This window comes from Sturnira hondurensis, unplaced genomic scaffold (assembly GCF_014824575.4).
Source record: "Sturnira hondurensis isolate 20B ecotype Veracruz unplaced genomic scaffold, ASM1482457v3 Scaffold0007406, whole genome shotgun sequence".
Classification (NCBI taxonomy): Eukaryota; Metazoa; Chordata; class Mammalia; order Chiroptera; family Phyllostomidae; genus Sturnira; species Sturnira hondurensis.
Window position 1 is genome coordinate 12,484,690 of NW_028080037.1, and position 133,921 is coordinate 12,618,610.

Here is a 133,921-nt window from a genome sequence, read left to right on the forward strand (position 1 = left end):
GGATCACACTCAAGCAGGCGTCACTTCTGCCAGACCCTGTCTATTCTGTTTGTGACATCTTTATCCTCTTTTTAATCAGGTCACCAAATGTCCCCCTCTATCATGTTGATTATTCAAGCGATTGCCTCAGAGACGCAGCACAAGTACCAGAATTTATTTAGCCATGCCCTGTGGGTGGACAGCTAGGTTGGGGTTTTTTTTGAGAAGTATTATTGCTGTTTTTGTTGTGAGCTTCTGAAGCCTGGCGTGCAAGCCCTGGGAAGCTGGCGGATCTGCCTGTCCCGAGCTTTCTGCCCCCCCAGGCCAGCCTCTAGGTCCCTGCACCCCCTTGGCCCTTGGAAGAGAGGGAAGACATCTGGAGTTTTCCAGAAAAGGTCAGCCAGCTCAGGAAAGGGGCTGGTGGGGTGGGCAGTGCTCACACACAAGGGGTTTGGAATCAGGCCAGCTTCATCAGGCAAGTAACATTTCCTCTCGGAGCCTCGGTGTCCCCGTCTCTAGGGCTGGGGACAGAAGGGGAACACTTCCTAGGGTTGCACGTGGAGTCAATCAGATAATCCACGTACAGAGCTTACACAGCACCTGGAAAATGTGATATGCTGAAAAGGTTGCTAGCTCTTGCTGTGGTCATGTTTGATTACGTTTTTCTTTTCATTGATTGGAGAGCCTGCATTTGCTTTGTGTTCTCCGGGGCGTGTCTAAGCAGGCCGTTGATTCCGGAGGCGGCACTGACCTGCCTCTGTGATGCAAGGGGGCTGCACATGGGTGCTGGCTACCGTTTGGGGGTGTGAAAAAAATGCAACTTCTGTGTCTGGAGCGGATCCAGTGTTTTTGGTGACATCCCTCTCAACGCCTCCCAACTCCACCCTGCATTGGCAACAAAAAACCAAAACACCAAAAAAACAAAAAAAAAATTAAGCTTTATCCATGTTACGGGCTGAATGGCGTCTCCCCACATCCCTATTTTTGACATCCTGACCCCCAGTTCCTCCGATCGGGACCTGCGTGTTACAGGGTAATCAGGCTGAGATCAGGGTGCTGGGCTGGGCCCTCTGATGACTGGTGTCCTCACAAACACAGAAGTTTGTGTATAGACTCGGACAGAGGAAAGAAGATAAGAAGAGACACAGGGAGAAGATGGCCGTCTACACGCTAAGAAGAGAGACCTGGAGCTGATCCTTCCCTCAGACCCTGCTGACACCCTGAACTTGAACTTCCAGCCTTCAGAACTGAGACAGTACATTTCTGTCCTTTACGCCCCCCAGGCTGCGGCATTTGGTTACAGCAGTCCTGGCACGCTGACCTAAACAGGTTCATCATTGTAGTCCCAATGTTAGTTTTAACTTGGTTCCGGGCTAAGTTTCCCCTGGAAAAACATACTCAACTGCCTCCAAGACGCTGCCCTTCCCTGCTCTTGTGCTGGGGTGGTTTTGGGCGTGTGGAGGGTGGGGCCTGGTCCATGGGCGAGGAGGGGGAGGCGCCTGCAGTGCCTGAGAGCCCTCTGCCCTCCCCAGGGTGGAAAGATGTCTCCCTTCTCCCTGGTTCTGTGTGAGTGAGAGGAAAATCGTGGAGAGAGGCCTTGGCTTTGGGCTTGGCTGATGAGCTTCCCCCAGCTCCCCCAAATATAACCTGCCTCCCCTCACACACCTCAGTTGCCCTCTTCTCAGCTAGAATGGGGATGGGGCCACCCAGCTGTCTGAAGGTCACCGTGTACCTGGAGCAAAGCTGGGAGGGGGAAGACCAAGCAAACCCCTGGCCAGCCCACTCTCCAGAACGCTGTCCCTCTTCTCCTCCTGCAAAAGGGGGCCTTTCTCCCCGCCCCACCCCACACTGCCCCCCGTCAGGCTATATTCTCCAGGCATTGGTGGGAGGCACTGGCGTTGTAGAGGGAAGAGGTCTGCTCCTCACCCCGGCAGAATCTACAAGCCCGCTTCCGGGCATGGCTCTTGTGTGTTAAAGGAATAGAATAAAGGAAGTTGGAAAGTCCACCCTTAAGACTTCTACTGACTTCAGCCCACAGCCTGGCTGCACAATCCCACCTCACACGTGAGGGCCGAACGTCCCTTCCTCCTCCTCCTCCTCCTCCTCCCTAACAGACCCTGCTCTGGTCTCCAGGAGAGACACACAGTACCAGTCCTTCTTGACTTTTTCTGCCGCTTGCAACAAGCTTTGGGGCTTAAAAATTGGAGTGCATCCCAGAGATCACCCTGAAGGTCAGTACTAACAAGCTTCCACAATCACTGACCACTTTTGGTACATTTCAGAGAGGAGGAACGCAGGCTCGGGGAGGCGAAGCCGCTTGCCCAAGGGGGCCGGGCTGGGGAGCCGATAATGTTGGTGGGAGCTGAACCCACCTTTGCCTGACTCTGGGCGGCGTTATCACCGTCGCTGCAGCCCTGGGTCTAGGCGCTGCCGCAGTCGAATGAAATTTCCCTGCTCGCCTCCGTGCAGTTGCTTCCCAGATTTCTGAGACCCTGGGGACTGGCACGGTGGGGCTGGAGAAGCTCCCCGGAGTGGGTGCTGCTTTCTGTGATCCTACAGGGTGGCTAATGTGTCCGCAATAGGATCAGCATCGCCTGAGTCTTCTCTCCCTTCCTGAGCTGTGTCCCCCTGGGCTCAGGGCTGCCAGGAACTAGGAAGCTACCCTGGGTCTTTGGAGATGCCAAGGACAGATGCTCAGGCCCCTCCCCAAGCGTTCCCTGGGCAGGCAGGTCTGGCTCTCACCCGCCTGACCTCACTCCACCCTAAATGCTCATTGAGATTGAGGTGATGAGCCCCCCATTTAAAGAGGCAGAACCAGGTGCTTAGGGAGGTCCAGACACGTGCCCAAGCCACACAGCTAAGGATCAGCGGTGCCAAGACCTGAGTCCAGGACACAGTGGCTGCTGAGCTGGGGGTCCCTGGCCACTGAGTACCTTCTACGTGTTGTGTCTCAGTTTTCTCATCTGTAAAATGGAGAGGCAGAGAAGGGCCTGACTCGAGATGCCAGCCCAGGAGGTGGGGGACTTGTCTTTGAGTCCCGGCTGTGTCACGGGATTTCTGTAACCTTGAGGAGGTTACGTTTTTCTTCTGAGTCTCAACCTTCCCTTCTGAAAAATAGGAAGGGGAAAGAGACGGGTTTGGACACGAGTGCCATTAACAGACCTCAGCACCTGACAAGTACCTACAACAGGCCCCGGGCCTTAGACACACACCATTCCCTGACTCCTCCCCCAGCCCTGGGGGGCTGGTGTGGAGTCACTTTAAGGATGGGGAGACTCAGGTGTGTGTGTTTCCAGAGCCTACCTCTTGGCTGGAGGATCCCTCAGGCTCTGACATCCCGAGATTCCCGGCCCAGGGATTAGACAGATCAGGGCTCAAATCCTGCCTCTGACACTTCCTGGTCGTGTGCCCTTCAGGACAAGGTGCATGACCTCTCCGAGTCTCAGTCTCTTCATCTACAAAACGGGTCCACCCATGCCCACCTTCTGGAGTCCTGAGATGAGTAAGTGATAGACTACACTTACCCTGGTCTGGCCCAGGGGAGGTGGTGCCTCTTTTCGCCCTTTGCGGGCGCACACTCCGAATGCTTCTGGAGGAGCCGGCTGGGCCAGATCCGATCTCCCCCAGCAGAACCCTGACCTCCCGCCTCGCCTTGCCGCCAAGCTCTGTGCCACCACGCTCGGGTTCCAGCAGCTGCGTTTAATTGGATTTAACTTAATAGCTTTATCGATGCCTTTGGTTCAGGGGATGAAGCAGCCTCTGGGTAATTTACACATTTTTAACAAACCAAATAGAGAGCTGATAACCATAAACAAGTCCGTTTTAATTGGATTAAGGGAAGGCTTGACTTGGGGGACAGGAAATCACAGAGGAGCTGGAGAAAAAAATGGTTCAGAGCTTTCAGATTTTCTGCTTCCTTGGGCCGCCAGGGAAGGAAGGTGAAGACAAACCTGGGAAGGTGAAGACACAGCCTTTGCACTTTCCCCAGGACCCCTCATCCAGGCTTCCAGACCCCCCCCACCCCCACCCCCGCCTGCCCTCTTGTGGCTCGGGAACCGGGTCTGTTGCTGGGGGAAGAGGCGGCCCTAACATCGGAGGAGCCCCTGGTTTCCGCTTGGGAACAGGGGCAACAACTACTGAATCCATGTCCCTCCTGAGGCAAAAAGGGGCCTGTGATAACAATAACTAGCACCTAAACCCCCCTATTTACCATTAGTTGAACTGCAGTAAAGTCGTGTTCACTATTTTTTAAACTGTATTTTCAATTACAGTTGACATTCAATTTTTTTTTTTTGTATCAGTTTCAGGTGTGCAGAATAGCCGTTAGACAACCATGTACTTTACAGAGAGGCCCTTGGATATTTCCAATGCCCGCCTGGCCCCATACGGAGCGATCGCACCATTATTGACCGTATTTCCTACGCTGTGCTTACCGATGGACACAGGCTATTTTCAAATCTTGGCGATCGTAAGGAATGCCACGACAAACAGGGGTGCCGTGTTTGTTCACCTTCCCTGCCCGTTTCACTGACTGGATGAGTAAATGAGTGAGCGAACAGCCCCCCTTTTATTGCATTGCCCCTGGGTTTGTCAGCATTGGCACTGCGCGTATTTGGGGACAGGTCATCCTTGGCTGTGGCGGCTTCCTACACACCTTTTGTAGGATGCTGAGCAGCGTCCTGGGTCTCTCCCCGCTAAATGCGATAGCACTTCCCTCTCCCTCCCATTTTAAAAATGAAAAGTATCTCCAGACGTTGTTGAATGTTCCAGGGATAAAGTCCACCTCCCCCCCCCCCCGACCCCGGACTGAGAACCGCTGTTTTAGAAATTAGGGTTTCATGTTCAGTTTTGATGGAAGATAGGGTTCTGTTGCCTTAATTTGGAAAACGCTGGATCAGGTGGTTTTTCATTTCCTACTCTTGGTCCCGAGAGGTCTTAAGGCTGCTTGTAACGACATGCAAAACTCTGTGTCGGGGGGTATGTGTATGCATGCATTTTCTCAGGGAGACAGTTAATTCGTGGTCTCGTGAGATTTGTCAGCGGATCTGAGGGTCCCCTTCTACTGTCCCTCCCGGTCTGACGACGGGACCTGGGAGGTTTGAAACCCCTCTTTCCCTTGTCTTCCATCCCCCCCGCGTCAAAGTTCCCTCCCCTGTCGTCATCATAAAAGGGTCTCAGGTCATCTTTTCTTCTCTGGCACAGTCTCTCCTGGGGCAGAAGCTGTCATCTTGCCTCCGTCAGCTGGGAGGAGTGGCAGTGGAAGCAAAAAGGAAGGAATTTCTAGAGACTCACTGAGCTGTGTGGAGTATGAGATTATTGCTGGGCAGTTGCCATGGGAACCTACAAACCACCAACCCCACCTTGCAGCTCAGAACCCAAAGTCATCTGGGGTACCGGCTCCCAGCCTGCTTCACGAGCGACGGCCTAGTGTCTCCATTTTCACCGCATCCCATGGGGCCTCGGCCCCAGGAACGCCCCCCCTATGTGCGTAATCAGGTTCTTTCCCTCGCCCTGTGCTTCCGAAGCCTTCTCCACGCTGCCTTGCCAGACCCACCCCTTCCTTCTTGGCTCTGGGCTCATTTCTCCTCCTGGGAGACAGCGCGGTGGTGAGACATGTGGACTCTGATGCTAGACCGCTCGAGTTCAAACCCCGGTTTTATCATTTCCCAGCTGTGTGACATTGGGTGAGTTACATAACCTCTCTGAGCCTTGGTTTCCCTGTCTGCCACAAGGGAGACTCAGTGTCCCTATCTGCCAGGGTGATGATTCTGTGATGTTGTACACGGGAAGCTCTTAGCATAGTGCCCAGCATGTAATTAGTTTGTACTCAAGAAATAGTAGCTGCAGTTATCACTGTGTGTAGTTTTATGTTCCCCATTTTCCTTGGCCAATATCTGGGCGGGGCGATCCTTCTACCCAAAGCTTGCAAGAGCTGGGAGGTTGGTGAGTGGTGTTAACTGTAATTGATATATTCCCTCTTTGATTGGCTGAACATCAGCTCATCCCCTAGTCTGTGCCAGATGGCACATGGAGATCCGAAGTGAGGACACAATTTCTGTCCTAACAGAGCTCATGCCCTGGTGACACACACACACACACACACACACACACACAGTGGGTTACTGAAGTGGCCATAGCAACGGCCATGTCCAGAGCTGCAATGGACAAGGTTAGAGAAATCGCTGAATTTGGTCCTGTGGGTTGCAGGTAGGGCTGCCTGGAAGAGGAAGAGACTGAGCCAAGTCTCGAGGGGGCAGAGACATCAGTCAGAATAGAACTTTTTTTGGGTAGAGGGGACATTATGAATGAAGACACAGAAAAGACAAGAAATGGCATGGTGTGTGTCTATGGGCTTTGGGCCGTTGTACGTGGGTAAACACTTAACCCGTCTCAACAACAACCAGCAAACCAAAACAAAAAATCCTGCCTGATTCGTAGCATTTGCCAATTTCCGTGGTGTAAATATTCTCACCACGGCCAATTGCAAGCTACCAACGTGATGTAACTGAATGTGGCTTCGAGAGACCGAGTGCGTAGCTGGCTTTCGAGAGCCAGTATGAGTGGGCTGCACCACACCATGCCTTGGCGTTAGGGCTTCGAGCAGGGAGTGGGAGGGGAAAACCACTTCGGGGCTGCGGAGGGGAAGACTCAGGGCAGCCAGGGCGTCACTCAGGCCGGCTTCAGCTGATGACTTGGGGCTTTTCTCTGAACATCCTTTAATAGTCCTGATTTGCCTATTCAGGAAATGAGCAAGCATTTCCCAGCACCTACTGTGTGCCAGGTACCGTGTTAGGGATGCATGATCACAGTGCACGGAGAGCCATGGACGTGCACAGGGTACTGACAACCCTCTGCAGGCCGGTGGTTACCAACGAGGCCATTGGAAACACAGCTTGGCCTCCCAGGGCCCCTCCCACCGACTCCTGGGCTTCATTTTTTTTTTTTTTCCAAAATCTGCTTTAGAAGGTCTGGATAAGCATTGGGCATTCTGTTTTGTTTTTAAAGATTTATCTATTAATTTTTAGAGAAAGAAGGGAGGGAGAGAAGCATTAATGTGTGGTTGTGGTTGCTTCTCACTCGCCCCCCACTGGGGACCTGGCCCTCCAACCCAGGCATGTGCCCTGACTGGGAGTTGAACTGGCGACCCTTTGGTTGGCAGGCCCATGCTCAAACCACTGAGCTACACCAGCCAGGGCTTGTTTTCAAGCCCAGGTAACTCTGATTATGGGTTGGGTGCCTAATTCAGCTCTCAGAAGAAATTTTGGCCCCTGAGTTGCCTCTCCCTCCCTCCCTCTTGTCCCCCACTTTAGGACACAGCCGTCTCATCCCCACCAAGACTGACCGTCTCTCTCACTTCTGGCCGACTGTTCGTTCCCCACAATTGTTTAGTAAATGACTCTGAACACACAAAAATCATTTTGTTGTAACACATTCCCTTCCATAATGACCGTTCATTTCAATTAGCTCTCAGTGGCCTGAAATAGAGACACACACAGGGCCTCGCTCAGGCAAATCACCACCTTTGTCTGCAATTGGATTTAAGGCAGCCAGGGTACCGGGGTGGACGGAGGGGATAAATATTTCATCATTTTCTCCTCCCCGACGTTCTGCCCGTTTGTTCTCGTTTCCATGGTTCTCCCCCTGCACATGGGCAGATTGCAGACTGTAAATTCGAGGGGAAATTGTAAACGTGCAAACACGATAAATAAACATGCTGCTCTTGCGAGGACGGATGTTATTATCACCCAGATTTACGGCTCTCCTCGCCTGCACATTTTGTTGCATTTTGGGAAAAGCCGAGCGAGGTTTTCAAGTGCCACGTTTACCAGCTTCCTACCATTTGTGCCCCCCCAACCCCGCCCCCGCCATCACCCCCTCTGAGTCATTTAAATATCCACCCGAAATGGGGGCGAGGTTCCCCTCCCTGGAAGCAAATGCATCCTAACAGGTGTTTTCTTTGGGGACAGTTATTTATAGCTGCAGAAGCTCCAGTACTGTGGGGTGCTTTGGCCTCCTCCCTCCCCCCTTCTCATCTCTCTAACATGGAATTTATTTTTGTTTTCCCAGTAGGAAAGAGTACAAAGTGATGTAAATCTCTCTCTCCTCTGTCTCTCCACGTTTTCCGCCCTCCCTGTCTTCTGTCTTTGGGATGGGTTCTGGACTGTCCCCATGCCTGAATCCAAGGGTTGTCACCAACTCCTGCGACGCCTGAGCAAAGAAATCACCCTCTCTGAGCCGCCCAGAGAGGGCGGATGTTATTATCTGCCCTCCTTGCAGGAGGGACCCCAGTCTCCTCGGAGACTGTTTTACTCTCCGAGCTGTGCTTGATCTCGCAGGTTCCTCCTTACCAGTTTATTTTGTATTTTATCTTATTTTATTTCTTTTTTATTCTCACCTGGGGACATTTTCCCATTACTTTTAGGGAGCGTATGGGAGAGAGGAAGGGAGAAAGAGGAACATCGATGTGAGGGAGAAACACCGATGAGTTGCCTTCCAGACATACCCGGACCGGGGATCGAACCTGCAACCTAGCTATGCACCCTGACCAGGAATTGAACCCACAAGCCTTTGGTTATGGGACCACTCTCCAACCAACTGAGCCACACTGGCCAGGGCCCTCCTGACCAGTTCACAGGGAGAAGTGAATGAGATATTTCTGCCTGTCTCCACCTTCCACTGCCACCCCCCCCCCCCAGTGCCACCCCTCCTAGATGGTGAACTACTAGGGACAGGGAGCTGGGTTGGCTCACCGCCCACCCCCTGCACCCTGCTACTCTCTGTCTGTCAAAGGATCTCCTCCCAGGAGCTGCACAGGCAGAATCTTGGTAGCCTCTTGTCCTTGTCACCTCCTCCTGCCCACAGCCAGTCTGTCTTCAAGTCCTGTGGATTCTTTGCCCAGCTGTCTCCATGCCGTCTGACTCTCTCCGCCCTGCCAGCCTCTCTGGTTTTTGTCTCCACCCACAATGCCAGGTACAGAGCTGGGCTCTGACCACTGTCCCCTCTGAAGAGGATCACTACACGGTGCCATTACTGACTTCCCTGTCTCCAGGCATGCCTGCCCCACCCGCCCAGTACCTACTGTAATAGCTAAGGGATGGGGCAGTGAAGCACGTGCCTGCAGATTCTGTTGCTAAGGAAACCACTTCCTTGGTTACTGGCCTGGGTAGCATTTGTTTCTCTGTCTGGATCCCACTGAGTTGCTCCCACTCTCTAGGAAGAGGAGGAGGAGGAGGGCTGGGGAGAGGACAGTTGGGGCGGTGAGGAAGGGAAGAAGGGAGGGAGCAAGAGGCCGGCAGAGAGACAGAGCTCAGAGATCAAGAGATACAGAAAGAGAGAGATGCCGGTACGAACCAAAGCAGAAATTGAGAAAAAAATAATGACGGAGTGAGGGAGGGAGAGAGAAGGACAAGAAAAACCTCTAAGAGTAGCTGGAGGAAAGAAACAGGACCACAAAGAGGGAAGCTGAGAGATGGAGGCCGTGTAGAGGACCAGTGAGAAAGGAGGGTGGGTGGAGAGAGGGCAGACCAGTGCGAGAGAGGAGGGGGAGAGGAAGAGCGGCCGGGCCTCTGGGAGGAGATGGGCCCCCAAAGGACCTGGCAGCCCCTGCCCGCCTCCCCATCCTTCCTCCCTCCCACGTTGCCCACTGGAAATACATCAGCAGCAGCCTCCAGGGTTACTGGAGAAATCGGGAGGAAATCCCAGCTGTTAGCAGATGCTGGGCTCTGCCTGCCCTCCTTGCATCCTGGGCAGGCGGGACCCCAGGCGTCCCAGGCATGTCCCCGCACTGGAAGGCAGAGCTTTCCTTTCTCGCCAGGTGCAAGGGTGCTGCCCCTCTGTGTGTGTGGACGGGATGTTTGGGAGGTGGCCCCAGCGGGGCAGCCCCAGCTCCGCGGTGGGTCTCCGTGGGACTTGGGCCAGCATCCCGCTGAACAATGCTGTCCATTTCCCCCTGGGGTCGGTCAGGAGCCACCCAAGTCCTCCTCCTCCTTTGCTCCATCATCGTCTCCCCGGGAGCTTCCCGACCACTGTCCAGTTTCTGCTCAGTGCGTGGTGAACGTGAGCTCTGCAGGGATGTAAACTGTCTCAGCAACCCCACACTCCTCTTTCTGGGGTCTTCCTTTCACTTCCCTACTTTAGCGGCCCAGGACCGGGGAAAAGACCCCCCCGGCCCCCGGCTCCCAGACCTTCTGAGCTCTCTGTTGGGCGTGGAGAAGCCCCTCCCTCCCCCCACCCTCCTCCTCCTCCTCGTCATCGTCTGCCCATCCCAGCTGTTTTGAGCCCCTCTCCTCCTCACTGTCCACGTGGCAGGACATGCACCCATGTCCCTCCCTCGAGGTGGGACAGTCCCTGGAGCACTGGTGCCTTTCTACAAGAAAGCTCCTCCGTCTTGTGCAGAGAGAGGACACAGGGTCCTCCTTCAGGGGTATTTGGAGGTCTGAGACTCCCTCCACCTGCCAGGGAATGGAGGGGCTTTCTCTGCCCCTCCCTTCCAAGCAGGGACACTTAAACCTCACTCTAGTAATCCCTCCCTACTGGCACCCCCTCCACGCACACACACACACACACACCAAGGACAGACAAAAGGCATGTGCAGAAGACAAGTCATCCCGCCACAATACACGGGCACCTTCTCACGCCCAGGGCTCATGCTCACCAGCCATTTCCTCCTCTGCACGTGTGCGATTGATTCCACACACAGAAACCTACATAGACGCATCAGAAATAGGACAGTGTCACACCAGCGTGGGCCACACAGTCTCGGGATAGAGGGGGGCAGTTGAACTCAGAGACTGTTTTACACGCAGAGGCACCGAGTTCTTCACGGGCGGCTCCGGCGTCACAGAGGCACAAACATAGTTCTGCATCCCAGGCCATTCTGTCTCTTACACACACACGACACACCAGAAAACCACCTCGCTTGGGAACGCGCCTGACACAACACTCCATCAAGGGAGACAATTACCAACAAAACTCACTTTTAATGATGGCGTTGACCTGAGGAATCTTCAGACAGGGGCTTGGGGCCTGAGTTGGCCGCTGGCAAAGAACCAGCCCCAGGTCACAGACCAAGAGGCTCCCGGAGAGAGCTGGCCTCTGAGGGACCGGGTTCCAGGCCCTCTCCTCTTTGCAAAAGAAGACTAGAAACTAGCCTGGGGGGAAGAAACACGGTACAAAATACATTCAGAGCCCCCTGGCTGGGCTCTGGGGGAGCCCACCTCCTACGAATGAGGGGATCAGGGAGACCACTGCAGGTCCCATTCCCCGGCCCCTCCTCTCTCACGGCCAGGTTCCAAGGGGCGAAATGTATGAGTCATCGTCCTCTTAAAAAAATAGATCTCTCCACACCCGCCCTCTCTATAGTCTCTTGGCTACTTGGGAATGAGCCTTTGCTTGCAACCCAAGGCTTCAGAGCGGCTGCTTGGGGGCAGGGGGGTCTCCAGACAGAAGAGTGAGGAGTGGTGGCCTATGGCTTTGCATCTACATGGTGGGGGTGGGGCAGGCGGGCAGGCGGGCCGGGTACAGCCTCCGGTCTCCGGAGGGGGACGTGGAGGGATTCTGCACCGCTGCTGTCTACCACCGAGGATCGGGGACTGGGTCCTCAGGGATCCTTTGGTTTGCCGTCTCAGCTTCGGGAGAGCAGCGTTTGTGTGCCAATGAAGGGCCATCCCATCTGTCTCGCTGTCCCTTAAAGGACTCCCAAGAGAAGCTGCCACTTCTAAACTGTGGTCACAGGGAGGCTGATGGTCTGTGAAGGCAGCGGGGTCTCTTTTGGGTTTGGACCCGCCTGACCGGGGGCACCCTGGCTCTGCGTTCTCACCTGGCTAGTGATTGGCCCGTTGGTCGGGGCAGACGGCAGTGTGAGATCAATGTGCCAGCCCCCCTTAATGGAACGATGCGTTACTAGGGCTTTCGTTCTCACTCGCATTCTGCAGAGGGCACACAGCCACCCCAGTGGAGTCACCGCCGGTGCCTGGAGAACCCACAGCCACCTCCTGGGGCCCGTGGGGGACGAAAAGGGCAGAATTCTGACCTCAGAGGTGAACAGGCCACTGATCTTTTCTCAGGAGCAGTGTGACCTGGGGGCAGGCAGTAGCCCTCCACAGTGGTGATTATTTATCTGCCGTGAGCACCAGGGCGCCCCCACCTGACCCGATGTCAGAAACCTAAGGCTACAGAGAGACTTCCCAGCAACCCGTGATCTGCACACACGAGCAGCCGGGCGAACCCAGGTGCCCCTTGGGTGGAGAGACTGGGCAGCTCCAGAAGCTCAGCCCCGGGCGGCAGAGCAACCGGGGCTGCTTCCCTCCTACTGCCCCTTGGGCTCCTGCGTCTCAGCACCCGGGTGAGGCACCCATGTCTCCGGGACCCCCATGAGCCCTCCCTCCCACCACATAACCCGGAGTGGTGGGGACAGGGAGAGACAGAAGAGGGTCTGCGTGGCTGGAACTCCCCCACCAGTGGCCTCCTGCTTCTGTAAAGGGGACTGTGAGCAGGTAAGTCGTGCCTGGGATCTCTTCCCTGGAGGCTCCTCGGTCATGCAGGAAACTCATCGAAGGCCAGCAGCAGCCAAGGGGATGTCCCCATACCAAAGAGAGGACAGAGGGGCAGAGGCCCCTGGGGCCTCGAGTCCCGGGCTTGGTCAGGACCCCCTTCCTCGGACGACCCATCATCTGGGGTAGTAGTCATCGGGAACACCCGAGAGGTTCCTCCCTTTCAGGGCCGAGTCCACCATCTTGATGTAGGCGGAGATGGCCTTCTGCATGTCCGCCGTATAGGGGTCATACTCCAGCTTCCGGAGCCCCGAGCGCTTGAAGTTGCCGTCCTTCTGGCTCTCCACGCAGAGCAGCCGGTCCTCCCTGACGGCCACACCCAGCAGGCCCGCCATCCGGCCCAGCTGGACGAACAGGTCCCGCTTCAGGTCCTCGAAGTGCACCACCAGCACCTTCTTGCCGAACCTGAGCCAGTCCAGCGTGTGAGTGGCCCACCAAGGGGCGTAGTTCCTCACGAACTCCGGCCACTCTGCGGAGAGAGGAGGGCGGGCTGAGTCTCGGGGGGAGGGGCGCGCAGGATGCAGGCCAGATGGCGCTGGCCCCGGTTGCCGTGATTCACGGCAATAACAACACCACTGACTCTTTTCTCTGCACACGCGGCCAATTCCTCCCCGTCGGTGCTCCCACCTGGAACAGTCTCAGCCCTTCCTTCCCTTCGGGAACAACATTTGTTGGGTGAGTGCTACATGCCAGGCACAGATGCACATATAACATAGGTTACTGTATCTCTGTATTTTAGCATCTATTTATGTTAATATATAAAAGTATATGACTATAGCTATTAATTCACTTCTTCTGCACAACGACTCTAGGAGGCAGGTAGCATCATTTTTTTTCTCATTGAACACAAGAGGAAACTGAGGCCCAGAGAGGGTAAGGAGCTTGCTCAAGGGCACACAGCTAGTAACTGGCAGTGCCTGGACTTGAACCCACACGTTCTGGTTTCAAAGTCTGAGCTTTTGACCACCAAACGGTGCTGGGCAGTAACAGTTGTTCTGTGCAGTAACCGGTACCCTGTGCGGTGCAAGTATCTGCTCACGGGATGATAACAGGACTGTTGTACAAAGTAAGTGGAAGAGCATGTAAAGTTGTCGGCATGGTGCCCTGTACCCAGTAAACGCTGTCACTGTCACTGTCAGTGTTCTGGTCTCAGGTGTGGAGTTCTCTTTCCTGACTCCCCAGGCTCAGACAGGTGCCCCCGCTGGGCCTCGCAGCCCCTTCACACCCTCCATGTACATACATCATCCGTCCCCCCAACACTGTGGTCTGTCGGATCATTGTTATCTTTTCGCCTGTCCGGTCCACCTTTCTTTCTTTCTTTACTTTGCATTACAGGATTGTGTGCCGCTTCTTGGCTATTTGTCTGTTACCTTGCTATGGTAAACGACAGGGCGGACTGCCGCCAGCGCGGGAGGGTACATTTGGGGCTCCAACATAGTGCAGGGAATTTTTCGGGGAGCCCTGGAGAGAACCTCAAAGAGCCAGCCAGCCAGTGCCTGGGGCTCCCAAGGGGAGCCAGGGAGGAGGCTGGGGACAGAGGGAGGGACTCCAGCAGGAGGGACTCCAGCCTCAGCTCTGAGCCCAGCTGCAGAATCATGGCACCGGCTCTCTGAACCCCTGAAGCCTGACCTGCTGCTCTTCCCAGGGGCAGAGCCTGGGGCGCCCTCCCGAAGGGTGTGTTACTGAGCCAGTGCCAGTGAGTCTCCTAGGCCAGTCTGGGGAGCCCAGCTGGTCCTTAAGAACTAAGTCCTCCTCCTTTGCTGGGTGATGGATAGCCATGACCTCACCTAATGCTAACAACGACCCTGAAAAGAAAGGGCTACTATTCACTTATCACCACTGAGGAGAATGAGGCTCAGGGAGGGGAGGGAACTGGCCAGAGGTCTCACAGCCAGGAAGCACCGTCCAGACCAGGCCTGCCGGGTTCCAGGTTCCGGTCCTCCCCAGGTACCAGCAGCCTCACCCGCACCACCTCCCACTACCTCCCACCCCACAGGGGCTCCATAAATAGTTGTTGAATGAAAGTGAAATCCCAATCATCACGTGGCAATGTGATAAAGGACGACTCCTGTGCAAAAGACATTGCGATCAGTGGTGGGGCTCCTGCTCCCCCAGGGCCCCCACCGGAACAGCAGGACTGCCGGGGAAATATGTATGCTGCGGATAAGGCCATTTTTGATCCTTAAGATAGATTATTTACAATGTATCTGGCTAATTGGGCCCACACTGTTATAGTGGGTTAAGACCAGATGTATCTGGGTGATTAGAAAAAATATAGCATGCATATATTTCTGTTTCACTTTTTTTTTTTTTTTAAGGATTTCCCCATCCCTGAGTCATCTCCCAGTGTCCCTGGTGACTCAGGGCAACTGCTGCTTTGGTGGCAGAAGTCCCAATGGATGGAGGTGACACTCTGTCACCCAGAGATACACAGATCCGGACTTTGAGGCTTGGCCACTTCTGGCCACTTCAAGTCATTGCTGGAAGAGGCCTACAGGGTGGTCCCCAAATAAAAGGAAGGGGCCATTCTGCAGGGTAGTCGGGGTCCCCCCGCTGGTACCCCTAGCCTTGGATACAGGTGAGATGGAAATGATGGCATCCTTGCTGATTGCAAAGCTCCCTGGGATGGGAGCATGTTTCCTAAGCACCTACTGTGTGTCAGGGCTGTGCAGGGCGATTCGAATGCATTATCTCATGCAGTGCCCACAAGAAGCCTCGAGGGCAGGAACGACCAGCCCCATTCCACACACAGGCGTGCGGGCAGGAGGCCAATGACCCAAGGCCCCTGAAGGGATCGAGACTCAGCTGCTCCTTTCCAAACAGAAACGAAAACAAAACCTAAAGCAAAGACAAATTTCAACCAAAAAAGCAACCACACACTAAATCCTCCAAAAGGAGAAACAGAGATGCTAGCCTCGGAATTTTATCGCACACCAACTGGTACCACACACAACCCCGTCAAAGTCCAGATGGCAGAGACAGAAGGAAGATTCCAGTGCGCGCAAGACAGCAACGACTGAACCAAGCCCCTGGAAGATAAGAAAGCAAGACAGCAACGACCGAACCAAGCCCCTGGAAGATAAGAAAGCAAGCGAAGAACAGTTGTAACCAAAGTTTCATTTTGGACAGACAAGAGAAGCCTACTTGGTCCCTTCAGAATGTGAAAACCCTTCATGAGTGAGTGTTGTTTCCATGGCAATAGGTTTGTTTGCGTGGATCCAAGAGGAGTTGGACTTTTCCACAACAGGACATGAAAAGCCAGTTTCCGGTTGTGGAAGACAGAATGAAGAGACCAAGGGGAGGGGGTTGGGAAGTCCTCTGGGTGCGGACCAGCCCCATCCATTCCTATAAGGACCTTGAAACTGGTCCCACGATGGACTGGAGTTCGTGATCCTGGTTTTACAGCTGAAAGTCAGTGAATCTCCCGGAGCCGCTGGGATCACTGAAGGTCGGAGCCTGTATCTTTTGAAGCCAGTTCCTAGGATTCTTACACAAACATGCTGTTTATCTACAAGATACATATTTAGTCAGAGTCAGCACTTACAGAAACAGTGTCAAAAGAATGGTGGGGTGGGTTACAATGCCCCACTGCTATGTATCCAAGGCAAGATTCGAACCCGCGTCTTCGCTAGACTGAGCCCGGCTCCCATTTTCCTAGCCAACCCCTTGAGGGCTCCTGGTCTGGTCAGCTCGGACATTCTTCTCTCCGGACACTAAGACACGTGGTCTGTTCACAGACGACTCGGGAGTCAGACGACCTGCCTTCAAAACCCAGCTCTCTCCACATTAGTTGTGTAATGTCAGGGACATCGGTTGATCTCCTTGAGCCTCAGTTTACCCATCTGCAAAATGGTGAGCGTGCTAGGCCTGCATCCCAGGTGCTGTGCAGATGAAATGGGAGAGATTTGCCAAGGCCCTGGCACAGGGGCGGGGCGGGGGGGAGGGGGAAGGATATAGGAGATGCCTGAAAAGTGTGGCTCCTGTTACAATTCTTCTTATGCTGCGCCCTGCCCCCACCCCCGTCCCGGCATCTCTGAGGCGCCATCACTTTGGTCAGGGCTCCCCCTCCCTGCCCCCTGCTACACCACATTTGACACCCAGGCTGTTCCAGCAGCAGGCACCCCCCACCCCCCGCCACATGGTACAGACCCCTCACTTGAAGCTCCTCACTTGCTTCATTGGAAAGAAGAAGAATACACTTAAAAACAAAAGCCCTTGATTAGCCCAGGATTTCCGGTACTCGGTCACTGCCTTCAAAGCGGGTAACAGAGGCACGCTAAGCCACGGACCACGGGTCTGGGGCTGGTTCCGCCAGACTGGCGCGCACGCGGGCCTGGGCCAGCCACCTTGCTCCCTCTTCTTGTCGCTGGGAGGAACTGGGGTCTGATTAATAGCTTAACTGTTCTTAATTCCCCGCGGAATCATTAAACACAGCCTCCGTTTCATTAAACAGATCCAGGACAATTCACCTTGTGTAATCCTATCACATAAAACTTTGCTTTGGACGCACTCCAGGGACATTGTAAAATCAGCGTTACGGAACCAAGTGTGTGTGTGTGTGTGTGTGTGTGTGTGTGTGTGTGTGTTGGGGGGGGTGGGGGCATTAGAGGAGGCTCGACCCAGCTATCGCTGAGAGGGGCCATGGGCAGGGTGGGGTGGACATGCTCAACTGCTGAGTGGCCTCTGCTCTGAGGGGGGGTGACCTTCGTAGTCTAGGCTGAGGGTGTCTGAAAGCCGGAATTCTCAAATGTTCAAGTGCACACAAAGCTTCTTGTTAAAATGCAGATTCTGACCCAGTAAGCCTGGGAAGGGTGGGGGGAGGTTTGCTTTTCTAAAAATCTCCCAGGCGAAGCCGATGCAGCGGCTGGTCCCCAGGCCGCCCTGGGAGCAGCAAGAATCTGAAGCAGCATTTCTGCAACTGGAAGGCATGTCAGAAACGGCTGAGGGACTGCTGCCACACGGAAGGACAGATGGATAGACAGACGGCTGGGCCCTCCCCGGGGTTTCTGATCATTCTGCAGGTCTCGGGTGGGGCCTTAGACCTGTGTTTCCAACCAGTCCCCAAGGGAAATGGAGGTGCCTGGTGTCTGCAAGTAAGGGTCTCCAACTCAGGTGCCAGAGGTTAATGCAAATGAACGGAAAGGGCTGGGTGGGGACAGGGGACTAGGGATCTTTGGGGAAGGCTCTCAGCCACCGCTCTTGAAGACCTGGGTCAGGCTTGGGAGGGGACACTGGGAGAAGCTTCCCTACCCAATTCCAGACTCGTGTGGGGCCCCCAGACTCCCACATGAGACGTATGTGCCGGAACCCCCACTCTCCCCTCCCTGAAGCCTCTTGGCTCAGCCGGTCCTGACTCCCCCTTCCGTTTTTAAAGTTCCCAGCCGTCCTGAATAAGGGAAGAGCGGCTTCTGGGCATTAAAGTGGTCTGAACCTGAACCTGAGACAAGGGGCTGTGCCAGGAGAGGAGAACCTCCAAAGGCACTGGAAGTTCAGCCAGGCCACCAGGTAAGAGAGAGCCCGGTGGCTAATGGCTGGGCTAGAACCCAGCTCAGTTCTCACCTGGAGCCTCCACCACAGGGCTTATTCCTTTCTGGGGCTGCAGTTCGCACCCGCGAAATGGGTTTTAACAATGATCATGGCCGCCTTTCTCACCTCCTCCGAAACTAGATGGTTTAAAGGGGGTAACGAAGGCTAAGTGCCTGCTCCCCTGAGCTCCCCAAGTGGGTCCCTCCATTTTCACTCGGGGCACTGGATGCCCAGGGGTTGGCGAGCTGGGTTCTAGTCCCGCCACCATGTGCCTGAGTGACCTGGCAGGTCCCTGCCTTTCTGGGCCTCAGTTTCCCCATTAAGAAAGAGAGGGTGAATCAGAGGCTCTCAGTCCTGCCTGTACCCGGGAAGCCTCTGGGAGCTTTAAACGTGCTGACACCAGGCTTCACTCCAGGAACAGCCCGGCCCGGGGTGTGGCCTGAGCACCGAGTCTTCCCACACGCCTCTGGGGATTCTGAAGTGCGGCCGGGGCAGAAGCCCACTGCATTCAGTGGTCCTTTCCAGCCCGGCAAGCGGAGGGCCTGTTCCCGAGACAGGCTCCTGCCATTTGCATCTGTGGGCTCCTCAGCCTGGCCCTGGCCCTGGTCAGGGCTCACTTTCAATTGTTCTACAAATAAATAATTCAGAGGCCTCATTCCTCCTGGGAACAAGAGAACAAATGTCACCACCTGTCCAAGTTCTCACCCCCTCCCTGAGAGGGGAAGCAAGGCAGAGGGAGGGACAGATGGGTGAACAGGAGTCCAGCGCACAGTTGGTGAGGCAGGCCCGAGGGTTTTTCCATCAAGGACATCAACGTGGTCGAGGCCGTGATTGGTGGACCGCCGAGTTAACGCAAACCACAGCCAAGTTCCAGGCCTCTCTGGGCGGGGCCAGAGCTTAGGAGCAGCTGGGAGGGGCTGGGGGCGGAGCGGGAAGCACTGCCCCGCCCCCACGCCCTGGCTTTGGAGCAGCCCCGTTCTTATGTGAAGTGGGGAGGAGCGCAGGCTAACAGATGCTCTAAACTGGGTGATTCTTGTTCTCAGACGGTCCGCCTAACCCGTTACCATGGGTTAGCACCGTGGTTAAGAGCATGCGCTCTGGGGGAAGGCTGGCCGGGGTCAAACCCCAGCCCTCCCAACTTCCTGAAAAAGCTGCTTCACCCGCCTCCTCACCCTGGTCTTAGCTTGTCCCCTTTATAAAATGAGTTAATTGTGGGGCGTTAAAGTGCTCACCGGTGTGCTTCCCTTTACCACGATGGAGGTACAGGTGATGGCTGATATGGGCTTTTGGGACCCAGTAGGGTCAAAGGTCCTCAAGATGCCAGAACTTGAGCCAGAGACTTCAAAGCTCTCACCGCTGCCCCCAGCCGCCACCCACCCTGCACGGAGACATTCGCCCACACAGCAGCCTCCTACTCAAAAGTGTCAGAGTTGTCTCAAACCCAGGTTGTCTTAATGAAGTTCAGTGGTTAGGGGCCAAGTCACTTTCCAGCTGCGACCTGGGGACAAGGCATGTACTGTCTCTGAGCCTCCCAACCCAGAGTTGTTGGGATTGCTCATTAAAGGGATCTCTTGGGGCCTCATAGCCACTCAGGACCACTCAGCTGCTGGCCTTGGTCTGGATACAGGTCTCCTAAGTCCCAGGAAAGAGCTTTATATTGAACCTGCTCCAATCAGTTCATTTCAACTTGAGGCCTCCCATTTCCATCATGCATCATGGGTCACAGCTACAGAGCGGCTTAAAGGGTTAAATTCTATAGAGCCGCCGCATTTTACAGATGGAATGACCTAAATTCAGGAAGGTTAAGAAGCTTTACCCAGAAAGTGATGGAGGTGGGACTTGAACCCTGTCCTTCACCACTGTGCTGCCTCGTAGAGGGTCACGTGATGCTAGTGGGTGTGGTGGGATGGAGGAAGCTCAGGCGCTATTGAGGATGGGCTCCTGGATTCCTTGCAGGAGACAGCACGGGCCCAACGCACTGTCCCCTGCAACGCAGAATCCCTCTGTTCCCCTCCCTTCCCCCCTTGCCCCTCCCCCTTCCCTCCCCAGCCATACCTTTGCCCTTCCAGNCATTTTACAGATGGAATGACCTAAATTCAGGAAGGTTAAGAAGCTTTACCCAGAAAGTGATGGAGGTGGGACTTGAACCCTGTCCTTCACCACTGTGCTGCCTCGTAGAGGGTCACGTGATGCTAGTGGGCGTGGTGGGATGGAGGAAGCTCACCCGCTATTGAGGATGGGCTCCTGGATTCCTTGCAGGAGACAGCACGGGCCCAGCGCACTGTCCCCTGCAACCCAGAATCCCTCTGTTCCCCTCCCTTCCCCCCTTGCCCCTCCCCCTTCCCTCCCCAGCCATACCTTTGCCCTTCCAGTGGGCATGTGCAGCAAAGCCGATGTGGCCGCCGTATTTGCGGTTGAACTCGGCCATGAGGGCCTTGTAGGGGTTACGGATGAGCAGGATGGCGGCATCGAAGGCCTCGATCTCCTTCTGGCCGCTCTCGTGTGTCTTGATGCAGATGGTCCTCCCGCTGCGCCAGTGGTCCCGTTCACCTTTAAACCCTTCCCGCAGCCAGGGGGCCGGAGACAGGACAAGTGAGCTGGGGGAGGCAAGCCACCCACCCTGCCCCCTGCTGGGCCTCTCCGGGAGTCCTCATACATTAACTCCCACATTTACTCACATGTTTATTGAGCATCTACTATGTGCGAGGCACAGTGATGAGAACTAGGGAGAAAGTGATTTGCACAAAGATTCATGGGTCTTACTGTTATTTTTTCTTTAGATAAAACCTGCTCTGTGGGCTCCCCAGAGGCTGAGAAGGGCTCTACCCAATCTGGGCCGTGGTCTCAGCTCCTCCTTCCTCTGTCTCGCCTCCCTCAGAGGCCTGGGCTCTGGGTCCCCGCAGCCCACAGAGCTTGAGCCTGCACGTTGGGCTGTTGATCTGAGAGGGGCAGGGGGACAGCAAGGGAAAGACAAAGCCTAGGGAGGGAGGGAGAGGAAAGAGAAGGACAGAGACAGACAGGTGTCTGAGAGAAAGATGATTGCGACAGAGGGAGGGAGAAAAGGGGGAAGAAAAACAGACCTAGAAACAAAACAGACAGAGAGAGAACAGACAAAAACACAAGGAGAGGGACAGAGACACACAACAAGGCAGAGAGACACAGAGAAAGACAGAAACAGGGGGAAAAAATCAAGAAAAAGAGACAGACAGGCAGATGGACAGAGTCACAGGGAAAACCACGCTCAAGTGGATCAGACACTTGGACTCTGGGAGGGAAGCTCAGTCATTCATTCACCGATTCCCTCGTCCTTGGCTTGACATCTCCTTGTGGGGTGTACATCCGTTGCCGGGATGAGGGAAGAAAAGGTTGCAAAGAAAGTGGGGGTAGAGGAGAGAACGTCAGGCAGCCCTGCAGACTTAGGAGGGTGCTGGGGGGGGGTCACCCGCGTGGCCAGTGCTTGTTACAGAGGGGGAATTGGGACGTGCCCCGGGAGTCACGGCAAGATTGGCTCAGACAGAAACCAGCCCCTCCTGGCCCATCACTGAGGCCCCTTTCTAATTACTGACCCCTAAATGGCCCTCCCCACTGTCCCCTTCTCCCCACCATTGCTGCTCCCCCGACAATCCTGCAGGCTAAATGTCCCCCATCCAACCTCTGGGGCCCGAGGGGCATATCACTCCTTTGCACACCACTTCTTGGCCTGAAATCCTCTATACCCCACTCCCCCACCCTGCCTACCCAGTGCCCCCTGGATACTGTGCACAGCTCTCGGAAGGGCATTTCAAGGGCTTTGCAGTATCCAGTCCTGGCTGCCCCTCCTGCTGTATGCCCCCAGCCCTCACCCCCCACCCCCTTCACGGTCAGACAGCCTTCAAACTATTTTCATTTGCCAGTCACGCTGCGGCATTCTCCTTGTCTAGGCCCCACCCACTCCGTGCCCTCTGCCTGGAACTCCCTCCTCTCCTTTTGGGTAAGTCTTCTCCACATTTTGCACATACACCCCCCAAAATATATAAATCACTGGTCACAGTGCTGGGCCCATGGTAGACACTCAATAAATGCCCATGATTATTATTATTATTGGCAGCGACATGAATATATGAATAATAACAAGGGCCGGCCGTGATGAAGGAGTGCTCTGGGTACAAGGAAGATAAAGGAGAAGGACACCTAAGTCTGCCAGAGACCTTGCAGGGGGCCGTGCCCTGCAGCTGGGGGTGTGGGTTTCCAGGCAGATGAGCGAGGATAGGGTGGTGGCGGGACAGTAGACAGTGTGTGCCATGTCTGGTGTGTCTTGCAAGTACAAATTGCTCTTTCTGCCTGGAGTCTGATGCAAGAGAGGGGTGGCTGAACTGCCACCCAGTGGGAGCAAACCCGGGCACAGCAGTTACCCCCACCTCTGGCACCATGTCCCCTCCCCTCCCCCCATGCTCCAGGACCCCGGGAGGTATGAGGGTTTCAGTAAGCTAGGCATCTGTCAACTGCAGAGGTGATGACGGAGGGACTTGGGGGTTCACCAGATTGACCAATCTGGGGGTGGGGTCCCCTCTGATTGCTCCCCACTGCCAGCCCTGAACTCCCAGGGGGAGAGAACGCATTGTCACCTGCAAGAGCTCAAGCCACAGGAAGTATTTTTAAGCTCCTGAAAAGGCAGCTGCACTCAGAGCGTCAGGCGCCTGTGACCAGCCCACAGACCTCTGACTTCCTCGGTGGGACTGACATCCCACAGCTCCGGCTCGGGAAGTGCCAGGGAGGGCTGATGCTTGCTCGCTTTGTATCTCCTCTGTTTTCTGTTTCTTCTTCTTGCCTTCCCTTCCCCCGACCTCTCTCCCTCCCTTCCTTTCTCTTTCTTTTTCTTCCCCTTTCTAGCTAAGCCTTTAGGGACACCTTCTCTACTAATGATCAACTCTTGATATTCCCCAGGACTTGAGTAACAAAAACGTAGAACCAGGACTAATTCTAAGAATACTGTGGGTCTGGAAGTGAGAATACCGGGCTCCTGCTCTAGGGCCGGGGGTCTCACTCTGACTTTGCATGGGAATCATTCAGGAGCTTTTTGGTTTTTTTTAAATTCTCACCCAAGGATATGTTTATTGATTTTCTTGATATTTTAGAGAGAGTAAGGGAGAGAGAGAGACAGAGAAACATTCATTGTTTGCCTCCTGTACACACTCCGACCAGGGATAGAACCTGCAACCTAGGTGCGCACCGTGACTGGGGATTCAGCCCGCAACCTTTTGGTGTACGAGCGCGATGCTCCAACCAGCTGAGCCACCCAGCCAGGGCTCACTTGGGAGCTTCGAAGAATGACGGATGCCCTGGCCACTCCCTAGAGTCTGATGGAAATGGCCTTGGTGCAGCTCCGGCCCCAGAACATTGAAAGCTCCCTGGTGATTCTGATGCGTAGTTAGAAACCAACCCCCGTTGACCTGAACGGAATACTGGACTGTACCGGTTACACATCACTTACGAAATAGAGTCCCTATTGTACCGCAGCCTCACACATACTATCTCACACGCATTATCTTCTATTTTGTTCGAAATCCCTGTGGGTTCTGCACTGACATCCTCAGATTATAGATGAGGAAACGGTATAGATGCTCAGAGAGGGCAGCTTTGCCCAAAGTCTCACCGCTGATCAGCGACAGAGTCCAGATGGACAATTTGACGTCCAGATTGCATCCTGAGATTCCGTCTCCCTCTCTCTAAAGTCAGGTTGGGGTGGAGGGGGTGGTACACACGTGGCGTGTAGACAGTTCCGCCTCTACACCCTCAGTGGGCATCACTAGTAGTTGAAGGCACTTCATTTCTCAGGGAGAACAGAACCTCAGAGTCCTTCCTAACACATGGTCCTAAAGCAGGGAGTCGCTGGAACTGACATGTGGGGTGAAACCTCTTTGGATCCCTGAACTAAATGATACTCAGGGGCCCTTCTAACTGTGACATTCTGGGGTTTCCTGAGCAGGGTTGCCGCTGCCGCCAGGAAGGTTAGAATGAGGGCCAGCCATGAGATGCTTTCTGAGCCCGTTTCCCCAGCCACCGCCCCAGAGATTCCAGAATGTGCTTGGCTCCTCCCAGCAGCCCCCATATAGGCAGTGCGGCTTAATGGTTAAAAGCAGAGGTGCTGGTGACAGCCAGGTGTGGGCTCAGTTTCTGGGATAAGTATGCAAAACACTTGGCTCACAGCCTTGTACATAAAAGGTGCCCAACGGATGATCGCTGAAGCCAAAACTAAAAATTAATAAATATAGGAAAAGTCGGGACCCGAAGGCAGGCCCCTTACACCAGCCATCGCCAACCCCATCCTTTGACGTGTCTCTCTTCACCCTTCCTGCCTTTTCTCTCCCACTCTCTACCCTGCTCCTGCTTCTTGCCCTTAGACAGACCTGCCCCTGGCTCTCCCTGAGCTGGGGCTCAGGGGTGGCTCTCTGTCAACACCAGGCTGTGCTTGGTCAGTGCCTGGTACCCAGACCGAAGTATTCACAGCCTTTATTGAACATTTATTGTGTGCCGAGCCTGTGGCAGAGATCAACTTGTGAACCTTCACAACCACCTTACCAGGTGTGTGCTGTTATCTCTAATTTGTGCATGACGACACAGGACCAGAGAGGTACAGTAACTCGCTCCAAGTCACACAGCCAAGAAGTGGTCATCATCTGGTTAGCAGACACAGAGACCCATGGACAAGGGCTGTTTCACACAGAAACTCACAGCCCCTCCCAGGCAGAGCTATGCTTCCCTGATACCGCCGCCGCGCCTGGAAGAGGGCATCACAGCCCATGGGCACCTCATCTGAGACTTGCAAAACCCCAGGGATTTCTTGCCTGTGTGGTGAGATGACGGGTGTGGGCTTCGAAGCCGGGAAACACTGGGCTGTGCCCCCCCTCCCCGATCAGCCCATTGAAAAAGATCTGTGTGACCTTGGGCAAGTGCCATCCCCTCTCTGAGCCCCGGGTTCCCTATCTGGGAAAAGGTATCAACATCCTTCTCCCAGGGTAGCTGCGCAGGGTTAAACAGAAACGGAGCGCCTGGCGCAGCTCCTGGGTGGCCAAGAGAACGTCTGTGGCCATCCGAACCTCCCCGAAGTGCCTGGCACCCAGATGGCACTCCATACGTGCCTGCTGGGAAAGTAGGCTGGGGAAGCGCATTAGGACATAGCACTGTTCAGCCAACATCTGTGAACAGAGTGAAAACAAAGCAGCCACCAAACTGACATCATCGACGGAAAGGCAGAGAAGACACTGACCANCCCCCCCCCCCCGGATCAGCCCATTGAAAAAGATCTGTGTGACCTTGGGCAAGTGCCATCCCCTCTCTGAGCCCCGGGTTTCCTATCTGGGAAAAGGTATTAACATCCTTCTCCCAGGGTTGCTGCGCAGGGTTAAACAGAAACGGAGCGCCTGGCACAGCTCCTGGGTGGCCAAGAGAACGTCTGTGGCCATCCGAACCTCCCCGAAGTGCCTGGCTCCCAGACGGCACTCCATACGTGCCTGTGGGAAAGTAGGCCGGGGAAGCGCATTAGGACATAGCACTGTTCAGCCAACATCTGTGAACAGAGTGAAAACAAAGCAGCCACCAAACTGACATCATCGACGGAAAGGCAGAGAAGACACTGACCAACAGCAGTCGATAAAAAACATCTTCAAAGTGAACATAGTTATTGAACCTCTGCGTACAGCAGAGTCACCGGTCAGTGAAGGTCTGTGGGGAGGTACCTGCACACAGTCAGTGTTCAAGGAAGGCTTACAGTGATCTAAATGGAGGGAAGGTACCAGGCACGTAGTAGGTGCTTGATAAATGCCCATTATGGAATAGAGGCAGGTGTGACACCCAAGACATGATGCTCTGGAAACCTTTGTGGGATGTAAGTGAAGGGAAGGTACCGAGCACATAGTAGGTCTCAATAAACACGCCCGGGTGGGCTGAGCAGCACATAGTAGGTGCTCAGGAAGGGTGTTCCCACGCCCTCCCTGGGCACCCTTTCCAGCCCAGGCAGCCTCCTCACCTTTGTTGTAGAGGGAGCCATCGAAGTAGTAGCTGCCGGTGTAGAAGCCGGTGGCCAGCTCGATGAGGTGGCGGGCCCACGTGTTGCCGGCCCCCGGGAAGCTGGCCAGAGCGATGAGCCGCTTGGACTTGGCTGGGAGGAACCTTCTGTCCATGCAGCGGTTGTCTGCAAAGGGCAGGGTGTGGGGCAGGGGCAGACACAGCCTGGGTGTGAGTCCCACCCCTGCTGCCTCCCAGCCTTTCAACCCAGTGCATGTGATGGAACCTCTTCTGGGCCTCAGTTTTTTCATCTGTGAAATGGGGGGAGTGATTCCTCTTTTATGGGGTTGATGTGAGGGTTGAATGAGATGATGGGATTAGCACATAGTAGGGAGTCAATAAAACTCAGCTAGGAGAATGAGTCTTCTCTACTGCCTCAGTTTCCCCTGTCACCGTAAGTCACCTTCTCCTATCCCCAACTTTCCTCCAGATTAATCCCCTGAAACGGTGTCCATCTACATGCGAGCCAGTCCGAGGTTCCTACCTCGGCCTCCAGGGCCTGCGTGGTCTGGCCCTTGCGTCCTCCAGGCTCATCCCATTCACCAGCTTCCCCTCCCACCCCCACCTGCCAGCCCCTGCTGTCCCTTCACTTCCTCACCTGTGCTCTGCCCCTTCCTCACTCAGCACCTTCCGGCATGCTGCCCCCTCAGCCGTCCCTCACCTGTCTTTGCCAGGGGGACTGCTTCCCATCCTCCTGCTCTCTGCCGAGTTGGTGCCCCTTCCTCCCCGGACCCCCGGGTTCTGGCTAGTGAACTATACCCATCCCCTTCATGTCGTTTATCATAGCTGTAATTCAAAAAATTATTTGTTTGGTCGGAAACCCTGCCATATTGTGCTTTGATGATTCCCCAGTACTTTCCATAGTAGCTGGCATGTAGTAGAGATAATAAGTGTTTCTTGGACGGATGGATGGATGGATGGACGGACGGATGGATGGTACATGGATAGATGGGGTGGTGAATGGGTAGTTAGATGGACGGATGGGTAGGTGGGTGGAGGAATGAGCAGGTGACAGCTGGGTGGGTAGCTGGATGCAACAGTGATTGGTTGGATAGGTGGGTAAAAATAATATCTACATTGTACGGCTCTTGTAAGGGTTAAACAAAATAATGCATGTAATGTATTCATACACTACAGTGCTCAGAAGGGATAGCGGTTATTCTCTGGCCCTCAACTTCCACATCTGTAAAATGGGTTGGGACAGGTGAGCACCATTCTGGTACTCTGGACTCTCCGCCTCTGCTCTCAGAGCCCACGGGAAGGGTGTGCCTCAGCCCCTCCTGGAGCTGGAAGGCACAGTGGCGGTCAGCTGAGGGGGTGGCCAGCACAGGGGGCTCTGCCGTGGAAAAGGAACAGGAGAGAATCCTGGAGTTTTCGTCTCAGTCCTGCTTCTGGGCTGCTAACCTCAGTCCTTATCGACTCCGAAGGGGGCGCAGGCAAACCTCCCTTCTCAGTCCCGGCTTCCACACCCCTTGAGCTCACAAGGCTGCTCTGCCCCCACCCTCTTCTCCTCCTCCCCATGGAAGAGGGGGCTGTACCCTGCTCTAGCATCTCCATCCCATCTTCACCCCCACCCCAGTCTCCCTGCCCCACTGGTTCCTCCCCATCTCCTTTCTCTCCCTCTCAGCGGGCCCCATCACATGAGCAGGCAGACATGAGCAAAGGGCTCCATCACTGAAAAACCCCGCACCAGCAACCATTCTCCCCAGGCCCCATCCCCACTCACGCTGCTGGCAGAGCTGGCCGTGCACCCATCTCATTTCTTGCCACAGTCATCAGTGACCTTCAGTCCGGCCCCCCCCTTCACCGGGCCACTCAGCACCTCCCATAGCACCCATCACTCTGCCCTTCTTACAGTTCCCTCCAAGGTGGTACCCCGGTACTTCCTGCTCTGTGCTGTCCATCGCTACTGGAATCTTACTCTGATTATGTTGATTTCTCACGGCAGTCTTTCCGTGAGAAGTTAGAACTACTAGATTTAACTTCCAATACTGCCACTACTTGCTGGGACACCTCGGAAGCAGGATGGGTCAGAGCCTCAGTTTTCTCACTTGTGAAATGGGACTATGGGACGATCAACATTCCAGGGCTCTTAGGAGGACTAAATGCGAGAAAAGGCGCCTTGAGTGTTAGCACGGGGCTCACAGTGGGAGCACCAATCAACAGCGGCCGCCCGCCAGGGGCCCCGGTCCCCTCCCATGGTGCCACCTGTCGGCTCAGGGGAGAACAGGCTTCGGGAGAAGTAAACCAAGTCCTCTTTGTCGAAGGCAAGCAGGCGTCTGGGGACGGTGTTCATGGGAACACATCGCGAGAAGGAGCCTAGACGTGCAAGGTTCTGGGGGATGGTTAGGTTGAGTGTTTGATAAGGCTGGGGAGTACTCAGATATCACTGATCAATGCGGCTCAGATCTGTGCAGCTCGCTCTGTGTCAATGCTTCTTCAGAAAATCATCAGCAAATAGTGAATTATAATTAATCACACACACACACACACATACACACTGAAGAGGGACGATGTTCATAACTTACTTCAAAATGCTGCCCAAAAATAAGGATGGAGAAATGGAGAGACAAGAAAGTGAATGTAACAGAACATTGGCAAATGTCAAATCGACAGGATAAGCATACGAGTGTTCACTGTGTAATTCTTTCTAATTTTTCTGGAGGTTTCGTACTTTGTCATAGTAAAATGCTGGGAATGGGGAGGAAGCTAGGCCCTCAATTTCCCTGGGAAATGGGATTCTCCCTGCCAACACTGCCTGGGAGGCCAGAGCCAACTCCAAGGTCAAAGCTGTTGTTTTCAGCACTAAAAAAAAGGAAGTCGATTTGGCTCTTAAGCTCCACAAATCACAGCAATGCCTCAGGCAGTATTATATGTAGCTTTGAAATCGGACAGACCCGGGTTTCAATCCAGGATTGTCACGGCCTAGCTGTGACACTGAATAGGGCACTTCACCTCTCTGAGCCTCAGTTTCCTCACCTGTAAAATGCGGCTAGTAAACTTTACAGGATTAAATGCATAATGCACGTGAGGTACTTGCAGTGTATGTTGAGATACTGTGGTTACGAGTGAAATCTTGGGACCCAGAATGCCTGGATCCAAATCCCAACTCTGCTTGACCTTAGCTGTGTGACGCTGGCTGAGCTGCTCAGCCTCTCTGTGCCAAGCTGCCTTGTTTGTAACATGATGATAAGAGCAGCCCCTCTATCACTGGACTATCCTGAGGATTAGATGAGTTAATTCAGTCCAAATAGTTTAGACAGTATGTGGCACACAGTAGGTGCTCAATAATTATTTTGTTCCCCCCAAGAACATCAGGACTTAGCACATAGGAGGTGCTCAATAAAGGCAGCCCACAATAGACCAGGCTCTTGCAGTCTGATGAACTCACATGACCCCCAAACTTCCCAGTGTGAGGCCCTGGCTGGGTAGCTCGGGGGGTTAGCGCGTTGTCCCCAATGTGCCAAGGGTGCGGTGGGTTAGATCCCCTGCCAGGCCACATTCAAGAATCAACCACCAAATGTATCAATAAGCAGAACAGCAAATCATTTCTCTCTCTCCCTCCCCCTGCCTTCCACATCCCCAGTGCAAAGCCTGACATGGAAAAACCGAAGGTCAGCGATGACCTGGGGGCAGGGCCCTGGGGATGAGCAGACCCATTGATGAGGGCCTCATTCTCTGCTATTGAAAGGGCTCCAGTGTCTGTTTTATCCACATCAAATGGGTCATAGGATAATTACTCTGTGTGGGCCCCTCCCCCAGGCTGGGACAACCCAGTTCCCAGCAGACCAAGCGGCACTTCTGGATGCCCAGGAACATGACGGCTTCCTCACTGCAGGGCGAACAGAGCCCAGGATGAACCTGATAAATGAGGCCCCAGGCACCGGCTGGATTGCAGCCGCCTGGGAAGCAGCCACAAGGGCCCATCACTGGGACCCCCCTCAGGCCAAACAGGGGATGGGCTATGGGGGGGCCGTCTCTGCTTCTTACAGCAGGGTTTGTGCAAATCAGGAGCCGCCTCCTTCCCCGGGAGGATGTGCTGCTGTGTCCAGGGTGCCTGGTGTGATGGGCAGAGTGAGGCGGGCCTTGGGGCGCCTCTTTCCCTGCAGGTCGTGCCTGTGTGGTGTGCGGCCTGCCCAGCCATGCGCACAGCCACCTGGTTCCTGGGGGTGCGGAGGCGGTCCAGCCCTGTGGGGTTTTGCTGGCTCTCCAGGCTTCCGAAGGTGTGGGGAGCGTCCTCCCCACTGTGGGCAGGGGTTGCTAGCTGGGGCTGTGCAGCCAGAGACCCGAAGGTGAATCGCCCTCATGGACATGTGACTGGCTGGTGCCCACCGCTCCTGAGCTGTGCTCTTGCCACTTGTAAACGGGAGTGACATCACCCCGATCCTAGGCTGACCGTGGGCTTCGCAGCATCAGTGAGGCGAGGCTGGGCACAGGCCTGGGGCACACTCCATGGTCAGTATGTTCAGATACTGGGGTACTGCTTCGGGGTTTCCTTTGGGCAGAGTGTCCTGCAAGGCACCTCCAAAAGGCCCCCCACTTTTTGTTATGTCCCCATCAGGAGAGAAGGGTTTCATCTAGACATGGTATAAACAGCCTGCCCTCAGGCAAGTCCCTTAACTGTTCTGGGCCTCAGTTTCCCTCCCTGTAAAGTGGGCTTAATGGCGGCTCCCACCCAAGAGGAGGGCTGAGGGGGACAAAGCAAACGGAGGGCTTCACATCGAGCATGGCTCAGAGACAGCCCTCGAGAAACCCTAGGTGCCACCACTGCCAGTGCCAGCGCCATCATTATCTCGGCCCAGTGGCCCCAGGAGACAGAGGAGGAGATAAGCAGTGAGTATGGGTTCCACCAGCAAAGGAAGGGTCGAAGTGGGAAGGGTGACCGAGAGAAAGAGAAAAAGAACTTATAGGTACACTTACAGAATCCTAGAATTGGAAGGGCCCTTGCAGGTCAACAATTTGCAGAGGGAGAAACTGAGGCCCGGAGAGGGGAAGCGACTTGCCCAGGGTCCTGCAGTGGGTCTGCGCTGGAGACCCAGGTCCCCTCCCCATCCCAGCCCAGATGTCTCCCCGCACAATGTCACTGCCTCCGTTTCAAGAAAAGAGCCACCCAGGAGAGGGCCTCAGTATGAGGGGGAGAGCTGAGGGTCCTTAGAACCCACACTGTCTTGCCTGGGACCCTCTGTCGCCCACCCAGGATCTCTAAGTCTGGCCAAGTTCACCAGCTCGGCCCTGGGCCCTCTGGCCTGCGCGGTCTGGCCGGTGTGAGATGGACTGACCCGGGCACCTCTGGGAGGGAGGAGAACGCCGGGGGCCTGCGGGGGCGGCCGGGCCTACCTTGGACCTGCGTCTGGTACACGATGAAGTAGCTGGCGGTCCCGCAGCTCTCAAACTCCTCCGCGCTGCACTTCTGGGCGCAGAGCTGTTCGTCCTCCCTCTCGTGCAGCGGGAACAGCGTGGTGGGGAACCCGCAGTGGCAGGCGGTGCCCGCGAGCGCCGCCAGCGGGTACTCCTGGGAATGCACGGGGAGAGGAAGAGGAAGAACACCCATCAGTCCCCAGACGGCCAGACGGGGAACGTAGGGCTGCAGTGGCATTCCCTTCCCCGTTGCTCTCCCCAACCTGAGGGTCCCCAAGCTTCACCAGCGAACCCAGCTTTTACCATTTGGCCCCGTCTCCGTAGCTCCTGCATTAATGTATTCTTCCTGTGTCCCTGAGGTATAATCGCCAATCAAAAACTGTGCACATTCAAGGCAGGGGTGTCAAAGTCATTTTCACCAGGGGCCACATCAGCCCAAGGTTGCCTTCAAAGGGCCGAACGCAGAGCTCCTGGCCCCTAGTTAAGGAGCAGTTACATGTATACAGTCTTAAAGTTACATTCGGCCTTTGAAGGCAACTGTAAGGCTGATGTGGCCCCCGGTGAAAATGACTTTGACACCCCTGGTCTAAGGTGTACAACTTGATATCTTGATAAACAGATACTCGGCAAATGAACCACCACCATTAAGCTAATTAACATACACATGACCTTACACAGTGACCGTTTGCTTTTCCGTTTCCCTGTACTACATTGATTGACTCATCTGTCTGTTTCCTCTAAGTCGACTCACCTTTTGGGACTTCACTTTCTGAGGAAACTTTGTGTCGTTCCCACAAGTAGTACCTGGGGGCAAGCAGCACCCACCGGGTTTCCATACTAGACGTGCAAATACTACAGACATGCAACAGTGTAATTAAATTCTAACTAAGGCATTCTGCCTGCCAAACCTGAGCCCATGTAGGCTCCACTCTTCCTGCGAAAGGATTAGTTGCGGGTAGAAAGGTGTTAAAGGCACTTTGGCACCGAGATGAGCTTTCTGCCTGAGGACTTGAAAGAAACTAGAAAACTAATGCCTTTCTCGTGGTGTGTGACCCCCACGGTCAGTGCCCCAGGCCTGACAGCGAGACGAAACCCCCCGCCTTGGGAGGAGCTGTCTAAAGCCATTCTTCCAGGCCAAAGAGGATACTGGGAACTTTGTGTACCGCGGTCTCTGTTGGGAGAGAGGTTCCTAATTGCTTTATTTGTTCTATGGAGTGCCTAAGTGGCAGCAGGACTGGCCTGAGATCTGGAGGGGGGGGGGTGACTGTCCTTTGTCCAGTCCGCCTCTATCCAAGACCCACAGCCCTGAATTTCCCCCCAAAGCCGCTCCGGGAATAATCTGGTCACGAGCCAAGGTCGCCCCTACATGGCTGGGACCTGTGAGTTTTGCCAGAGTAGGTTTGTGTCTTGTTTAGCAGGTGTTAAATATGAATTGCAGCTCCTAGTTGAAGAGGAGACAGAGAGAGGCAGACAGAGAAAGGAGGTGGGTCAGCTTGTGCCCTGACTGAGGACGTTTTCTAACCTCTGTGAGACACTGGAGCCTTCTGGGACTGTAAACCTCGGACCCTGCACCCGTGGCACAAGCAGCCCTGCTCCCCCGCCCACATGGGTGGACTAACCGCTCCATTCTCTCTTTGGCCCTTAAGCTGGAAGAGGGGGCTTTGCAGAGGGGCCTTCCTGTCCTCCCACAGCCCATCCAGTCCCGCGTGCAGTGGGGCCTCTGACCCTTCGTCACACCAGTTTGCCCTGCAACCTCGCTGTCCCACATGTGTTTGTCCCCCACCTCCGGCTGATCTGTAGGGTCCTCCGGGGCTTCAGGGATGGAGGGCTGCCCACCCTGGGGGATGCCGTGGCAGGTGTGGGTGATTCCTGCCCAAGATGGAGAGCTGGACCTCATGACAGTCGAACCTTTAATCTCATGAACTTCGCCCCCACCTTCCAGGGCACCTCTTAGGAACAGAGCAAAGGATCAGGAAATGCTGGGTGGCTTCAGGTCACCTGGCTGCCCTTGAACGGCTGTTGGAGCCTCTTCGTGGTGCCTCTGGGGTAGCTCAGGAATTCAGAGCATGGATTTGGAGCCGGTCCCAGGAGCTGGTCCCAGCTCTGCCTCTTGCTAGTGCTGTGAGCTTGGGCGAGTGACTTCACCTGTCTGAGCCTTGGTGTTGCCATCTGCATGCGACATGGGGGTGAACACCCCAACCCCTAGTCTTGTTGTGAGAAAACAGTGACCCGTGGGGCAGAGGGCGGACTGAGAAGGTGCGCAGTGCTCAGCAGCCTCCGCGATGACATGGCCTCTCTGTCTTCTCAACAGGGGCTTCGTGGGGTGGGAGCCTCCGGGCCAGCCACAACTCAGAGCAGGTGGGGGCATTCAGGAATCGGGGTGTGGGCTCAGCACCTAGGAGGGGCCACAGGCTGACCCCCAGCAAATGCCAGCATCCCGAGGATAGAGGCCGTACCTGGTGGACTCTGCATCCCCAGCGCTGAGCACAGGGTCTGTGACAAAGTAGGTCCTCATTAAATACTTGCTGAGTGAGTGAATGAAATGGGCCATCGTGTGGTGGAGGAGAGGGCCTCTCCTTTGGACCCTTCTGTACTTTAGCTCATCTTGAGCGAGGAAGGGGGCTCCTCAGACATCACAGCTGGTGACGTGCCTTGCGCTGTGCTGGGAATTAGGGGGTGGGGCACAAGATGTTTAAGGCCCCGCCCCTACTCCTGTGGCATTCACTGTCTGGCTAGGGAGGAAGACTACACAGTTGGCCATCAGGGATCTTAGGCTGAGAAAGACCCCACAGATCATCCAGGCCAACAGCTCTCCAATGCTCAAAGTCCTGGGCGCCATGCCTGCCCTGCTCAGCTTGCACACCTCCAGTGATGGGGACCTCACTCTGACCCAAGGTGGGTGGTCTTTGCCTTTACCTGGTAATCTTCTACTCATGCTTTTAGACCCAGTTCAAACGTCACCTTCATCCCTGGGTGATCCTCACTATCGGAACAAACACACTTCCTCAGAGGCCTGTAGGACTACTACGCCTGGGATCTATAGGAAATGGGCACGCCCCTTCCCCATGTCATGGATCTCAGCCATGACCTCCCTGTCCAGCCAGGCACCCTGTTCCTCCAGCCATTCCACACTGCTGCCCCTGGGGTCCCTGTCTCACCTTCTCCGTGCAGAAGTCCACGCACTTGTCCACGGACATGTTTGGCATGGCGGCCGTCACAGGCAAGGCCAGGGAGAGGTTGTCGGGCCTGCGGAAGCAGCCCCGGAAGACTGCGCTTCCATCTGGAGGGCCAGAGGGAGAGGGCATCGTCAGATCGCGGCTGGGAGAACCACCTTCTGACGGAAGCACTTTACACTCAGCCCAGAGAAGGCAAGAGTCTTGCCAAGGATCACACAGTGAATGAAATGGAGGCGAATGAGCTGGCTGAGTCAACGTTCTCCTCCGTCCCGGAATCTCCGTCAGCAGTCCAGGCCCTGAGCTGCTGGGCCACAGTGTCCCCCATTCGGGGAGATGAGAGACGCCTGGAGGACTGGCGTGATCTCATCAGGGGAGGGCGGAGCACCTGACAATGGAGGGAAGCTCAGGCCTGACCTGCCCCTCCTCAAAGTCCCAGGGTGGCCCTCCGCTCCCCTCATCCTAGGCTTTAGGGGGCACCTACAGGCTCCCAGGGACTGATACGTGGGAGGGACTCCCTTTGAAATAACCCAATCTGGAAATATCCCAATTGGTTGACTATGAAGATTGCCTTCAACGATGTGGGTGGGCCTCGCCCAATCAGTTGAAGGCCAGAGCACCAAAGTGGAGGTTTTCCAGAGCAGAAGAGTTTCTGCATGGAGACTGCAGCGTCCACTCCCACCTCCCGTGTGGCCAGTCCGATGACTGGCCCTACAGCTTCTGGACCCACTAGCCTCCTGTCGTGTGAGTCTGCTCCTTAAACGTAAACCTCTGCCTCTGTGTGTCCTACCGAATGTCCTTCTGGTCCTGTTTCTCTGGAAAACTCCTGCCTGGCATGAGTAGGATTATAGGCGATTTTCATTCCCATCATATTGTAAAGCTTTTCTTTTTCTACAGTGAATATGTATTTTTTAATGTAATAAAGACAAACTGAAAAAAAAAAGCAGCCCTCCTGTCCAATGTATGGAAAGACTCATGAGGCCCATTTGAAATGGGCTCAGCTGCGCTCAGATCAAAGTTGTACATACCTTTCCAGAAGCACAGCGTTTGCATAAGGCATTGTTGGCGCAGCGTGCGTCAAGCCCAGGAGAACGAAGTAGGCGCGTTTATTGAGCACTTACTATGTGTGACCCGCTCTGCTGAGACCTTTGCAAACATCACTGACCTTCCTAAAAACACTGCAAGGTCTGTAGTCAACTCTCGTTTTACAGATGAGCGAGCAGGGCTTTGAGAGGGGACGTTCTGTGACAAACCTTCTGTAAATGACAAACGTCATTTACAAAAAACTCACTGAACAAAATGTTAACCCTTGGAAAAAAGTGCAGCAAGTTGCAAACCATACACCTCTATCCATACTGTGTCTGGGTGCCTGTATAGTGTAGAACATGTCTTTAGCATGTGCATATACATTATATGCATGTGCGGAGTAAAGGATAAGGGATTTCTAAGAAATTACTGCCCTGGGCAGAAGGATGGTGGAGGAGGAGGAAGAGAGGGAGTTCGGGCAGGATCATTTTAAATTCCAGCTGTCAAAGGCACCCTAGTGATTATTTCCAACGCCTGGCCCCCAGGCCCCCAGTAGCCTGAAGTTGTTCACTGTGGAGGCCAATCTGGCGAAGACATCTGGAACTGGGTTAAGTGGCTAATTTCCGGAACATGCCGGGGGCTTCATGCATCCAGCCGGCCACCACTTCCCCCACATCCGGCTCCAGGCTGATCAGAGGTGGGGGCAGTGGAGGTGGTGGCCAAGGTGTGGCTGACTCAGTTTCCCACATCTGAACGGCAGGGAGTGGGGGGTCAGGCTATGCAGTGATTCTCTTCTGTACAGGACAGCCCTCCATTCTCCCCCAGATGAGGGACTGTCACACCCCAAATGCCACTCGTGCCCCTGGAGGGACACAGGAGTCTCCTGTCTCATGGCCTGGGGTGTTCAGAGGGAGGCCTCGTAAGTTCGTCAGTCACCCCAAGGAAGAAGTCATGCTGCTCAGAGAAGGCACCATACACAGTGAGGGCGGGGAGGTGGGAAGCCCCGAAGCAGCACTGGTGAACCTTGCCTAAGCCCAAGATCTCAGCCGGATGCCAACAGTGGCCCCCCGGGGGAATGGGATGCCAGCCTTGCTCTCAGAGGGCCATTGGCCAGCAGACCCGAGCTCTGGTCCCGCCCCAGCTTCTCCTCCCTGGAGCGCAGCGTCGGTCCCTCCAAGTGCCCACAGCAGCAGCTCCACCTGTCCTCACATTTTGACCTTGGGCACCTTTTCTCCGCTTTTGGAGCCTCGGTGTTCTCGTCTCTATAACGGAGCCATGAACATGGAACAGATTACTCAGAGGTGGACCTGAATGGGCCTCGGGAGCTGTGAGCACCGCAGAAGGGCAGGCCAAGGTCTGTGACTCTGTCTCCCCCCCAGCCTGCTGCCCTCAGACTTCAAGGAAAAGGAAGGGGAGAAGGAAGTGAGTCCCTATTCCAGCCTCTCCCCTCAGGATTTTTCTCCTGCCTGCCTGGATGGCAGAGGCCGGGCTGCGGGGGTGGGGAGGAAGGAAGTCTCTTAGGCCCAGCTCTGCTGTGTGGTTGGTCCTCCTTCCGAGTTTAAGCATCTGCTAATGAGTCCCTGACCCTCCAAGTTTAGAGAAGAGGGCTGACTGTGCATGCTCTGAATACCAGATAAGGTGAGGTTTTCAGAAGTCTTAAAGGGCCAGCGACAGGGATCAGGAGCTACGGCTGTTGAGACTCTCTTTGGTCAAGGTGTGCACTGGGGCTAGGGTGGGGAAGGGAACAGGTTTGGGAAGCTGGTTCCAGGAGCAGGTAACCTGTTGGCTGTGGGCCTTCCTACAGTCCCGCCCATTTCTGTTGTTGGGAGGAAACCACCTGATCACGGAGGGCTTCAGGTTGGACTCCTAGGGATTGGGGCACCATGGTGAAGGCCACTTCTCTCTGCAGGTCACCCCCCATTATAGCTTGGTGGCCAGGACACCTAGTCCTCCCTCCTTCTCCCCTCACTTCCTCCATCTGTAAAATGGGTCCCCTGGTTCTCCCCACCAGTGTGAGAGACCCCCTCATCTCTCATGGTGGCAAGCCAAGAAAAAGTAGCCAGCCTGGATCCCTTGACCTTCCTAACGAACACTCTCTGTGATAGAATGAATGTTGAACTTGCACTACAGTGAGCAGACAGCTTCCTGTTGGCAAAGCTCTGCTGCCCAGAGGGAAGGGCATTGGTTTTAACTTCAGACAGACCCCGGTGAGCCACTTACTCAGCTCTGTGTCCCTGGCGGGTGTCGTCACTTCCTGAGCCTCGGTTTCCTCACCTGTTAACCGGGATCATCATATCTCCCCTGCACAGTTGGGCTGGAAGTACATCACTTGGACCCGAGCAGGGCTCAGTCAGCACCTCTTCCTATTTCTTTCTCCATGGCTCGTTCATGACATGTGGAGGGTAGCCAGCTCCTACATAGCAGATGCCAGCAGAGCCCCAGCAACATGCCCCTGACACTCATCGTCCCTGTGTAGGCTGACAGTGACCTGCAGCACACACCCAGGACCCGGCCTTAGGGCCTGTAGGGAGTTGATCACCCTGGCAGCCACCCTCAGCTGGTGACGGCAAAGAGAAGAGAAATATGCAGGCTTCTGTTCCCCAAAAGGCACACTTCTGAGGCACAACCTCCACTGCCTGCCAGGGTTTTCCAGCGGGATGAAGTTTCAGTTGTCTTTAGCAGTGACCTTGAATTGGCTTCTTCCCTTCCCTGTCTCACTTCCCCACTTCCCCTCTCCCCTCTGGGTGCATCCCGGGGTACCTCTCAAGCAAACCGAGGTCCACATCCTTGTCTCTAGGGCAACCCAACCAACAATATCTTGGGTCTTGAAGTATTTTTTAACCCACAAGGGAAATTCTGTACAGAAGTTGGGGCCACTGTTCTTCACAGCCCCCAGTCTGTCCGGCAGTGCAGTACGCAGCCCGTGGGCCATAGTGGTGACCCTGAGTAGTGTCTTCCTACCGACCAGCACTCACTAAAGAATAACAGCCATGGTTAACAGCTGCTCACGGCGTGTCATTGGCGCTAAGCGTGTTCCACACACCATGTCTCAGCGAATCCTCACCACAGCCTACCCTGGTTGGCAGGCAGAGACCCTGAGAGGTAACAGGACTCATGCACCTTTCCAGGTCACACAGCCAGTGAGGAACAGAGTTGGGACTTGACCCCAATCTTGTTGGACATCACATCCCGGTTTCCCACCTCTCTGCTCTTCTGCAGGGGGCCAGACCAGTTCTGACATGCGTGAGCTCCAGAGAGGCCATACCCGCTGCCTGAGTTTCCCAGAAACCCTCTGCCCCCACCCCCACCCCAGGAGGGGTCCAGGGATCACAAAAGCCCATGTCCCACATTCTGACAATGTCACCGCTTCATTGCCAGGCTAGCTGGGATGGTGCATGACCTCAGCAGCTAGGGTTTTTCATTAGCAAGAGGTGAGCAGAGCAACTGTTTATCAACTCTCTTTGCTGGGGGCAGATGAAGAACAGCCCAGAATCAGCTGCAAGTGTCTCTGAAGTCCTATCATCTCTTTGTTCTGTTTTTTTTTTTTTTAAATGAAGTAAATGTCATCAGGCGTTGGCTTAAAGGCGGGTGTGAAAGAGAGAGTTCTCCTTGGTGTGAAAGAGCCCCCCCCCCAAGTAATTAGGCCAAGCTCAACTGTATTAAAGATGTAGGCGAGGCAGAAAGGCAGTGAGCTGGGAGCTGTTAGCAGCTACCTATAATCAGAGAGAGACTGAATTACACAAAGAGCCTGTCTGAGGAGCATTCAAACCAGCCATTTTTAGGCATGGCCAAAGGCTCCTGCGGGCTTATGGGAATTCACATAGCTTGAATTGGGTGCTGCTCAGAGTGAATTGAGTTTTCATTTCAGAAAGAAGAAGGGGAGGGTCACAACTACTCCATAACAGCACTGAGCTAGCCGCTGTCTCGACTGTACCTCACTGGGTGGGCACAGCGATCTTTAAAGGTCAGAATTGTGCCCATTTTACAGATGAGGCCTTTGAGGCTCAAAGAGACTACGTGGCTTGGCCAAAGCCAGCACAGCAGGCAAGTGCAAGAGCTGACGTAGAAACAGTGTCTGATGTCAAACTGCTCCCACAGCCTTCCTGGATTCTGCTTAGAGGAGAACAGCTGACCAGTTCTCCCCGATCATGAGGGAAAAGGAGAAAAAAGCTTTGGGAACTTCTCATTGTCATTTCCTTGGTGCTACATCGCATAATTCATGAAGGCCCATGTGAATTATAAAATTCAGGAGCCCCGGACCTACATCAAGGGCAAGGAGAGGCCTCCAGGCTTTGTGAAGGAGGGGCCAGACTCGGTCTATCCATCAAACTGTGACTTCCCATGGCCATCAGAGGCTCTCCCCCGCAGTGGTGGTTAGCAGGCAGTATCAGCGAGCATAAATATCAAGCAGTGAACAAAATTCCTTCTAACTTTGGAGGACAAAAAAATAAAAGAAAAGAAAACCCTGCCAGAACTAGCAATGGTGCACAAAAGCCACTCTGTGAATTGTGAACCATAGGCCAAGGATCTATGTCTTCCCATGATAGTGTAAGCTTCATAATATTTTCACCAAGTAGAAGAGAAAAACAAAACAAAACAAAACAAAACAAAACAAGAGGAGAAAGGGCTGAGTCTGGAAGAGGCTGGTCTCAGTCCTGCGGGCCTCAGGCAGTCCCAAAGGGTGGTCAGCACCATGGACAGCCGCCCTGCAGGCCTGCCGGGTCCTGTTCCGTGTAGTTCTAAGCGAACCTTGCAAACCAAGTCTTGCAAGAATCTTTCAGGCAAATGATATTTCTCGCAACAGCCTATAAAGCCATAATGTTCTCCAATCACCAGCAGGCCTCTGCCCCCGGGAGGAGAGCTACACTTGCTGACACATTTAGCAAACTGCTGTGAAAAATGTAATCCAACCAAGAAGGAAGTCCATTTCTCGGTTCCTTTGTACCGAGGGCAAAGAGTCCCCGTGCGTGAGAGGCTGTGTCGAGGCAGAGCAGCGGGCTGTCTTCAGGCATTCGCACCACTGGCTGCCGTAGGAGCACTCCAGCCCCTCCCCACGGAAGAGGGCTGTCCCCCCCCCCCCCACCCGGGCGGTGCTTGGGAGACACCAAGGATTCCTTTGAATCCTCGCAATTATGGAGGGCTCTGTGCCACTGCTCAGGGATGCACAATTACAACACAGGGTTAGACTCAACTAACGACCCTACGAATGGAATCTGGCTTCCCTCCCACCTGCTTCCTGATGGACTACCAGCTCGTGTCACGTGGCAGTGACTTGGAGGCCTCCCTTTCTCATGTATTTGTGTGCAAATCAGACCCCAGGAACGGGAAGCCAAGGGTGCCCCTGGGTCAGAGCCAACACAATGGAGATTCCCTATTGTCTAGAGTCGGGAAACAAGGCAGAGGAGAAATCAGGGGTCAGGGAGAAAAGGGAGTTAAACTGGAGCAAGAAATTCCCCCCCACGGGCAAGTGTGGGGATAGTAGGGGTGGGTGAGGGTGGAGGAGGTGGTAGGGGAGATAAACAGTGATGGGAAAGAGTAAACAAATAGATAGATTTTTTAAAAAAGAAATTCTCCTGAAAGAGAATCCAGTAGGAGAGGCCCAGGAGTCTACAGCCCTGTTGTGAGTGAGCTCCCCGACCAGAAGTCAGAGATCAGGCAGGGTTCCAGCCCAGGCTCAGTCCCTCAGAGGTACCACAGTCTCCAAAAAAATCACGCCTGCCCATTCCATCCTGAAATCACCTCTAGGCTTTGCACACTCTATTTTCTCTGCCTAGATCCCTCACCCACCTCCTGGCAACTTGTCTGGAGTCTGGATACCCTCCTCTTCTCCACCAGGCAAAATCTTATGTGTCTTTTGAGACCCCAGTCAAACAGCCATCCACTGGGAGCCTTCCCCAAGGAAGCTCAGTTTAGCCACTTCTGCTCTCCGGGCCTCAGTTTCCAAAACGGCGAAATGGGACATCAGCAAGGAAGGTGCTTCCAACATGGCATTCAATACCCGATCTTACTGGACCCTGGACTTTTGCTCAGGGCCAGAAGGTGTGGCTCCTCCCTTTTACCTTGACCCCTTCTTAGTGGAAGGCACAGCTCAAATGTTGCTCCCTTGCCTCCTGCAGAGCACGTCCCCGAAACTCCCTGTACACACTCTCCTGCCTGAACAGGGCCCAGTGGTCCTGGGCCTGTCTCTCCACTAGACACCTTAGGGGCTGCTCGCCAGCAACCACCCAGGTCTTTGCATGTAGATGTAGTTCAGCTTATTGAAAAAGCTTAGATGCTCAATGAGCATGTCATAATTACAGGTGATCTTAGTAGTTCAGCCCATCTGAACACTAACCAGAAGGACGTCTGGCTAATATCTGGCCAGTGGCACCTACAGCCCCGATCTTGTTATCTGGCTCAGCCTCATCCACTAGGATGTTTTAGTGGCAGCAGCTTTCCCTCCGAACACCCACAAAGCCAAGGCCATCTCTTCCGATGGTCAAGGTCACCATCCAAACAACATACACATTGGCATACAGAGCCCAGTGATGAGGATGATAAATCTGCCATCACATTAAAACCTCGTTACATGAGTGGCCAGACCAGGAACTCGCTGTGTGGACATTCTCCAGCTTGGGTTTCCAACACTGCCTCTGCCAGCTGGGCTTTCAGACCCATGGGGAGGTGGGCAGGGCATCCATTTGCAGAAATCGGCCCCTTGTCAAACTGGCAGCATGCTTGACCAGGGCTTCAGAAACACAGCCCTTGAAAGACAGAACACATTAGCGAGCACACCAACGATGAAGTTTTATAAACAGCGGCATTCGCATGGAAGAGACTTCTCTCTGCAGGCAGATGTGAAGTTCTGCCAAGTCCAAGCCGACCTTCTGGGCTGGCCTTGTCAACTGCACTGGGGTCTGATTATTGATCGATTAAAGTGTGGTCCCTGGACCAGCATCCTGGCATCACCTGGGAGCTCCTTAAAAATGCAGAATCCACCTGGACCTGCTGAATCAGAGCCTGCATTGTCATAAGATCCCTGTAGGGTTCATCGGCAACCTTCAAATTTGGGAAGTGCTGGCTCCAGGGTTAGCGACGGGTTGTGGATTCCTGTGCATCTCCTGACAGCATCAGAAGGGTAACCAGGAGGATCCTCCAAGGCTCTTTTGGTAGGTCTGAAAGTCGCCTTTAATTAGACTGTGGCCTTGGGCAGGTTTACTTAAATTCATGAAGCCTCAGTTACCTCGGTGCAGAATTTGCAATGGTAACATCCCTGCCTGAAAAGGCTGTAGGGAAGGTAAATGAGGTAGACCCTGCAGTGGGCTTAGCATCAAAGACATAGGCTCTGGAGTTGGTTTAAATTCTCTGCTGTTTATATTACATTGAACCTCGGTTTCCTCATCTGTGAAATGGGAGTAGGCGGCTATCTGTGCCTATTTCTAGCATCAGTGTGAGAATCAGGTATACTATTCTGTATAAGGCACTTAGAAAAGATGCATCGTTTGCTATTGTCATCGTTACCGTCACTGTCATCATCGTCAGAGACCATCTGCTTTCAGAAAATTGGGAGGGACAGGCCACGCTCAGGCTCTAGCTCAGTTTGTTAAGGAGGAAGATGGGTGTGGATGTGGGGTGCCATGGTCCAGGAGGCAGCTCAGGATGGGAGAGAAGAGGGCAGGCGGAAACATTCCAAGTAACTGGAGCAAAGGACTCTGCGTGGGGTAGGGTGGGAGGTGAGTCTGGGGCAGGACGGTGGCAGCCTCGGAGCGCACCCAAGGGCACGGGAGCAATGGGGACCCTTGGAAGGCACGTGCCAGACATGCGGGTAGGTAGGCGAGGGCCGAGGAAGGAGCCGCGGAGAGGGGCAGGGGCCAACTCACGTACACCTGCGGGCCGACTCCTGGGCCAGCTGCAGCCGGTAGACGGAGAGGCGGTTGGCGCCGCCGCACAGGCTGCCGCGCTCGCCCTTGCACTCCATGTCGCACTCCGCCTCACTCGCGTTTGCCGCCTGGATCTTGTGGCCGCAGTAGCACTCGGCGCCGAACTCCAGCCCGGCATACAGGTAGCCCCTGGGGGAGGCTGCTGTCAGGCTGGGGCAGCTGCCACCGTGGAGGCCTCGGGGACAGGGACACTCCCCCAGTGTGGACACCTGGGGGACAGGAGGGCTCTGGGGACCATGACCCCTAGCGACCACAGCCTGCCTTCATCCCTGCCTGATGTCTTCCACTCCCATACACCTACGCTCACAGGCACACCACGTCCATACTGGCACCCACTGTATACACCTTCGGCACAAGGCACACTGCACACACACACACCCCCTCGCATCCTGGGCCCCTCCCCCCACCCCACTCTCTTGCTCCTCCCTGTCTCAGCAATGAGCCAAATAAATGGCAAAGTCCAGCCCCTTGATTCCCGGAAACACCCCCCAGGAATGATGCTCTATGTCCCTCAGGAGGGGCTGGAGCGAGGGGAGGAGGCAGGGACTCGAGCATCCCTTTGGAAGAGGGCAAAGCCAAAGTCGCTTGTGCAGCCAAGTGAAAAATTCCTTCCCTTAAAACGAAAAAATCCAGGCACCGCAAGGGTTTCACTTTTTTTTTTCATAATCATGGAATCTTTTCCTAAAAAGGGCTCTTTGTGGTCACCCATTCTGTAAACAGATGAACAGGGTATCGCTAGCTCTGGCTGCAGGGGGTAGGGTGGGAGGAGGGGCATAGGATGAGTCCAGTTCTACTGTGCCGCCCACAGTGGCCAGAACCACGAGGGCTCCTCAGGGAGCAGCGGGCAGAGCACTGGTCCCACAAGGTGGCACCGGTGGGAACTGCCAGCTTGCGCAGGCAGTTCACTCTGAACTTCAGGAGGTCGGCTGGGGAGAGAGACCCTCCCAGACTCACACCTCCACACACTCCCGATCAGTTACCCTGGCCACGCTGCTGTCGCTTTTGCTGGGAGGACCTCTCAGCAATTAAAACAGACCACACCACTCCGCTGCCTAAAGCCCCCAGTGGCTTCCACTGCACTCAGAAATATCTAGATGACTTAGCTTGGCCTAGAAACCCTCCTGTAGTGGTTTTTGAAATGGGGTGCCACATCTGGGTTCCCTTTCCCAAGGGTCTAATTTAATTGGTCCAGGTGGAACCTGAGCAGCAAGAGTTTTTAAAGTTTTGTAGGTGGTCCTGGCCAGTGGCTCAGTTGGTTGGAGCATCATCCCATATATCAAGGGGTTGCAGGTTCAATTCCCAGTCAGGGCACATGCCTAGGTTGTGGGTTCAATTCCTGGTTGGGGTATATAGAGGAGGAAACTGATCGATGTTTCTCTTTCATAGCGGTGTTTCTCTCTCATTCCCTCTCCCCCTTAGTCTTTAAAAAAAAATCAAAACGTTTCCTTCAATGAGGATTAAAATTTTTTTTAAAAAATAATGAAGTTTCCTAGGTGAGGCTTCCGGTCAAGATGGCGGCACAGGTAAATGCAGTACTTACAACCTCCCACATTCACATCAAAGTTACAGCTCAACTATAGGACCACCACCCTTGAGAACCCCCTGAAATCGAGCTGAAGAGAAGCCCTCCAACTAAGGGTATAAAGAAGAAGCCACACTGGGACTGGTAGGGGCCAGAACCAGCTGGTCCCACACCCACGTGTGGTAGAAAAAAATCGGGAGGGATATCTCAGCTGCAGAGGTTCCCCTGAGGAGCCCCATCCTTGCTCACCAGCCCTTTGGGGGCTCGTCCACTCTTGGAAAGTCAGCTCCCTTCTCCAGTGCATGTTCTAACCCCAAACAGCACTCTCTTCTTCTATTAAAAAACACGGTCTGTGCAGGTGAGTGTCTCTCCCTGGGAGAGAAACCAGGGGGTTCTCTACCGGGAAACCACTGAGTAACCCCTGACGCCCAGGCTGCAGCTCACCTTCCCCAGGACAGCTCACACACCTCCTGCTCACAGATTCACACCTGCATGCACATGAACCCCCGCTGGTGCTTCTCCACGCACAAGCACAGTGCTGGACCCTTGCCCATGTACTCACAAGGACTCTGGCACGCACGGCCATTCGCATCTAAAGATGGCTATGTGTTGGCATGAAGCTCACAAGCACAACCAAGCTCACTGCATACACTGGACCCTGTACATTCATTCCTTGGCACAGTCTCACATGACCGCACAGCCATAACCCCCCCACAGACCAATTCCCAAACAGTCCTGCTTATTTGCATGCATGTGTACACACACACACACTCTTGTAGCACCCTTTCCTGTGGCCACCTGCTCACCCTCCATGACACCTTCCTGTGGGAAAGGAGAGAATGCCACAGGCCGGGGCCTAAGAAGGAAGGGTTGTGGAGTAAATGGAGTCTGGGATGCAGGGCCCTACCGTTCTGCACAGTTGTCCTGGCAACGGAAGACAGTCATCTTTTTGTAGTCGAAGAAGGATACGCCTCGCAGGGCCCGACTCTGGGTGTCATCCAGGTAGCAGCCGATGTACTTGGCTTTGGGGAGAGGAGAAAAGTCAGATGGGGCTGGGGTCAAGGCTGAAAGGGTTACGGGAGGGAGCAGTGTGCCTCGGCCACGTGGCCTTCTTGACTTTTGGGTAGCAATTTCTTCCTCTGAGCAGAAAAGCAGACAAGAGAGACTAAAAGTCACGTACATTGGCAGAATCTGGTCCCTAAGGGCAGTGGAGGCCAGCAGAGCACAGCGGGGGACCCTTCTGTGGCCAGGGTGAAGGTTAAAGCCCTGGACTTGACTGGTGACAAGTGGGCACATGGGAATCCAAGCCAAGGCCGTTCCGTAAGCGCCAAGCAGATGGGACCCATGTTAGGAAAGCTCTGAAGAGTCGGACATTGGAAGCATGCTATCGTTTCTACAAGAAGACACCTTCAGATAGTTTTCTTTGGAAGAATGCTGGGCTCAAGGTCTCGGCCGTCCGCTCACTTTCCTCACATTCTAGCACTGGCCTGGGGAGTTCAGGCCAGTTCATCTCCCTGAGGCCTGGTTTTCTTCATAGCGGGGATGAAAATACCAGCCCGATGAGGTTCGAGTGGAAGGATTTCTGTGAATGTTCCCACCACAGCCTCGCATTCGACAGGCACGGGGTTAGGGTGAGTGGAATACGAAGCTGGCCATTCACAGCGCCGTTTGCGGACCTGGCAGTTTGCCGCTGTCGTGGGCCAAGCGAATGCTTCCATCCAGGGGAAAATGTAAGATTACGTAAAACAACCATCTGATTTTAAACCCTGCACTTCGTTTTCTTAAAGTAGTAAACGTATTCCTAGGCTTCGTGGTAAACAGTAATTCTCACACCCGAAAATGGCACTTTATTATTTATAAAGTCCTTTCCCATGTGTTCTTACAATTCTTATGATTCATTTGGACAGAGTTTGCTAAGCGCCTTGCACATTGAATGTCTGCAATGATCCTACGAGATGAGTGCTCACATCCCCATTCTATGCAGAAGAGGAAACTGAGGCCTGGAGAGGGTAAGCCACTCGCCCAAGGAAACACAGTTTGCAGGTGTGGAGCCAGGGTTGGACACGCACACACTCTGGCCTATGTTTTGAGCTACTGCTTGCTGTTTCTTGATTCGGGGGATGTTTGCAACGACCTGCACGAAGTGGGGTGGGGGAGCCCCAACCTTGTAGCTAGCTGGTGGCAGAACGAAGGCTTAAATCCAGGTCCGTGGGACCCCACCCCAGGGCTCTTCCCTCTGTTCCACTTGGAAGTAACTGGAGGTTGGACGGAGGACCCAGCCGGCTATGGACTTCCACGGCCCTCCCGGGGAATGACTGAGGCCAACACCACAAGCTGCCTGACCACCTTCCCTGGCTGCGAGCTGCCTGTTTACACTGTGGGCTGCTTGCCCCTCACACGTAGTGCGGAGCAGGGTCCAGCAGAGATGCAGGCTCGTGACCCCGTGCCCCCCGATGCCTCCCTGCTCCCTGCAGAGTTTGTCAGCTCCGCTGGAGATGCACCTCGACCTCCACCACCTTGAATTTCTGGTGAAAGACAGAGGTGATTCGGTCGACTAAGAACAGTCCATTTTTGAAAGAAAGATCGCTGCCCTGGGGTGGCCACATCTTTAGAGAAGCCCATGTCTTGTCACTGTGCTTGTTCAACAAGGTATGTCCCTCCTGTCACGGATGGAATCATGCCCTGTGACCAGGGGCATAAACGAAGTTCACACCCAAGCTGGGAGGATGCCCGTAGGAGGTGTTGGGGAGGGGGGTCTCACCGGCTTCGGCTCAATAGTTCGCTAGAGGACAGAGTGTCCAAGGATGGCAGGGGAGGAAAAGGGAAGGTGTGGGAGGGGGACAGAGGAGAATGGGAAGGAGGTCGGGAGGGAAAGAGGAAGGGAGAAAAAGGTTATTTGGCAGTATGGGGTCTTTGTCATAGATCAACAGTTGTGTGTGTGTGTGTGTGCATGTGAGAGAGAGAGAAAGGGAAATAAAATCCTCATGTTTTGAGGACCTACTACATGCTGTGTACATTACTATGGGCCACGCCTAATTTTTTTAAATGCCACACCAAAACTGTTCTTATTAACCCATTTTGTGGACGAGGAAACTGATCCCAGTGACTGTTACACCTGTCTCTCGTGCGATGGTCTCAGTTTTGGCGTGTGACGGATGTTCTGACGGGTGACCACTCATGTTACTCTTTCCTAAATGGAATTAGAAGCTATGCGATCTGCCCAGGTTCCTACACCCGAGTCTCACTTGAAAGGTAAGCTCAGGTCTACCTTCCAACCACTTTACATCGGGGGAGGTTTCACCTCCCTGTGGCCCGCGGGCTTCGGGATCGTAAACAGCCACACTGACACCTGATCGGGAGGGTGCTCAGGGCCCAGACACGCTGAACTTGGACTTGGATGCGAGCCAACTCCAAGTGTAGTGACTGCTGACCCACTTCAGCTACCTTCCCCGATCCCCAACTTCAGATCCCACCCTGGTCGCAGAGTCCCTCCGACGAGGAGGGGAGGCCAGGCAGGTACACCAAAGTCACAGGCCCCGTGAGGGCGGATGAACGGCTGAGCCCACACGACCTGTCAGCTTGTCTCCCCAGCTACCCAACCACCGTGGAGATGGTCACGGTCACCTTGGCCCGGCCAGACTGTTCATCTGAAGCACAGACACCAGCGAGCGGGGAGCTCAGGAGCGAGTGGGCACCTGGGGAAACGCCACCCGCACCCCAGATGGTGTTATTTTCTTTCCTTTCTTTTTTTCTTTTGCTTCAATTAATCTTCCTTTCCAAGAAATTGGGCTCTCTTCAAAAAAGGTGATTTGTTAAAAGGGTAGCTAAATATGCCTCATGTGTGTTCCTTTTATTTCCTACTTGTGAGCAGATTCTTAAACAGGAGGCAGTAGCACCTACTAGAAGAACAGTTTGGGAATCCACCGGACCTGGGTTCCAATCCTGCACAGCCAAAGCCTTGCACTATGACTCAAGCTGCTGGAGATGCTAAAAGTGGGATTGCTCCTGGCCTGGCACCGAGTGGAGACTCAAGAAATAGTTATTTTCCTGCTGGGAATTCTCGGCCATCTGGAAAGTGGTCCTTTAAGATGCCCACTCCAGTGTGGTGTCCCCTTGGGCAAGTCCTATCACCCCTGTGCCCCTCTGCGTTCTCCTGCAGAATTACAAATCAGTAACCACAATCACCGGCACTGACTAAGTTCCCACTTCTTTCCCGACTCTGCCCTGAGCACCCTCTGTGCCCTGAGAAGTGAGGTGACGTAGGTTCCAACACTGCTTTACCCTCCTCCTCCAGCTGGATACCCTTGGGCAGGTCACTTGCCCTCTCTGTGCCTGTGTTTCCTCCCTGTAGGATGGAGTTAATAACACTGTCCACCTCATCTGTTGCGAAAAATGCAAAGTGCCTAGAAGAGCACCTGACCGTCAGGGAGCACGCAATCGATTTGCCCCATGTCATCGTCATGACGACAGTCTAATGTTAAGTCGTTCTTTTCCCCAAGAGGAAACTGAGGCTCAGAGAGGGGAGGCGACCTGCCCAAGGCTGCACAGCCAGCAGCGAGCTGCAGAACTGGGAGGCGAACCCTGATTCCACTGCTCAAAGCACAGGTCTCTTTCAAGGCTGGGGGAGGTAAAGGACCTAGTAAGGGGGGACTGACACACGGTAGGTGCCAGCTGCACCCACGGAGTCAGACTTCCTGCCCAGCTCAGCCCCGAGCAGCAACTCCTTCCCCTTCCTGCCGTGTGATGGGCTCTGCATCCTTTGTAGCTTCAGTCCTGCACCCAGCATCCCTGCACCCAGCATCCCTGCACCCAGCATCACCATACCCAGCATCTCTGCACACAGCATCACCACACCCAGCATCACCACACTCAGCATCCCTGCACCCAGCATCCCTGAATTCAGCATCCCTGCACCCAGCATCCTGCACCCAACAGAGCTGAACCAGAGGAAAACCAAACGTGTTTAGCAGCAGGTTGGAGAAGCACCTCATTTCTATTAGCGTTAATCTAATATGTTGTCTTTGCTTGCTGAACTCTGAATAAGTTAATCAAGGACAGGCTGGATTTGCATTTTCTCAGTAATGTCACCTGATTCCAGAGACCGCCTGCTGAGAGCTCTGGGCGGCGGGCACCTTTCTTATTTTCTCTTCCTTCTCTCACTCTTTACATTTGATAAAATATGTAAGATTTCCAGGGACAGGCGGGTTATCTTGGTATAGAACGTGGCTCACAAGCTTTGAAGTCAAACAAACCTTGTTTCAAACCTCAGTCCCTCCACCTGCTACCTGTGTAGCCTGGGGTGAGCGACTTCTCTCTGAGTTTTAATTTTTTCTGTCTGTGAAATAGGATAGCAATAAGTCTGACTTTTTGAGTTGCTGTGATCGTTGCATAAGGCAATGAAACCCCTCGGTCATTCAGTAGATATTAGCTATTATTACTACAACCAGTAATAACAGCAACTATGAAGTGACCAGTTATTATGAGCCAGGAGACCCGACGAGCCCTTGGCATGCACCGTCACGTTGAAATAACACGTACAAAGCAAACAGGACAGTGGCTGGAGAAATGGAGTGCTCCGGAAACGCAATAATCACTGGCAGTGGCTTCTCATCCTCCTAACAAGTGTGTAGGGGTTGTTATTACTGTTATATGGTGTTTCATGCACCCTACGTGCCAGGAGGAATCCGTGTTGTATCAGGGGACCGTGACAAACCACAGGCAATCACCGTTCCGATTAAGGCCTATAGGTTTTCCTTCCTATAAAGCACAGAGGAGGAGTATTTGATCACGTCTCAGGGGGGAGGGGGGAGGGGGCAATTTCCCACAGGTGAGCTAAGTGGGATCTGGTGGACGGGTGGCGCTGACCCCTAGAGGTGCTCTGGGCTGAGGGGCGGTCATTCCTTCATCTGTCCACTCAGTCACTCCTTCACCCACAAGCAGACACTGAGCACCACCTTCGCGACAGGGCTGTGCCCAGGGCTGGTGGTGGAACAGAGGCGACTGGGACAGGCGGCTCCCCTGACTTCACGGAGCTGACAGTCTGGTGCAGGAGGCAGATTCTAAACGAGGAAACGGATGCGTACACAGGCTGCTTGCAGACAGTGAGAAGCGCCGGGCCAAACACAGACCTGGGAACGTGGAACGTCGTCGTTTAGTTCGGACGGCCCAGGAAGGCCTCTGTGGGAAGCCGAGGTTGGAGTGGGGACCTGAAGGGAGGGAGCAAGGGAGCCATGCAATGATCCAGATGGAGAGCATCCCAGATGAGAGGACCTGCCTACGTAAAGATCCTGAGGTGCAGATGGGCTGGGTGTGCCCAACGAACAGCAGGAACAGGGGGGCAGGGTGCGGTGAGGGGGGTGGGGGGCGTTACCAGGTGAGTTAGAGAGATGGGCTGAGACAGGGACTCTGGGGTTTGTCCTGAGCATGATGGGAACACACACTCAGGTGCGGGCTCACGACCATCCCTGGGGCCTGCAAAGTGCCAGATGGGGTCTGGAGTGGCCAGGGTGCGGTGGAGCTTGGTGAGTGGAGGTGGCAGAGAGAGAGAAGCCACGTCACGTGTTTTCCATCCACGTAGCCCCCCACACCTCCCTAGTGTCTACAGGCCAGGTGGCTCACCAGGGTAGACCCTGGGGACTTTCCCAGTCACCTCTAAGAACCCACGAGGTGGCAGGCATCGTGCTAGGTATTTGCCTAACCACTGTCTTCCTGAACTTGCAGGAGACTCCGGGAGGGAAGAGTCACTCTTTCCATTTCACAGATGACAAAACTGAGGCCGGATGAGGTAAAGCCACTTGCCTGGGCCACAGGGCTGGCTGTGGGGGAGCTGGAGTATGAATCGAAGTCCTCTAATACGTTCTGCCACTGCCCACCCCGCTGTCACCTCCCTATGAACACTGGGTTCTGGAAGTGGCCGAATTCTTGGCGATTCCTGGGGGCGGCAGCAAGAGCTTGTGGACGGCTCCTGAGCCAGGTGCAAGGCGGGGCTGAGGCTGGTGAACATGCTCCCCAGGATGAGTCCCCTCTGTTAGCCCTGCTTCTCTCCACGGTGGGAGAAGGGGTTTGCCATGAAATGAGTTGCATCACAGCAGAAGAGTGACGTGTGGCAGGGAGCCCTGAGGCTCAGGAGGTTTTCCTTCTGTCCTGATTGGTGGTGGGTCTTCCCAAGCCATCTGGCCCAGACTCTGGAAATGTCCATTCATGTTAATCTCATGAACTGCAGGAGACAGGCTGGGGTCCCCCGCCCATGTGCTGGTCACACAGGCAGATGTCAGTGGACTCGGGACAGCCCTCGGGCCCAACTTTCAGGCCAGACCGAGCTGGTCTCAACTCCAGCGCTGCCACTTTGCGGTCGCGTGGCCTTGAGCAACTGTCTTCACTTTTTCAGGCCTCAGTTTCCACATCTGTTAGCTGGGCCTAGGATGACATGCCTTGCTCAAGTCCATGGAGTGTAGTGAAAGTCAAATAAGCTAACACAAAGACAAGCCCTTTTTGACTCTGAAAGGTTAAGAAAATGCAAGGACATGTGCCCACGACAATGCTGTCCCCCAAGTGCCATCCCCAAGGGAGGCAGCAGGGGGTGTTCAGAGGCAGGGAGGTGGAGCAGAAGCTCTGCCATGTGCCAGCTGTCAACCTTGGGCTCTTGGTGCCTCAGTGTCCCCATCTTCACAATGGGAATAGCAGCACCTTCAACAAAGGGTGGTGGACACAATTCAACAGAAAGTGCCTGGAACGGCACCTGGCACATTGTAAGTGCCGCATAGATGCCAGCTTTTATTTTCCTGCGTGTTTAACTCGGGCTGGAAACGGCTGCAGGGCAGAGTCAGACTCTGCACTCCGACAGATGTGAGGTTCAAATCCATGCTTACCAGTTTGCAGGCTGCATGACCTTGGGCAAGCTGCTTAAATCTGAGTGCCAGTTTTCTCCTTTGAAATGGGGGTGATAATGAAACCTACTGTGTGTCTACAGCTGTAACTATTTGCTGGTTGGTTCCTCTAAAGCACTGAAAACCGTTGGCTGGAATAATTATTATCACCCCTGCTCCCTTCGAGGAAGCCACGCCTCTCACTTACCTCGCTCCTCCTCCTTCTCCCGGACAACCCGCCCCTTGAGGGCTCGGCTCCACGCTCCTCCTCCGTAGTCGCCCAGCTTGGCTCTCTCACTTCCATCTTTGCCCTTGAACCAGGGTCCGTATCTGCGGGCGATGCTCGAGGCTTCGCCCGTGTCCCGGAAGCCTCTGCCCAGATGCAAGTCGCCCAGGAAGGGCAGCTCGGCGCCCTCAGCTGGGGCTCCCGCGGCCGGGTTGGCCTGGTTTTGGGACACGGCGGGCTGGCCCACAAAGCCAGAGTGGAGGAAGACGAGGCTCCCTGCCGTCAGGTAGAGCACCAGAAAGGTAAAGAAGCGCACAGGTTTCCGGCGGAAGTACCGCTGGAACTTGAACCAGAGCTTGGCCATAGCCGGATCATTCCGGACTGGCGTGCTGGGACTTAGCTGGAGGGGGCACACAGGGAGGGGACAGGGGGGCCTCCGTTCCCTAGCTCCCCTTAGAGATGGACCCCCTGTCTGCAGGAGTCTTCCGTCTGTGAAGGTGATGGCCAGGACCAGAGCTGGAGGGCAAGTCTAGCACTTGGCCTAGGCAGAGAGAAGCGAGGGCAGAGCTCCCCAGCTGTCCGGAGGTCAAGGTGAGCTTCGTTAGGTCACAAAAGGAGTTCTGAGGCCTGGGACACCCAGGAGTAGGTCCCATTTTCCTACATCTTGTTCCTCGCCTCGGAAAGTTCCCAAAGAACTCTGAAAAGATACACTGGAGGACTCTGCAGGCCCTGCCGCTGCAGCACCCTTCTTGCCTTCCCTCGGCCCCTGGGGCCCGTCCGGCTGGATTACTTCCCGGAGGCCCGTTCTGGCTTCTCTCCCGGCGGGGGACTGAGATCGGCGTGTCCACCTCCTGGAAGCAGAAGCCGGCGGGCTTCCATCCGGTCATGCATTAGGGCTCAGGGCTGCCACCTGCAAAACAGCAGAGACACAAGTGTGAGAAGCTTCCTCACAGAGGTCATGGCTGGAAGGTTCTGGAACATTTTCAAGGGGCGACGCAGAGTGCAGAGAAGGGAGTAAACCAATGGCCTGAAAAAACACCCAGCAGTGCTGGACAGAAGCCCAGTGCAGAATACCTGCCTTTCCCTTCAAATGGCGTGGGGAGTTTGGAGGCTTGAATCCTGCTGGGCGCTCGTCTGGGGACAAGCTTTACCTTCGGCAAGCACAAGTTCCTGTGCCCCACACTTCCTACATCTTTGTCGAGCACACACTGGTTCGTGGGTTCCCTAGCACCCGAAAAGTACTTCCTGGGTCCTTGCCGAACTGTCCGCTGGACCAGATGGACACTGGAACCAGATCAAGTTCATTCATTTTTTTTTCCTAACAAAGCTTTAGTGAGCAGCTACTGTATGTAGCAGGCACTGTCCTGAGGGCTGGAGAGAAAGCTGTGAGTGAGAGAGACAGGGTCCCTTCCCTCACGGGGCTCACATATTAGGAGGAGATCAGATCCAGCCCTGCTCCTTTATCCAGGGAAGAAAAGGAAGCCAGGATCGCTGAGCAATGTATTCGTGCACTACAAGTATGCCTTGTGTTGTGACAAGCCCTCTGCTTGAATCATCTCATTTATTCTCCCCCAGTTTCCTCTGGGAGGTAACTGTTGCCCCATTTTACCTATGAAGAAACTGAGGCCACAGATGGTGAGTGGTGGCATTGGGATTTGAACCCAGGATGGTCCCCAGGCAAAACCATCGCTCTTCACCGCTGCCTTTTTGAGTCCGTCTTTTCCCCACATGGTCTGGACTTCACTGGGGAATTCAGAGATGTCCCTGCAGCAGTCCCTCCCAGTGACCAGCGGTGGCTCAACCTTCGACAGGGTCCCTCAGAGTGTGGCCTGAGAAGCATCGGATTCAGAGTCACCTGGTTAAAGATTCCTGACTTCTCCGACCAGAATCTCTGGTTGAGGGGAAACCTAGAGGTGTAAGGAGGTGCCCTTGGGTGATGGTAATGAGCACCGAGGTTTGAGAATCACTGTAAAGCAGTGATTCTCTGTAAAGCAGAGTAAAGGTTCAGGATCATCACCAGGAGAAAAATAGAACGGAAATGCGAAAACAGAAGACTCCCACTGGCTGATATTCTTTCACGTTACCGCCAGCAGGGGGCCTCGTGACAACCTTGGTCAATACAGGGATTCCACTGTTAGCCAATGGGCCACCGGACTGATTCTCAGCCCCTCCTAATCCAGACAGTAGCAAGGGCGTGTAACTGTGGTTCAAGGTGGAGTCCGCCGGTGCTCCATCTGCCTTCCCATTCACTCAGGAAGTAAGTACTGAGCACCTACAATGTACCAGCTATTGTTCCGGGCAGTCAGAATAGATCAGTGTGAACAGAACAGCCCCCCAAGCTGTGCTCCTGTGGGGTCTAACTCTCTGTTCTATCCATTGATCCATCCACCTAGGCGTCATTCTTTAATCCATCCATCAGTCCACCTACCCATCCATCCAGTAAGTCACAGGCTGTCCACCCATCCATCCATCTGAACTGTAACAGTCCATCCACCCCTCTGACTCCACCTACCCATTCATCGGCCCATCCTTCCATTCATTTAGCAACATGTGTTTCTTGCCTACTGTGTGTTTGCCTGGGATGCAGAAATAAATAATTCAGGGTCCCTGCTTTCAGAGCATTCGGAGCGTACTCTGGGAGACAGCAATTTAAATAATCACTATACTAAATCGTTGTACGAGATAGTGATAAACCCTGTAGTGGATGTATGTATAAGAGATAGAACAGCAATTAATATTAATAACTCATGTTTGTTGCGTATTTACTATGTGCTAGACATCGCTCTAAACACACAGTTCTCTGGTTGCATCCTCATAACAATTCTATGAGGGAGATCTGTCTCAGTTCTAGAGAGGAGAGGTCAAGTAACTTGTCCAGGGTCACACAGTTGGTTGAGCGGCTGCTGGGCTGTGAACCCAGGGTCACTGGACTTCGCAGATTGTATTCCTAACCTTGCATCTCGCCTGGTCTCGTATCCCCTTGAGAATCTGATGAAAATTAAAGACACATGCTCAGAAAAGAGCCCTAGTCCATAAGCTCCCAGACTTGGGTTTACGATGTCAGGAGGTTTGTGGACCCCGGGGGTGAGAAGTCCCGGAATGCGGGAGCCCAGGACGGCAAGGGTCTGAAAAGTAAGGGCCTTTACGCTGGCAGGTGTCTCAAGAGGGGTCAGTTTTGGGCAGAAGGAAGAGCAGAAGGTCGCCCCAGGGAGGAAGCACATCACACGTGGAAGGCAGGTCACCGTGGTGGAAGGACCAAGGAGCTCAGGGTGTGGTGGGGACACAGTTGGGTGGTGGGCAGGGCCGGACTGTGGGGAGCCTCAGACGCCAAGCTCTGGGGTCCGAACTGTGCTCTAATAGTGCACGTGGGGGTCCAGGGAAGTTTCCTGGTCCCACCGTCACGGTGGGAAGACCAGTTTCTAATTAGCTGGAAGGCCTCCAGTAGGAGGTGGTGCTCCATGGCAGCCCGTGTGCAAGAACACGCCAGCTCGCTTTGCCACTGGGCCGGGACGAGAAGAGGCCAGCAGCCCTCCCGGGGATGGGCAGGGGGTCACCCACCCTCCAGCGGTACTCAGGCAAGAGTGTGGACTCTGGAGGCAGGCCGCGGCCTGGGTTCAAATCCTGCCCCTCCCACCCGCCAGCTGTGTGACTGGGACAAGACACCTCCTTGCACCAACTGAGGTGCCTCAGCTATAAAGTAAACATAAGCATCTTGATACCCCAGAAGTATATTGCTGGGAGGATTGAATGAAAAGTTGCAGAAAGAGGCCTGGCTGGCATGGCTCAGTTGGTTGAAATGTCACCCTATAGACCCGAAGATGGTGGGTTCAGTCCCCAGTCGGGTCGGGGTACATACAAGAGGCAACTGATCAGTGTTTCTGTTTCACACTGAGGTTTCTCTCCCCCCCCCCCCTTCCCATCTCTCTCTAAAAAACAAACAAACAAAAACCCAATAAACATGTCCTTAGGTGAGGATAAAAAAATTGCAGGAAGAGTGCCCGGCACATAGTAGGTGCTCAAGAAAGCCCCCTCCCCCATGAGCACACTATGAAATCAGTGAGCAGTCTACAGAGCGCATGGCTGCCGCGGAGGCGGCAACAATTTCGGCTGCTGTATTCTCTGTCTTTTTGTCTCTCTGAGGATATTTTTGGGTCTAGTCCCCTTTTGTTGTTCCCTTCTCATTCTTTCCTATTTCAACACATCTTTTCTCTAAGTGGGTGCCAAATGGGTTTTAAGAGGATAACGAGCTCATTAGGAACTGGCAGGGAACACAAAGAGACTGAGGCTTTGGTGATGTGGGGAGGGAAGGGGGCCCTCCTAGGGAAGGGCTGTGAGGAGGGGGCCCCTGCAGGGAAGGGGGCGCTGGATGAGCCTCCCACACCGTCCTGCTAGTGCTGGGGGGGCACATCTGGAGGGAGAGCACCCTGGAATCTGAGCCCCACAGGGGTGGGACTGCATCCGCTCCCTCACTGCATTAGCCTCGGCCTGTGGCGTGCTGTGGGTCCCCAGCAAACACTGGTGGAGCAGATGAAGGCAAAGAGTCAGGGGACTGGCCTCCCCACCGGGCCTTGACCTTACAACCATGGCTCCGTGCCATGTGCCAGGACACCGGGGACAGCCTGGGAGAACTGTCCATCTGGAACTCCGTGGAGGCAAGAGCCTTCCTCAGCTCTGGTTGGTGCGGGGGTTTGGGGGCCCTTGCTGAGCCATCGTCTTACCTCCTCAAAGGAACCCCAAAGTCTTCTCTGTCTCTCATGTCCATCCTTCATTCTCTCCCCACACAAGTCTGTCCTTTCTCTCTCCAGACAGAAATTCTTCCCCAAAGAGCTGGGGAAAATAAAGCTCTCTGCCACTTGTTGAACCTACTCTACGCCAGACACTGTTTCAGGGTTTTACAAACACATTTCTACAAACTCCTGCCTCCTGGCCACTTGGGAGGCAGGTATGAGTTTCTCCCCAAGCCACAGACTAAGGTGGGGTCTCCCGTTAGCCTTCCACAAGCCCCTGGCCTCCCGGTCTCCGTTTGCTCGATACATGTAGGAAGCCGTAACCGCACCCGCGTCCTCTCCTGTCACTTGTGGCCACAAGGCCCTGGCCTGGGCCACAGCCTCTCGGAGCTGCGGTTTTCTCTCCATAAAGTGGGGGTTGACCACAGAATATGCCTCCTGGGGCTTTGGGGTGGAGTCAGTGGGAGGGTCCATAAACCTGGATGGAGTTGCTGCTTGCTAAGAGCTGGCTGTCATCTGAGCCTCAGTTTCCCTATCTGGTGACTGTGGCAGATGACGCCCAGCTTGCTTCTCTCTGGGGGCTAGCAGGAGATTCTACAAGGCCAAGAGGCCCAGGGGCCCCCTTCTCGGGGGCAGTGGCGTTTGGTTACTGCAGTCCGGGTTTCCAGGCGGAGCCTCGGAGTGTCTGAACGCAGCCTATTTTTAGCGCTGCAATGAACCTCTGCCGTGGTGCTGCCGAGAAAATGAGTGGCGGGCAGAGCGGCCCTGCGGGAAGGGAAAACAGAAGGCGCAGCAGGCCCCGCCCTCCCTCCCCTGAAAGGAGCCACAGTGCTTCTGCCTCCACATTCCAGGGCAGGCAGATCTGGCTGGAAGCCCGCGAGGCTGGGCAGGAGGCCAGCCCTCCCTCCACAGTCCCCTGAACTCTACCTGAGGGCAGAGGCTCCGGACCAGCTGACCCCTGGCCATCCATGCTGGGCCAAGAAGTAGCTACTGAGGAAGCAGGTTTGATAGCTTTGCAGTTCTAGCTGGGAGAGCCAGAGAGGGGTCTCCGAGGCAACGGGGGCCCTGGCCAGAGGAGCAAGTGCAGTCGTGGTCCAATGATAAAAACATCAGAAGTCACCGGGATTGCCAAGCGTTTAGTATGTGCCAGGCACTGTGCTGAGCATCTTATTTCCACTGAGCCATTTAATCCTCACTGGAACCCTTTGAGGTAGCTGGTAATCGCTCTGTCCCTCAGTTTCCCCACCCATAGAATGGGGAAATAATAGCATTTACAGGGTTGGTGTGAGGACTAAGTGAGTTATTATATGGAAATGCCACTTCAGTGTTACTTTTTTGGATAGTAATTTGTGGAGAACATATGTGGTTTTGCCTGCCCAGTGCTCCTTTATTCTGGTGGAAGGATGTTCCTTCTCGGTTTGGGTGGAATGGGATCCGTCCCTCACTAGTCGCTGTAAGCCTGTCTCCAGCACACGCACAGGATAACGCAGGGTGTGTACATACCCAGGAGTGGAATGGCCAGGTCCTCCTGTGTGTGCGTCTTAGGACCGTCCTCCCAAATGCTGGCTTGTTTTCCAGGGTGGCTGCGGCGATGACTCCCTTTAGGAGCCTGTTGTCGCAAAGCCACGTCAATACTTAATGTGGCCAGGCCTTTCCATTTCTGTGAGCCCTGTAGATCCGTAGTGAGTGCTGTGCGTGCCCCGCCCTCCCCCCACCCCCACCCCACACACACCAGGGTTAACTTCCCGATGCCATATGAAGGCGGCCTCAGTCCATGGCCAAGGCCAGCTGGTGTGTACATTCCCCAGCCCGCTCACGCCTCCCCCAGACTAACTCAGAGGCTGCATTTACCCTGGGGCTCCCTGAGCTTCCCCGGAGGGACTCAGCCTCCGTCACCCTCCGTGGGAGCTGACTTGACAGCCTTATTGGTTTCCTCCTTCCTTGTCTCCCTTCCCGACTCGGGGAAGGAAAGGGGCCAGTGTGCTCTCCCCCTTTCTAAATAAGTGGCGAATAGATGATGCTGATGACTTGGGCAGATACTAGGATTTGTTCAGCCTTGTTCGCATCATTAGATGTGTGAAGTTTTTCTGGTCTCCTTGGTGTGTAAGGAACCCTGTATGTAGATCATCGTCCTGATTCCTGGGGAGGGAGACGGGATCTCTCAACACCGATAAGATGTAGGCCCATCTGTACCCACTTTACAGACGAGGAATCTAAGGCTCCTAGAGATTACGTAATTTGTGTACGTGCACAGCCAGCAAGAAGTGGAGCACTAATTCGAGTGTAGAGATGTCTTGGCCTTGAGGTCACGGAGCAACAGCCAGGACACCCAGCACCCTCTCTCCCCCGCTGTCTCTCAGTTAAATCCCAGCCTCAACTCAGGGGTCCTTCTGAAGCTTGTACACAGGGGGCGCCATCCCCCAGACCCTTCTCTAGGTAGGTGAACCACCTCGCCTCACCTCTAATCAAAGTCCCTTCTCATCCTTCTCGATCCTGGACCAGCCCCTTGGCAAGTGAAAGAAGGGATAATATCGTCTGAGAAATACCATTATCAATAGCTACCCAGTGGCTTTCACCCACAGTCTTTAGGAGTCCAGAATTTTGTGAATTCCCCAACTAACCCTGGGGAAGAATTTCGCTCCTCCACATGGTGTGTGGGCTCTGCCATATTGTTCTCTCGGTTTGTGGTCAGTCTTTGCAAAGCTGCCGCGGGTACTTGTGTACATAGAGACTTATCTCCTGGGTCCAAATGGCGGGATCATGGTGTCCCAGACGCTGCATATTTGCGTGTGCACACGGGCTCCTAACCATGTGATGTGTGTCCTCATGCACCCTCCCACGCCGCCTGGGGAGGGTCCCCAGGACCCCCGTGCTTGCTTCTCTCTGTTGCTGGGTCGGGGACTTACCCGCCACCACCCAGCCCTCACAGCTCCCATCCATATCCATTTTCATTCACCCTTCCGAAACTCGGGGAAACAAATGGGAAGGCAAAGGGCCATTAGCTAAATGGCCGTTAACACCCAGCCATCTGCCATGATGTAATTAAATAAAAAAATCAGAGGGAGCATATGGTGCCCATTATAAATAAATATTAAAATTTTGTTTCCCTGGGTAATGGCCCCAGTGTTTCTTGCCCAAACTTTATGGCCATTGTCCCTTATTGCAGGGAAGCAGGCCGGGCCACAGTGAGTGGAAATGACCACCAGGAGGAAACAGGTGAAGTGGCCAGATCCCGTGGTCGACATTCTTAGTGCGGACCTGCCTCGGCCACGTGGCGGCTGCGTGATCGTCGGCAAGTGCTCTCTCTGAGATTCAGTTTCCTCACCTGAAAAGTAGGACCAACCCACCCTGCCTCGTTAGGAAGGTGTGCAGGTGAAATGAGCAAGTGTGTTTAAAATATGTAACACCATAATACTGTATGTGCTAGTATTTACTGAGCACCTACTAGGTGTCAGGCACTGTTCTAGATATTCACTTATTTAATCTTGACAACAATCCTGTATGATGTCTTATTTGTTAGCCCCCCCTTCACAGATGAGAAAACCAAGATTCAGAGATGTTAAGTCACTTGGGCAAGGTCGCACAGCCAGGAATCGTAAAGCAGAGTCCAAACCAGGCGGCGTGGCTCCCAAGCCTTCACTCTGCTAAGCCTGGCATCACAGTTTCTCAAAAGACTGCTATTCTCTGTCCCAACTTTGGCCAACAAACAAACCGTCTCCTTCCTTCTCATGACAACACCGCTTGCCCAGAATTCATCTCAATAAAAGATGAAGATTCAGTAACTTGTGATGATTAGAGGCTACCCAAGGCACACGTGGGAGAAGCATTTGGGGGAGGTCTGTGCGGTGAGTGACCCCCACCCCCTGCACACAGGGGCAGGTCCCAGTGGCCGCGTTTGTGCCCCATGACCCTGCCCACTGGCATTGCTGGACGGCCGCAGGTGAACTTGGATGTAAAACTAGTCACCCAGTGCTTGCCTTCCAGAATATGGAATTGGGATTCGAGACAGCCCAGTCCCTGCTGGTCATCCGGACTGAGGACCTATAGTCTTAGAGGCCATCATCACAAGCCCAAAGAAAGAGCAAACGTTAGTCTGCAGGAGGAGGAAAAGAAAGCAATTGAGCAGAAGAACGACCAAGACGGAGACTCTGAAAAAACCTTGGGCTCCTGACTCGGGGAGGGCCNTATGATGTCTTATTTGTTAGCCCCCCCTTCACAGATGAGAAAACCAAGATTCAGAGATGTTAAGTCACTTGGGCAAGGTCGCACAGCCAGGAATCGTAAAGCAGAGTCCAAACCAGGCGGCGTGGCTCCCAAGCCTTCACTCTGCTAAGCCTGGCATCACAGTTTCTCAAAAGACTGCTATTCTCTGTCCCAACTTTGGCCAACAAACAAACCGTCTCCTTCCTTCTCATGACAACACCGCTTGCCCAGAATTCATCTCAATAAAAGATGAAGATTCAGTAACTTGTGATGATTAGAGGCTACCCAAGGCACACGTGGGAGAAGCATTTGGGGGAGGTCTGTGCGGTGAGTGACCCCCACCCCCTGCACACAGGGGCAGGTCCCAGTGGCCGCATTTGTGCCCCATGACCCTGCCCACTGGCATTGCTGGATGGCCGCAGGTGAACTTGGATGTAAAACTAGTCACTCAGTGCTTGCCTTCCAGAATATGGAATTGGGATTCGAGACAGCCCAGTCCCTGCTGGTCATCCGGACTGAGGACCTATAGTCTTAGGGGCCATCATCACAAGCCCCAAGAAAGAGCAAACGTTAGTCTGCAAGAGGAGAAAAAGAAAGCAATTGAGCAGAAGAACGACCAAGACGGAGACTCTGAAAAAACCTTGGGCTCTTGACTCGGGGAGAGCCCAGGACCAGCCTTCCGGGGCAACAGGCAGCACTGGATGAGAAAAACACAGGTGCTTTTCCTGCCAAAGCACGGAGACCCTTTGGTAGGAGGATGGGCAAATAAACTGTGGGATAGCCAGACAATGAAATATTGTTCATTATGAAAAAGAAATGAGCTCTCAAGCCATGCAAAGACACGGAGGAACCTTCAATGCATACTATTAAGTGAAAGAAGCCAGTCTGAAAAGGCTGCTTACTGGATGATTCCAACTCTGTGTCATTCTAGAAAAGGCAAAACTATGCAGACAGTGAAAACATCCGTGGTTGCCAGGGGGTGAGGGGCGGGGAAAATGGGGGGGGCGGCACAGGGGAATTTTAGGGCAGTGAAACTAGCCCGTGTGAAACTAGATGGTGCGTGTGTGCCGTTGTTCACTTGTCCAAACGCACTGGGTGCCCGGCACCAAGAGTGAATACGAATGGAAACTATGCACTTGATTTGATAACAATATGTCAGCAGAGGTTCATCAGCTGTAACAAACGGATCTGCCCAGTTTTTCTGTGAACCTAAAACTGCCCTAAAAGTAAAGTCTATCTAAACAATGAAGAAAGGGACCATCATATACTTGAAAAGGCAGGAACCCACTGGAGGAGGAGTGTCTCTGAACCATCCAAACTCTGGGCTGGGGGGGGTCGGGGGAGGGACTGATTTGCAGGAAGGGATGGGGTGTGCCCAGGGGTTGATGGGGGGCCCCGAGGCGCAGGTCAGCCAACCCGCTGGCCTCCCCCTTAGGCAGCTGGCAGCCCGGCCCTGAGGTCCATCACTTTCCCCCAAGAGGGACTTCTAAGGAAAGGCCCTCGATCCCCATCACGAAGCCATCTGAAGTCCTCCCTGTCCTCCAGGAGCAGCTGTGTCGTGGTTGCGGCCACTGAGCGCACATTTGCATGGTTTCCTCCTTCGTTGCTAATTGTCTGGGGGAGATAATGGATGGGTCTGCAGGTTCTGGGCAGAATGTTTACCCACAGGGGCAGACCTCCAGGGAGTGGCGGAGAACAGGGCTGGGGGAACCAGTGAACTGCTGCTGAGTCACATGCGTTAGGCAGTAGTATTTAGTGAGCCTCTTGCCTTAGATGGGTGTGTACCAGATGACCACGTAAAATGCATTTCCCACTGGACGTCCGTTACAGTCGTCTGAAAGCCCTAGGGAGGGAGAAGAACACAGTAGGTGGGAGCTACTTCAGGTCACAGAAGGCCCCGCTGAGAAGGCATTTCAGAAACCCTAAATGGTGGCTTGGAAGAACGGGGCCTGGAAGAACGAGAGCTGCGGAGTGGGGGACCCCATCCTGCAGGGGCCTACGGATTCTGCACAGGGCTCTTTCCTACCGTGTACAACGAGGAGGTGGGGGAGAAGGGGGCCCCTCAGGGCCCTTCCTGTCCCAGTGGGCCATGGCCACACTGGGCTCTCAGAGGCTGAACTGAGATTGTGGAGAAATGTTTGTTGATTGAGGAAGCTGAGAACAGGCCACGGTCCGGGCCCTTGGCGGGGCTCACTCGTGGCTCCAGAGTTAATTTCTGGGCAGGACCCAGGGGAGAAATCTGGCAGGAAGGACAGGCTCGGGGCTCGACCTGATGCTGCACAGGATGCCGGGCACTGACATGAGGCGAGACCACTCATCTCTGCCAGGGGCCGGCGGGCCGTGACCTTGGCTGAGCCCGCCTGTAGCCTGGGTTTGCAGGCCTGGAGCTAAGAGTGGCTTTTATATTTTCTCAGAGTGATGAAGAAGGAGGATAAGGAGTAGCCCAGCAGCAGCCTGCATGTGGCCCGAAAAGCCTGAGATATTTACTACCTGGCCCTTTACGTAAGAGTTCACCACCTTGATCTTTATCAGCAGTGGAGGCTCAGGGGGCAGGTCACAGGGGGGGCTGTCCCGTCCACCCTCAAAGACCACCCTCTGGTCTCTCCACAACTTCCTTGCATGTAACGAAAGAACTAGAAGGAAGCCTGGAGATCTACTGCCTAGCAAAACAGCCTCCTCTACAGAAGGGGAAACTGAGGCACAGAGACCCTCCAGTGTAACACCCACCATCCATGTGGAATGCCTTGCATGGACCAGGATTCCAGTAAGGGGGTCAATAGGTTTCAGCTGTTGCTGTGGTTTTCACCGTTATTACACCATAGAACGGTAAGAGTCCGCATGGCCCTCGGAAACCAGCTAGGACAAGTGTGATATCTTACAGACGGGGAGCCTGGGGCTCCGAGAGGCCGAACGAGTGGCCCCAGGTCACGTGGCCAGACCAGGGCTGAGCTCGGTCCAGGACCAGCCTGCTGCCCTGCAGGTTTCTTCCTGGGGCACACGCCTCTCTCGGGCAGGCTCCACTCCGGCAGATTGGACTCTAGGGTAGGCACAGTGACAGCTCCCATTAGCAACTCCTCCCAGAGAGGAATTTTCCACCAGGAGTTTCCCCAGCAAGAGCCGCTGTCCCCATTTCCACCTCACCCGGGCCCCGCCTTCCCGTCCGTGCCCGTGTGTGTGTTTGCACTTCATTTATTTATTGTGTGTACATGTGGTCTCTGCACAAGTTCAAGTTCTCTTCCCTCATGGGGCACCCAGTGTCCTCGAACAGGCTGCCAGCCCCTGGCCCCTTCACCATCCCCAGGCTAGCTTCTTCATGCACAGATGGGGAAACTGAGGCCCAAAGGGATAGCGGAGAGACTCTCCCTGGCCATGTGGTGATTCTCTCCAGACCTGGGCCTCCTGGACTCCAACCTTAAACCCTGGCGCCCTTTCTGGGAAGGAAGGAAAACACATACACTACTATCTGGTGCACACCTACTGTGTGCCAGGCCTTCCACTTACACCATGTCAGTGACTCTCCCCAGTGGCTCTGCTCAGCAGGCTGGTTTCACTCGCGCTTTACACATGAGGCAGGAAGGGGCGGGCGGGCGGGGTGGGGGGTGTCAACTTGCTGGAGGGCAGGGGTGGTGTGTGGCACAGCAGGACTTGAACCTGGCCAGTCTGCCTCCAGAACCTTGATTATATCCTGTGGCATTGCCTCCTGCTGCCCTCTGCAGGGTGAGTGCAGAGCTCCGAGGTCCCCCACACCCCAGGAGCACCTCACAGGGAGATGTTCAGCAAGCCAGGGTCCCTCTTGAGGCCCCTCAGCTGGCACTGAGGGTAGTAAACCCCTTCTAGAAGGCACAGGAGTCCCCAATGCCCCGTAGTATCTCCACCATGTCCTTCAGTGGCCTAAGGAGTTCCGCCGGCATCCCTTGGCTCACCACCTGGACACCGTGGAGAAGGTGGCCGGGGACCACACACCTACACGCATTCGGTGTGGCCCATAAAATGAGAGCTGCAGCTTTCTGCTGTGACCGAACATGGGTTCTTATAGCCTGCAGCAGCACATGTCTTCGATGGGCCAGACCAGGGGTTCTCAACCTCAGCACCCCTGACACTTTGAACTGGGTCATTTCCTGTTGGCAGTGGGACCGATGAGTGGGGGGTGGGAGTGACATCCTGCACATCCCCAGGTGTCTAAGCAGCATCTCTGGCTTCTGCCCCGTAGAGGCCACTGTCACCTCCCCAGTCGTGACAATGACAGACATCTCTAGACTCTGTTCCAGACCCTTTTTTTGTGAATCTGCAGATGAGTGGATCTCAGCACTGCCCTGGGACCCGTCTGACTCCAGGTTTGCGTTTTCGTCTCTGATTCCACAGTGCAGTTCTAGATTTCATCCCAGTGCGCCCTGACAAGGTTCCACGGTGACGTCCCTAGTGAGGGTCCCCGACTCCCGGCACTCTGTGCCGGGCACGAGGGCCGGCTTCAGTGCCGGCGAGTTCTCCGACTCCGAAACTCCGTTCTAAGCTCCTGAACGCCATCTCCTCCTGGGTCAAGGTTGAAATTCTCCCTGGGAGACGGCCATGCCTCACTGCCTTCCAGGGACCAGGATCAAAGACGTGCTCATGAATTATATATTTCAAGTCACCTCTAAATTGCTCAGCAATTACAGAACACCAAGGGTCAGTGGCCGGGAGCAGGAGCCTCCCTCAGCAAGAAAAACAGTGGGGTGGAAACAGGCCAAGGTACATGAGACGTTTCCTCTTACGGGGGAGGCTCAGGAGTGACTTTTTTTTTTCATTTTGCTTATCTGTATTTTCTTCGTCCGCAGTGTCTGTGTTTAAAGAGAGGTGTAGAGAGCATGAGTTTTGACGTCAGATAGACTCGAGTTGGAATCTTGGCTCCGCTGCTTGCTAACAGAGAACGTAAGGAAGCTGCTCACCCTCTAGAAGCTGCCGGTTCCTCACCTGTAAAATGGGATGAGAATGACGGCACCCACCACGCGGGTTGGTAAGAGGTGGGCACAAGTAACGTGTGTAAAAGGCTGAGGGCAGGGCTGGCACACTTCTGGGCCTCAACACAGGCACCATGGTTAATAACTTCCTGTGTGAGTCAACCTGCGTAGCCACGGCCTGGCGGAAGGCACGTGGCTTCTGGAATGTGTTGACGTCGAGTCCAGGTTCAACTGTCCCTTCACGTCCCCTCTCTGGGCCTCCATTTCCCTGATGTGTGAAATGGGCACAAGGCTGCCATTTCTCAAGGTGCCCCACAGGCGTCTGGCACCCACGGGCGCGCCTTACTATTGTTACCCCACGCTAGAGGGCTGGCAGGCGGGACTGGGCAGAAGTTAGAACAGAGGCGGACCCTTACCCCTCCACTTATTTGCGATTCTTCGCAGAGGAGGCTTCGCCAGCCCCAACATTAATAGGTTGCTGCTGTCACGGTGTCTTTAAATTTAGATGAACACCCCCCACTCATAAACACACATCCACCTACACGTCCCCAGGAATAAATCCGGCAGGGTGGGCGGGAGGGAGAGGGAGACAGGAGCTGACTTGGGGCTGCAGGCTGCCGCAGCCAGATGCCTGGGGACAGGAAAGCTGCTCTCGGTCTGCACAGGACACTCCATGCCCAGGCACTGGACCCTGAGTCAGAGCCCTTGCATACTCAGCTGGTGTGACGGGCAGCCTTGCCGGCAAGGCTAGTACCCCAGAGGGGTGGACTGAAGGACCACCAGGGTTCACAGGTTCGAATCCAATGCCCCTGAGGACAGGTGTCATGTCCTGGGTGAAATCCGCAGAGTCTCTGAGTGGGAGCTTCCTCATCTGGTAAATAGGTTGTGGGACCCTTGTCATGGCCTCCCTTGATTTAATGCTCTGTTGACCAGCTTAATAATAATAACTTGGGCACGAGGGGCATTTTCATTTTGTACTGGGTTCTGCAAATTATGTCATGGATCCTGGGGGGTTGGGAGGGCTGAAGAGGGCTCCTGATTGTGGAAGGCCCAGTGCCCAGCAGGGCACCTATGGAGACACTAGCCAGGTCTCTCACTCTCTTCCTCATCCCACCCCGATTTTCATGACTACGCCCGAGGCAGGTGGATGACCCTCAAGGCATCTCCAGGTTCTCTCAAAAAACACAAACACAAAAAGTACTTCAAAATTTCTTCTAGCTCCCACTAACTGGCCCCCACCATTCAAATGACAGTCCGTTTGTTCATTCATTCATTCAACAAACATTCACGAAGTGCCGGTCGCCCACCAAGCCTGGCCTGAACCCGGGGAGTTATCCACGGGGAGAGTTTATTTGGCACAGACTTCACCAGTGCGTCCACAGGAGCCCAGTATTCTCCCCTCAACCCCAGCCCGGAGTGGCAGCCTGATTTTTTATCTCTTTATTCAGCAAACATTTATTGAGTACCTACTGTATGGCAGGTGCTGCGGCTACACAGGAGATGTGGCCTATGGCTGTGGGAAAATGGCACCCTTATTTTGGGACTTTTAAAATCCTGGGGTCTGTGTTGGTTTTAAGCATGAACGGTGACAGTTCCATTTGCCGAGCTTCCAGACCTAGAAATGCATCTTTTTCCGTGTTGGCAATGACCTTCATAAGGTGGGTCCTGTTCTCCCCACTATCCAGATGAGAAACTGAAGCTCAGGCAAGTCAAGGACTCACTCTCAAGGTGAAGATTCCAACCCAGGGCCGTGTGGCTCTGACGGGCTCTTTGGTGACAGCTCTCCCTCTTGGTACAGAAGTTTATCTCCCCAAAGGGAGCGTGTGCTCCTGGGCGGGGGTGGGGATGTTCCGCTTTGAGTGTTTGCCTCGTCTCCGTAGCCCACTGCAGCTTGGACATGGCATCTTCTAGCAAGTCCCGTTGGAGCGTCTGGAGCACACCGTTCCTGAAGGAATCCAAGTGCAAGTGCCAGCCCCATCAGACAAAGGTGGGGCCTTTTCTGTGCTCCTCCCACAGCAAATGGTCCCTGAAGTCTCCTGAATCAGAGACAGGAAACATTCGAGGCCAGACAAAGCGGTTGGCCGTGAGCCACTTGAGTTTGAAGCGTTAGGTCCCAGCTGAGATCTGAGGTGGCCTTTTGATCTGGATCACGTCAGGCAACTCAGCACCTCCCTGTGATCTTCCGGAGGGTGCGCGGTGGGAGTTCGAAGACTGGAGCCTGCGTGGAATCCTCTGGAAGTGGCTGGGTGCCCACCCCTCCCAGCCCCCTGCCCCAGAGTCCTGAGTCAGCAGGTCCCGGGTGGGCCTGATTTTGCACATTTCTAACCAGCTCCCAGGTGATCTGCTGCTCCTGGGGTGGGGACCCGGACTTTGGAAACGCCCACGGGGACGTGATTGCTGGAGAAGTCAGGACAGTCTCCCCTGGAAGGGAGTGGACCTTGATTTAAATCCCAAGGGACACTGGGTGCATCCAGGACCCCTTCTGAGCCTCAGTTTCCACCTGTTAAGTGGACAGCCACCCCCTCATAGGTTGTGGTAGGAATTATATGAGTGACCCATATAACACCAATAATGAACTAATAATACCCAGAGAGGACTGGTATGTGCTCTTATGGGTTGAACTGTGTCTCCCCCAAATTGATGTGCAAGTCCTAACCCCCAGGGCCACAGAATATGATCTTATTTGGAGATATCCAACAGAGGCGGTCCAGTTAAAACGAGGTCGTGAGGGTGGGCCCTCATCCAGCATGACTGGTGACCCGATAGGGGAGCTTTGTATACAGACAGGCACAGAGGGAAGACACCGTGGAGACGCAAGGAGAAGATGGCCATTGGCAAGCCAAGGAGAGAGGCCAGAACGGACCCTTCCCGCACGGCCCCCAGAAGGAACCAGCCCTCCTGACACCTTAGTTGTGGATTTCCTGCCTCCAGAACTTCGAGGCAATAACTTTCTGTGGTCGAAGCCATTTTTTATGGCATGCAGGGCAAAATCAGGGAAAACAGACCAGTGTTCACCAGGGGCTAGGACGAGGTGGGGGAGCGATTCCCTGTAAAGGGGGATTCTGGGAACGGTTGTGTGTCTCCGTTCTGGTGGGGGTTACGTGGCTGAACACATTTGCTAAGGCTAGCAGAACTGTAAACGACAGTGGGCGAATTTTACTCTGGGTAAGTTATGCTAAAAAATGGGTTTTAAACCCACTGTGTTTTTTCTTGCTGCAGGGGCTGAGCCCCGAAGGCAGGGATGCTTCCAGGAGAATCAGCACCTGCTCCCTTCTGGTGCCCCGGACCCCTAGGGTGCTCACCTGGAGGGAAGGGGCCACTCGTCCCAGGCAGGGACAGCTCCCATGAGCACCTGGGTTCCCACATGACCTGCCTCTCCTTGCCTGCTCTGTTCGAGGAGCAGGAACATGGGGTTATTTTTGCTCTGAGAAGTGCCAGCCACGGGGTACTTGCTCCACAGGCGGCTGCCACCCCCTGCTGTGTTTACATAAAAACACGTTTGCACCGTGTTTTGTTTTTACATTTGCCTCAGCTGCCTGGATTCCATTAAACCTGAGGAGGCCTGACTCTCTGGCGGGGAGCAGCTGGCTGGAGGGGGCAGGCTAAGCAAGGTGGCGCGGGCACGTGGCTCCTCCCAGTGCTTTGGAACCCTGGGGTCTCTGAAAGTCATCACCGCTCCTTTCTCAGCCTCGGCACTACTGACATTTTGGGCTGGGGGATTCGTTGTGGAGGGGGGGTGGTCCAGGGCATTGCAGGTGGTTTAGAAGCACCCCCGGCTTCTGCCGACCAACTATAACAATCACCAGTGTCTCTAGACATTGTCAAATGTCTCCAGGGGGCAAAAGTGCCCCCACGTAAGAACCACTGGCACGGACACACACACGCACTCACACAAGCTCAGCTTGGTGTCTCTCTGCGGTCCAGGACCCTCCGAAGGAGAAGCTGACTTTATCGTCCTCACCTCTCTGCCTGGCACACACACAGAGCAGAAGTCAAAGACGTTTTCTGCAATGAGCAGACCACAAAGCTGCTGGCCCCTTTGAAACCGCAAAGCCCAATTCAGCGTCCCTTGTCCCCTTCCCCACAGCCACGCAGAACATCGGCAGCAAAGGAACACCGAAGGTCGCCGGCTGCCATGGTTTGGGGAACACTGTCTAGTGATCAGGCTCTGGCCACTGTGTGCGGATTCGTATTGTGTGTCAGGCTGTCCCCTTATCCCCTCACCCAGGGCCCAGAGCAAGGTCCACGATTATCCCCCTATTACAGGTGAGGAAACTGAGGCACCCTGCCCGTGGGTGGCGGAGGTGGGATTTGAGTCTGGACACCTCTGACACTTTAGCTCAGTTTCTTAATGATCACACTGGGCTTCACATAGCCGCCTTTTTCAAGGGCAAGGTGGGAATGATTAGAGACAAAGATTCCCTCCCCAGCCAAACTCGACTCAGGCACCTCTGAACCCTTCTTTCTGTAGGAGTCCCTGCCTTGGCCAGTTTGGTGAGAATCCCCATAGTCCCCTCGGTACCTAACTGGGTTTCTCACCCTCTACCACCCTTCCCGCGATATCGGATCACCTGGCCTGCCTTCAGCGGGGATCCCGGTAGGTCGGGTTAGCCAACACCCTACCCTGTCCTTGATGTTTCTCTTACTAATCTTCTATTCACATAACCTCCCACCCTGCTCCATGGCTACAAATGCCCCTGCCGGCTTCAGAAAAGAGCTGGTTCTATCCTGAGGCTTCCTTTCCCCTATTGCAATGGTCCTGAATAAAATCTGTTCATTTAAATTACTTTAACTACTGTCCATCTATGATTTGTCTTTAATGATAGATCCAGACACCTGTATCCACACACGTGGGGAGGGACTCTGGTCCAAAAGCAGGGAAGCTGTCAAGTTCAATATGGTAAGGAGTGTGGACTTTGGGGCAAGACAGGCCAGCATCGAAATACCGCTTGGCTACTTACCAGCTCTGTGAACTTGGGCAAGAGCCTGAGCCTTTAGTTTGTCATTTATTAGATGGGGACACTGGCCGTAATACAGCAGAAGGTTCTTATAGAGATGAAATGAGATAATGCTGTGAAGTGCTTACTACAGCCGGGGAATAGCTCAGTAGACGCTGGTTGCATTCGTGTGGGCAATGTGCTCTGGGCAGAATGGCCCCGCTAAGGTGGGAACAAGAGGTAGAGGTGTGGTCACATGAAATTACCCAGCAAGCCTGGGCTGCTGGAATCCCTGAGGGTCCATACTACACACACAACTGGAGAGCCCAGAGCTGGCTCTCCCTCAATGGCCTCTTGCTCTCTGATTGGACCCAATAAAGGCCCACTGTGCATGCTGACCAATGACAGACCTTCGGGTTGGGTCTCTTACCCACTCAGGCCCTTCTGCTGTAGTGTCAGAAGGCCGCTGGCCCTTTAGAAACAGCAAAGCCCAATTCAGCATCCCTTGAACCCTTCTCAACAGCCATGCGGAACACAGGTGACTTTGACCCAGCCTCAGCTGAGACTGTCCTTGTGAGGACCGCTGAGAGGCACCCGCTGTCCCTGCCACGCCTGACTGAGGGACAAGACAGAGGGGGGCCTTGGCCATCAAGCCATAGAAGGTTCCACTTCTCCATGTTAATTCAAGAGCATCCACGTCTCCTGCTGAGCAGCTGAAGAGCTCTCTGGAGTCTCTTTTCAACTGAAAAGGGCAATTTGCAAGAACTCACAATGCCAGAACAGACAGGATGGCATGGTCGAACCACAGCTGGCCTTTCTCACAGCACAGAGCCCACGGGGCCACTTGGAGGCTTGGCAGCGGCTAGGGGCTGGTAGGAGGGTCTGGGGCACCTCTCCACAGATCCCTGGGACCAGCCAGGCTTGTACAGTGAACAGACAGCAAGCATGTCCTGTCTGGCATATTGGCTTTCTAGAGCTGCCAGATTTTGAAATGACAGAAATACATCCTCTCATAGTCTGGAGGCCAGAAACCCAAAATTAAGGTGTGTGCAGGGCTGGTTCCTTCTGCAGTCTCGGAGGGAGGGTCTGTCCCAGGCCTCGCTCCTAGCTCCTGGTGGCGGCAGCCACTGCTCATAGTGAATTTGTCAGCTTGTAAATGCATCACTCCCATCTCAGCCTCTGTCTCCACATGGCGTTCTCTCTTCGTCTCTGTGTATCTGTTTTCTCTTCTTGTAGGAGACCAATCATTGAATTAAGGTCCACTGGAATCCAGGACATCTTCCTCTTCACTGATCACATTTATTTCCAAAGAAGGTTCGATTCTGAGGTTCAAGGTGGACACAGGTTTGTGTTTTTTTTTGGAGCGGGGACATTCCCCGGCCCAGTATACCTGGTAGTGAAGCCAGCCTCTGCTATTTGTAGCCAGGCGATGGTGCAAGTGACTTAGCCTGTCTGACCCTGTTTCCTCATTTTAAAATAAGGGTCATGGTGATGGTTGGCTGTGATGATACAGGAGAGCAAGTGGCCCTGGGAACAGACCCTGGAGCCAGATGACCCACGACCTCCTTGCCATGTGACCTTGATCAGGCTGCCTAACTGCTCTGGCCATCTGTTCTCTTGTCCATAAGAAGAGGCGGTTGAAGGAGATCATGGACCCTCTCCCCCTCCCACAGTCCCAGGTCCTGAAAGGTCCCCGAAGGTGCCCTAGGGACCCATGAGACCTCTCAGGGTTTCCAAAATCCGACAAGTTGGACATAAACCTTCAACAATAGCACAACTCTGTGCTTTGTGGCCGGAATGGTATTGGCTCAGTGCTGGAGAGCATCTGTTCTCAAGGCAGGCAGAATATCTCATTAATAACCATCAGTGTCTCTGAGAGTTTTCTTTGTAATTTAGTCAGGGGGAGGGGGAAAGAATTCTTATTTAAAACCATGCAGTTTGTTTTGCAATTTGTTTGAGAGACCAACGTCTTTCTGAACACAGAAGGAATGAACAATAAGACAGTTCTTAGGGCGGGGTGGGGCTTGGAACCTTGAGGTGAGCTGATCTCAGCTAAAACAAATACTGATCACAGCTCTCAGTCATAGAATGCAAACCTCCTGCCCAGCCGGGTTTTTACCACTGTCTGCGCCCTCTTTCATTTACCCACAAAACAACCGTCGGGGTAGTTAGTACCTTTATTTCACAATTGAGGAAGCCGAGGCCCAGAGAAGGGGAGTGACTTGCCCAAGCTCACACAGCGGGTTAGTAGGTAAGTGGGGATTTGAATTCAGGGCTCTCTGACACTAAAGCCTGAAACTCTCAAGCAAGCTGTTAACTGGCCTCAGCTGACTAAGTTCTACAGCTGAGAATTAGAATGTGCGTTATAGGTAGAACTTAAAATGTACTAATGGCCACATTAAAACAAGTAAAAACAGGTGAAATTGGCTTTAATAATATATATATAATTTAACCTGGGAAACTTAAAATACTGTTTCAACATGAACCAGAAAACGTTATTAATGAGATAGTCTGTTGTCTTTTTTTACACCTAGACTTAAATCTAGCATGTATTTGAAACTTGGAGCGCATCTCAGTTTGAATCAGCCACACGTGGAGTGCTCGTGGCCACATGGGGCAAGGGGAGGTGGTGGCTCAGAAGACCCAGATGTAAGTCTGTGGATCTGCAGAGTTGGAAAGAATATCTGCTTCTTCTGACCCTAAACCAAGAGGCACCATTCCCGCTATTCCATGGCCTCCTTCCGTGGGAGGTGAAGGACCTGGACCGCTTATATCTTGGGCGTCTAGACTAGATCAGGTCTGAGGCGACTCGTTCCTTGCGCCCAAGAGTTCCAGCCCCTTCCTGCCTTAGCCCTGCCCCCCGACTCTGTGGCAGCCCCAGGCCACCCTGACCAAGGGTCTTGCTGTGGGTCACCAAGCCCAGCTTGCTCTGGGACCTATCGGTTCTTGTGCAGACCTCTGAGCCCTGCCTTGGCCTGGGGACCCCAGGGACCGGAAATAGCCCTGCAGAGAAAGTTCAAGTGGTTTCTGCAAAACACCAGGACAGGGTCTGTGCCTGGCTTTGAACCCCAGCTCGGCCTTTCCTAGTTGGGACAACCTGCCCACCGTTCTGTAACATCAGGGTCGAAATAATACTTCTTGCTTCACAGGGCTGACGAGACGATCAAATGAGGAACTATAAAAATCGTTTTTATCTCTTCACCACTTATCCAACCATTAAGTGTGTTACAGAAAGATGCTATTCTTACCCCTATTTTATGGGTAGGTAAACTGAGGCTCCGAAAGGTGAAATAGTTGGATCCAGTATCATACAACTAGCAAATGATGGATTTAACTGTGATAGACCCTTTCACACAGGGTGGTTGTAAGGATAGAAAAAAATGGTAAATTAAGTAAAAGCACTTAGAAGACGGGTGGGCACATAGAGTGTGCTCAGTAGATTTTTGCTCCCCTCCTCGTCACCATCATCCTCACGGTCTTCATCACCAACATTCACATTCACATCGTCATTTCCGTCATTGTCACCACTGACGTCAGCATTGTTGTTATCACGACCACGGAGCTCAACATTAACATGCTCATCATTGTTGTCACCGTCACTGTTTTTGTCATCATCACCACTGATGCTGTCATTGTCACCACCAGCCTCACCGTCGTCATCATCATCACCTGCTGCCCCACTGTGCATTCTGTGAACGCCGCGCACAGTGCCGGGTGCAGAGTTCCCAAGCTCACTGTGGGCAGGTTTCTCAACGGGGCCAAGGAATGAATCGTGCGCAGTTCAACTAATGACACAAGCCTGTGAAGGCGAGGCTGAAAGGCGGTTCTTGTTTGGAACACACACACACACACACACACACACGCACATACACAGACACACACACGACATTTTCCTTGGCCCCAGAACACTGCCAGCACACAGCTCTGAGGACGCCTTGAGGGAGAGGAAAAGAAGTCACGAGCCGCAGGTCCTGCGAAGCTGACTTTCTCCCTCCCGGCACAAGAAGGCCCAGGCCGCGCTGTGTCCACCCTCGGCTTCTTGGCTACCCAGGGGGGGAAGGTGCCAAGTGAAATAACCTTCCTCAGGTCTGACCGGGCTGCTCCAACAGAGGGGGCCTTGTTCGGGGGCATTTTGTTTGTTTATTGTTGGCACGAATGCCAACCGAGTTTATAGAGAGTCACCGCGGGTCAAGCCCTGGGCAGAACCAAAGACGTGCCCTGGCTACCCTTCCTCTCACCCGGGGCGGTGCCCTCTCTGCCCTTCTTCATCCCTTCATCCCCGACCCTGCAAACCTTACCAGCCCAACGAACTCTCCCCAACCAGTGCCAGAGGGTGCTTGTGGACTTGGATGCAAATATTTGCTCGTTCACGGGGTTTTCCTGAACCTCGAGGCTCTGGGGTGGGGCTGTGGGGCAGGGGAGGGGGACAGGAGAAACTGGAAAGTGTCATGCCAAAGAAGGGAAGCAATTTGAGCCCCATTCGGTCTAGGAAGCCTCCCGTCCCCGTTCACAATGGCTTTGCAAACTTGACATTTCTGGCGAGGGCCGTGGACAACCTAATTGTGCGATTCTGGGCTCTCAACAGAGCCAGGGGGATTCCCTAGAACATGCCGAACTGAGATCATTCGTCAACACGTTTAATTTCACCTCTGCTACATGTCAGGCACAGTTCTAGATAATGAGGTAGAAAAGAGAATGGTAGGAAACCCCAGGTCCATGTATTTTTCACAGCCCTCATGTCACTCGCTTGGTATCCCACCTAGATCTCAGAGTCATCAGCCTCGTGTTACATGCTTACAAAAATTATCCAGTGTGATTGCATGAATTACCCGATGCAACAGCCCAGGGAGATGGGTACTGCTTACATTATCCCCCATTTGACAGATCAGAAAACTGAGGCACATGAGGTTGGTAAATTTGCCTGAAGTCATTCACTGAGAAACTGGGAGAATTAAACTGGGGGACTTAAAACTATAGAGGAACATTGGAGGAACATCCAACCCAGTCCTGGGGTGAGAAGTCAGGATGTGACCTCAGAGATGGGCAGGGGGTGCCTAATGGAGGAGGTAAGGACACTGGGGGAGGGTAAGCCCCCCTTGAGGGCTCCCCATCCACAGTGGCACTGTGTGATCAGGACCCAGGCCTTCTGCCTCCAAGCCCATGTTTCTGCTCCCTTTTCTTTATACCCTTGACCTGTGAGCCCTGCTCTCTAGCCAGCTACGCCAAACCAGGACTCAGCAGGAGCCCAAAATAGCTACGGCTTCCAGGCAAAATTAGTGCCGAGTCCATCTTGCCCCATTCATCACTCTGTCTCCAACCTTGTTATTTTCAGGCAACAGGGCGGTGGGAAGAAGGGAAGGGGGTGGGGGAGGTGCTCCTTCACTCTTGCAGCATCCCTGGGTTTCTGAAGGAAAGCCTGTCATTTCCTTGAGAAAGGTTGCCAGCACATTGGTGGATTGCAGCCCCAGCATCCCGTCACCCCCATCCCGGTCTCCGGCACGAAGTACCCTGTGGAATCTTCATCCGCTCCAGCCAATGCGGCTTGAGTAGCGTTAACACAACAGTCAGCTCCAAAAGAGGGTCCTCACTGACCTCAGCCAATCAGCACAGCCCATCTCTCTCTCCCACATGGTGACTAGTCCAGGAACAGACAGATAATCTTATTGGAATCAACAGACTGGCCAACAGAGAGAGGAGCTGGTTTCTTAAGGATTAAGGCATCTTGAAGAAGTGGGTCCGAGTTCCTGGGAGGATCTGGCTTCTATCAGGGCAGCCAAAGACTGAGGAAAGGTAGCCGGGCGGTGCAACTAGGATCTGATGGTCTCTGTTGGAACCTGGATCAAGCCACACCTGTGAATTTGATGTCTGTGAGCCAGAATGAGTGATTCTCTTTCTAGAAAGTCCACTTGAATTAGGTTTGTGCCACGTTCAACGTAAAAACAGTTTTCCATGCATCAGAGCTGTTTGGAGGACTCTCGCCCAGGTTTGTGAACACCTGAGGTCTGGGCTGTGGGGGTAGGGGGCAGAAGCCTGGAGGGGAATTGAATTTGGGTGTGGGATGCTCTCTGAGACAGAGACCTGGCACAATCGTAAGTTGAAGAGGCGGAATCAGTTCCAAATAGAATTAAAATGCAGCCCATGGCTCCTTCAGGAAAAGAATAGCTATAATAATGGTCCCTGTCTATTAACTATCTGGCTAGTGTTTTGTGTTTTATCTCATCCACTCCTTCTTACCACCCGAGGAGGCAGGGGTGAGTATTCCCATTTATAGGTGAGTACACTGAGGCAGAGAGAAGCGGCACAGCCAAGGACACAGTGGCCAGACAGTGGAACTGGGCTTGGAGCCCCCATGGGCCTGACTGGGAAACCACCACCCCTAACACATCACCGCCCACCCAACAGTGGGTGCGCTGGGGAGACCCTGCTGACAATCCAGTGGTTAGAATTTAATGTCCGCGCCTGCAAGCCAATGACAAAGTATGTGAATTGCACCAGGACCATTTTCTCCACTTAACCTTGGCAGGATCCCAGGGGCATAAACATTCCCCGGTAACGGCCGAGAACGCTGCTGAAGCTAACAGATGACTTTGCTCTGGAGAAGGAGCCCTCACAGAACCGCAGTGCGGAAGTGGGTGTTCACTTCCGTCACGGTCGTTACCAACACCCAGACCAGGGTCAATTAATGGGCACCTCGCAGGCCCTCAAGGCAGGTGCTCTCTGAGGACCCCACTGTATGAGCGAGGAAGTCGAGGCCCGGAGCCCGGAGAAGAGACGTCGCAGATCCAGTACTACAGAGCGAATACAGGACTCAAAGATCTCATGCCCAGACTTGGGGACTTTACACTAATCCCAGTGTTTCCCAGAGTGGAGGACCACCCTTGGCTCCAGAGAAGATTCGGCATTAAATAGCATTCAAATACCCAGTGACAAATGATTATTCCTTTTTGATTGTCTTCAGTCCTCTGATGACATCAATCAAAAGTCTCACTTGGGTGTGAATAGCTCTTTAACACTTTCTCCCAGTCGGCCTTTGTGATGGAGAGAGGCTTCAGCTCCTGGCCCCAGGCCCGTCATGGTGATTGGCTATCATTGATCGGCCTGGTTCTGTTTTTTGTAGTGCTTGTAGTGATTAACCTCTCTTTAGGAAAAGTCATATTGATTTCATATTTGCAGGTAAATTAGCTTCTTAAATAAACGATCTTCAGCAAAAAAAAAAAAGTCGATTCAAAGAAAAATAAGCAACTTCACAAAAACCATGAAGGTGCTGGGCTGATGAGTTACGTTGGGGAGATGTCTCCCCCGTGCTCTGAACTGAACCCCAAACTTCTGCCTCACCCACTCAGCAAATGGGAGGGTCCAGTGTGAAGAGAACGGGGCCCAGGTGGAAAGAAGAGTGGGCCCCCTTTCCTTTCCACCCTTGCTCTTGTCCCGCACCCGAAACCACCAGCTCAGACGATGCTCTCCTGGGCCAGGAGGCGGGGGATGTCTTATGACTGGTGTCCTTATAAAAAGGGGAAATTTGGACACCACATGCACTTGGGGGGAGCGCCATGCGAGGATGAAGGTGGAGATCAAGGTGATGCTTCCACGAGCCGAGGAACCTGCCAGCAGCCCAGCAGAAGCCAGAGGAAGGAGAAGGAGGCCCACCCAACGCCAGCATGACCCCCTCTCACTTCATGAATTATATCTGCAGTGGCCCTGGTTCCAAATAAGGTCCCATCCTGCGGTACTTGGATGGAGGGGAGGTTAGGACTTCAACATATGAACACAATTCAACCCCTAATAGTCCCTAAAGTGCATTATGTGTGACATTGTCTTATAACAGCTCTGCGAGGTTGATTAGAACCAGTGTTTCATTTTACAGGTGAAGAGAGTGAAGACTCACCCGGTGTCCCAGGTGTGTGGTGAGGGGCACAGCTGCAAACAGTTCCCTGTATCGCGTGCCCTACCACCTCCCTGTGCCAGCATCCGGGCTTCCGAGTAACACCCTGGGGAGCAGGCTCGGTTATCGTCAGCTCTTCACAGACAAGGAAATCGAGGCCCAGAGAGGTAAGGCAACGAAGCCAAGGGTCGCACAGCTCATCAGTAGCACAGCTGGGATTTGAATCTAGGCATCTGTCTGCCCCTGAGTGTGTGCTCTTGGGCATTTCCCCACTCTGCTGCTCATTGCATAGTGTAATATTGTATGTTGTATTGCATGTCGTATCATCTCAACTCCTACGTCACATCACGTCACGTCACGTCATGTCATCTTCTCCAGCTACGGAGTAACCAGTCCAGGATTTAAAGCAGGCTCTGTCCACCCCAGACCTCAGGCTCTAAACTCATCTTTAGACCATCCCGGCCCTTCCCACCTGAAATCACTCCTCGTGCAGAACCAGAGAGGGTCACCTTCACTGGGAGTCCTCAGAGAAGCTCAACACTCAGAGGCCTCCAGATACCCAGCAGCCCTCGCCCCCTGCCCAGCCAAGTCCCCTGAAGCAACTAGCAGGCTGCAAGGAGCCTTAGCTCGCACGCTGCCGTGCCCCTGTCTCCTACCTCCAGTAATTCCCCCGGCAGAGCCCCAGCCAGGCAAATGCCCTGTGTCTCGGTGCAGAGGGAGTCCCCACAGCCAGGACTGCCTCCGTGTACTGACTCCTTGGCTTCCCCTGCCTGCGAGGGCAGCTCGTATTGGAAGCCAGTCCACACTGAGAAAAACAAACGATGGCCAGGACCTTCCTTCCACGCCCACGTTCCCTGGCAGCAGACGCTTCAGTGGGCGCCAGGGGCTCTCTGGAGCCAGGGGACAGATTCCTCCCTTGGCTGAACCAACGTAGAGCCCAGGAGGAATAATAAGAATCCTTTACACTCAGGTGGTCCCTTGCAGTGTGAGTAGGCTTTCCCTATCATTAGTCCTTTTTCAGAAAGACAGTTATTTGTCATTTAGTGAGTTTCTTGAGCACCTACTATGTACCAGACCCTGCGTGTTACAGATGCAGAGACAAGTGAAAGAGTCCCTGTTCCATTGGACTCAGGCTGGAGTGGCCAGGGCCAACTGCAGCATATTATGGAATTCCAGCCTAGCCGCTACCCTCTGTGTGCCTTGGTTCTCTCATCTGTAAAATGGGCATGAAGTAGTGAGGCCTAAAGGCGGTAATATGAGGAAGAGGCTTAGGACAGAGCCTGACGTGCAGAAAGCATCGTATGTGTGTTGGCTGTTATCAGCCGGGCTGTGATGGGGAGGCAGAGAGGGCCGAGGAGGGCTGGTAGAGAACAAGGCATCAAGAGTGATACCTGAGAAGATGATGCCATGTTAAGAAAAGAAAACCAGATGGAGGGAAGAGCCAGGGCAGACATTCAGAGACAGGAAAGGGCTCCCTCAGCTGCAGGGGCAGAAAAGACTGGCTGGTGCGTGGTGAGTTTCGATTTTATTCTAGGGACAATGGGAAGCCACAGACGGTCTGCGGTGATCAGATGTGTGTTTCAGGATGCGCTCTGGCTGCAGGGTGGAGGGTGTTCCTGGAATCTAGGCAACGGGCAGGGGTGGCCTGGCTCGGGGTGGTTGGAGGTGAGGCTGCAGGCATGAGAGACACAGAGAAGGTGATTGACTGGATGTTGATATGACAAAGGCAGAGATGGGGGTCTGTCCTGTTCACTGCTGTGTCCCCAGTGCCTAGAACTGAGCCCAGCACATCGTAGCTGCTCAGTAGATATTTATGGATTGAATGAATAAGGCGAGAACGAGGAGGGACTTGAGGGTGTTGACTTGGGACTATCAGGAGGATGTTGGTGTTGTGGGGAAGGACACCAGACCAGGACAGGACATACAGAGGAACCCCCTGGGGTGTGACAACCCCACTTATTTACCTGTGAGAAAAACATGATGGCCACCTTCTTTTTTTCTTTTTTCTTTTTTNGGAATCTAGGCAACAGGCAGGGGTGGCCTCGCTCGGGGTGGTTGGAGGTGAGGCTGCAGGCATGAGAGACACAGAGAAGGTGATTGACTGGATGTTGATATGACAAAGGCAGAGATGGGGGTCTGTCCTGTTCACTGCTGTGTCCCCAGTGCCTAGAACTGTGCCCAGCACATCGTAGCTGCTCAGTAGATATTTATGGATTGAATGAATAAGGCGAGAACGAGGAGGGACTTGAGGGTGTTGACTTGGGGCTATCAGGAGGATGTTGGTGTTGTGGGGAAGGACACCAGACCGGGACAGGACATACAGAGGAACCCCCTGGGGTGTGACAACCCCACTTATTTACCTGTGAGAAAAACATGATGGCCACCTTCTTCTTTTTTTCTTTTTTCTTTTTTTGGTTTCTCTGGGTCTCCGTTCCAGAGATGGAAATGGAGACCCAGAGAGACCAAGCAACTTGCCAAGATCACACAGCACAGAAGAGGGAGACATTGGACTTGTACCTGGTGCTCTTTTGACCTCCTCCAGCCTGTCCTGGAGACCCTGAGCCCCCAGGGGCCTGTTAGGTGGAAGGATGGGGGTATATACTCACCTCATGCCAGGTAGTGTTTCACTGCCAAGGGACTCGGGTTTTTCTCCAGAGTAAAACCTTCCCACCTAATTAAGGGACCATCTTCATTTCTGGCTGCGCCTTGATGGGTGATGCTCTGGCCTTGAACCTCCAGCAGTGTCCCTGTACACCTGCCACTCCAGGGGCAATTTAATCTCTGGGTGTCCAATTGCCTGACACGTTCCAGGAAGGAGGTCAGTAGGGTGAACGGCGGCGTTAGCATCAATTATTGACCCAGGGCTGTGGCAGTCACAGAAGGGCTTGGTGTGTGGCCCATTCTGGGTGCCCATTCTCGGACAGCCGGGTGGTCCAGGCTGTGCAGAAAACCCAGAAGAAATGGATGGGTGAATGTGGGGTATTGGCTGACCTTGATCCAGCCCAGACAGGTCTGCCACTGGGGGCTGGAGTGGCCTCAGAGGACCCTCCCAGGGGGTGCAAGGTAATTTTCAGAGGAATCAGTGTGTGTGTGATTTGCTTATATGCTTTTCTCATCCCCATTTCCAGCAGGTGGCTAGGCCTGCCGGGGCACACGGCCTGTGGGATATAGTTGCAGAGCAGAAATGAGAAGCAATCCACCAGGCAAAGGCTGTTCTGGTCATTGGAGGGCACCAGAGCAGGGTTGAAAACTCCAGCGCCCAAGGGCGGAGGGACGGGCCTTGACCCAGAAGACAGGGTGGGAGAGGCCACGCCCCTCTGAGAGGGCGGCACTGGGTTCTAGGCTAGCGTTACCTGAGATACGCCAAATTTTCAACGGATGTTGGACAACTAGGTCTCTATAGAGAAAATCCCACTTTTTAAAGTGTGGAAGATAAATTAATTAATTTAAAAACCACGAGAAAGACAAGAGGTTGGAGTCAGCATAAAGACTGGTGCTGCCAGGGGTTGGAAAAGAGGCGGGAAGGGAGCACAGAGGACTCTGAGGGCATGAAAACTGTGCCCGTGGAGTGGAGTGATGGTGGACACATGTCATTACACATCTGTCAAAACCCACAGAATGGAAAACACGGCGTGGACTCTAAGGTACACTATGGACTTCAGGTCAATACTGGCTTATTAGTCGGAATGAATGACCACACTAATATAAAACATCCATCATAGAAGAAGCTGGGGGAGGGGCAGGGAGTGAGCTTGAAAGGGATTATGGGAATTCTAACATGCCGACCCCTCCCCAATAGAGCCTATCAAACAAATAAACCCAGCAGGCAAAGGGAAACATTGGGTGGGGAGTGGGGGGGGGGGGGGGGGCGGCCTCCTTCAGTCTCACAACCGTTCATTGAGAAGCTCTGCTGAAGGGTCATCAGTGAGCCTGCGGGCGGTCTTGGGAAGGCTGTTGGAGGCATGGAAGTGATTTCTCTGGACCAGGAACTGGCTAGAGGCTGGTAGCAAGTTCTGGCCATGCCAGACGGGAGTGATTGGGTCCTTGGTGCCAGAAATAGCACCCCGGCCACAGGTTCTGGCGCTCCAGGCTTGGCCCAGGAGTGGCAGAGTTGCCAGACTTCAAAGAAACACGCAGGATAAAGTTGAACGGGGTTTGGCGGTGACCGGGAAGGCGGGCAGGAGGGACATTCATTCATCCTGGCGTGAGCGAGCCCCGGCAATGACAGAAATTAAGTCTCTTGCAACCCGGTAGAGACTAATTTGAATTCATTTAAAGACATTTAATAAAGGGGCTATTTTTGGCACGCCAGAATTTGTGGGCTTCAATAAGATTCGCTGATACTCAGCACCCACAGCTGCCTGCCTCAGCGGGACTCGGAGATCTGTCAAACTAGATTCTTAAATGTGCCGGCTCCTAACATAGGCAACGTGAGCTGAACGGTCACCCCATTCTTGAAAAGGCCCTGCTCAGATCCAATCGAAATTCACCCACAGATCCCCCTTCCCAGGTACAGGGAAACATCTACGGAGCTCCTGCTAAGTGCTGGCCACTTTCCAAGTTTTCTTTGAAACAGTTTTAACAGCTGCTATTGGTGGGGCTTAGCAGGTGCTGAGTTAACCTGATTGGTTAACCTGTGAGTGACTCTCGGCCCAGAGGAGGAAAGAGCCCAGAGATACTGAAAGGCCATAGCTGAGGTGACTGGGTTGCCAGGGGCAGAGCGGAGTGTGCGCCCTCCACAGGCCCCTCCTGCTCCTGTTTGTGATGCATTGAAGCTAACGCCTCCATTTTCTCTCCATCTGACAATCTATCCACGCAATGTGAAGCCAATGAACAGTTATAGTTTTTGTGGGATTTTGAGAGTTTTGGCCAGAAGTTCAGAACTATCTGAAAAACAGTGTGAAAACATCCCACTTGAACAGTGTTTCGAACTGCACCACACAGCCTGTAGGTGCAGAACCGTGGGGGAGGGTTGGTCTGAGGGGGTCAAGGTATATTTCAAAGAAGCCCATATGCACCCTCAGGTATGGGGGTGTCTCCAGCAGTTACCTACCCCCCTGAATGGCCCCAGAGAGGCATGGGGCACGTTATTGGATCGTCCCCACAACCCAGGAGGCAAGATGATAACAATAATAACAGCCATGGGGGGGCTGTTAACATTCATGGAGCACTAACTACGTGCCACCCACTGGGCCGTGAACTTTGCATAGATGATCTCCTTTACATCTCAGCACGGACTTATGAATTTGGTTCTATCATTATCCCCATTGCACAGACGAAACCACTGGCAGGTGAAATAACTTGCCCAAGGTCGGGCAGCTCCTAAGTGGCGGTTCTGGGATTTGAACCCACATTGGACCCAGGGTCCACATGCTTGCTCACCACTAAGTTTTCTGAGGTGTTCGGTCCTTTGAGGGGCCTTTCAGTGAGCATTGATCTCTTGGGGCTATCAGGTGCATTATACTGCCTTTTCTTCTGTCAGTCAGTCGGTCATTCAACAACCAGATGATATACTCAGTCCTTATTCTAGACCTGGCGTGGTGGCTACAAGGCTCAGGAACCCTCAGTCTCCCCCCAGGGCTATGATCGATGCGTGCACAGGGTGAGGCCCAACCAGAACAGGTGATGCTGGTCCAGGGCAGGCAGACCCCTCCGACACATCTAGCAGCACCCCGTTCTCCAGCAGCTGTCCATGTCAGCCCCTGCCTGTGCCGTGGCCCAGCCTCTCATCACTGAAGCGCCAGTGAGCCCACATCAGAAACCCAGCTTGTCTGCACTGGGGAGAACCAGAGGAATCGTGCTTGTTGAGGACACTGAGGCCACAGGAGACGGGCAAATTTGGCCAGTGTCACAGAGCAGACCCAGAACCCAAACCCGGGTCTCATCTCTCCTCTCTCAGAGTTCTTTCTGCAACATCCCATTTTATGCGTCCACTCGACTGGGCCACGGCGGGTGCAGGGGCAGACATTTGGTTGGGGGGTTTCTCCAGGGGGTTTCTGGGGGAAATTAATGTTTAAATGGGAGGGCTGAGGAAAGCCAACTGTGCTCCCCAGGGTGTGGGGGGGTCTTGTCCAATCCTTCAGAGGAGGCCTGGACGGAACAAAACGGTGGGGTGAGGAAGAATTTGCTGTCTGCCTCACTGCATTCAAGACATCGGCCTTCTTCTGCCTCGGAACTTGGGTTCAAACCGGGACTTAGACCGTCAGCTCTGCTGGGTCTCCAGCTTGCTGACTGTGCAACTGTGTGAGCCAATGATAAATCTCTGTCTCTCTGTGTATCTTTTATTGGTTCTGATCCTCCGAGGAGCCCTGACTTGTGCGACCGCTGTGTGCTGTGTAGGCAGCAGGCCGGGATAGCTATGCGACATCCAGACAACTGTTTGCCTTTTCACGTGGCGATACAGAGCTCTCCGCCGCGTGGCGTGTGCGGGCACAGTGTTCCACGAGGCACTTTTAGGGGGTTCCCATATCAACTTTTCTTTAAATGTCAGCAGTTACGTAATTATTTTGACGGGAAGAGTTAGAAAGATTATAACTGAACATCGAATCTTGATGTTACATATGTTACCACTTAGGATGAAGCGAGGAAGACAGTGAGCTGATGGAAGATGCATTTAAAGACTAGCGTGCAGCTCTGGGGAAATTCTGGAGGGGAGACGAAGACAGGTGGGAGTCTGGGGATATCATTAATTCAAAGAAAGAGGCATTAATGGAGGGGATTCTGGATTCTTGGGCATGGTAGCAGGAGGTTATTTCTCCTCGGAGAAGCTTCCCAGAATTCTTTCATGGCGAGCCCAGCAACAGTGCCCCAAAGACGTCCTAATCCTCAGAACCTGCAAATTTGTGATCTTCCCTACAATAGAGGCTTTGCAGGTGGACAAAGTTTAGGGTGTGTGTGTGTGGGGAGGGAAGGTTATCCCGGATTATCTATCCAGTGGGCACACATCCTTGGTAAGAGGAAGGCAGGAAAGTCAGAGTGACAAGCAGATGCGAGAACAGGAGTGGAGACCAGAGGGCCCTAAATGCTGGCTTTGAATTTGGATGGGGGCCCTCCGAGCCCAGGAAGGTGGGCAGCCTCTAGAAGCCACAGAAGGCAACGAAATGATTCGTGGGCCTCCCGAAGGCCCTCAGCTTGGCGGACACCTTGATATTTGCCCAGGGAAGCCCGTTTGGACTTTGGACATTCAGAACAGTAAGAGAGTAAACGTGTGCTGTTTTAAGCCATCGGGTTGGCAGTAATTTGTTCCAGCAGCTGTGGGAAGCCCGTATACTCTTCAATACCTCTCGGGGGCCAGTTAGGCAGTCTGAGGACAAGCGAGGGGTGGGGGCCTCACGTGTACTGCCTCTGCCTTCCTGTCAATAGTAACAAGAATACCTTCAATCCACTGCCACAGCTGTGTGCTGAGCATCACACTTTAGCCAGACGAAGGTAAGCCTTCCCGAATCCAGGCAGGTGGTAGCATCATGGGTCTTCCACCTGCCTCTGAACACCTACTCCTCCCCTTCTCCACCGTGCTCCCTGTTGTGGGGCAGTCTGCATGGACCCCATCCATCTGGGGGGTGAGCCGCATGGACCCCATTCATCTAGGGGGCATCTGCATGGACCACAGCAACAGGCTCTCTGGTTCTCTGGCTTCTGCTTGAATTCGGCCAATGGGAGGGCATCAGCAGGAGACAGGAAGTTGGGTAGGGAACAGTTAGGACTTCCTTCCCCCAGCCCCTCTCTCTCTGTGGGGCCACCAAGGCTGGCAAGGCCCCTTGACGGAAGACTACCACTCCTGCAGGCAGCCCTCTCCACACAGGTCCCTTCTCCCGGTTCCTGTCACTGCTCCTGCCCTTTATCTTTCCAGGACGAGGGGCGGCAACAGCTCCCCTCTGTCACTGAGCTTGAGTGCTGCACCATCCCTTGCGATTTCTCCACATCACGCCCCCACCATTGTTAAACTCTTCCCCGCTGCCCAATTTCAGTGAGTCATGGCTTCCTGCCAGGCTCCCAACTGATGCCACGTGACGCAAACACCACACGGACAGGTCGGGTCACTTGTTAAGCCTGCGTCTTCCCAAAACCCTTGGCCAGAGGTTGCCAGCCCTGCCCGTGGGCTGTGGTCTGCAGCGGGCCAAGGCAAAGCGTGCATTTACTCACTTTTCTATGTGGATTCATTGCCAACAGTTAATGATTTGGAGCCTCAGATAAGAAGCCCAGAGTCCCTGCTTCTCCTCAGAGATGAAAGTGAACCAGTCCTGGTCCATGTGCTTTTGTGAGTTAACTCCTGAATCCTCATAATAACCCCACGGGGTAAGTAATGGCACTAACTCCATATTCCATATAGGGAAACGGAGGCACGGAGCTACCCCGGCTCGTGTGGGGTTCCTCAGCTGGTGGGTGGAGGAGCTGGACTCTGGCCTAGCTCATCAATTAATATTGGGGAACAAAGCCCTTGTGGATGGCAGGGGCTCCCCACTTGCCATGGTCTGTGACACACCTGCCTTTGGTCACCTGCCCGGCTCCTGAGGGGACTGGAGTTTGCAACCCCTTCCCTAAGCTATTCTCTATCCCCAGTGGGAGATACCCCAAGCCCTCCCCATGGGGTCCTGAGATCGGCCGAGCTTATTCCTGAGAGCCATCTTCACCCAAAAGCAGGCTTGGCCACTGAGAGGGGAATTCTCCATCCTCCCCGTTGCGGCTCACTCTGCAAACGCTCTGCTCGCAGCTCAGTTACACAGCGCCGGTGCAGTCCTGATCCATAGTTCTCCAGCCACTCTGCGCTGCGTATTCCTGATCGCTGGCCCGGGGTGGTGGGAGCTCGAGGCTCACATGCCTGTGCCCAAGAACACACAGAGCCTTTGTTCTCCTGGCCCCCGCCCACCCTGCTCACGTTGGACCCTCGCCTTGCTTTGCCTGAATGGGGCCTCTAACTTTGTCCTTCCTTGGGCACGGTCCCTGGTCAGCCCGCCAACGGGGAAAACAAGCCACGCAGAGGCACTTTCTGCAGCATCTCTGAAATCAGAGCCGCCTGGGCCTCATTCTCCCAGCCTGTCGCCTTCGCAATGGGCGGTTTTGCTGGGTTGGGTGGCCTCTCTCTCTCCTCTCGGCTCTTCCTCCCGTTTCTGCCACTGAGCATCCCGGGGGAGGAGAGTCGGGCTAAATGCCCTCATTGTGAGGGTAACCGAAGCATCTCAGACGCCTTGAGACGGGTCCAGCGGGGTGGTGACGTCTGTGAAAGGGGATCGATAGTCCTCTTATCGCAGAGCAGCGCTCCCGTCTCTCCCGGCTGGCCCCAGCGTGGGCAGGGGAGGGTAATGGAGAGAGCGGAGGGAACTACTAGAAAGAGCTGGCTGGATCTCAGGGGAGGCCAACAGAATTTCTAGAAGAAAAGAAAGAGAAATGCTATCTGGCCGACGAGAGCCATTAATTGGCCATTAGCCTGTGGAGTAGGGTTTCATCTCCAATACTCCCCGAGATTAGAGAGAGAACTGGGTTAGTCCCCAGGAGCACCTCAGTGGAGTCCCCAGTCCCCAGCGGTCACTAAATATTTATGTGGTCCTTTTGTGTGCAAGGAATTCTGGGAAATGCCTGGGAGGGCCACTTGGCTGGTGGGGGGTGCGGGGCAGCTGGGCAGAGTGAGGCCAAGATTCTAATCTTGACTGTGATTCTAACTGGCTATGGACCTCAGCAAGTTCCTTTCCCTCTGGGTGTCAGTTTCCCCGGATCGAAACTGCGGGCGTGGGTCTGGATGTTCTCAGTTCACCCACCTCTGGGGAAGACACCCTAACGAAAAGAGTTCTGGGGGTGGATGGCGGTGACGCTGGCACAGAATACGAGTGTATTTAATTCTACTGCACTGTCCGCTTAAAAACTGTTAAGATGGCAAGCTTTATGTGTAGTTCACCCAGAGAAAAAATAAGGGCAAAAAAGATTGAAAAGAATGGAGCTATTGTCTGTTATGTGGCTAACAATATACAATGAAGGTGGGAGATGACAGGGCAGCTCCTGCCTTAAAGGAAGCGTTTTATCACAGGAAGGTGAGGTGGGTTGGTTGGTTGGGGTTTTTTTTTTTTCCTCTCCTAAGAGTCTGAAACTACACATGCCGAGGGCCAAATCCCAGATCAGGCTGCCTGTTTGTACACAGTGTAAATAAAGTTTTCTTGTAAGCAGGGGAGTAAGGGAGGGAAGGAGGGGGGAAGGAAGGAAAGAAGGCAGGAAGGGACTCTGTATGGCAGCGTCCGGCATTCACTGTCACTACCCCATGCACCCTCTTCCTTCTGCTTAGCCAACAGGACCCGTATCTTTGGGAGCGGGTAGCAATTGGCTCATTCCCAGGGAACGGGTTATGACTGGTCCAGGGGGCAATTTTGCCTCCCTCCCCCGACCCCAGCAGGCCTGTGGCCATGTCTGGCCACAGTTCTGCTTGTCGCAATGGAGGAGGGGGCGCTCCTGGAATCAGACACTGCTCAGCATCCTATACGCCTAGTGCTGCCCCACCACGAGGAAGGATGCGGTCCAAGATGTCGAGAGCACCGAGGCAGAGAAGCCCTGTGTAGAGGGAAGAAGCAGAGAGTGAAGGAAGTAGGTCAACTGCGTGTAGATTAGAAGTGATAAGCCCTGTGGACCAAAGGCTGAGAAGGGGGAATGCCAGGGGTGGGGCTCGAGGTGGTGACCCAGGGCTGGCGTGACTGCAGAGCTTATGTGGGGTCACAGAGGAAGACAGGAGTCAAAGATGGCTCCGAGGCTTCTGCTCAGAGCAGTGGGAAGGATTAACGAACGGCCTGACCCAATGGTCTCTTCATGTCCACGCTTAACTCTCCCTCCCCCGCCAATCTCTCCTCGACTCTGTAGGGCAGCCAGAGCAATCTTCATATAGAAATTTGGTGCCTCCCTTCTTGAATCCCTAGGGCCACCAAAAGCCCAGGGGGTGCCCTCCCTGAGCCAAAAGGTCTCCTATGACCTGACCCCTCCTCGCCCCCTTCCCAAGCACAGTGCACCCGATTCACCTCCTCAAACCCAGTAGGCTCTCACCTCTCCCACCCACCCTTCACGCCTGCCTGACCCTTCTCCTCTAGAAGGGCTTGGTTCCTCTAGATGCCACCTCCTCCAGGAAGCCTTCTTAGATACCTTCCTCTGGGTGAGGGGCCTCCTCTGGGCTTTCACGGCACCCTGCCCTTCCTTCATCAAAGCACTGATGGGCTGGTTTGTAATTTCCTGCCTTTTCCACTGGGTGAGCATCAGAAGAGTCTTAGTCACCACGGACCAGCTGTCCAGGTTTGCCTGGGACTGAGGGGCTCCCGGGCTGCCTCAACTTTCAGTGCTACAACCGGGAAAATCCCAGGAAAACCCAAATGGACTGGTCCCTCTAATGTATCCCCGATGCTTAGCAGAGTCCGGTACAAGCTGAGCCCAACACATTTGTTGAATGATAGGTGAGTGGGAGATTTACAAATGTTTTTCTAAGATACATGGATGAGTAAAGTTCCTCAACAGGTGTTAATCATCCAGAACCATTCACTGCACTTCTGGAAGCCCCTGGAAGACCCCAGGCTCAGCCCATCCTGACTCTGGTGGCTCCATGGACCTGTTCAAGTCCCGGCGCTTTGTGCTCCAGCGAGGGCGTGGTTTCCAGGGCAGGGTCCAGGCCGCCCTTCGGTCTGCACAGACAGGGAGGTCTGGCTGCAGGAGAGTGACGGTGGCACTGAGTCCAGTGACCTAATTGTCCCGGACCTTCAGCTGCCCGCCTCTGGAGCCCCTGTCCTCACGCTTATCCCCGAGCCAGCCCCGCTATCTGACCCTCCATCCGGGACAGCTTATCTCCCCGGCTTCTGGTAACTTGCAACAACAACAACAACAAAAAAAGGCCTGCAAAACTAGAAACTTGAACATGTTTCTCAGGTTTTATTTTTCTCTTTCTTTTTTATTTTCTCCCAGGGCAATCAACCCTCCATCTCTATCACGTTCTAAAAAAAGAAGCTAATTGTGTCCTCTGACTAGGTGGCCTGGGGTTGTTTGTACGCCTGTGAGTTTGGATCCCCAAGGGCTTGCAGGCCAGAGAGGGCTTAGCTTGAGACGGGATGTCCTAGGATGTCCTCTGAGCATGAGGCTGAGTGATACAGTCCAGGTGGGGTCCCCCCAGGGGTAAGTATCTGGGGGGACGCAGGGGTCATTTCACGGGACCCATGACCCACATACAAAAGAAAACACAAAAATACAGTGTCTAATTTGATGAATTCACTAGCACACACTCAAGTAACCACCTTCCAAGGCAAGAAACAGGAAAAGGTCAGCTGGCCAAAGCCCCTTCTCTGCCCCTTCCCACTTGAGGTAACCACCTCCGTGACGGCCGAGGCCATGTCCTCCTTGTTTTCCTCTGTGACACCCCCCACCTAAGCATGCACCCATCCCCCGACACTCCCGTTTAGCTTCTACTTTGAGCTTCCTGTAATTAACACGCTGTACAGCATACGCTCCTGTGTGTCTGGCGTTTTTGCCCGGCGTTGCTTTTGCACGACCGATCCTTTTACTTCAGGTTGCCCGTCCTCACTGCCTTGTACGATCCCTGCAGGAAGGAGCCTCGCGTCACGTGTCTGTTACTGCACCACAGGTACGCGGCACGAGGGTGCCCCACCTCAAAGTTTTTCACCATCGGACTGTTACATATGGAACCTCTCTCTCGGGTCTCTGTCCCCAAGTGGAAGAGCGTCACGCTGCTTTAGTAAATATTGCGAGGTGGTTTTCCGCAGCAGCCGTACTAACTCCCAGTCCTGCCGGCAGTGTGTGAGCGTCCTCCAGCCTCCTAATTTCCAGCTAATAACCATATCTCTGCGTCGTTTGCATGTGGCGGGCTTAGAGGGGGAGCATGGGAAGGGAGCTAAACGGCTCCCTGACCCCCTCAAAGTGACGGACTGGCAGAAGAGACACGGGTTAGTTAACTCCATGCAGCAGCGCTGGAATCACGAACCCTGAAGGCATGGTATGGAGTGTGGGGAGTCCACGGCAGGGAGCTCTGACCTGGTCCAGGGGAGCCGCAGAGGAATCTCAGAAGTAATGCGCCACCCGGGACAAGAAGGAGCGGCGATTGGCCAAGGGAAGGCAGAGACAGAAGTGTTCTGGGCAGATGGCACAGCCTGGGCAGAGGCCCTGAGGTGGGAGGAAGCAAGGTAAGTTTAAGGAGCTGGGGGGAAACGGCCCAGAGAGGTCAAGAAAGCCTCCCAGGGCGACACAGCAAGTCAGTAGCAGAGCTGGGTCTGAGACTCCACTGCTGTGGGGCCCTTGGCACCCACAGGTTTGTGTGGCTGCAACTGATCCCTTTAGAAGACAGGGCCCTTCACAAGAGGCAGGACCCCCGGATTCAGGCATGCTGGGGTTCAAACCTCAGCTCTGCCATGTCTAGCTGTGTGACCTCAGCAGATCCTTTCACTGCTGAGAGTCTCAGTGTCCCTGTCTGCAAAAACGAAAACAGCAATGGTAAAGCCACATTGCCCTCAGGGCCTATGTGTGTAGAAAAAGGGGCTGTGCTTGGAAAGGGCTTGGCACCAAGTGAGCGCTCAGTACATACGTGGAGTATGATCATCAGTTCTCCCCGCCCCCCCACCCAGGCGGCTGGCACTGGAGTTTTAAAGGAGGAGCTAAAGGTCTGTCGGGTACCTACTATGTGCTCAACGGCTCCTCAGGAGGCAGGAGTAACGAGGATCCCATGCTGCAGATAAGAAAACTGAGGCTCAGGGAGGCAAAGTGACTTGCCCTCAGTCATGCAACAGAGAGTGGCAGGGCCAGGATCAACGCCCCCCTCTGTCGGGAGGAGGGCAGCTGAGTCACCTTCTCAGCCTTGGCAGAAGTTTTATCCACGGAAGCCAGTCGTGTGAAGCAGGAAGTCAGGGAGAATGTGAATGGTCTCAGGCAGCAAAATGAACTGCTTTGAAGCAACCCTTCCCTCTCAATCCCGTCCACGGAGCCTGCTAAAAACGGTGCAGCTCAGAGTTAAAAGGTCCGCCTGGGGCTGTCCAAGAGGATGCTGACACCAGACAGCATGCGACACAGGTTTCTAGAACAATGGACTGGGGTGTCTTCCAAGGTCATCCGCAACGCGAGTTCTCCAGGGTTCAGACAGACAGGCTCTGCGTCCCTTATGCTGGCAAGACTGGGCCACACAGCCCCGGTCCACTGCGCCCACAGACACGCTTGTTCAGTCTGTCCTGCTGTTTGATAATGGCCTGGGTTGGTGGCCAACACTTACTACCATCAAGGGGACTTCACAATAAGATGTGGAATTCTCTTGGAAAAAACTATCAAGAGACAAGGTCGCCCTGGGCTTGTGACAGAGGACTGGGGACCGGAGCAGGAGTCCCCCCGTTGCTCCTCCAGACAAGGCACTTGGTCTCTGGTTCACTGCTGTCCCTCTGGTCTGCCTCCCTCCTCTGGGACCTGTTTGTCCCTGGAAGTGTCTGGATTCGCAACCCTCTCAGCTTCCTTGCAGCCATCACAGCTTTTAGCTGGTGAAGTGTCCCTTTGGGGGCGGGGGCGGGGGCGGGGGGCACAGTGGCTTTCGGCAGCCAAAGCCGAAGGGAAGGGGCAGGTCCAAGGTTCACAGGTACCCATCTGTGTGACGTCTCAACCAAGACGTCTGCTTGCAGAAGTGTCTCCCATTGCCCTGAATATTTGCAGGACCCCTGCTTGGTCTCTATGATCACCATGCCGATAATAGTCCTCAGCATAGTAGTAATAATAGGCAGCCCTTACTGAGCACATTGCATGCTGGGGCTGGTGCTATAAAACCTTGCACACCTCTGCTCACTGCATCTTCGTAACCACCCTCTGAGTGAGGACTAGACAGCCTGCTGATTCATCACTTTAGTCTGACCAACATTTACCTTCCCTTCTTCTGTTCTCTGCATCCTGGTTCTCTGCATGCTTCGCAAGCCCAGCCCTCTCCCATTGTTGGACGTTGTAACTCAGGAAGCAGCAAAAGGCCATTCACCCCCATGAGGCTCCAGGGTTGGTCCCATTACCTCAATCTGGCCCGACAACATAGCCCATTCCTTGGCTATGGTGACTGGTTCCAGGGGGCCCCGGGGCTCAATTTCAAGACCTGCTGGAACTGAGCTTGCAGCTGGCACAGTGTAGGCATGGAGCTGCTGATGGGCATCTGAGCCCAGGAGAAGAGAGCCAGAGCCAGTCTGAGAAGGAAGTCCACAGAGAAAAGGAGAGTCCAAAAAACTCGAAGGGAAGCAGGGAGGGCAGGCGGGGGGAAGAGAGAAAGAGACAGCTATGCCATTGTCCAGCTCCTGGATCCAGCCAAGCCTGAAGGTGTTGCTAGTTACCTGAGCCAATCTATTCCCTTTTATGTCTCAGACTCAGAGTGTACTGATATCTACCTTGGATTTTCCGTCTCTTAGAACCAAAAGACTCCTGATGACTGCAAAGATTACCATGATTTCCATTATACATGACTAACCGGAGGCTAAGGAGGTTGAAGTAGATACCAAGGCCACACAGCTGTGAACTGGTAGCCCCTGGATTTGAGCAAGAGTTGCCCTAAACCGAAAGCGGTTAGGTCAGCAATCCCGGTGTCGTATAGAGCTGTCCTTCTTTCTCCAGGAGCTGAGGGGTGGGGGGTTTAGAGACAGCGCATGTTCACCACTGCCAGGGTGCTGTGGTGTGTCAGGAGAGGCCAGGAAGGGAGAAGGGGAGGCGATGCCGTGATGCCAAAGGGAGAAAAATTGGAGCTTTCTCTGGCATTTCCCCAGTGCGATGGTTAAACTCTGTGTTATCAAACCCAGCTGGCATTTTTCAAAAAGAACTAATAAACTCCTTTAATTAAAAAAAATCTCAGATAAAACTTAAAATAGCACCCAGACCATCAGGTGACAATGGAAGTCAGAGAGGGGCGTTTCAGCAACTTCAAGCACATTAAACAACTCGCTGGTCGGCTCTTTTCCCCAAAGCTCCCCTCTCCCTCGGAAAGCTGCGTGTTCTGCATAATGAGGCCGGAAACCTAAAATTGTTGATGCCCACTCGGCTCCCTCTGTGTTGGGATTTCAATGGGCTCCCACCTCATGTGAGTGCAAGGTTTCTTCTTGTTGCTCCTGCCAGGGTTTAATGGAACCATTTCACTCCTTGTACTTAAAATTTTTATAAGGCTCCCCACTGCTGGAAGGATAAAGAGCAGACCACTATGGGGCCCACAGGGCCCTGAGAGTTGCCCATTTCATCACATACCAGCTCTTCCTCTCCCCCCCAAAGCTCTGGTGCCTGTGTCCTTGGTTCATGCCACGCTTCCTCCCACCTCAGGACCTTGGCACGTGCTGTTTCCTCTATCTCTCCACCCCTCTCATCTGGTTAGTCCCACCGTCCTTCAGATTCCAGCTCATTTTTCCCTTTCTTGGGGAAGCCGTCCTTTTAAATGCCCTAATTCATGCCTCCTTCACCCCAGTTGCAGATACTTTTCCTCCTGGCAGTTACTTAGAGATGTAATTATATGATGCATCTCAGAGTCCCCTCTGGACTGGTTTTGGCAGCGACTGGCCTGCGCGTGAATTATGCAAGTAAATATCACAAGCTTGAAGCCCAAGGCCAAGTACAGACAGATGGTTTAGTTCGCAGCAGCAGCGCTAGCTGTTCACCTATAATGTCCTCATTTCACAGATGGGAACACTGAGGTCCGAGGTGGAGCCATTGGCTGTGGGTCAGTGGACAGCATCTGAACCCCTGGTCTGATTGCCAAGAATGTTTACTTCTCGGGTACCTGGCTGATCCTCTTCTCGGTGCAGAAGGATGTCACTAACTCAACACTGAAAAATGAGGAGCTCCGTTTAAGTGAATTTTCCAGGCACCTGAGGCATCGCACGCAGAAACATTTAGTTAACCGTGGGATCAAAATGTTCCATGCAATGAATTACTCTTTGCCCTTCCCCCTGCCTACTGAATGGGGCGTGGCTGTGTCTTTGCGCTGTCCCGGAAGCCAGCAACGTTCATGCTGCCCCACAACACTGCACACTGCGTGGCAGCGGTCCCATCTATCTGTTCATTGTTCTCTGAGTGGTTACATTGTTTTGTAACACTGAAATGAAAACCAGCTACCAAGTTAAGGGGACCATCCGACCCCTGCATGACATCCTCCCCCCTGCCCTGCACTGTGATTCTTCGTTTTCACACTTATTTTTATCATCTCTTCACCTCTGCTCCTGTTCTCAAGCTGCCGGCTGTTGCTTCTGGCTGCTCACTGTGCTTTCTCCACCATCCTACACACTTCTGATGTGCTCCTTCTATGGGCTACACAGCTGGGAAATCAGGTCACTGAGCTGATTGGAATAAGGTGCAAAGTTAGAGCAAGCAGCCTCTGCCTGAAGGCACGTTGGCCCTTCGCTGATACGGGCGCTGGGACGATTCAGTGGGACAACTCTCCGTTCCTGCCTTACGCGTAGCTGTGTCTCTGGGACAAACTGCCTGCCACGTGGTGATACACCTAAGAGCTTGTGGAAACGAAGGCAAGTCTGATTGTTTCGGACTGAATTTTCTCCTTGCCCCACAAGGTGGGCATTGAAATGGCCAAGGGCCCAGGCCAAGGACTTGTAAATGGACATCCGTGAGGGAGAAATCAGGGCCATCTCAGCCAAGGGGGAACTCACCTTGGGGACAACCCAAGAGACAGAGAAACAGGAGTGATCTGCCATCTCCAGAAACTTCTACACAGTGCATCACGGCACATGTTGTGTGGATCAGGTTTCCCGGAGTTTCAGGGACTGTCTGTCAATCTGCAAAGCCGGAGCCTGGTGCCCCCACCCCTCTAGAGTCATCCGCTGTTTGCTGTCCTAGAGGGGACGCCTGAGCTATCCGCAGTCCCTCATGCCCACCCAGACTGCAGCCGCGCCTATACACCCATGTACGCTGTCACCAGGCCTGTGACAAGGGACCCTGACTAGGCTCATGTCCCTTCCATGTTAACAAGTGGGATGGAGAGGAATGGGTTCCTCTCTGAGGGGTCCCGAAAACAGCTCATCATCTCCACCTGGGAGAGACAGTGGCTACCCCGTGGGCGGGGGCGGGCGGGGGGGAAAGAATGGAGGAGGGGCTGAGTGCAGAGGCTTCGGGGTCAGAAACACCTGGGTTCAAAGCCTAGCCCTGCCACTTACGGATGGTGTGACCCTGGACATGTAACCGAACCTCTCTCTGTGAGCTTCCGTGTCCTAATGTGGAGGCAGCGGTCTCTTAACTCATAAGGACTAGGGGAGAGAACGGAGAGGAAGCTCTGGTGCTGGAACACCCACAGACAGAGGCCACGAGGCCGATGGCAAGTGCCATCATCGGGAGGACCTTGCTGCAGAGGCCAACATGGATTATTAAGGTTTGGGGGTGACTCCAATTAGAAAAGAAATGGGACCGTAGAAGGGCAGACTGGAGACGTCCGTAGCAGTTATGCATAACTCCTCTCCCATTCTACAGGTGGGGACACCGAGGACCCAAGAGGGGCAGAGACTCGCTCAAGACCGCTCGGTCAGTCGGTCAACGGGTAGCAGCGCGAGGACCGTTCACATCCCGCCCAGCGGCCCTTCTCTTCACTCTGCACTCACAGGACAACGTGGAGAATTTAAAGGCACCAGCAAATGCCATATTTGGAAGCCCAGCTAGAAACTTGCACATCAGGACGTGAGAAGTGCGCTGGGTTTCCAGGACACGTTTGTTGGAGGTGGGGCTGGAGGGGCCCACAGCGGTCCTCCCAGATCTCCGGGTTTGAAGACCAGAGTCACCTGCCCTGCCCTGGGGGGCGTCTCTTTCCTTCCCTTGGAGACCAGGGTCTGCATCTCCCCGCCTAAGAATTCTCCCAGCTCACAAAGTCTCCAGAGTTGCTGCACCTTTCCTGACCCACCTTTCCTGACCACCTTCCGCAGCCCCACCTGCGGACAAATGTGAGCCTCATCCATGGTGACTGACCCAGGGACATTGAATTCTGGCCTCGTCTCTCTTGGCCAAGGCCAAGGCCAAAAGGCCCAGGACCCCGGCGGGGCCTTTTTAGCTCAGAGGTCAGCAAATGTTTTCTGTAAAGGACCAGGTAGTAAACATTTTAGGCTCAGCTGGCCACATGGTCTCTGTCACAACTGCCCAACTCTGCTCTTGCAGCTGAAAAACAGACAATCTGCGAACAAGTGAGTGTAGCTGTGTTCCCATAAAGCTTTACTTACAAAGCCAGGAAGGGAGCCAGATTTGGTCGGTGGGCCCCGGTCTGTCCAGCCCTGTCCTCCATCATTCAATCATTCCAAGCTGAGTCCCACGCCTCTGCGGGGCCTAGGGTAACCACTTTCACTGGTTCGCACAGGCCCCTGCCGGTGTTAGCACGGAAACGCGCATTCCGGAGGACCTCTCAGCTTCAGACAAAGCCAGAGGATGGTCGGAAGCCCTGTCTGGGATGCCGTGGCCTCTGGTTTCTTCCACGTCAATGTTGCTCTGGCTGTGACATTCCAGTGTTTCCTCCGTAAGAAGGAAAAGGAAGAGAAAGAATAGGAGGAAGAAGGGCTACTGCTTCCGACCTGCCGGGCACTGTGTGAAGGGCTGGGTCAACATGTTCTCATTTGATCCTCCTGACAACTCGATTGGGGTGGGTGGTGGAGATGTTCCCAGCGGTGGGGGGGGGGTGGGTCGGGGGAGAGGTGGTCACAGCTCCCAGTCTTATCTGCCCCCAGAGCCCAGGGTCTCCGGCCTCCTCTCCAGACTGTAAGCTCCTTGAAGACAGAACTGGGGTCTCTCATCTCTGTAGTTTCAGAGCCCAGCACAGAGTTATGACCCTTAGAAGATTCTGAGCAAACACCAAGTGTCAACAAATACTGATGCTCGGTGCATGAACACATGAATGAATGAGCACATGCCTCACCACACACCCTACCCAAAGTGACACTTCCCACTTCTACGGAAGAGTCATTCCTGCTGACCTAACCTCCAGGTGAGTAAAGGGGGAAATGTGGAATGTATGCTAGGGTGTCAGTATGTCCGGCATGCCTGCTGGCAGGGGACAGGGGGTTTGCAATGTGGTATTGCAGTTAAAAACATGGTCTCTGACGGGCTGTGATCTGGGTGCAAATCCCAGGTATGCTTCTTCTGGGCTGGGCGGCTTATGCAAGCAAGCACACCTCTCTGAGCCTCACAGGCGGTAACAGAAGGTTGTAAGAGACACGACCTCAAAGAGTTCTTGTGAGTAAGCGATGGGAGATCTATAAAGCCTTGGGCATAGGGTGTGGTATCTGGTAAACACTCCACAAACATCTATTATTATTATTATTATTATTATTATTGCCACTAATGTTGGGGTGAGCAGAAAGCAAGGTAGGCATGGGACAGCCACGGCGGGACAGTAGAGGTGGTCATTGTGCAGTTCCGGGTGAGCACCATTCAGAGGATGAAAAGACGCGGGCTGCCTATGACTGCATCAGTCAGCTATAACCATGATAAGGGTGCAGAACAAACCACTACCACGTCCCGGTGACGTGCAGTGAGAGGCGTGTATTTATCGAACCCGACTGTGGCTGAGCTGGGCTCTGCACTGAGGTTTGGGCTTAGGGTCATTCTGGGCCAGGCTGAGGGGCGTGATGGCTACCTTGAGGAGCTCTCCTCCGGGCCACAGCGGAAGCACACAAAGTTTCCTGGGTCCTAGCCTTGGAATGAGCACACTGTCACTTCCGTCTGACCCTTGTGGCCAAAGCCGGCCACGTGGCCAAACCCAACATGAAGGGCCAGGGACATAAACCCTACCTGTCCCTTGGCTGGGAAGAACAGTGAAGTTGCCTGGCTGAGGGAGTAGGCTCAGGGAGAAAGGAGGAGCTGGGGCCACTGATGCGTATACCCTAATAACCAAACACCAGCTGAACCCTGCAAAGGGGCCTCCCATTGCCCTGGCCTCCCTGCCTCACCAGCTTCCTCCTCGGGCTCTGCCTCATCAGCTCTTGGTCAAAATCTGGAAGAGACCCTTAGCAGTAACCTGCGTAGACCCCACCCCCATCTTCCCAACATCCGGACCTGCTCCAGGGAGCCATTAATCTCGGGCAATTTCTTTCCTCACTTGACTTGTTTATTTAAGGAAAACAAGTCGTTCCTAATTAGAAACGGTGCCGTGGAGATGCTCCGTGCCTCCTCCTAGGCTGCCGATGTGCAACCTCCTGCCTGGAATTATACCTGTGCTCCTAACATCTGTGAGTGTTTGTTCAGCGACAGTTTGAAAGCGCAGGCTTCTGGCGACAGGGACTTGGGCTGTGTGGGGGTCGAGGGAGCCAGGGGCAGGGAATACAAGGGCTTTGGATCTAAGGCACACAGGAAAGCAAACAAGCAATGCCCCGGCGCACAGCCCAGAGCTGGCCTGATCGGGGCGCTGACCCTCGGCAGGTGCACAGAACGAACCCATTCAAACCTGAAGAGCAGGCAGAGAAGTTCCAAAGGTTCAGAAGTGTTTTCTGTTTGGAGCCTCTCAGCAGTGTTTACACACTCACACACTCACACATACACCTGTACACCTCTACGGACACTCAGACCCTCGGAGATGCACATCTTGGAAACACACACAGTGCAGAAAACTCACACAAAAGTGACCTGGCCCCACAGATGAGCAAACACGCTCAGAAACACACCATGCACACCCAGAGATGTGCAGGGGAGCACAGTGCAACACCCCAGGTACATGTGCTGACACTCGCATGTACACAGGCAACACGCTCCGAAGTCACACTGCAACACCCCAGCACACACATTTAGAGACACTTGCAGACACATGGAGACCCAACTCAAAGGCATATTGTAACCAACATGCCTGGATACCGGCACTAGCAAACACACACAAACACTCAGAGTTACAACCAAGCATGTAACGCAACACACAGACACACTCGGCAGCACACATGTACTCACAAGTGCACAAAAAGTTTGCCCCGAATACACATAGTTGCACACCCGCAGAGGCATATGTACATACAGAGACACAATCAGAGGCATGTCCAACTCTCACAGGTGTACACGCCCACGAAGGCACACAGGTTCACAGGGACACTCGCAAGTGCGCAGCGCTGTGCACATGTGTACACGCAGAGACACAAGTTTGCACTTGCATCATCACCACACACACGTGTATCCTCACAGATGCCCACACAGACGTGTGCAGACAGTGTGGACAGCCAGCCCAGCACCAGCCCCTTGCCGCACAGCCCCTCACAGCACATGTGCGCAGCCTTGTGGCCATGCACAGACTGGTCACGGAGATGCACCCGGCTCACGTGCAAACAAGTGCATAACGCTCACAAGTGCACTTACGTCCCCACACTCACACTAACTCACAAAGGCACACCTTCTCTAATGGGCCATGCACATGCACACATACTCATAAACCCACACGGACGTGCTCTCATCCAAACCTGCGTGAGAACAAACGCACTCACACACATGTGTCCACACACAGCCACATCCTTCTCCACCAGGAGAGCAAACAGTTTCCTTCCTCAGTCAGGCGTGCGGACTGAGCTCGCCTGCGGCGGCATGGCCCCTGCCCCAGCCCCTCTGCACACCCATTAACTCACTCCCCGTCAGCAGAGATGGGGTCTGCCTTCCTCACGGCAGTGTCAGCGTGGAGCCCAGACAGCCCCGGTGTGGAGGGGGACATAGGTGTCCCAAGCCTCGGAACCACTCAGAAGACTAACATAAGACTGACCGACCTACTGCCTTCTCCCCACCATGTCAGCAACTCCCCGTGCCCCCGCCTCTACACACACATACACATGCAAGGCACTTTCCCAAGCGTGGCCGATCGTGCCCGGGACAACAGCCTCGCCAGCTCAGACAGCCTCCGCAGACTGAGTGCCGACGCCCGGACACAGGGAACTTCTCTGCCCTGGGTCCCCAGAAAGCTGCAGAGTGGAAGCAGTGCACACGGCTCACCTCCACCTCCTCCACCTCCTGTTGTCATGGTGACATAACAGCTGGATGCCTCCATGCCTCCCCAGATGGCCCGCAGCTCCCCACTAGAAGCTGCTGGTCCAGTCGTGCTTTTAGGTGGAAGCGGCGAAGGGGCAGGGACTGCAGGTGCCAGGTGATTGCAGAGAACAGGGGCCCTGCCCCCCAGCCAAGGATCACCTGGTGCTCACGTGGGACAGGGCCAGCCTCCCTGGGGAAGACAGCAGCCAGATGTCCGCGCGCAAGACCCGAAAACAGACAGCTCTGCTGCTGCATCTGCGGATCTCCACTCCTGTTTCCACTAGATCCGCTAAGTGCTTTCATGTACCATCTCGGTCCTCCCAACAGCCTTCTGAAGTCACTACTATGAGCTCCCCATGGTGCGGTGGAGGGAGCACAGTTTGGAGGGTGATGTGTGGTCAAACTCAGCTGTGCCTCAATCCCAAGCCCCTTAAACGCGAAATTACCCCAACTCCTGGGATTTAGAAAAATCTTGTCTGTGATAATTGCTCAGGGTCATAGAGTGTCTGAACTGGGACCTCTGAGAATACATGGAATCTCTTCCTTTTACAGAAGTTGCAACTGGGGCCAGAGAGGTCTAGTGATTTTCCCAAAGTCACACAGCAAACTCAAGGCGGACTTGAAACTGAACCTCCTGACCCAGAGATGGGGTTCCCCAGGATATCAAGAACGGGTCTCTGACTCCCTGGAGAAATATGTGGGTCTCGGCAGCCTAGGGAAGCAACTCCCAGCCTGGCTTCGGGTCAGGATCCCAAAGAAGAGCAGGAAGTCCTCACACCCCCACCTCATGCCTCAAATGCTGTCCGAGCCCCACACGCAATGTTCTTGCCCAGAGGCAGCCACCCAGCCCGAGCAGGTAATTACAGGGCCAGGGAAGTATGTTCCACCTTCAGGCTGTGGCTGAAGCAGGCACCTCCACTGCCTGCTTCACAGACCAGACTGTCCATCCCGATGACCCCAGTCCCAGGTTGGACCCCCAGTGAGGAAGCACAATGCCTTCCAGAGGGCTGTGGCCACAGGGGTGGCTTCCAAATGATTCTTGGAGACATGGTGGCCTCTTTGAATCATGCTTTTCATTAGGAGGAAGAATAATCCAGCCAAACTCATGAGCTGTGTGCTGGCCTCCTAGAAGCCTCTGGGAGCCTACAGTGTGGGGGACCACCCACGTCCTCAGAGCTGGGGACGAGAACACCAGGGGCCCCCATCCCACCGTCCACTCCAGCTCCTTCTCTGCAAAACCTTTGCACCTCCCGAGCTCCGACCTGAATGGTCTCATTGAGCGGCCCAGGAAACTTCCCCCAACCTTGGGCTCCTCTCAGGAGCTGCAGGGAACGGAAGGTGATCCCCGCCTCCCCTGGGGTCACTGCCAGGGAGGCGAGTCCTCTCCCGCTATGGCACTTGGGGCTGCTGGAAGGGCTTGGATGGAGGTGATCCAGCCAAATGGGTCCCTCTGCCCCTCAAGTCACTCCCTCTCCTTACACACACACACACACACACACACACACACCGGGATGGACATAAGCAAGCCTGCAAAGCACTGGACACAACGCCCATCACCTGGGCAACCCCGGGTGCTGGTTGCAGATAACAGGGAGCCTCGTCTACTGGAGTGTCACCTCCAGCAAAGCCCTCGCAAAACCAACTTGAGAACATGACCAGTTCTCCTCCCTCAGAGCTCTGAACGCACCAATACATCAACCAGATTAAAAGGGCTCCCTGCCTTGCCCCTGGCCAGCTCGGCCTGAGCAGCCCTTGAGTGCCTGCCTTTGGGGACCAGGCAGGATGTCCAGGGGAAGGATGCTGTGGATAAGCCAGCGCGTCCCACCCTCTGCCAGAGGAAAGTTTGTCATTTACCCAGAGCCGGGCTGTCACCACTGTAGGTTCTTTACTCACCGGGCTCTGGACGCTGAACCCCCAGCCTGCGGAGAAGTGGCTAGAACTGGAAGCCCGGGCGAGGGGCATGAAGAAGCGTTTCGCAGTAGCTGCTCGGGGCCCCACTCCCTTAGGGAACCCTCTTACCCAGTTCAGCCAGCGCCACCCTTACCTGAGAGGGTCTCAGCCACTTGCAAACTCCGCCCGCGGAGCCCCGCGGGCGTCCAGGGTTCCTCTCTGAGACTCCTTCGCCCCCCTTGCTCGGCGTGCCGCTCCGTGGGCGCCTTCCCGGCTGGCAGCCGCTGCAGTGGTATTAGGGAAAGCGGATCTGGGTTTCCTTTCTGGGCACCAAGGCTTCTCCAGCCGGGCCCGGGTGTTACTTCTCCGGGTCTGGTGCAAGGGGCATCCTCCGCGCCTCCAGCGGGAAAGTGGAAGTGTGCGTCCTGGATTGCAGCAGCGGCGACAGCAGTGGCGGGGGACGAGGAGGCGGTGGCGACGCCAGCCGGCGAGCTGGGGAGACGGGCGGAGGCAGAGGAAGTGAAAGCCGGGCTCCTGCGAGCCTGGCGCTCGGGCGGGCGGCACTGCGGGGACCCCGCGCCACAGCGAGGCCCCCGCTCCACGGTGAGGCCCCGCGCGCACACCCGTCCCGGGGATGCCCGGGCCCGGGGAGCTTGGGGCGCGGGCTGCGGCTGGACTCGAGTCCCCACTGCCTCGACTCTCGTTGCCTCCTCCCTGCCGCGATCGTCGCTACCCTGGACTTAAGGTCTCCAGCCCTAGCAACCCGCGCCGCTGCCGCTGCTGCCGCCGCTGCCGCCAGCAGAGCCTCGGCTCGGCGCGCTCCTCACACGGAACCACAGCACTGCCTACCGCTTAACTCCTTGCATGCCACCTGGCCCTCCCGCAGCCTCCCGGGGAGCTGGGCAGACCCGGTGCCAGGCCTGCTGCGGAGCTCGGGCCAGGGCCTCCGCCTGCCAGCCTCAGTGTACTCTGCTGGAAAAAAAAAACGGTCCGTTCTAGGACCGTCTGGAGAATTAACTGAGACTATTATGCCGACTGTCAAGCTGCCTGGCATTGAGTGAGCACTCAATAAATAGCAGAGTTTTCCTTGCTGCTGCCGCCGCTGCTGCTGTTCATGAGACTCAACAGGACACCTCACAGATGGTAACCACCCAGTAGAGGGCAGTTTGGGTTTTGGTATTTAGTTTGTTGTTTCCAGAGGCAGTAGGTTTAAGCTGTGTGACCTCAGGCTGATCACTTACCCTCTCTGAGCTGGTTTCAGAGATTCCTCCCGAGCTCTGGGACGGTGGGTATGTCTCAGCACCCACTCTGAACCATCTGTAAAGTGGAAGCAATAAAGAGTGATAGATACGCGAATCTGCATGGAGCCACAGCCCAGCTCTGGGAAAGGAACCTATCTTCTGACGTGGCACATGACAAGAACTCCCTAGGTGCCAGACACCCAGTTCGGTGGTTTTAAACACACTATCTTATTAAACCCTCTGAACAACCCAGGAGGCGGCTAGCTCCATCCCCATTTCTCAGATGGGAGAACCGAGGCCCAGGGACGTTAAGCGGCTCACCTTTGGCTGGTGGAGCTAGAAAGTAGTGGAGCTGGGGTTTGAACCCTGGACTTTCTGGCTCCAAACCAGGATCTGCTGAGCTTGGGACTCAAGCAGAGGCTCTCGAGTGGCCATGGGCAGGCTGTTCTTTGTCGGGACTAGCAATGAGAATTGGCACCGCCATTTATTTTATGAGAGCATATTGTTTTTCCAACGAATCCTTCTTTAATGTAGATAACTTGAAAATGCTGAAAAGTATGAAGAAACACTAATCAAGTTCTATTCCCACCACCTGAGACAATGGTTATTAATAGCTTGATATCTAACATCTTTATACCTGCATGTAAAGGCTGTTGACACAAGGAGAATCTCCCTAATAGCGCCCCCCCCAGGGATGGGAATTGGGCCCCCCATGAAGTAAATGAGCCCCAGGGTTGGAATTAAGCAGGGGAGGCCCCAGCGCTGGGCAAGTGTCCCTCGGCTGGTCACTTGTGCCCCCAAGCCTGTGCCTCAGCATGTATGCGAGGACGAACAACATCTTCCCGGCCTGCTTGATGGGGCTGTTGGGGAAATGACAGATTATAAAACACCTTGAGAATGGCAAAGGCTGGAAAAATACAATGGTGATATTATAATCATCGCCACCATCATCATCAAAATATAAAAGAACAGAATGCTACGGCATTTGGTTGGTGGAGGTTAAAAGTGGGAACTCGGGAGACAAGATTGTTTTTCCCCGCATGGACGGCCGCCTGACCCACTACAATTTACTGAAACACCTGTCTGTCTTTCTGTCACGGCTCTGTGAGGCCGCCTTTGTCATAAAGCCTGCGTCCCTGTGTGTGGAGGGGTTACGTCAGTTCCACTGGTCAATCTGGTTATCTTTGTGTCAGATTTGGTCATCTTTATCATATGGTCTCAATCATTATAGTTTTCTAAGAGTCTTGATATCAGTAAGACGTGTTCTTCCTCTCTTTTTTTTGCCTACAAGATTACCCCCGGCCTTTCGCACTTGCCTATATTGCATGAGAGAATCCGTGTATCAGATCCTCCACGCCACAGTGACAGCGACACAAGACCTGTTCGGTTGGGATGGCATGGAGCCTTCGGGTCAGTGTGAGGAGCTGGTCATCTTTCTAAGATTGAGAGGTTTCCCATCCCCTACCTCACACCACACACACAAATCAACCCTGGTTGAGCTGTAGGTCTAAACATAAAAGGCAGAACAACAAAGCTTTCAGAAGCTTATAGACGGAATAATCTTTATATCCTTGGGGTAAAAAAATGATTTCCTGAACGAGGCAGAAAGCACTCTCTGTAAAGAAACACACTGATATATGTCATTCCATTAAAATCAGAAGACCCTCTCTTTAGGAAAAGACTCCGTCAAAAAGAGAGTAAAAAGTCAAACCACAGAAAACGGATATTTTCAACGTGTGTAACTAAATAGGGGCTCCAATCCAGAATTTGCAAAGAATTTCTACAAGTTGGTAAGTAAAAGTCAGAAAGCCCAACCAAATACAGACATTTCACCAAAGAGGATGTCCAAAGAGCCAATAAAGTCACTACAAGGTGCTCAACCTGATTACAAATCCAGGACATTCCTGTTAAAATGATAAGGAGCTACATCTATGTTGAAATTGCAAGATGGACGATCCCAAGTGCTGGTGAGAATGTGGGACAACCAGAAATGGACTAGGCTGCTGTCAGGGGTGTGCGTTGGAACACATGCTCTGAAAAACCATGTGGCATCGTCTACGAGAGACGCCCTCCCGATGGCCAGCATTTCCACCCCCAGGATGCAGCCCCCAGAAACGGGTGCTATGTCCCTCCAAAGACAAGTACAGGGCTGTGTGCAGCAGCGATTTCTGTGGCCTTGTGCAGGGATTTTCACAGCCCCCAACAGCTAAAATGTGTGCCAGCAGTAGACTAGGCTAAGTGTGTGTGTGTGTGTGTGTGTGTGTGTGTGTGTGTGTGTAGTCATACAATGAATACTCTACAGCAATGTAAATGACCAAGTCCCAGCCACACACGACTACTACACAGGTGAATCTGGCAAGCATAATGTTGAGTGATAGAAATGACACCAAAGAGTACTTGCCGTATGTTTACTTTCTTTTAAATTATATTTGATGGATTATGCTATCACAGTTGACCTGATTTTCCCCCTTCCCTTTCTTCCACCCAGCACTGCCCACTCCCTCAGGCAATTCACCATTGTTCATGTCCAAGGGTCATGTGTATATGTTCTTTGGCTACTCCATTTCCTATACTGTACTTTATATCCCCATGGCTATTCGGTAATCACCTATTTGTACTTCTTAATCCCCTCACCTCTTCCCCCATTTCCCGACACTCCCCTCTCATCTGGCAACCATCAAAACACTCTCCGTATCCGCGATTCTGTCTTTGTTCTTCTTTTTGCTTAGTTTGTTCTTTAGATTCAATTATTGATAGATATGTGTTTTTGCCATTTTATTGCTCATAGTTTTGATCTTCTTTTTCTCGAATAGGTCCCTTTAACATTTCATATAATAATACTTTGGTGATGATGAGCTGCTTTAGTTTTTTTTTTGTCTGGGAAGTTGTTTATCTTCCCTTTGATTCTAAATGATAGCTTTGCTGGGTAGAGCAATCTTGGCTTTAGGGCCCTGCTTTTCATGACTTTGAATATTTCTTGCTAATCCCTTCTAGCCTGCAAAGTTTCTTTTGAGAATCAGGTGATAGTCTTATGGGAGCTTCCCTATAGGTAACTAACTGCTTTTCTCTTGCTGCTTTTAAGATTCTCTCTTTACCTCTAACCTTTAGAATTTTAAGATTTTTTTTTCCTTTTTCAATGTATGGTTGCTTCTCTAACGCCCCCTACTGGAGACCTGGTCTGTACCCTAGGCATGTGTCCTGACTGGGAATTGAATCCGTGACCCTTTGCTTTACAGTCCGGTGCTCAATCCACTGAGCCACAGCCAGGTAACCTTTGGCACTTTAATTATGATGTGTCTTGGAGTGGGCCTCTTTGTATTCACCTTGTTTGGGACTCTGTGCTTCCTGGACTTGCATGTCTATTTCCTTCACCAAATCAGGGAAGTTTTTCTTCATTATTTTTTCAGATAGATTTCCAATTTCTTGCTCTTTCTTTTCTCCTTCTGGTACCCATATGATGCAAATGTTGGACCTCTTGAAGTTGTCCCAGAGACTGCTTACACTATTCTCATTTTTTAAAATTCTTTTTTTTTTCTTGTTCTGGTTGGTTGTTTTTTTTGCTTCCTTAAGTTCCAAATCATTGATTTGATTCTCAGTGTTAGCCACTCTCAGCACCTCTGTGTTTGTTCTATGGATTAGGTGGAGCTGCTTTGATTCCTTGTCTTGGTAGCGTGGCCTAATGGAGTAGGTGTCCTGCAGGGTCCATGGCACAGCCTCCCCTATCACCCAAGCTGGGTACTCAAGGAGCACCCTTTGTGTGGGCTGAGTGCACTCTCCTCCTGTCGTTGAGCCTTGGTTGCTGTTGGCAGGTCAATGGGAGGGATTTATCCAGGCCAGTCAACTGCAAGGATTGGTTATGAAGGCCACCAACCTCTGCCCTCCGTGGAGGATTGGCTACCCAGGGGCAGGGAGGGGTGCTTTAACGTGGTCTGCAGCTGTAGGCCCAGTGCACAGGCTCTGGGCTTTCCTGGGTGGTGCAGGTCAAGGTCAGCCCCGACCTTTTTTTTTTGTCCAGGGCCTCCCTGCCTGAGCTATAATACAGTCTGAGATGGCTGCCACTTGTGCTGGGCTTGGAGATCCCCAGGTNCACTCTCCTCCTGTCGTTGAGCCTTGGTTGCTGTTGGCAGGTCAATGGGAGGGATTTATCCAGGCCAGTCAACTGCAAGGATTGGTTATGAAGGCCACCAACCTCTGCCCTCCATGGAGGATTGGCTACCCAGGGGCAGGGAGGGGTGCTTTAATGTGGTCTGCAGCTGTAGGCCCAGTGCACAGGCTCTGGGCTTTCCTGGGTGGTGCAGGTGAAGATCAGCCCCGACCTTTTTTTTTTTTGTCCAGGGCCTCCCTGCCTGAGCTATAATACAGTCTGAGATGGCTGCCACTTGTGCTGGGCTTGGAGATCCCCAGGTGAAGCCACGCTGTGAATCTAGCCAGCTGTTGCTTGTTTGGTAGGATTTAGGAAGTTCTGAAGCATAAGCCAACACCAACCATTCATATGGAAAAGCAGCTGGGGTTGGCCCTTAAATTCGGTGGGGCGGAGTCTCTGGGGATCTCCAAGGTGCGTCAAACAGTGTTAGCCAGGTTGATGGAGTCTCAGACCCAGCACTAGTCTGCTGGCTCTGTGGGGGAGGGTTTAGAAAAGGGACAATGGCCTCTGCTCACCTTGATGCCAGATGCTTCAATTTTGCCCGGTATGCCACCGGTACCCCTCATCACTGGAGCCCAGAGGGAGTGAGTCTGAGTAGGTGAGTCTGTATGTGATTTCTTTAAGAGGAATTACTTAGGGCTCTAGCAGTTTCTTCCACCACTCAATCCCCGCTGGTTTTTGCAGCTGGAAGTTGTGGGAACTTATCTTCCTGGCACTGGAACCTTGGGCTGGCGGGCCTGATGTGGGACTGGGACTCCTCGCTCCTAAGATATCCCTCTTGAGTTTTTATCCACCACACGTGGATGTGGGGCCAGCCCGTTCCATGTCTCCGTTCCTCCTACCAGTCTGGATGGATGTGGTTTCTTTAGTTTCGTAGTTGTCAGACTTGCATTCAGCTCGATTTCTGATGGTTCTGAGTGGTGGTGGTTCTATATTTTGGTTGTAGTTTTGATGTGGTTGTGCAAAGAGGGGAGCCCTGTCTTCTCTGCTGCGTGTTTTCATTTGCACAACGTTCGAGGCAGAATGAGGTTGAGGCGGAACTCAACTTCAGCGTCAGAAGCCAGGATGGCGGGACACCTGAGGCGGATGCGAGCTGTCGTTGCGGGGAGCATGTGCGGTTTCTGGCACGCTGGGCGTCTTTTCTTCCTTGCTCTGGCCAGTAACTGCACCAGTGTTTGTGTAAAGTCGCTGATCCGTGCGTTGACGTATTGAGCACTTTTCTGTACATGTGTTAAATCTTAACTTGCGAAAAAGCTGTGTTTTATGTGAGAATTCTTGAGCAAAATAGAACTGGGTTCAAACATGAGCTTGGTTGCTCTCTGGCTGTGGGACCATGGTCCGGTTACTTAATCTCACCGAGCCTCGGTTTCCTCATCCATAAAATGGGAACAGTAATAGTATCTACGTGATGGGATGGAGTGAGGATGAAAGGGCTTTGAGTGAAATAACAGACGCAAAGCATGAGGCCTGCACTCCAATAACACTGGCTGGTGACGATCACAGGTCATGCTCCACAGCATTACATCTATCTCCTAGCAAAGGGGTGTCTTAGAAATAACCGACTAAACCTGAGTTTGAATCTCAACAAGGGTTGCCAGGTCAAATAGAAGATGCTCAGTTACATTTGCAGTATAAGTCTATAATTTTACATGGGATCTGCTTATCCTAAATTTTTTCTCATTGTTTATCTGGCATTCACATTAAGTGGGTGTCCTGTATTTTCATTCGTTAAATCTTGCCACCCTGACCTCACAGTTACCAGCTGTGTGTCCTGGGGTAACTTGCATGACCTCTCTGACCTTGGTTGCCTATAATCAGTGTCAACAGGAGAATGGAGCGGGTTGGAGTAGATGGGCGTTCCCAGCACGTATTGCGCACGTATTTACGCCTTTCATTTCCCATTGTCTCCCTCCCTCCTCTTCTGTTCTTTTCTCTTTCCTTGCCCAAGTTTTAGGGTCACCAGAGTTCCCCACAAACACTGTTTAGTCCCTTTGCTGGCCTTTGCAAAGAAGAGGCTGTGATTAGCTATAGAAAGTAAGTAGTGAAGCTGCAGGCTTTTGTCTAACACACACACACACACACACACACACACACAGGGTCAACTTTGGCAGGAAGGGATGAGGTCACCTTCCCCTGGACCCAACCACTGGACACAATCGTAACTTGGGCTAAGGGCTTGCACCACTCTGCTAATCTCAGGCCTGATTTGTGTTTCCAGCGTCTGAGAGGAACCTCAGCCCCTCTCCACACCTTCCATTTCAGCTCAGATTTTTGTTATTTCTAGCCAAAGTCTATCTCAGGACTCACAGAGGAGAGAGAAGAAACACAGCGATCTTTGAAATAAATCATAGAGATTAAAGCAGGGTGATGTAAGAGAGTTTCCAAGCATGAGATCAAGTAACCCCTCTGAGCCACATTCATAACACAAGTCACTGACTGATACATCACTGTCATTTGAGCCACGGTGTCTAAAAATAGGATTTGCTCTCATTTCCTTGAGAACCTGATGGTGGGGTAGTGAGTGGGCTGTGGGGGGTGGTAAGCAACTCCTTTCTGATGACATGTTTCCAAAGTGGGAAGATGGGAACTTGCGTTTAGAAATGTCAGGCAAACCCTGGCAGGGCTCAGAGGGTTAGGATGAAGGACTCTGGAGTCAACAGGACCTGGGGTGGAACCCCAGCTTGGCCACCTCCTACCTGGGTGGCCTTGGGTAAATCAATTAACTTCTCTGGGCCTCATCGTTAAAGACACAGAGGAGAGTAGATGACAGACACACAGAGACCGTTCACCGCAGTGCCTGCTGCATGTGTGACATGTTACACGTGCACACCCAGAATTCTAGCACGCGTGGGCTGCCCACTGGCAGACTTCTTTTCAGGGACGAAACCCTGACTCACACATCGCCGTGAAGGTGTGGAGGAGAGGCTAGGGTTGAGAGGAAGGAATGGCGAAGGTCACCGTGACATTGTCTTGGGTGCACATACATGATGGAGGAGGTCCTTTAATTGCAAGGAGTTTGGGTACCATGCCCAGGTGGGCTGACCACTCCCACCTGCATTTATGCTTCCTCCGAGGCCCCCCTGTCTGCTCCCTGGGCCGTCCGCTCAGCCTGACTGTGAGTTCTCAGTAACCCCCTGTCCCATCGGGTCATGGCTGGCTTTGGTCGGCCGTGCAAGGTCCTGGACATCAAGAGCTGTGTCTTTTAACCACTCTCCTGCCTAGCGCTCAGCATGGTCCTTGGCACGCAGTAGGTAGTCTTTGTTCAGGCTGCTGTGGCAAAGACAGCATGACCCGAGCAGTGTATCAACAACAGAAATTCCTTCTCTCACAGTTCTGAAGGCGGGGTGTCCAAGTTAAGGCCCCAGCAGATTCAGTGTCCAATGAGGGCCTCTTTCTGGTTCACCAATGGCTGTATTCTTGCTGGGTCCGAACACATGGCGGAGGCGGGGGAGGGAGCTCTCCGGGGTCCCTTTGTGAGGGACTAATCCCACTCATCAGGACTCTGTCCTCACGACCTATTCACCACCCACAGGCCTTACCTCCAAATGCCATGCCGTGGATTAGGGGTCATCCTATGACTATTGGCGGGACAAATGTTCAGTCTGTCGCATAGGTGCTCAGCAAAAAATTGGTGAATCCCTAAAACTGCCCGGTATTACTGCAGTTATTACACAGACGCAAAGAAAACCTTGTACGATGAGGGAAGTTCGCTCGTTAAAATCCCGGTGAGAGACGCAACGGTACACAGAAATGTGTGCCGCGGCCCATTCTAACGGCGGAAAAGTGAAACAATCCAAGTGTGCATCAGCGAGAGAATAGATGGATCAATTCGGAAATATTCCTAAAGGGGCAGCACTGGGCAGCCGTGAAAATTAATGAACTAGAACTCTGTCACCGCGCATGAAGTTCAAAATCACAGCCGAGCGGGGGAGCAAGCGCTAGTTGTGAAAGGCCATACGCAGAAAAACGCCACTGCATGAAGTCCAGAAATCTGAAAAACAATTCAGTATATTTTTATGAGCACCCGCACACATGTGCAGTAAAGTATGAACGCGTACATGGGAATGATGGACGCGCAATTCGGGGGCGAGGTCGCCACTTCTCGGGGAGGGAGTGCAGCGGGGAGGAGAGCAGGGAGTTTTAGCGGTGTTTTTGATGTTTCAGACCTAAGGCAATGTGGTAGGTAGGTAGAAGTTCTATTGTTTTCTGCATTTTTTTTGGTATGCCTGAAATATTTCATTAAAGAAAAAAAAAAAAACAAGGCAACAATTGAGAGTGAAGGCTAGAGCGGCACTGGCCTGATTCTGACTCCTGTTCTGACGTTTGCTGTGTGTCTTCAGGAAGGGATCTAACCTCTCTGAGCTTCAGTTTTCCCAACATTACAACGGGGCTAATACATCCCGGAAAAATGAAATTAGACAATATGTATAATTATTTAAAGCACTCAACAAATGAGAGCTATTCTCATAAGGAATTGTCCACGACAGTCCATTTCAAATGATTTGAGAACAAGAAACATCCAAGAAGGTCACCCGTTTGAAACCTTCTTTACGGATGAAACCCCCGAGGTTGGAGTCGTGACATAAATGGTTTCAGGTCATGGGTGTGTGAAGACGGAATGGAGGGTCCGGGGTGTGGGGGGGGTCCCTGCTGGGGAGGGCGCTGCAGGGAGAGGCCCGCTGCTCGGGGCTCTTTCCACAAAACCTACAGAAACCCTGGTTCCTTCCAGGAGCCCATGCTGGTCATATGGGGCGCGTGCAAACATTGGGACGTGGATCCCAAGGGCGCAGGATGCCCCCTGATGTGGCTGCAGCCTTTCTATCTGAGTTCCAAAGCACCTTTTCCGCATCATTGAACGGGCTGAAAATGATGTTATAAGCTCATCCGTTTCTAATTTAGATTTTTAAATGGTAAAAAAAATCTGACGCCTAACAGAAATATGCCTCTGTGAGCGCAAAAATACACACGGTACAATGCACTCTTTGTAATAGTCCCGGAATGGAGACAATGCAGATGTCCATCAACAGAAAAATGGATAAATAGTGTTGCGTTCGACAGAATACTATCCAGCCGTGGGAATAAAAGAACGATGTCTCCCATGACCACAACGGATAAATGTCACATATTGTGAACAAAAGAAGCCAGACCTAGCCCTGGCAGGTGTGGCTCCGTTGGTTGGAGGATCGTCCCATAACCAAAAGGCTGTGGGTTCGATTCCCGGTCAGGGCACTTATCTAGGTTGTGGGTTCGATTCCTGGTCAGGGCACTTATCTAGGTTGTGGGTTCGATTCCCAGTCTGGGTGCATATGGAAGGCGACTGATCGATGGTTCTTTCTCATAGCGATGTTCATCTCTTTCTCTTCCTCTCTCTCTCTAAATGCAATGAAAAATCCTGTGGTGGTTATTTAAAAAAACGAAGTCAGACCTAAAGATGCTGTTAGAAGTCGGAACACCGGGGATGCTTCGGTGGGAGGCCACTGCTGGAGGGGCTTGGTGATGCATCATGGGGCTGATAATCCTTCTCTTTATTGATCTGGGTGCTGGTTACCTGCACACTTATTATTTGCACTTTAATGGCTCTGCATTACTCTTTAATTCAAATGTTTTTTAAATGTGAAAATTAGCCGGTTCCAGTAATTTCATCCTTTATTAGTTACCAATACCTATGCGCCATCACGAATCAAGCCATGTAATAAAGAGGGGAGATGTAGGCCTCTAAATGAACATCCTCTCCGAAGCCTTGACCTTGAACACACCCGCTGAAACCAGCTTTCATTTCAGGCTCACTGAAAGGGGGGTTGTCCACCCAGGACCCGGCCAGATGGAGATAAGGGCCATTACTCAGGACATCCGATCCAGGGAGACAGGCGAACCACCCAGATTATCTGATTTGGCAGTTTCCTGGCATCAAATGACCCAGATAATGGTCAGACTGCCACGGCGACACCGCACATTCTGGCCAAAACACCCATGAGCCGGACCCTGTCCCTGGGGCCATATTTGTGGGCAGAGAGGAGAGAGGCCTGGGCCACTCTCGGGTCGAATTTCTGCAAGAGGAGCCGTGGCGGCCCTGGGAGAGTCTGCAGAGGCCACGGAAAAAGCTAAGACAGCCCTGGATTCCCAGGGGCCCCGGGCAGGTGCCCTGGCCAGTTTTGCACTGGGGCTGGCTCTCCCATGGCCTCCTCAGGATGCAGTCTGAGCCACTGAGCACGGAGCTCTTTTCATCTGACAGCCCGAGCAAGAAGGTGATCTCCTTGGTGTTATTTCCATCTTTCAAGGGATGAAACTGAGGTACAGAGGGGTTAAATGCGTCACCCAAGGGTAAATACCAGACAGGAGTGGACTTGGTGATTTGTGAACTTACTCTCTCAATGCTTCTCCCGCCAGTCTGTCCCCGCCGAGCGCTGTTCCCATCTCTTACCCGAGTTCCTCCTGCATCAGGCCTCAGAGGCTCAGTGAGTTTGGGGCCCCTGCAAAGCCGGCACCAAGAAGGGATTAGAAGTGCATGGGTGGATTTGTTGGAGGAAACCTCTGTGGAGGTTGAAGAGAGCAGAAGCAGGACTGAGTAGGCAGAGCCTTCAGACCGGGATGCGGGTCTGACACCTGGGAAAGGAGAAGGGGAAGGAAGACTGGGCAGGAGGAGCCTCAGAGCACAGCTGGGCTCTGAGAAAGGCTGGGCCAGCCCAGCGGGCGCTCCGAGTGAGGACTGTCTGCTGGTGGAGTCCCAGGTTGGGCGGGGATGGCCCAGGCTGCTGGTCGTTAATAGATGGAGGGGTCGGTCAGCACGTTTCACAGGAGGCAGAGGGAGCATCAGTTTATTTGGAACATGGGTTATGAGGAGGGCAGAACTGTCTCTTAAAAACATCGGGACTGTTACTGCGTGGCCATCTTCCCCTCTGGAAGCTGCACAGGGTAGGAGGCAGCCCCTGCAGACAGCAAGTCTAGAATATAGTAGATGCTCAGTTAGTACCTGTGGACTGAAAAACTCTCTGGACCAGCTCCTCAGTGTTTGGTGATTGCCATACATTTCCTGAGGAGGTTTCGTGCAGCGTATTCTAGTGATGAGGGCGAGGGAATGGCTGTTGGGTTTGGGTGTAGGCCTTAGACCCAGCTCTTCCGATCTGTGGGACCTTAGGCAAGTCACCTCACCTCTCTGTGCCTTTGTTAACTCATCTATAGAATGGGACAATATCTACCCATTGGCTATCACTTGTCTGTTTTGAGTTCCAATGAGATGCTGCTATCATGGTACTTTTATCATCATTATTACATCAGCAGATTTATGTGTAAATAGTTCCTTTCAGTGCTTGTGATGATTTAAATAAACTGTAGGGCCCCTGTACCCCAAAACATGAATACTACCTCAAAGGACATCATTACTTCCGTGGAAAAATCCTACTCCACATACATCGGCCCACCTGTTATGGAGAGGAACTGCATGGAGCATAGACTGTCTTGAATCACCTGTGGCGTGTTCAGTTGTCCGTACCCCAAGCCTGCCCTTGAAGCCAGTGTCCATATCTTACTTGCCTATGTACTGTTAGCACTTAGCAAGGGGCTTTCTCATCATAGGGGCGGATAAATGCACATCCCTGCTGTCAAACTGGAGACACAGCCACGTGACCATGTGCCCCAGGCACTAGTTAACTTAATCCCCACAATGGGCCCATGTGGACAGCAGTGCACCCATCCTCTGCATGGAGAAACTGAGGCCCACCGAGGCACAGTCACTTATCTGCACTTGCAAACTTGCAGTTTCAGGCCCGATTCACCCTGGCTTCATCCCAGGGTTTTTCCACTGTGACACGTGGCTGTCAGGACTGCCAATCAGGTCACACTAAGGCGCTGTCCACACAGCAGCACAGTGCCCTCAGTTCTCCTCAGAGACTCCAGCCTGGCCTTCAGGGAAATGCTCTTGGAAACCAGCCTCTTCTGGCACATTCCGATTCACAGATGCATGCATCTCCTGGGAGAAGAGAGAACCACGGCTTGCGGGCTGGAGGATTTTTACCTGGGTGTTAAGGAGAAGGCAGCCTGACCCGGTTACAGAGCAGCTCCAAGAAGCTCCTGTAATTTGAATGTCACCTCCCTGCCCTTCCTCCCCACCATGTCTTCACCGTTCAAACTTCTTGCCTGCAAACACACTCGGGAGCAACAGTCCATTAGTAACAGCAGGCACCGCCCCTGGGCCTTTACTGCATGCATGTCCGGGGTTCCCTGGTCTGGGACCATCACAGCCACGTTAGCCTCGCCAGTCTCACAGCTGCCATGTACGGCAGGTATTCCTGCCCCCATTTTCCAGGTGGAGAAACTGAGGCTCAGGGAAATAAGGCAACCTGCCCAACGTCACGGAGCGGGTAAGGGGCACAGCGGAGAATCTCAGGATCCCGCGTGATCAGCATCTGAATGTGAGACGAGAGGACACCAGCAGCCAGAACAGAGCTTGGAGTTCCACCGCCCACCTCCGAGGCAGCAGTTCCTCAAAGGCATATGGAGACAGCCTTGTCCTTGGCACCGTGCCTCCCGTCCCCGGCTTGTCCACCCTCCAGACTCAGACAGGGCAATCTGACGGCACCAGCTGCGGGGCAGAGTCTTCATTCCTCCCCAACAGGCAGGGCTCGGTCCACACCCCGCCTTGGCCTGTGCTAGGTCTCCTCCTCGGAATGTTCATTCCTTCCTTCCACTTCTCAGTCCAAGCAACTCCAGCTCAGCTTGCAGTACCAAATGGTGCCTTCCCCTGGGGTGCCTTGGTTCCTGGAACCCCATGTCCTCACTTATGAAGCAGCGTCAGGGAGGGCAGAGGAAAACCAGTTTGGCCAAAGAATCTTCTTATTCTCCTTATGCCTTTTGACATAATCAGTCTAACTCACAGAAATACATTTCAACAACCATTTTCGGAAGCTGGAAACCCTCCCTCCACCCCTCAAACCCTCGCTCCACCCCTCTCCTCACATTTGTCGTTCTGTTTGCCCAGAAGAGGACACGCCATCTGTGTGAGAACTGTTCCTCCTTGCTCGAAACTTGTGGGTCTGGAGGAAGATACCCCTACATGCGGAGGGGCATCCTTGAGTCCAGCCGAGCCAGTAGAATCTATTGCTCCCAGCACAGTGATTGGTTAGGGATTAGCACATGACCAAAAATTAGCCAATCAGAGAGCTTCCCTGGGAATTTTCTGACTGATGTTGGTGAGAAACAGCCCTGTTTCATGTGATCTTAGGTTTGAAGGCCCAGAGCTACCTATGACATTGGTCTTAACCCAGTGGGCATGACTAGCTTGAGGGAATGAACCAACATACGGCAAAAAGCTAGAGAAAAAGCTTGTTGTTCCCAAGATCAGCTATACCCCTGATCTTTATGCAATTGGGTCATAGGAGCCAATAAAGTCTTTGATAGGTTCAAGTTCAGGGTGGATTTTGGTCCCTTACAACCATAGAGTTCTAACAAATATGCTCTAAAGCTCCTTCTCCCATTGTGTTATGCCATAATGTGGTCCATAAATGTTTATTTCAGGACCTGGTATGGACCAGGCACTCTGCTAAGTGACGGGGAGTCAAGAGTGAGACAAAAAATATGGCCCCGCCCATGCAGAGCTCGCTGTCTGGAGCAGCGGGGCCCGATGCAGTGGCCACGATCCACATGTGGCTGTTTGATCCTAAAGTAATTAAAATTAAGTAAAATCTAAAATTCCGTTCCTTGGTCTCACTTTCTACATTTCAAGTGCTCCATAGGCACTGTGGCTGGTGGCTGTCGGATCGGGCCGCACAGACACGGAACATTCCCATCAGCCCAGAACCTTCTATGGGACAGCGATAGAGACTTGCTCATCAGAGGGCTGTTCCCCAGACCCGCAGCAAGAGCCTCAGCTGGGGGCGCGGTGGAAATGCAGAGAAGCTCGAGTTCCGTCACAGACCTGCCATTCAGCAGGATCGCTGCAACTTTGTTATGTTCACATTCTAAACTGGGGGAAGGGCAGGGGAGTGGGGAGTGGTGAATGCTGAAACACAGTTAAACGAAAGACTGCAAGGGAAACAGTTTTATTACTCACAAGTCCCCGAGGAGGAGGTACCAGCTGATTCAAAGGGCCTCACGGAAAGGTCAAGGCAAAATACAAGGGGCACATGCTATTATTAGTCCGTGGGCTGAGTGCTTTGGCGTCCCTAGGCTAATACTGGATCGGTTGATTCAAACCAAAAAGAGCAGGGTTTTGGTGAGCTTCCTGGTCCTGTGAGGCAGGGAGCATGCGAATCACGAGGACCTTTGGGGGAGGGGTTATGTCAGGAACGTACGTTTCCTTGTGACTCTGCAGGCTGTTATCTAGAGCTCATGCTCTCGGAAAAGGGACTCACAGGACCCTGTGAGGACCCTGCAGGCCAGGTGGCCGCACTGAACAGGTGCTGAGGCAGCGCCGCCATGGGGTTGTGTGGCCGAACTCTCAACAAAGGTGCCCGGTGACTTGCGCACACATAACGCTTTGAGAAACCCTGTCCTGACTGCCGCTCCTAGTGTAGCCCCGTCTGCCTGACTCCACCACAGCCACCCTTCCAGGGGCAGCAGAGAGGGTCCCAAAGGTGAGACGGGCCGGCAGGCCGGCCTGGCCTTTGGCTCCCTGACCTCTCCTGGAGCCACGAAATGTAAAACTGGTGCCAATCCACTAAGCAAAGGCTTGTAGGATTTGTGTTAATAAGGACTACGTTTGGGGCTTGGCAGCAATCCCCCCCTCCCCAGGGATAGCTTGTCCATGATTTGTTTCTTTGCGGTAAAACCATGGCAGAGAGTTGGAGCGATGAGACATTGGTGCTGCGTTAGTTTTGTACTTTTCCGGATGGAGGAGGAAGGCCCTCACCATGTGGCCTAGAGTTCTGCCTGTTCAGATGCTGTGAAGCGCGTGGTCACCCCTGCGTGGGTTCAGAGGCTGTCTAACGAACCTGGCCTGATGGAGAATCCCAATGCTCTTTGCAAAACCAAATACACACACACACACACACACACACACACACTCAACCAATTGGTGGTACCCAACCATAACCAAGAAAGACGGTAACAAATTCTCCATTTAAATGGCAGATTGTGACCTTTATGTTTGAAATCATTTCAAACATCCTGTTTATAGCTTTGGGGTTCTGGCACTCAATAATCCTCTAAATTCTTTTCCTCTGCTGGTTTTTTTTTTTGAATGGTCGTTATTATGTATTGCATTCCCCCAATTTCTGGGCCGTGGCCCTAGTTCATTTCTCCCGAGAGTAGTGGTAATTTCACGAGGCCTGCAGCAAGATTTCCCTTTAAGGTTGCCATTTTCTCCTATTCAGAGGACCCAGCTGTGGAAGCTGGTTTGCAATGCTTGGCCCCCCTCCCCTCACAGCCAGAGGAGGGGATGTGTGGTGTGGGGTGGGGGGATGAGAAGAGAGACAAGGGCTTTTTCTCCAAGCTGTAACACTCCTCTGCCCCAAGATCTTTTAATCCATGGGTCTGGGCTAGTATTCCCTAAAGGGCTGGTCCATTTAGTAGGTGTTACAAGGTAACTCTGCATCAAACAGAGATGAAAAGATTCCTTAATGCAGAACTCAGGGAAATGCAAAGGTATAAACAGAGCTCTCTTTTGCAGGAGGTGGGGAGGCAGGTTTACTGTGCAATTGCCCAAGTTTATTTAACCAGCAAGCACCCATGTCCCTGAATAGTCTCAGAAAAGGTGGTCTGCAGCCCAGCTGGGAGACTCGGCTTGTTCCAGGGACTGCTGTACCTGGTTTCTTACTGCCCAGCTTTGGGCACCCCAGGATGGCCCTTCTGCCACATTCCATTGGTTGAGCAAGTCCCCAAGCCCCGCCCAGATTCGCAGGAGGAGAAACAGCCTGTGCCCTCTGTAAGACTCGTGGCCTCTTCTACCTACCCCCAAGCCCAGGGTCTCCCAAGGGGAACAGGGAAGAGGCTCAGAGTCAGAAAGAATGGAGTGAGCCCTGCTTCCCAGCACTGCTCCCGCGTCCACTTGACGTACCCACTCCCCCCTCAGCAAGATCCCCAGACCCTGGAGCTGGACTGGGCATCGTTATTTCTGCCTTCCCACTCTCCTCTCCTCTCTCTTCTAGAAACAAATCCCACTTTCCTGAGGCATCGCAGATACTTAGAATTAGCCCGTTGAAGGTTAATAGCGCGTTCAATTCCCGCCTGAGAGCTGGTTTCTGAAGACTGCTGAGTAACGCCAGCAAAAACAAATAGCAAATAACACTAACGATAAAAACTATGGTGTGCTCACTGAGTGCTAAACCCACCGCTAAACGGCTTCTAGTCTTTTACTCAATCCTCACTTCAACTCTGCCGAGCGGCGACTATTAGGATTAATCCCATTTTGCAGATGAGTCATTTGCTGTTCCGTTTGCTATAGCCTGAGTCAGAGGCTCATGAGTAACTCAGAGATTCCAGGCCACACCTGCCTCTCTTCCAATCTGGTATTCTAGAACACTCTACAGAGGACTGGGTGGATGAAAGGAAAAGCAGCCAGGATGCATGATGGTTACTATTTATTTATGAAATGTATTCCGTTTGCCAGGCTCATGGGTTACTACTGACTGAGTGTTTTCTGGCTTGGCAGGCTCTGTTCTAAGCACTATATTGACTCATTTTCTCTAAAGATTTTGTTTATTTATTTTTAGAAAGAAGGGAAGGGAAGGAGAAGGAGTTAGAGAAACATCAATGTGTGGTTGTCTCTTATGTGGCCCCCACTGGGCACCTGGCCCGCAACCCAGGTATGTGCCCTGACTAGGAATCGAACCAGAGACCCTTTGGTTTGCAGCCCGAGCTCAGTGCACTGAGCTACACCAGCCAGGGCTATATTGACTCATTTAACCGTCACAGCAATCTCCCCATGTAGGGATTATTATAGTTCGGGAAGCTAAGGGACAGCGGTGTAAAATAACCCCTTCTGGTGCTGCAAAGCTCGTGAGCAACAGAGCTGGGATTGGAACCCAGGACTCCGGGTCCAGAGCCTGTGCTCTTGCCCACTCTGCTGCCCCACAGAAGAGCCTTTGTCCAACCACAGAGGGCAACTTGGACCAAAAGGCCGAATCGTAATCGGATCCAGCTCTTCCTGAGCCTTCAAAAGCTGGCAAATGTCCCGCCTGCCTCCCGCCTTGGTTTGGAGGGCACGTACATCTGCAAGCTCCCTGCCACCTCCCACCAGTGCCTGCATGAATCATGGCATTAGAGCAGGGGAAGGGGAAGCTACAGCCGGGCCAGGAGCCCAGACCCAGGGGTCCTGCTGGCCAGGCCCCTCTGCCTGAACAGCTCCCTATGCCTGGCTGCCCCAGAGCTGAAACATTTTAGTTAAGGGTCTCTGAAGGCCCTCAGCAGGCCCACCCTGCATTCCCCACATTCTCCACTGCCTGGGGCTTGAAGATTTTCCAACCGAACTTGGCCGGCCAGGAAGGGCTGTGGTCTGGCCGCTCCCTCTGGAAGGCGCTGTGCAGCCTGGCAGCCCCAAGTGAGTTTCCTCCCTGAACTCACTGCTAAGAATAACCTAGCAAGGCACCTCCACACCCTCCTGTGAGGCTGCAGCCTTTTCAGAGGCCGTCCTCTGCTCGGTTTGAAGCCTTTCTGGCAGGCGAGAAAGGAGATGGTGAGTCTCAGGACCTGCAAGAAGAGTCTGGTTGGCCCGGTCCTGGAGCAGGTTCCCTTGCTGCAGTGGGGGAACACCCCATGCCCAGGGCATCGCTGTGGGGCAGAGATGTTCTCCGTTCGGACTGCGTTAGTAGTGCAGGGCGCAGACCCTCAGGCTCTCTGCAGGAGGCGCTGTCATTTCCCCCGCCAGGTGGACTTTGCCCCTTAGGGGACCTTCGGCAATATCTGGAGACATTCTTGGTGGTCACCACGTGGGGAGCATTAACAATGCCAGCATTAATGTCCCCTCCAGAAAACCCCACCCCTAGAATCATGCGGCACAAAATGCCCACCGTGTTGCTGTTGAGAAACCCCGACCTAAGCCAATCACACAGCCTCGAGGGGGACACCGAGTAAGGGCGGCTCCCAGCACAGTGAGTCCTTTTCATTGTATTGATTCCCAGAACTTCAACCTGATACAGGGATCCTGGATGGCACCTGCGAGAAAGAAATCTGATTTAATAAATGGGAGGTGATGGAAAGTGGTGCTAGGCTGATGTTTTCCAACAGGAATACGCCGCCAGCCACAAGGGCGGGCCACAGGCAATTTTAAGCTTTCCTTAGCAGCCCTATTAAGAAAGGAAAAGAAAACAGGTGAGTTATTATGCTATTTTAAATATTTTATTGAATCCAGCCTCTCAAAGATATTAGCATTTTAATATAAAATATTATTGAGTCCCTGAGCCGTGTCGCTCAGTGGGTTGGGTGTCGTCCCCAAAGCAGCAGGTTGCCAGTTCGATTCCTGGTCAGGGCACATGCCTGGGTTGGGGGTGTGCAATTAGCAACCGATCGATGTTTCTCTCACACATCAGTGTTTCTCTCCCTCTCTTCCCTGCTGTCTAATAATAAAGAAATAAAATCTTTATATATATATTTTTTTTTTGAGATTTTTTTCTACTCTGTGTTAAAATTTTTTTTGCACCAAGTCTGCAAAATCCAGCTGATCTGCACTTACAGAGGCTTGGTGGTTGCACAAGTGAAGCTGGGAAAGAAAAAAGATGAGGAGAAGAATGGAGACTAGGAAGGGAATCTTTCAGGACAGACAAGCAGGAAGCAGGACTAACATCTCCAAAAAAGGTCTGAAACTGTTCTCTGCCTCTGCCCACTTGGCAGGCGGGAGAGAGCATCTGGACCCTGTCTCTTCTCTCCAGGTTAGCCTTGCTCCCAGGCCCCAGCAGGAGGAAGCTCGCTGGGGGAGTGAGGCTGACGGCTCAGCCTGGGGAGCTTGTCCTCTCCTGCTGCCTACAGTGGAAACCCAAGGCACCCCCAGGGAGGCCCATAGCCACCCCTAATCAAATCAAAGAGACTGTTTGCATAAGCTTCCCCCCCTCCCACCCCGGGGCTGGCTCTCCCAATATTTTTAGATCACCTTTGGCTTAGAGAGGTTGATTGCCTGCTTGTTTCATCAAGCCACGAGATAAAGGCCATTTCCACAGCTAATACAATGGAGCATTCGGAGAGCGCTGAATCCATTAGGAGCCAAAGTGGTTTCCCACTGTCCTCCGCTGAAATTGGATGCTCAGGGTCCAGGGGGTGGGCCCCGGGATCGGTGTATGGATTCCCAAGAGTGGCCGTGAAGTCCGAGTAGCCCTGTGAAGACCACCGACCACATAAGGGCGGGCACAAGCATTGGGGTCAGGCTATCCAAGTCCAAGTCCAAGTCCCAGCTCTGCCAGCTGCCAGCTGACAAAGGGCAAGCAAATGAACCCCTCTGAGCCCCTTTCTTCAACCACACGATGGATTAGTAATTGTCATTCCCTCCAGACAATCTTCCCCTCGATGTTCACCTGGTTTTTTTTCCAAATGCCACCTCCTCAAGAGACCTTTCCTCCCTGCTTTGGTAGAAATTGCAACTCTGCCCCTTGGCCCTCTCCATCTCCTTTCTTGGCTTCCATTTATTTTTTAATAGCACTTATTAACAATATATTACCCCATGGATTTTTACATTTTGTGTATCTTCTCTCCTCAGTAGAATTTTAGCTCCGAAGGCTCTGGGTTTTGTCTGTTTTTTTCTCAACGCTGTATTCCCAGCACCTAGAACAATGCCTTGAATGAATTAGATGTTCGATAAACATGTGTTGAAATTATTTAAGATTTAATGAAATAAATCCTAACAGGGCCTAGCACATAGTAGTTCATTATTACTACACAGATGTTGATCACAAAGCAGATAAGTGCTACACCGTTCCTACTTTCACTTTATTATTGTACTGTTGTTGTATATAATGCATACTTTTTTGCCTACGCCTTTGAGGGGAAAATAAAGATACGCATTATACAAGGGTATAATGATTACCTACCATGGGTGAGATAATCACATGTATAATACGTACAAAAATGTGGGTGCTCATTATACAAAAGAGCACATTATACATGGCAAAATACAGTGATTCACCTAAAAATATTTATTGTGCATGTACTATGTGCCAGGCAGTGTTCTAGGCTCTGCTAGTGCTGGGATGGGCAAAAAAACTCCTAGAATCACAGATAATTTAATAGCACTTCCCTCAGAGGTGGCTGGGAGGTTGAATGAGCAAATGCATGGAAAAGGCTTTCCATGGTCCAGAATCAAAGTGTTTGTATTAGTCAGCTTTTGCTATGATAAAGCTGTGTGACAAACATCCCCCCCTCCGCCCCCGCCGCCAAAACCTCAGGTGCTCCAACAAGGTAATTTCTCACTCACATGTCTGGAGGTTAGTTGGGTCAGCATGGGGATGCCCCATGTGTCTTCCCACTTGGGGCCCAGGGCAAAAGACCAGCTCCCACCTGGGCAGGCTGTTCTCCAGGGAGAGCAAGAACTGGAAGAAACTAGCCATGCCTGAATGCCATTGCCAAGAACTGGCGCATTGTCAATTCTACCCACATTCTGTTGGCCAAATCAACCCCCATGGTCAAGCCCAGTATCCACAGGGTGAGGAAACACATTCCTCACTCGCCACAGAGGGCAGAGTAAATATTTGCTGGCTCATAGTACAGAACACCATATATTTAACAAAAGGTCTTTATTGTTATAATGAGGGAGAAAAAATGCTTCTTCTATAAAAGCCAAGAGAGGTGGTAGTCAATATTTATACATTATCCCAAGGACAGATACCTGGATGGTGACAGAGTTGGAAACCCATTGGCTTTTGCATGGAGCAGAGGGCATGAGCATGAGATGAAAGCGGACTCGTCGTTCAATCCCCCTTGGCATGTTCTTTCACCTCTCCGGGAGCCATCTATACAATGAGGTGACTCTTGGGGTCGCTGTGAGGGTCAGGGGACTCGTGAGCCTCTGCCACCCCCACCATCGTTGATTATTCGGGGTCATTTGCATAGTGATGTGGAGTAGCTGGTGAAGTGTTCTCAGCTCAGTGGGCTTCCAGCAGAGCATCAGGTCGTTCCCCATGGAAATATGCATGAAGGTGCCCTTGAAGGGGACATCGAGGTAGTTCCCTTATGGCTCCTTCTCCTGTTTGGGTCCAGACTTCCACTGCGAATAAACGAGACGTTGGCAAAACAAATGTTTACTGGGCCTCTCGGTGGCCTGGTGCTCTGCTAGGCATTAGGAATACGGGAGTAAGCAAGGTGATGGTGACTTACCACACCAGCTGTTGTGAAATTCAAATTCTGTGGGGGACTTGGGGTAAGCCATTCCAAGTATGGGAACTGGGGGGATGGTGCAGCGGACAATGGATGACAGTGACAGAGCCAAGTTGGAGGACATATCTTACAATAACAATTTTTTAAAGATTTTATTTATTTATCTTTAGAGGGGAAGGGAAGGAGAGAAGGAGAGAAATATCAATATATGGTTGCCTCTCATGAGTCCCCCACTGGGAACTGGCCTGCAACCCAGGCATGTGCCCTGACTGGAAATCGAACCGTGATCATGTGGTTCACAGGCCTGTGCTCAATCCACTGAGCTACACCAGCCAGGGCACAATAATAATTTTTTATTGATTTTTAGAGAGAGGGGAAAGGAGAGAGAGAAAGAAACACCGATTTGTTGCTTCACTTATTGATGCGTTCCTTGGGTGATTCTTGTATGTGCCCTGACTGGGGATCAAACCTGCAACCTGGGAATATGGGGATGATGCTCTAACCACCTGAGCTACCCAGCCAGGGCTGGGGACATCCTATCAACGAAGTGGTCGCTAATAACACATGGTGATCAGAGCCGTGCTGGAGGCTGAGTCACAATGCCCAAGCTGTGTTACAGTGGGCAGGCTCTGGGTACTGTGAGAACCCGGGGAGGCACCTGATCCAGCCTGGCCAGTCAGAGGTGGCTTCCCAGGGGAGGTGGATTATGACCATGGGGGGTTGGCTCGCCCACATCCTCTGCATCAGAGATGATCAGAAGGGACAAAACCAGTGGTTGGGAAGCAATCCTCTTCCCGACAGCCACTGGCTCAGGGGAGGGCACGGCACGTGACCCAACCCTGGCCAAGGAGACACGAGGGAGGGCCTGCCCAGAGGGTGCACAGAAAAGTCTCCTTGGTTCTCAAAATGAGACACAAGGTAAAAAAATCTCTGATATTTCTGCGTGTGCCCAGGTCCAGATGTGATTCTAAGTCTCCTGTAGATACCTTGCCACCTGCCTGGGGTAGAACTTGCAGAACAAAGAAATGGGAGGGATGGGGTCCTTGCGGACCCCATAGGACCGCTGCCTCAGCTGAACCAAGATTTTCCTTCCTTCCTCACCCCCGGAGCCCCATTCACTTGGGGTACCAAACTAAATTGTATTATGGGTCGTGCCAATTTGAACAAAGAGTTGCTATTTCTTGCTGCTAAAAACTGATAGGGGTGAAGCTGAGCTGGATCTTGAAGGGTGAATAAAAGTTTTCTAGGTGAAAGAGGAGGGAAGGTCAACCCAGGAAGAGGGGATGCCTTGGGAAAGGGCATAGATGTTTTTGGAGAAGGTTCTAGAGCAGAAACGGGAGCAGGTCATGGAGGGCCTGCCATGCCAGGCTGGGGAACCTGACCTTACTCTGAGAACAACTTCTTTACAAGTGCGTAAGTGCCCTTAAACGGCGCCAGCTCTGGAGTCAGGCGGACCTGAGTTCCATTCCTGGTTTCTCCACTTGAAAACCACTCAAGCGAGCAATTCAGGTAAACCTTCCTGAACCTCAGTTTCCTCCTCTGTAAAATGAAAAATGATAACAGTCACCTTGCAGGGCCATTGTGACAACTGAAAGAATTACATGCATTCACTTGCACCGGCCCCGGAACAGCAAATGGAACAGCTCTTCCCCTTCCTACAGTTCTATGATTTGCATATCATTACCATCACACGCACACCGTATCAGTTAGCTGTTGCTGCCTCACAAACCGCCCCAAGACTCATAGCCTAGAACCGTAACCAATGACTATGCTCCCTGTCTGCGCTCACTTACTGTCTGAGCACAGCTGGGCTCTGGAGAGTGGCCCCGCTGTCCGGGCTGAACAGAGATTTCCCACGTGTTTGTGGGTCACCTGGCTGCAGGTGAGTCCAGGCTTGGAGGACGTGATGGCTCTCCCCCAGAGAGAGACCAGCCTGGGCTGGCTTTCCTTGCCTCTGGGCAGGGTTCCAAAACAGGGCAGCGGTGTTCTAGCCCCCCTGACCCATGGGCTGGCAACCGTCGCAGTTACGTCTCCCATAGTTTATGAGCCCAAACGAGTAGCAGGGCCAGCCCAGGCTCCAGGGCGTGAGGGGAAGCAGACCCTGCTTCTCCTTTTTTTCCTTTTTATTCAATGTATTGGGGCAACACTGGCAAACTAAATGATACAGGTTTCGGGTACAGTGAACAGATCGGGGGACAACACACAATCTGTACATCGTAGTGTGAGCTCACCACCCCACGCAGGCTCCACTTATTGTATGAATGGGAGCAGCTGACAAGGCAGGTTGGAAAGGAGTGGAGAGAGGGAAAGGTGGAGAATGGTGGCTGTTTTTGCCTCTATGACCTATAACTCGGAAGTCAGGAGTTAGGGCTGTCCCTTCAGGTTCTGCCTGGGCAAGAGTCCCCAGCTAGCAAACATCCAGAAAAGGCCCTGGTTCTCTCTGAAGGTGTCCCTCGCTGGTCCCCAGGCTGGATTTGCATATTCTGATTGGTTCCCCTACTTATCTGTCCCAGCAGAAAGAGCCTGTCACCAGCCCTTAGAGAATGATTAAAATCCCACACTATCCTCCAGACCTTAATATGAGATTCCTAGAGGCAGAAACCTGACTTGCCCTAATTTTCCATAATTAACTCATCAAGACACCTGATGTGGCTGTTGCTCTCTTCGGGGCCTCCGGCTTTTCCTCACATCGCCCAGTGGGTCCCGGCTCTCCTCCTCCTCTTCTTCTGGGGGAAGGGCAGCTATGTTTATGGGAGACCTACTGTGAGCCTGTGCTTGGAGTGAGTTGTCTCTGTGGGGGTTCATCGCTTCTCTCAATGGCCCTGCCACGTGGATGGAAGGGTTCCCATGTTACAGATGAGCTGACTGAGGCTCAGAGAGGTAGCCACTTGCGCAAGGACACCCGAGTTGGTGGTTACTTAGGGACCCATGCCTAGGTGGGTGCCAGGGAAATGGTGGCTTGAAGCCAAGGCAAGACCCTCTCTCTGCACAAGGCAGGCCCCCTCGGGTGATGAGATTTGACCATGGTTGTCTCCCCTACTGCCTGTCCCAGGGTCTGGAACCTCTGTCGGAGTCATTCCTTTCACTGGGTATTTCTTTTTCCAGCACCATTACCCAACATCAGTACCAGGCAAGGAGGCCCTGTTAAAATACAAATACTGTGGCTTTATGATTAGTTAAAAACGTGGATTTTGGAACCTCCCTTCAGACTTCTTAAAGTGGACTCTTTAGGAATGAGGCCTAGGAATCTGCATGTTGATGTGCTATTTCCTAGGTGATTTTGATGTCAGCCCACTGACTGCACCCTGTGTGCAAAAACATTCCCATGTAGCTGTTGCCAAGTGCCGAAAGTACTTCATATGACCCAGTACTTGACAAAGACAAGAGGTCTCAAATGGGCACATCAGAAAGTCGGGGGGGATCTGTTAATAGTGGAAAGGCCTCACCCACCTGGCGTGAGTCGCAGGACCAGACCGTGGTGACCTGTACTGCCTGAGAGCACTGTGTGCTGTAACACTGTGTGTTACCTCGTAATCAGAACAAGTAGTAAGGATCTTTTAATGCGAATATCCTTGCAAGAGACAGAGGGCATTAGCAGCTGGAAAGCCACATCGGAAAGAGATTTCCAGCCACGCGCTAGCTGGGAAAAAAGCCTTGTGGAAAACCGGCTTTGGTTTAGGCACCAAGGGGGGCAGCTGGGGAAGTGTGCAGACCCCAGCTGGGAGAGCCACCGAAATCCAGCTCTTTCTGTTTTTGTAACCTGACGTCTTAATCTCTGTGCCTCACCAATGTGCCGATGGCAGTGATGGCCCCAATTCTTCATCCCTCCCTGTGCCCTTGTCCTTGACATTATGACCACAGAACTTTCCCTTTCTAACTCAGCTCAGCCACGTGACTTGCTTCGGCCAATGGGATTTTAGCACACACACATTCAAATAACTCCAGACCCCTGTATACCCACACCAAAGACTTGTAAATGATAGAGATACTTTATTGAACCATATACTAGGAATTCTTTTCAGTGTTTTAATCCTCAAAAGACATGCAATGGGCATCACTGTTATGAGATAAAAAAGAACAAAAGACAGGCCTAGAAGAAAGCTGTAATGCAGCTAAAAGTTAAAGTTCCATTGCATTAGGATAATGTCCATAGTCTCGTAAAGAGCCCTCACAAATTAACAAGAAAAATGACAATCAACATCACAGTAAAATGAGCCAAGGATAAGAATTCATGAAAGAAATCTGATTGGCCAACCAAACAACTATAGGAAACTATGCTTAAATTCTCTAGAAGTTAAGAAATGCAAATTAGCCCTGGCTGGTGTAGCTCAGTGGATTGAGCACGGGCCTGTGAAGCCAAGGGTCGCTGGTTCGATTCCCAGTCAGGGCACATGCCTGGGTTGCAGGCCAGGTCCCCAGTAGGGGACACGTGAGAGGCAACCACACACTGATGTTTCTCTCCCACTCTTTCTCCTTCCCTTCCCCTCTCTCTCAAAATAAATAAATAAATATTCTTAAAAAGAAATGCAAATGAAAGAAACAATGAAATACTGCTTTATACCCATCAAACTGGCAAAAACTAAAAAAGAGTTTAATACCTCCTGCTGGCAGAGATGAGGGGAAAGGAAACGCTCATGAGCGGCTGGTAGATGACTGGAAATAGGCCCCGGCAGTTGCCTGCTTCCCCATCAATGCAATGGCGCCAGAGGTGTCGTTTAAAGCTGGGTGTGATGAGCTCCAAAGCTTGTGCTGTGGACCACTGAACACATGGAAGTTAGTTGCCTAATCTAGAAGTTTTCAAGCCTTAAAAAAAATTTAAGCCCTGGCTGGTGTAGCTCAGTGGATTGAGCGCGGGCCTGCGAAGCAGACGATCATGGTTCGATTCCCAGGCAGGGCACATGCCTGGGTTGCAGGTCAGTTCCCAGCAGGGGACACACGAGGGGCAACCATACATTGATATTTCTCTCCCTCTCTCCTTCCCTCTCTCTAAAGATAAATAGATAGAAAAAAATTTAAACCAGCCGAAGCCTCTCTTCAAAGAACATCTTTCATGACGCAGATATACGCTGTCTATAAGAGACACGCCTCAGAATGAAGATAAACACAGACTCAAAGTAAAGGGATGGAAAAAGACATTTTGTGTAAGTGGAAATGAAAAAAAAACCTGGGGTAGCAATACTTATATCAAACAAAATAGACCCAAAGCAGAGGCTGTAAAAAGAGACCCAGAAGGATACTACCTAATGATAAAGGGGGCAATCCAACCAAGGCTATAACCCTTATAAACATTTATGCACCCTATCTAGCAGCATCTAAATATATAAAGCAAGTCTTGATGGGCGTAAAGGGAGAGGTTACCAGTAATACAGTATCCGAAGGGGATTTTACCACTCCACTGACACCAACAGATAGATCGTCCGGGCAGGAGATCAACAAGAAAATAGCAGCCTTAAAAGACACACTACATCAGATGAATCGATATCTTCAGAGCATTTTTCACCCCAAAGCAGCAGAATATTCGTTCTTTCCAAGGGCCCATGTAATGTTCTTTGGATAGACCACATGTGAGGACACAAAATGAGTCTCGGTAAATTTATGAAGACTGAAATCGTATCAAGCATCTTCTCTGATCACAATGGTAGGAAACTAGAAATCAGCCCCACACATACACAATGGAAAACACAGAAAGACGTGGAGGCTCAATAACATGTTACGAAACAATCAGTGGGTTAACGATGAGATCAAGGAAGAACTCCAAAATACCTGGAAACAAATGAAAATGAGAATCTACCAACCCCAGATTTATGGTACCCAGAAAGAGTAATTCTAAGAGAGAAATTCATAGTATTCATTAGTCTATCTCAAGAAACAAGATAAACCTCAAATAGACAATCTTAGTTTATGCTGAAAGGCATTAGGAAAAGAACAAAGCCCAAAGTGAATATGAAAAAGGAAATAATAAAGATCAGAGGAGAAATAAATAAAAGAGTCTTTAAAAAAGACAATATAAAAGATCAATGAAAGATCAATGAAACTGAGAGCTGGTTCTTTGAAAATATAAACAAGATTAATAAACCTTTAACCAGACCCATGAAGAAAAAAAGAGAGAGGACCCTAATAAATAAAATCAGAAGTGAAAGAGGAGAAGTAACACTGATACCACAAAGGATTATAAGAAAAATATTACAAATAACTCTACGAGGGGGAGGACCCCCCCAAATTGGAATTATCTTCCAGAGAGCAGGCCCCTTGTAGCATAGGCTTCCCCCTCTAGGTGGGTGTTCTAGGAACCCATCTGTATCAATGGGCCATCTGGGGTTGTTGTGAGAGGCTGAATTTGGCTTCAGTGAGTTTTTTTTTAAGACTCTTTCACTGCATTTGCCCATTTCATGATGGGTGATTTATGAGCGTGCCTGCCCACATCAAAATAAATGTTTAGCAGTTTTTTTCTCAAAAATGGCATGACCCCCATGCCCCACCCTCCCTATTTACTGGCTCTTGCCCTGAGCCACATTTCATTTTTGTTCCCTTGGATAAAAAAAGTTCTCAAAGGGAAACATTTTCCGGATGTAAACAGAGGTGAAACAAGAAATGGCAGAAGCACTGAAAAGCAT

The 133,921-nt window shown here is 53.1% G+C and overlaps 1 protein-coding gene across 1 annotated transcript; it reads right to left on the reverse strand.

Moving 5' to 3' along the window:
• Positions 1 to 10,938: 10,938 nt before the first annotated feature.
• WSCD2 (WSC domain sialate O sulfotransferase 2) lies at positions 10,939 to 105,636 on the reverse strand. The gene is made up of 9 exons (XM_037052359.1): positions 104,848 to 105,636; positions 53,171 to 54,098; positions 46,005 to 46,119; positions 43,520 to 43,704; positions 34,616 to 34,737; positions 31,437 to 31,611; positions 26,062 to 26,226; positions 20,415 to 20,615; positions 10,939 to 12,999 (listed from the first exon to the last, which is right to left on the reverse strand). Exons 2-9 carry the CDS (start codon positions 53,550 to 53,552, stop codon positions 12,647 to 12,649), a joined length of 1,698 nt encoding a protein of 565 aa, XP_036908254.1. The 5' UTR covers positions 53,553 to 54,098; positions 104,848 to 105,636; the 3' UTR covers positions 10,939 to 12,646.
• Positions 105,637 to 133,921: the final 28,285 nt, after the last annotated feature.

Bases quoted from the DNA above. Each gene is read 5' to 3' on its own strand.
- WSCD2 (XM_037052359.1), bottom strand. From the start codon at position 53,552: ATGGCCAAGCTCTGGTTCAAGTTCCAGCGGTACTTCCGCCGGAAACCT. The intron at 34,738-43,519 runs GTACGTGAGTTG...CTGGCCCTCCAG, and splicing joins CCAGGAGTCGGCCCGCAGGT to ATGGAAGCGCAGTCTTCCGG. The intron at 13,000-20,414 runs GTATGGCTGGGG...CTCTCTCCGCAG, and splicing joins TGCCCACTGGAAGGGCAAAG to AGTGGCCGGAGTTCGTGAGG.